General features: G+C 35.6%; 9 protein-coding genes, 4 long non-coding RNA genes, 2 other non-coding genes and 4 pseudogenes across 19 annotated transcripts; 12 read left to right on the plus strand and 7 right to left on the minus strand.

The window, feature by feature from the left end:
* Positions 1-235, plus strand: part of LOC125591900 — a 6,628-nt pseudogene extending 6,393 nt beyond the window's left edge.
* A 14,539-nt stretch (positions 236-14,774) lies between these two features.
* LOC106430624 (ubiquitin carboxyl-terminal hydrolase 20) lies at positions 14,775-18,257 on the plus strand. Its single transcript, XM_013871404.3, has 8 exons — positions 14,775-15,905; positions 15,991-16,111; positions 16,188-16,298; positions 16,406-16,554; positions 16,640-16,960; positions 17,041-17,160; positions 17,256-17,754; positions 17,845-18,257. Exons 1-8 carry the CDS (start codon positions 15,477-15,479, stop codon positions 18,021-18,023), a joined length of 1,929 nt encoding a protein of 642 aa, XP_013726858.1. The 5' UTR covers positions 14,775-15,476; the 3' UTR covers positions 18,024-18,257.
* A 5,300-nt stretch (positions 18,258-23,557) lies between these two features.
* BNAC08G11100D (protein RGF1 INDUCIBLE TRANSCRIPTION FACTOR 1) lies at positions 23,558-25,559 on the plus strand. The gene is made up of 4 exons (XM_013871397.3): positions 23,558-23,830; positions 24,137-24,334; positions 24,416-24,634; positions 24,978-25,559. Exons 1-4 carry the CDS (start codon positions 23,768-23,770, stop codon positions 25,170-25,172), a joined length of 675 nt encoding a protein of 224 aa, XP_013726851.1. The 5' UTR covers positions 23,558-23,767; the 3' UTR covers positions 25,173-25,559.
* Positions 25,560-35,850: 10,291 nt separating this feature from the next.
* Positions 35,851-37,081, plus strand: LOC106430628. The gene is made up of 3 exons (XM_013871408.3): positions 35,851-36,434; positions 36,515-36,687; positions 36,770-37,081. Exons 1-3 carry the CDS (start codon positions 35,928-35,930, stop codon positions 36,870-36,872), a joined length of 783 nt encoding a protein of 260 aa, XP_013726862.3. The 5' UTR covers positions 35,851-35,927; the 3' UTR covers positions 36,873-37,081.
* An 86-nt stretch (positions 37,082-37,167) lies between these two features.
* LOC106430627 (AT-hook motif nuclear-localized protein 13) lies at positions 37,168-39,397 on the minus strand. 2 transcript variants are annotated; one of them, XM_013871407.3, is made up of 5 exons: positions 38,510-39,397; positions 38,349-38,404; positions 38,141-38,272; positions 37,885-38,046; positions 37,168-37,804 (listed from the first exon to the last, which is right to left on the minus strand). In XM_013871407.3, the coding sequence occupies exons 1-5, from the start codon at positions 39,096-39,098 to the stop codon at positions 37,460-37,462; spliced, it is 1,284 nt and encodes a 427-aa protein (XP_013726861.2). In that variant the 5' UTR covers positions 39,099-39,397; the 3' UTR covers positions 37,168-37,459. The 2 variants fall into 2 exon arrangements, with proteins under 2 accessions (XP_013726861.2, XP_013726860.2); XM_013871406.3 differs by having other exon boundaries at positions 38,486-39,397.
* Positions 39,398-39,558: 161 nt separating this feature from the next.
* LOC106404818 lies at positions 39,559-43,787 on the plus strand. Of its 2 annotated transcripts, XR_007327865.1 has the most exons (8): positions 39,559-40,559; positions 40,656-40,923; positions 41,201-41,315; positions 41,390-41,514; positions 41,640-41,930; positions 42,008-42,171; positions 42,240-42,360; positions 42,429-43,787. XR_007327865.1 is itself a non-coding variant. In XM_048766580.1 (5 exons), the coding sequence occupies exons 1-5, from the start codon at positions 40,428-40,430 to the stop codon at positions 41,720-41,722; spliced, it is 723 nt and encodes a 240-aa protein (XP_048622537.1). In that variant the 5' UTR covers positions 39,559-40,427; the 3' UTR covers positions 41,723-43,787. The 2 variants fall into 2 exon arrangements, 1 of the variants encoding a protein (XP_048622537.1); XM_048766580.1 differs by having other exon boundaries at positions 41,640-43,787.
* A 5,524-nt stretch (positions 43,788-49,311) lies between these two features.
* Positions 49,312-51,657, minus strand: LOC106430625. 3 transcript variants are annotated; one of them, XR_007327866.1, is made up of 5 exons: positions 51,076-51,657; positions 50,848-50,895; positions 50,579-50,746; positions 50,449-50,494; positions 49,312-50,243 (listed from the first exon to the last, which is right to left on the minus strand). It is a non-coding gene; the product is annotated as an uncharacterized LOC106430625 (long non-coding RNA). The 3 variants fall into 3 exon arrangements; XR_002661940.2 differs by having other exon boundaries at positions 49,312-50,141; positions 50,848-51,657; XR_002661941.2 differs by having other exon boundaries at positions 50,848-51,657.
* On the minus strand, positions 51,404-51,475 carry TRNAC-GCA. Its single transcript has one exon. It is a non-coding gene; the product is annotated as a tRNA-Cys (tRNA).
* Positions 51,658-53,802: 2,145 nt separating the features above from the next.
* Positions 53,803-55,560, minus strand: LOC106430633 (eukaryotic translation initiation factor 4E-1). The gene is made up of 5 exons (XM_013871410.3): positions 55,186-55,560; positions 54,474-54,639; positions 54,260-54,385; positions 54,105-54,170; positions 53,803-54,018 (listed from the first exon to the last, which is right to left on the minus strand). Exons 1-5 carry the CDS (start codon positions 55,479-55,481, stop codon positions 53,968-53,970), a joined length of 705 nt encoding a protein of 234 aa, XP_013726864.1. The 5' UTR covers positions 55,482-55,560; the 3' UTR covers positions 53,803-53,967.
* Positions 55,561-61,140: 5,580 nt separating this feature from the next.
* LOC111210639 lies at positions 61,141-66,384 on the minus strand. The gene is made up of 2 exons (XR_002661947.2): positions 61,562-66,384; positions 61,141-61,469 (listed from the first exon to the last, which is right to left on the minus strand). It is a non-coding gene; the product is annotated as an uncharacterized LOC111210639 (long non-coding RNA).
* A 216-nt stretch (positions 66,385-66,600) lies between these two features.
* LOC106430634 (trinucleotide repeat-containing gene 18 protein) lies at positions 66,601-68,515 on the plus strand. Its single transcript, XM_013871411.3, has 4 exons — positions 66,601-66,936; positions 67,332-67,825; positions 67,905-68,003; positions 68,197-68,515. Exons 1-3 carry the CDS (start codon positions 66,852-66,854, stop codon positions 67,995-67,997), a joined length of 672 nt encoding a protein of 223 aa, XP_013726865.1. The 5' UTR covers positions 66,601-66,851; the 3' UTR covers positions 67,998-68,003; positions 68,197-68,515.
* A 12,529-nt stretch (positions 68,516-81,044) lies between these two features.
* LOC125591754 lies at positions 81,045-83,713 on the plus strand. Its single transcript, XR_007327867.1, has 2 exons — positions 81,045-83,076; positions 83,309-83,713. It is a non-coding gene; the product is annotated as an uncharacterized LOC125591754 (long non-coding RNA).
* Positions 83,714-86,586: 2,873 nt separating this feature from the next.
* Positions 86,587-89,517, minus strand: LOC106430611 (annotated as a pseudogene).
* A 233-nt stretch (positions 89,518-89,750) lies between these two features.
* Positions 89,751-90,782, minus strand: LOC106430607 (60S ribosomal protein L32-1). The gene is made up of 2 exons (XM_013871396.3): positions 90,613-90,782; positions 89,751-90,193 (listed from the first exon to the last, which is right to left on the minus strand). The coding sequence occupies exons 1-2, from the start codon at positions 90,700-90,702 to the stop codon at positions 89,882-89,884; spliced, it is 402 nt and encodes a 133-aa protein (XP_013726850.1). The 5' UTR covers positions 90,703-90,782; the 3' UTR covers positions 89,751-89,881.
* Positions 90,783-101,148: 10,366 nt separating this feature from the next.
* Positions 101,149-101,254, plus strand: LOC125592170. The gene has a single exon (XR_007328017.1). It is a non-coding gene; the product is annotated as a small nucleolar RNA R71 (small nucleolar RNA).
* Positions 101,255-112,689: 11,435 nt separating this feature from the next.
* LOC106430620 (GBF-interacting protein 1-like) lies at positions 112,690-116,502 on the plus strand. Its single transcript, XM_048765963.1, has 7 exons — positions 112,690-113,130; positions 114,048-114,094; positions 114,193-114,307; positions 114,394-114,463; positions 114,539-115,388; positions 115,496-115,750; positions 116,034-116,502. The coding sequence occupies exons 1-7, from the start codon at positions 112,992-112,994 to the stop codon at positions 116,289-116,291; spliced, it is 1,734 nt and encodes a 577-aa protein (XP_048621920.1). The 5' UTR covers positions 112,690-112,991; the 3' UTR covers positions 116,292-116,502.
* Positions 116,503-120,309: 3,807 nt separating this feature from the next.
* LOC125591662 lies at positions 120,310-125,251 on the plus strand (annotated as a pseudogene).
* LOC111210642 lies at positions 124,568-132,819 on the plus strand (annotated as a pseudogene).
* A 6,568-nt stretch (positions 132,820-139,387) lies between these two features.
* On the plus strand, positions 139,388-140,554 carry LOC125591768. Its single transcript, XR_007327879.1, has 2 exons — positions 139,388-139,909; positions 140,143-140,554. It is a non-coding gene; the product is annotated as an uncharacterized LOC125591768 (long non-coding RNA).
* The last annotated feature ends 3,625 nt before the right edge of the window (positions 140,555-144,179 follow it).

Genomic DNA, 144,179 nt, shown 5'->3' on the forward strand with positions numbered 1-144,179 from the left:
CGGCACCAATGTGTTTTGAATGTTAATCTAGAGTTGCTTTCCCTTAGTAGAAGAGAGAAACCTCTCACTCTCCCCCTTATGTTACATGGAAGCGGAAGCGGGTACGTGGAAGCGGAAACGTATAGAAACGCAGAAGCGAGATCTTTTAAAAAATTAGGAAGCGGATACGTGTTGGAAACGTAACCATATATATACATATATAAGAATTTTTATAAAAATCTAGAACTAAAAATTATATGATTTAAATTTAAAATAAAGCATTTTTTTCATTTATAATAATTTTGAAATAATTTCATATTGAAACTGTGAAAATACACATAAATTAAATTTAAAATAAATTACTATATTAATTATTTTTGATACTTTATAATTAATTGACATATTATATTTGAACATATGATTTATATTTAATAAAAAACTCAATGCATAAAGATAATTTATAGTATTAATTTTAATATTCGCATACTTTTATTATCTCTATTCAATACTATTAAAATTTGGATTTTATATATATTAAAAACTATAATTTTATATTTTTATTGATCTAAGACATTGTGTTTTTTTAAAGAATAAAAGCGTGATTCCAAAACGGAATCATAAGTTGCCAACGTGTTTTTAAAGAGAATATTTTAGAATCATTTTGGAAGCGAGATTCCATAAGCTTCCACAAAGTTCCGATTCCGATTCCGGTTCCGAAACGGAAAATGGACGTCCGATGAAGCTCCCGTGCAACGTAGATTCTCCGTTCCCCATATATATATATATATATATATTTTTGAAACACCATCTATATTATTATTTAAAACAATGATTTTGCTAATGTATCATATTCTACATGATTTTAGCTAATTTGATTATTTGTTATGTTCGTAATAATTTTAATTAATATTTTTGCTTATTTGTTACCTTTAATGAATAGTAGTAATATATAATTAACAACAAATTTTATATTTCATATTAACAACATAATAATATTGTATCAACTATCAACTAACCATGTTTAAAAATTACTACATTTTGACCCGCACTTAGAAAGCGCGGGTTGGGTTTGTTTTCGAAATTAAATGTTTTTTTAAAATGAATTTCAATATAAAATAGTGTATAGGTCTAGGTACATTTACATGGAATCGTGAACCGGACCATATCAAACAAAAAAATACAAAACCAAAATTGAAATTAATTTCATAAATAACCCAGCAGATATGATATCTCTGAAGCCGAAAATTGAAACCAAACATAGAACCAAATGGGTACCTGAGTTTTAAAATGCAAATTATATACCAATAAATAATAATTATATTTGATTTCTAAATAACCAAATATCTAAAAACTACTATTTATAAACCAAATTACCAAAATTGAATTATCCTAATATTTTTTATTCAGTATATCAGATATTTTTATTCGATATTACTCAAAATGGAAATACCCAAAATATCAGATATTTTTTATTTAAAATTATCCAAATCATTTAATATTTTTATTTGAACAAATTGAATTTCCCGATATTTAAATTGAAAACCCAAAATTATCCAATATGTTTTATCTATTATTATGAAATTAACTGAAACCCAGAATTGAACCGAAACATAATTGGACCTAGATAAAATCCACAAACCCACCATAAACATTTGAACTGGTATTGGCTACCCCGGTAAAAACCCAGTAAAACATGATAACACTTTTTGAAAAAATTGATTAAAATTTTCATGTATTTTATAATAATACAAAAAACTAAATAAACTATTTAATTTATCCCCGCAAAATCCAGAAAAATCTGATAACACTTTTTATAAAATTGATAAACTTCTCCTGTATTTTATAATAATAAATAAAACTAAATAACCTATTAGACTTGTCAATTTATATAAATTATACTAAAGCGTGATTTGCAAGTAAATATTTTTGTTATTAATGTGTTAGCTTTAATTTAGGGGTTAGTTATTCAATGTTTTTAGGAATATTTAGTTGATCTATTAACAGTTTCAAAATGATTTAAGGAAATCTGTAATTCTTATTTTGTATTACAAATGATTTTTCTGTTTTTATAATAATAAGTTTCAAAATCATATTTACAACTAAACCGGTTAAAATTTCAAAATTGTATATACGTTACATTACACATATAATCCGGTTTAGTGGTGTTCTCCTCGATTACACTATTACAGTTATTTGGTAGTGAATTTTTAATGTTAATAATTGTAAAATGGATAGCAGAAATTTTGGCACTTGATTTTACACTCTTGGTTGACATTTTTATATAAACCAAATTATGCAGAGATTGGTAATGTTGCCGAAAGATGAAACATGTTTTATTGGTTTAATTGGTTTGAGAGGTACAAATATAATTATTGGATCAATAAACTTTAATGGGCTTTTTATTCCCTTTGTTTATACGACAGAAGAGCATTAAAATCTTAAACATCTAACTTCTCATGTATTTGGTAAGATAATAGTCATTAGCATATTTTCCATATATTCTTTTTGGAGATATGTTTGTTTTTTATTTTAAAATTTTAATGATGGTCACATGTTGTTATAATATATAGGGAAATACCAAAATATAATAAAAAGAAAGGATCTGAACAACTTTCATGGTAGATTTTTTGGGACTCCTTCCCTTTTAATAGTATTATTATTAGACTTTCATGATTGTTGCTAGGTTATATAACCAATTAATATCTGTGCTCCCACGAGTTTAAAACTTCTCCATCGTCTAATTTTTTCTTTTTGGTTATATGTAGGTTTGCTATTTTCCAACTTGGTTTTTCCGTCTTTGTTTATTATTTTGTGCAGATCTAAAGGTTCAGAATCAAATGAATAGAAAAGAACACAATTTAGAATAATTATTTCTGTTCCATAAGCCATAGCACGAAACAAGTCTTTATTTCTGTTCGTTTGGTACAAGGACTCCTAAATCTACTGTGGTTGTTTGTAGTATTTGATATGCACCTTAAATTATGATTTTATCCTTTTCTATGTATTGCAGCCATAGTCGTACATGTATGTCACTTTAACCCTGATCATGGAGCATTGACGGACCCATCTCCAAAGCTTCCTTTGAGTAAAATAGCTTATGTCTTGGCAAACAGACACATGAGAATTTCAGGTTTCCTTGCACAGTCTTCCCTCACCTGCTACCTTGTGAAGCTAACAGTGGACGCGATGGAAAACAGCTCCATTGACTCCTCTTGAACCAAAGTTGTTCAATCAGTAGCTGAGCAAACTGAAATTCTATGAGTTGTCTGTTGGAACTATTTTTTTGAGCATTATGAAAAATGTATTCATATGCTAAAAATAGAATTAGTCTAAAAATAGAATTAGTGTGAATGAGAAATGGAAGTTCAAAGTGGGTTGATTATAAATCTTAAAATGACATTTGTAAAATGTCCCACATTGAAAATATGAGGAGAAAAATCATTTATATTTAAAATGGAGAAATCACAACAAAGCTCAAAGCTTTAATATACTTAATATATTGTGAAGAGGAGATATCCGTACCGAGCTAAGGGTTTGGACTTCGGGTTTGGTAAATTGACCAATTGATCAAATAGTTAATCTTTTGATCTAAGTTTTTTTTTTATTGTTGACAAAGTCAAAATAAGAATATAAAAATATCTCCTATAGTTATGATGGTGATGTGATTTAATGGTATTTAGTGCAAAGTCAATTTGATTTTGTAACCTAAAACATTTATTCACAATTAAAAGAATTATTATGATAATAATTCAGTCTCCATGTTTATGGTTGTACGTTAGAAAACATATGGATTATGGGCTATATAAGAAAGACATAATCATCTCATTTCATACACGATCAACAACAAAAAAAAAAAAGATCTTTCCACTTGAATAATTTATTTTTTAGTTTTTTGAGTCTGAGAGTACATCACAGAAATAGGGTCGATAGATTCTGTTTTTCGGTGATGGTAAACAGAAACAATGATGCAGTTGTATCATGAGAATCTGAGCGCCATAAAACCGTCACACTACGGGGCGTTTAAAGACTTAAAGAAAGAGATTAACTATCTCGACTCTGCAATTCTTCTTTATTTTTATATTTCGGTATTGAAATTTTAATTTATGTTCTTATTATTCTTTACAAATATCAGTTGTCCTATGGTAGTAAAATAAAGTTCTTACGCTCTTAAATCTTTAAATATTGTTTATGCTTTTGCACTAACAATACTGATATTTGTTAAAAAAAATTATTTTTAAGAAGGTTAAAGAAGCCGGAATCGGATCTTGTTTTATCATAAAAACATGAATTCAGAATTCATGGTGATGGAAAATACAAGCAATTGTTATGATCTTTTCAGATCGATCATGTGCAGGGATCTTTTATAATCATTATTGCTTTTCTGTGAATCTTCTTTATCATCAAGCGTTGATCATTAGTTACAGATTTTCTGGAAAAAAAAACAATTTGATTTGATTTGTCTATTGACGTGTTGAAACCGTCGTGTTACACTTTCGCTTTGATTTTTAAAATTATTTTGAAACAAAAATGTGACTTGTATGATCTAATTTTGGTTTACTTCTGGTTTAACCATGCTTATACAGCTGGTTTTTATCAAAATTCAAGCGTTTGATCTTGCATATATTAGCAAGAGTCAAGTGTTTCTTGTAGCATTTTTAATATGAGTTAAATGATTAGTATGCATATATTAGCAAGTGTGGAGCGTTTGTTCTTGTGGCATATTTAATGCATTTATTTTTGTGTATTTGTTTTGCATTTAGTTGTGAACAAATAATTTATTTGTTCAAAATATGTTACTGCTTTGACTCTTTTGAATCCATTTCAAGCAATCTAACGTTTAAGACTTTAGAGATTCTATTTTGTTATCTTGACTTTTGTTGTTAAATAGTTTTTTTTTTAAGTGTTTCTTTCAATGGTCAAAAATGTGTAAATGCTTGAATTGGTTAAAGACAAATTATTTGCTTTAATTATCAAGAATGAGAATGACTAACTTTTTTGATTTCTTGTTTCAGATTTTCTTGGAACTACTTATATAATTTGATTATCAAGTGTTTGATCAAGAGAAAAGAAAAGCTTGATCATGAGAAAAGAAAATTGATTCAATTTTCAAGCATAGTTATATATAAAAAAAGAAAACAAAACATTTTGATCTTTGAGAGATCAAGTTGTATGATTTTGTGAGTCGACGCCCCAAATTAAATTTGGGAGAGGTCCGCCACATATAAATCATTTTCCATAGGAAATAAAAGGTTTGTTGATACAGATCAAAACATTTATATTTCGTCAATGCTTATATGCAATTTGTAAGAGAATTGACCATGAAAAAAAAAATGAAAACTCTAAAGCCAATATGACTGAAACTGACATGTGTTTTGTAGTTTCTAAAGTCAATATGGTTGAAAATAACCATATAAGATGGTGGTTTTGATGGCACAAATAATATCTTGTAATGATATATATATTTGAAAAAAAAAAGCAAAATATGTGTTTGGAAAAATCCAAAACATACGAGTTGGATTTATAAATCAACTTAAGAGAACTATGAAGATAGTTGTTTGAAATATGTGAATTTCTAAAAATGAAATACATTTTTTAAAAAAATTGTAATAATTTTCGAAAATGCTTTTATTTATTTAAATTTAAAGGAGTTGTAGATTAACTTTCTAAACTCTTAAGAGATGTTAAATATAAATGTGCATGTTTTTTGAGTTATCTCAAGAAATGTGGGGAAGCTTTGCTTACCATATAAAGTCGTTGGCAAGAGGTCATATGAACTTAGTGATAATTATCACAACATGATTTAAAAAAAAAAACTAGTGTCATGCACTGAGTTTTGTGTATAATGGTTAATTGTATCTTGAATAAAAGATGACAAAAATCATTAGACAATTGATCTCGACTAATCTCAAGAGATTATGTTCATTATGATGACAACCTAGGATCCTTATATTAAAGGTGTATCATGAGATCAAGTTGTTATATCATCTAAAGGAATGGGTAGCCTGTGAATTAAGATGAGGTTTGGCGGTAACTCTACCTAACTGACTGGAGATCCCAAGAAATAGGTTCAAGGAGATAACTAAGTCAAACTAAATTTGCCCAAAGCACTGTAAGACTTCGGTCTAAACCCAGTTCCTATGATGATTAAACAGTGATACATGTAAGGAATATAGGATAAGCGTTAGCTTTTAATGATTTGTGTCCATAGCTTTGAGATATGAATGGAGTAGTACATGATACTCCTCTAAACAAAGCTAATGGCAAATCACCTGGTGAGTGTGAAATGGGGCCGTTTCTAGGAGAATGAAGGAAATGCTATATTCTCCAAGTTCACTCATGATTAACCAGGACTGTTCACGGCCAAAATGAACACAATAGAGAAACTAGTTCTGTGAGAGAATAAAGCTGTGTTATAGCTATTGTCTAGGTTTACACCAAAGCCCGGGAGGTTCAAGACATCATGGCCACCTCCTGGCCGAGTAAATCCGATAGCTATTAACAATGACTGGTTCAAGGCTGAAAAATTGCTACCAACTCATCATGCAGTGGATTTTTCGTTTGTACTCTCAAAAGTCATTAGATCGAGACTTGTCTAGGAAGTCAAGTCTGTCGAGACGTCTAGTGTCTAGAGTCATTTCTATTCATGTGGGGGATTGTTGGAACCATTTTTTGAGCATTATGAAAAATGTATTCATATGCTAAAAATAGAGTTAGTGTGAATGAGAAATGGAAGTTCAAAGTGGGTTGATTATAAATCTTAAAATGACATTTTTAAAATGTCCCACATTGAAAATATGAAGAGAAAAATCTTTTATATTTAAAATGGGAAAATCACAACAAAGCTCAAAGCTTTAATATACTTAGTATATTGTGAAGAGGAGATATCCGTATCGAGCTAAGGGTTTGGACTTCGAATTTGGTAAATTGACCAATTGATCAAATGGTTAATCTTTTGATCTAAGTTATTTTTTTTATTGTTGACAAAGTCAAAATAAGAATATAAAAATATCTCCTATAATTATGATGGTGATGTGATTTAATGGTATTTAGTGCAAAGTCAATTTAAGTTTGTAACCTAAAACATTTATGCACAATTAAAAGAATTATTATGATAATAATTCAGTCTCCATGTTTATGGTTGTACGTTAGAAAACGTATGGATTATGGGCTATATAAGAAAGACATAATCATCTCATTTCATACACGATCAACAAAAAAAAAAAGATCCTTTCACTTGAATAATTTATTTTTTAGTTTTTTTGAGTCTGAGAGTACATCACAGAAATAGGGTCGATAGATTCTGTTTTTCGGTGATGGTAAACAGAAACAATGCTGCAGTTGTATCCTGGGAATCTGAGCGCCATGAAACCGTCACACTACGGGGCGTTTAAAGATTTAAGGAAAGAGATTAACTATCTCGACTATGCAATTCTTCTTTATTTTTATATTTCGGTATTGAAATTTTAATTTATGTTCTTATTATTCTTTACAAATATCAGTTGTCCTATAGTAGTAAAATAAAGTTCCTACATTGTCATGATGTACCAAAAACACTATTGATGAATGATCCCTCGCTGCTGTTTTGAATGTGACACAAGCAGTTGATCATCTTCATCAAGTGTTCATGATGCATTCATTCCAGCAGAAACACCTTTCTGAGTTTGGTGGCAGGCTGGTAGCAATTTATGTTTCTTTTGCGGCTGGAAGCCAGGACACAGTAATGGTGTTCTTTATGCCACTGCAGTTCAAACCAGAAAAAGATATTGTGGTTGGAAGAAAAGAAATGAGTTTTTTTAAATACTATAAATAATCGTTAAGATTCAGATGTAAATAATAATTTCCTTAAAGCAAACTGAAGGTGTTAAGATTAGTTTTGTTTTGCTTCTATTTCATGGCTGCATTTTACTGATTACCTTTTTAGGTTCATGTAAGAGGACATCTGAAGAATGAGTGTCCTTGTATTTGAATGTAAACCGGTTCGAATCAATCGATTAAAACCGAGATTACTTAAGCCGGTTTGTGGCTTGAGTTAGTAATCACGTGTTGTGTAGCACGTGCTGTGGGTGATGTAAAACGGTGCGTTTATAAGCCGTTAGACTATCTATCTCTCGAGGTGTATCGAGAAAGAGAGATAGAGAGAGTCACACAGATTGAGAGAGAGATCGAGTTGTGATCTAAGCTCGGGGTTAAGCTGAGCTAGTGAAGTTGCTGGTGATCCAGCTCCGGAGATATATAGCGGCTCTTCCACGTTGGGAGAGTGCGGTGAACTCCGGGTGACCAAATACTCTCTTGCATGTTTTCTTTACCACTTTAGATCAAACGCAATCGAGTAGAAAAGACCATTAGGAGCCGTAGATCGCACAAATTGGTATCAGAGCTGAGGTTCAGCTAACGGGAGGAAGCGATCTGCAGATCTAGGGTTTCGGAGGTGAAGCGATGACTGGAACAAAGTTCGAGATCGAACGATTCGATGGCGATGGTGACTTCTCTCTTTGGAAGAGAAGGATGTACGCTTACCTTAGCGTATCAGGCTTGAAAGACGTTCTTGCCGAGAAGACCTCAACCTCTGAGGTGAAAGAAGACGGATCTGGTGAAGAAGATCATGAGGCCAAGAAGAAGAAGATCTCACACGAAGAATCAAGATTAGAACGGTGTGAGAAAGCGATGAACATGATCTTTCTCAACTTCGGAGATCATGTTCTGAGGAAGATCGAGAGATGCACCACCGCGGCAGAGACGTGGTCATTACTAGAAGCGTTGTACCTACCGAAGTCTCTTCCAAACAGAGTACACGCTCAGCTGAAACTCTACGGTTTTAAGATGCAAGATCAACGATCAATCGATGAGAACGTTGATGATTTCCTCAAGATTGTTGGTGAACTGAGTCACCTTAGTATCGAAGTACCCGAGGAAGTTCAGGTAGTACTCTTGTTGAATGCTTTACCGACGAGGTATGATCAGCTGAAGGAGACTTTGAAGTACAGTCGCGAAGCCATCAAAGTAGAAGATGTTACGAGCTCTGCAAAATCCAAAGAAAAGGAAATCAAGGAAACCTTCGGGTCTCATCCCAGCTCAGAAGGCCATTATGTTCGAGGGAGATCAGATTCAAGAAACTGGTCCAGTAACAGAGGCAAGTCATCAGGGAGGTCGAGGTCCAAGTCAGTGGATAAGAAGAAAATCTGTTGGATATGTGGAAAGGAAGGGCATTTCAAGAAGCAATGCTACAAGTGGTTAGAGAGGAACAAAGGAAAGACTCAGTCACACAGTCAACCTGAGTCGTCTATGGCTAGGGATGATGCCCAGAACCTAGTGGGACTAATAGCATCAGAGGTCAATCTTTCACAAGGGCAGAATGAAGAAGAAGAGTGGGTACTAGACACTGGATGCTCATTCCACATGACGTCAAGAAAGGATGTGTTCATCGATTTTCAGAAAGCTACAGGGGGCAGGGTTCGTATGGCTAACAACAGCATCACAGAGGTTCAGGGTATAGGATCAGTGAGGTTCAGGAATCCAGATGGTACAACGTTCGTACTACATGAAGTCAGGTACATGCCAGGCATAGCAAGGAACCTGATATCGGTGGGAACTCTTGAAAGGAAAGGCTGCGAGTTCAAAGGCTCCGATGGTATGCTGAAGATAGTTATGGGATGTTCTGTGATCATGAGGGGAGAAATGAGAGGAAATGATACTCTCTACATACTTTAAGGAGGAGCCTTACCATGCGAAGCTAATAGTTCAAGTCAGACAAAGGACGTTTCTGAGAGATTGGCTACCACCAAGCTTTGGCACAGTAGGCTTGGTCACGTGGGTCAGAAAGTTCTTGAGGTGCTGGCAAAAGAAGGATGCATCGACAAAGCGAGCATTACTGATATAGATTTCTGCGAAGATTGTATCATAGGCAAGGCTTAAAGGGTGAGCTTTGGACCAGCGAAGCACGTTACCAAAGAGAAGTTAGACTACGTGCATTCAGATCTTTGGGGGTCACCAAATGTTTCAAGGAGCTTGGTACACTGTCAATACTTTATCTCTTTCACAGATGATTGGTCTCGAAAGGTGTGGATCTATTTCCTTAAGACCAAAGATGAAGCTTTCGATAAATTCGTCGAGTGGAAGAAGATGGTTGAAACACAGTCAGAAAGGAAAGTGAAGAAGCTAAGAACGGACAACGGTCTTGAGTATTGCAACTGCAGATTTGATCAGTTCTGCAAAGACGAAAGAGTGGTGAGGCATAGGACGTGTACATATACCCCGCAACAGAACGGGGTTGCAGAGCGGCTCAACAGGAGTATTATGAACAAGGTTAGGAGCATGTTGAGCGAGAGTGGTCTGGATCAGAAGTTCTGGGCAGAAGCGGCATCTACGTCTGTATACGTCATCAACAGACTTCCCTCATCAGCTATTGAGTTCAAAATCCCAGAGTAGATGTGGACATCAGCTCTTCCAAATCTCTCAGGGCTCAGGAGATTTGGCTGCATTGTGTATGTTCATTCAGATGAGAGAAAGCTAAATCCAAGATCAAAGAGAGGCGTCTTCACAGGATATCCAGAAGGGGTGAAAGGCTTTAGAGTTTGGCTTCTGGATGAGGAAAAATGTGTCATAAGCAGATATGTCATTTTCCGAGAATAATTGATGTACAAAGACATCAACAAGGCAAACTCAGGTAACTCTGTTCCCTTAAATATTTATCTACTAATGAAAATTCGAGTTTTGAGAATGCAGGAGAACATGTTACAAGTAATGGTGATCAAGAGATGGAGACACAGTCAAATGAGGAACCTGTGTCTAGTTCTCAACAGTCATCAAGCGAGTCTACTGCACCTGCAGCTCAACAAGATGTAAGCGGGTATCAGTTGGTCAAAGACAGAGAGAAGCGACAGGTTCGTCAGCCATCAAAATTCAAATACTACCTAGTGTATGAGGGCGACGAAGAGATAGCTGGCTTTGCGTATCTTATGACGGAAGATGTTGGTAGGCCCGAGCCTGGGAGTTATCAGGAAGCCTTATAAGATCCTGATAGTGAACTCTGGACGGGAGCTGCAGATGAAGAAATAGAATCCTTGATCAAAAATGGAACTTGGGTGCTTGTTGATAGAGTGAAAGACCAGAAACTTATCGGGTGTAGATGGATCTTCAAGAGAAAGGCTGGAATCGCAGGCGTGGAGGATCCTAGATATAAGGGGAGACTGGTTGCAAAGGGCTATGATCAGAAGGAGGGAGTAGATTTTCAAGAGATTTTTTTCCCGGTTACAAAACATGTCTCTATCAGATTCATGTTGTCCATGGTGGTTCACTTCGACATGGAGCTTCAACAGATGGATGTCAAGACAGCGTTCCTGCATGGATATCTGGATGAGGTGATCTACATGGAACAGCCTGAAGGATACGTCGATAAGAAACACCCAGAGAAAGTATGTCTCCTCAAGAGGTCGTTGTATGGTCTGAGACAGTCACCTCGTCAGTGGAACACACGATTTGATGAGTTCATCACGAAGCATGGATTCACTAGAAGCGAGTATGACATATGTGTTTACTACAAGGAGTACGAAGCAAATGGGTACATCTACCTGCTCTTGTATGTGGATGATATCCTCATAGCGTCCAAGAGCAACAGTGAAGTCGCAAGTTTGAAGAAAAATCTCAGCTCAGAATTCGAAATGAAAGATCTTGGAGATGCAAAGAAGATACTGGGAATGAAGATTACTCGAGACAGAGAGAAGGGGAGTCTCACAGTATCACAAGAAGAGTATGCTATGAAGTTTCTTGGGAACTTCAACATGGACAAAGCCAAGAGCGTCTCAACCCCATTAGGAGCTCACTTCAGACTAAGCTCAGCCACTGAGAAGGAGATAAAAGAAGAAGGCGAGTATATGAGAAATATTTCGTATCAAAGTGCAGTGGGTTCTCTTATGTACTCAATGTTTGGAACCAGGCCTGATCTTGCGTATGCAATTGGAATGGTGTGCCGGTTCATGAGTAATCCTATCAAGATTCATTGGCAAGCAGTCAAGTGGATCTTGAGGTATGTTCGAGGCACGGCGAAGATGAAGCTTTCATTCAGAAAAGAAGGACAGTTCATAGTAAGAGGGTATTGTGATGCGGATTATGGGGCAGACCTAGATAAGAGAAGATCAATCACAGGAATGGTATTCACTGTTGGAGGAAATGTAGTGAGCTGGAGATCGAGTCTTCAGAAGTATATAGCGTTGTCAACTACAGAAGCTGAGTGGATCGCACTAGGAGAAGCCTCGAAGGAAGCTATGTGGCTAAGGGGTTTTATTAATGAGATGGGGTTTGAACAGGATAGAGTTGAAGTCTTCTGTGATTCTCAAAGTGCTATTGCATTATCGAGAAACCCGGTGCATCACGAGAAGACTAAACACGTTGATGTGAAGTATAACTTTTTCAGAGAGTTGGTGAGTGAGAAGATCATTGACGTGGTGAAGATTGAAACTCAGTACAACCCTGCAGATATTTTTACGAAAGTTCTACCAGTTGGGAAGATGAGAGAGGCTTTGAGGTTTCTCAGAATCTCTGAGAACTGAGTACAGTGGAGCAGTAAGTTATTGAAGTCGGGTGGTCTAATCCGAGGAGATAAGTTTTAAAGCTGAACGGGTTTATTCAAGAAGATTTGATGAGAAGTGTCAACAAGAGAAGACAGTCAGTTGAAGCTAGAGCCAGTAGCTTCAGGAGGAGTTGGCAACAATAGTCAACAAGAGAAGATGGAGGATTTCAATACATGACAAGGAGGAGATTTGAAGAATGAGTGTCCTTGTATTTGAATGTAAACCGGTTCGAATCAATCGATTAGAACCGAGATTACTTAAGCCGGTTTGTGGCTTGAGTTAGTAATCACGTGCTGTGTAGCACGTTCTGTGGATGATGTAAAACGGTGCGTTTATAAGCCGTTAGACTATCTATCTCTCGAGGTGTATCGAGAAAGAAAGATAGAGAGAGTCACCACAGATTGAGAAAGAGATCGAGTTGTGATCTGAGCTCGGGGTTAAGCTGAGCTAGTGAAGTTGCTGATGATCCAGCTCCAAAGATATATAGCGGCTCTTCCACGTTGGGAGAGTGCGGTGAACTCCGGGTGACCAAATACTCTTTTGCATGTTTTCTTTATCGTTTTAGATCAAACGCAATCGAGTAGATCAAGACCATTAGGAGCCGTAGATCGCACGACATCAAATCTGAAAACAATACTAACCCATTATTTGGCATGGTGCTGACAAAAAAAATCCATTATTTGGTTGGTAGGATTACTCACGAAAATCACCTTGTGGTGGAGGCGTAAAAGTAGTGACTTACTCGCTTTCAAACGCGATACAATCACCAAAGTATTGAAACATTACTTATCCTCGATAGAAACATATAGTTGAAACTTGTGAGTTTCACTTTGTGAATATCATGCTTCTTCTAGCTCAACTATGAACAACAACAACAACAACAATATAGAAGAAACTGCGAATTACAACGAGGAAGATTATCTAAATCAAAACTGATACTCTTTTGGATGAAGACACTTTCATGTCTCTTATTTGAATGATGATCCACCGATTCATCGGTGAAAATCGTACATAGAAAAATTCGTACGGTACAATCGTCATATCAGGATGCAATTAACATTGATGTTATGATAATATGCTGTGCATAGTCTCCGGTAACTCATAAATACTAAATTGAGCTAAAAAGAAATTGAGTTCTATATTATTATTATCTAAAAATATCATTCAAAATTAATAAGAAACATAATGTATAATAAATATACCAATAAATATTTTGTAAAATAATTATGTCCGCATATGCGGGCAAAACATCTAGTTATGAATTACAATTTTATATTTTTAAAATTAGAAATGTTTTTAAAAGAAAAAAAAAATATTTTAAGAAAATTAAAGCGATACAAAAATAGTAGAAGATAAGAAAAACTAAAACATTGTTTCTTTTAACAACTATCATGTAGCAAGCACGAATACAACATTTGCAGATAGTCATAGTACTGAAAAATTAATAAGTCTTGAAAAAAATTAGTGATAATTCCGATTTTGTAATTGTGGGAGGATACATCCCTTATATATTGATCGAGAAACATTACAACATTGTTTTGTAGTCACGTGTCACCATAAGAATGACATTCAGAATTCTTAGAGAAATATGTTGGTTCATCTTAACTTATATTATACTTTTTATTAAACTAAATATTAAATTGATAAATAGTGTACAAAACAATATTCTCGCATTTTTCTTAAATAAAAGCTACGAAATTGTCTAATATGGTTAACGTATATATGACAATTAATGATTATGAATAATAATTTTTGATTAATATTTTTTTATCTTAGCTCTTTTTTGTTTAATTTTATATTATTAAAAAATATTAAACAACCACATTAACCATATAATAAAAAAAATTAATTTTTTCTTATATGTTATATTTTGAATTTTTAAAGCGACAATAAATTACTAAAAACGTTAAATATCTTACACTAAAATTTTGTGATCAATGGTTTAACTTTTTTTTTGTAATAACAAGATACAAATGATCATAAATCGTATGAATATGAAGTCTCATTTACTAGACATTCATATTATATATTAATATAGTTTAAAATTAAACTACTTAACATAGAAAAATACTTAAATATAATAATTTTGAAATATGTATTGGAAAAGTATTGAAATCTTAATATTTTAATTTTGAAATTTGCATTCAAAAAATCGCACATTAGAAATTTTGTGTTTATCACATGACTATGAATTCTCAACAATAAATATTTATATTAAAATATACTATATATCTATGTCCATATCATTGAAATTTAGTTATATACCATATAAAATAAATAAAATGATTGTTTTGATTTATTTACTAAAAAGTATCCTAAATAAACATGATGTATTGTTTTGATTTTATGTGTGTACTCTAATTTAATTATATACAGAATACGTAAATGAATACAAATAAATAAGAATAGATAAAAATTATTTTTCTATATAACATTCATTCCGCGCAACTGTGCGAGTCTTAAGCTACTATCAAATTATCAATCAAGGATACTAATTACTTGTTACTTATATTACCAGTTGGTTTTAAAATTTATGGTTGGCTGTGCTATAATTAAATTGCTTTATCCTTGTATAAAATCTGTAACTTTAAGATATTAAAAATAAATTTAAATATAAATGTTTTGTATGTATTAGTATATATTACCAATAAATTATTAAAACTATTGTTGGCTTGACTAGAGTCAAAAAATCTAAACGTGTACCACCGACCTCAAACAAACGTACCGTATATAAGAAGCATATGTATCAGTCAGATGTTCGACGTCTATATTATACTTTAGAGATAAAAGATGGCGTCTCGATTTCCCTTCTCCACTCAAACCCTCTCCTAAAACTTATTATCATCTTCGCTTACGATCTTTCTCCAAATCAGTGTTCTCGACTTCTCGACCAAACCCTAATTTTCAATCTTAGGGTTTTGTCTGAATACGATGCTGGTGGCTAATTCCGAGTTCTCTTCATCTATTTTACCTCGTTCGCCGTTAATACCAAACCCAGTCGAAACCCTAGAAGAGTCGATTGGTAATAATCAGGTCTCGTTCTCGACGGAGGAGGTCTCAGTTCCGCCTCGAAACTCGGATGAGCCTCTCTCTACTCCGTTGGACGAAACCCTAATCGCGCCTTCTCCGTTACGTCTTGAGCACGGCGAGTGCAGTGATGCTCAAGTCATGAACAAGCCTATAAATCACTCTAAGAGCAACGATACAAACTTGGACATTAGTTTGTCTAAATCTCCAGATAATCGCCAACAATGGTCTCCCAATGTTTCACCTGGATCCGATACTGATGTTGACTTAGGGAACCAACCCTTGTGGAGATTCAGACAAGAACCTCCAAAGATCGTGGAATCCACTTGTGTTGTATGTTTTCTGAACTTGTGATTCTCTTTTGTTTCAGTTTTAGGGTTTTATCTGATTACAATTTGACATCAATTCGTATATATAGGGTGCTGGACTTTTGAACCTAGGCAACAGCTGTTTCATTAACTCGGTCTTGCAATGTTTCACTCACACCGTGCCTCTTATCGAGAGCCTCTACTCATACCAATATGAAGAGCCTTGTAACTGTAAGACTGACTCTCTCACAATGTGGCTTTTTATTTTTCTTATTTTGACATAACCTTGTACTTGATCTGATATTAGGCAACCAGAGGTTCTGTGTGATAAGGGCTCTTCGATATCACATCGGTGTTGCACTCGAGACGACTTCAGTATTTTCAATATCTCCGTTGTATTTCTTTAACAATCTCCGTTGTATGTATCCTCCACAAATCAAAAAACTCGTGTCATAATATTTTTATCATATTTTTTTTTGTAATATACTTCTCTGAATTTAATCATTAAACTACTATCACATGCAGATTTTTCACCTGACTTCCGGCGTTACCAACAAGAAGACGCACATGAGTTTCTACATGCGTTTTTGAATAAGTTGGAGATATGTTGTTTGAATCGAAGAAATGATGTTAACTTTGTTCAACATATCTTTGGTGGTCGTCTCGTCAGTGAGGTAAGAAGTTAACTCTAATTAACCATATATTTTGTCAGCAGTTTTCCTATGTGTTTTAAATTTTGATTCTTGAAACATGTATCAGCTTCGTTGCTGCAACTGCGACTATGTTTCCGAGACATTTGAAGATTCTCTTGGGTTGAGTTTGGAAATTGAAGATGTTGACAACCTTCAAAGTGCACTAGATTCCTTTACTCGCGTGGAAAAACTTGAAGAGCAAATGAAGTGTGATAACTGTGATGAAAAAGTTTCAAAGGAGAAGCGACTCTTGCTACATAATCTGCCACAGGTTATCACATTCCACTTGAAGAGATTCAAGAATAATGGATTATTCATGGTGAAGAACTATAACTATGTCGAGTTTCCGTTAGAGTTAGACTTGCAACCATATATGAGCAATGACCAAGTATGTCAAACTGTCTCTCATCACCCTTCGAATTATTTGTATTTATCTAAGATAACACATTTCTTTATTTCTTAATTTAGGTTGCTGCAAAATATTATCTTTATGCTCTTGTGAAGCATTTTGGGTCATTAGCTTATGGTCATTACTCTTCCTTTGTGAGGTCAGCCCCAAGTATATGGCATAAGTTTAATGACAAACAGGTGATACATCTAGTAGTAACGTTGATTGATTGATTGATCTAACAGTTTAAATAAATTAACATGTCTCTTGTTGTGACTTTGAAAAACCTTGGTAGGTCACTAGAGTCGATGAAGATTGTGTGTTATCACAAAATTCATATATTCTTTTCTATGCAAGAGAAGGGACTCCATGGTTTTCAACAGCCATTGAAGAGTTACATCCAATGACCGAAGAAGATACTAGCTCGGAATATCCTTCGCCAAAGTCTGTCTCTGATCCTAGCAACGAGGAGTGTTCATCTGAAATCAGTTCTGAGAATGTATCCAAAAAGGGATGTGGCTCAGCGGGAGTATCTGACCTATTACATGTCGAGACAGAAGAGAGTTTTGTTTCCCACTCCGACGAGCCTAAGGAAGATGATGAGTTGTCTCAATCTGAAGAGTCTAGTGATGAGGAATCTTCCATGGAAGTGCTTTTGGACCAGCATGATCCTGATGATGATTCCAACAACTCATGCACTGAGAAAGAAGCAGATTATTGTTTTGCCATTGAAAGAGCTACAACTGGTGTTGCCTTTTCTCCTTATTTGATAGGCTCGTCACCAAAAAAGCCGGGTACCATTCTGAGTTTTATGCCTTCTTCAATTAATGTTAACCTCATGGAGCTGAGTACTTACTTGGTCTATGTGTGTGATGATTTTACAGAAGGAAATTTTCAAATTCAACTCGAACGAGTGGAAGCTAAAAAGAACCATGAAGAAGAAGAACCTTACAAGCAACCATTACTAATAAGTCTCATGAAGAAACCTCCACCACGTGATAGAGAGTTGGACGAAGCTATGTCTACATCTGGTTCTGCACAAAAAAAACTAAAAACATCATGAAATTGTCTAGCAATCTGGACATGTATCTTATCAGCTTTTTTGATCGCTTAATTAGCTAAGAAGCATCTTCTAGGTGTGCTAAGGGAATATTGGTGGTGACTTTGATTAGATTAAATCAAACTTTAATACTTTGTGCATAGTAGCTGGTTTTGGAACTTCCGGTTGATTTGACTTGGTTTACTGATTAAAAAAAACTTTAGATTCTGTCAATGACTTTGTTTTCGTTCTAACTCCGAACTTCAAACGCCTAATGGCGACAAATCAATAAGATCACTACTATAGACCAGACCACAGGACAGTAGACATCAATTTGTTAGTGAGATGAAAGCCGGTCGGTTTGGTTCCGGTCACTTTCAAACCAATAATTCAATTGAAATGAAATTTACCAAGTTAAATACACTAAGGGTCGACTAGTGACCATTCTGGAAACAACATGAACGAATAGAAAAGGAACGTAAATGAATAAAATTTCATGAATGAAAATGAATAGTTGTTTCTTCTCAAATTTAACAAGCAATATTTTTATTCTTTATTTCTTTACAAAAAAATGAATGGTAGGGAATGAGAAGAAAAAATTATTCTTTGTGAATGATGATATTTTTTAGGAACGTTAGGGAATGCATTATTCATCGCCGTTCTCTTGTCACCATTCATACCCTAAGTAAAGTGTTAAAGCCTGAAGATTATTTGGACTATGATTCTTTTTTTTTAATTTGAGTAGCAATATACTAGTCTCCTTCCGAGTCTACACTTTGTTTCGTTTGTATTTTGGTTAACAACTGAAAAAGAACTCTACCTATGCACCCATAATATCCCAAGTTCAAATCTCTTTCGTACATATTTAATTTTAGTTTCACAAAAAAAAAACAACTGAAAAAAGAAATACAATTTTCTCTAGAAACCAAATAAAGAAAAGGGGATGGAGGATAAGGAGAAAGCCCACCAGGGTCGGGTCAGATATGGCGTGCCGTGTCCAAGCCAAGCGATTCAATTTTGACTAAATCCATTCTTCTTTTTTCCTTTTTGTTTGTAAAATTTTTGTTTTAATGTCAAGAAAACAACTTCTGTTAATATTTTTTAAAATATTTTAATCTATTCCTGTTGTTTCGTTGCACAAAAAAAAAAGCGATTCCTGTTGAAATTAACATGGAAAGGTACTGCATAATGTTAATTAATGTATTATCGAATAATACATAATTGCTTCATAGTATCATAATGTATTAAATGATACTTCTCTCTCTCTGTTGATGTTTTAAGGTTTTCACACATTAAAATTTTAAAAATATTTACATATGTTTTTTTTAAATTATAAATTGTATACCAACCATATTTGTATTTAAAATTATAATAAATTATTAAAACAAACACATGAATTAAATTGTAAAACATTAATCTTTCAAATACAAATAAAAAGTTTTAAATTATTCATTTATATCACAGTTCACATTGTGTTGGAATGATGTGTGTAAGGGGAAATAATACTCAGGAATAGAAATAGAAAAACAATAAATAGGTAATATGTGATCATCAAAAACAAGTATTGAAAAAAAAAACACAAATTATTTATGAAAAAAAGAAAGAATGTGAATTGGGACTATACAAAATGTGAAAGTCAAGTGGCGTGCGTCCTTTTTTTCAAAGTCAATGGACAACAAAACGCAAATAAGATGTCTGCGTTCTTATTGCATACGTTTTAATCAAAATTGCCACAAGAAGAAAATCAACCAATGAAAAATTATCGTTTTGACTAAATAATCTCATTTTTTCAAACTTTTCTATTGAAAAAACAATTTGGCATCTCCCTCCATCTAAATCATGCATGACAAATGAATAAAATGCTTTTATTATCATATGACGTCTATAGGCCTGGAACTTTTATCCGAGATCCGGATTCGATCTGTGATCCGATCCGGATCCGATCCGAAAATCCGGATATCCAGAGAGGCCGAATCCGGATCCGGATAGTAAAATGTTGGATCCGTCAAAGCCGAATCCGGATCCGGATATCTTGATTTTTTAGTCCGGATATCCGGATCCGTAAATTTTATTAATAACTATTTCAAAAATAGTAATATCTATATATAAAAACTAATTTTATTTAATATATTTTCATTTTTATAATAGTATATATATATTTTATGTAAATTTTGTAATATTATACATAGAAATAATTAAAAATATTATATATATTTTTATTTTTAAATTATTGTTATTATTTTATATATATTAATATTATTTTTTATTTATTTTAAGGATCCAAATCCTGATCCGGATATCCGCCGGATATTATAACTTTTAGAAGGATATCCGACACCCAGATATCCGCGAACCCCGGATCCGGATAAGGATAGTAAAATTATGGATTCGCCGGATAAGGATCCGGATCCGGATATCTTAAAATTGCCCGGATATCCGATCCGTCTTAGGCCTAGACGTCTATACAATGGGTATTATATGTTTCCTTTACTTTATTTACTTGTCGTCTTTATCTTATTATATGCTACATTATAGTCATTGTTAAAGTCAGAGACTACAGGTATATCATAAGGTTGCAACAATGATGTATCATCGGGTCAACAAATTATACATCCGCATGAAACATGGTGGTCAAAAACAAAAAAAAACATGGTGGTCTAATTAACAACGAAATGAGTGAATCTTATTGTAATAATAATGAGAAGTCACCAATTTAGATAAATAATTCTAGGTTTTACCTATCGAATTTCAGTAGAACAAAAAACTGTGGTTAGTTCAATATGTATAGAAGAGAAACTTATTCGTTAAAGTTTATTCAAATATGATTTTACGTTTAGAGCATCTCCAAAAATGAACTCTATTTTGAAGTTTCCAAAACTCTATATTTAAAATTTAAAAGTGTTTTTCTCCAAAATCAAAACTTCAAACTCAACTTCAAAACTATTTGTATTTTATAATATGGACCTTATATTTGTCATAACTAATTTGAATTCATAAAACTTTTATAAATAACTAACACATTTATAAATATATTACAACAATATTAATTAATAAAATATTCTATTAAAATATAAAATTTTAAATAAAAATAATTTAATTAATATTAAACTTCAAACAAAATATCATATTATTCCATAAAATAATGTTCGTAATGCATACATGATCTATTAGTGCATTTCGAATTAAAAATGGTTCTCCTCATTTTTACTTTGTAGATTACGAGCTAAAAGTTGTTGAAATCGGATGATATTGATACTTGTATATACATTAAATCGGAACAAGAAAGTAGAAACATAAAATATTGTTAAAAGACTAATTTATTTTCGATGATATTAATACTCGTGAATATATTCGATATGAACAATAAAAATTGTACGAAAAAGACATCAAAAACAACAACAACAACCACCTTCAGTTACGCAAAAAAAAATTGGACAATATTTAAAATTTTGAAGGTTCCAGATCAAACTTACATGACTATTAGTGTTGTTGTAATATTTAAATTTGTGTAATAGTTATGTCTTTATGTAATTTTTAAAAAAAAATTTTGTTAAGTTTCTTTTGTATATTATTATTGTCTAAATTTAGTTTAAAATATTTTAAATTTTATTATAAAGTTTTATTTAATTTTATGTGTAAAATTTAAAATCTGTAAACAAAAATTAAAATATTTATGAGATATAATTTTTTAAGGATTAAAACAATAAAATATTTATGAATCATAAAAGTGATGTGTGATTGTAGGGACCAAAACACAAATAAAAATATGAAACTTCAAATTTGAAGTTTTAAGTAGTGAAACTTCCAATATAAAATTTCACCGTTCAAAACTTCAAGTTCCTTTTTGAAAATAAAAAAACTTCATATTTGAAATTACAGATTGTCTTTTGAGGCATGACAACGATTAAAAACATGTTTTGGTATATAAAACAAAATAGGTTATGTGCCTATATGATTTTGTTATAATCAAAATAGGATTTCCTTTTTCAAGTGATGTATACTGGATGTTTTACAAAAAAAAAAAAAAAAGTGATGTATACTGGAATAGTTAGTACTGACTTTGCTATGTTGTACCTAATTAAATGGGAACAACAACCAAACGAAAGCACTACTAAACAAACGAGTGTGTTATTATATAATCACCCATCTTTTGACCAAAATTTCTGCATCAATCTCCTCTTTATAAATTAATCATATTAAATGTTATATACAAGTACACATGGATTAGGTTAATAGGTCCAATTGATGAGCCGCTTATTGCTCGCTACAAAAGCTATACCAATGGAATCTAATTATGTAATTCATCTTCTTATTATATACACTAATACACATAAACACCAATAATATAATAGCGAAGAAAGTGCGATTCACACTTGTTCCAACTCATTCCTATGCACATACAGTAATTTGAAAATAATATAATTCCGAAATGATTTTGTAATTTTTGTTATCTTATAAACTCTGTTTTTTTTTTTTTTTTGAAAAAGAACTCTGTTTTTTGTTCCCCAACTGTTATGCTATTTGACTATATTTCGGATCAAAGTAAATATATATCTGCTACCGCGAATAAGGATCTGCGTTGGCTTCTTCTTTTTCTTTAGAAAGAAAAAGGTAGCACCGAAGAATGGAAATAGCCAGATGTGGTTTTAGTTGTTCCCGCCTGCTCGAGCTCGCCTGAGGAAACTTCCCCCAAGGATGTTATATTAAAATTATTTTTGACACGGAAAGAGTTTTTGTTAGTTGGTTCTGTATTGAGATGGATTAATTGTTTAAGCAAATTAAACTATTAAATATAGAAATATATTACACATATATTTAATGGGATTGTAAAGGATAGAGATGAGATGTCAAGCTACAATAATGGAGCACTAGTTTTCTCCACTTGGCTAATATAATATTACCACGAAAAACTAACTTTCCCAAAAATAAAATTTTTAAGTCCATATTAATAACGAAAGGAAATTTCTTATCTCATACATAAATGCTTAATGTATACTACTTCTCTCTTTCTCTCTGTTTCTAAATATAAGATTTTTTAACTAAACACACTTATTATGGAAGTTAAAATTTTAAATTAAAAACTATTCAACCAAATACAAAATAGAATTATTAAATTTGATTGACTACACAGTTTTTCATAAACTTAAAGCTACCTAAAAATCTAAGAACATCATGTTTATTGGATCATAAAAACTATTTTAAACATTCTATATTTAGGAACAGAGTGAATAACCAACAATAATGGTGTGCGGTAAGGCTATGTAACGGAAAGGAATAGTAACATATGAAGATAATAAGTCTCCAGTATATGACAAATATATTTAAAAATATAAAATACATACAGTGTTCTCTGAAAATGATCATTAAAACCAAAATATCCTTTCATTTTTTTATAGAACTTAAAATCTTAGTTGGAATGTGGTTATATCATTGTAAGATATGCTTAGGGAGTAATATTGTTTTGTTCAAGAGAATATCGCAAAAAGATATGGAAAAATACTTTTCCTCACATTGGCATAATTTAAAAGTAAATATAATATATTAGGTTTTTTTAAACAGAATTGAGAAACAGAAGGAAAGGCAAAGGAGGTTTGGTTGGTCGACTTTGCTAAGATAAGAGAGAGACTGTCTTCTCTCCTTCCTTCCTCATTCTTCTCTCTCTAAACCTTCTTTGCAACAAAACTCCTCACTTTCTCTCTCTCTCTCTATAGAAAAAATTCGAAGCGTTTACTCGAAAAAGACTTTGTCTTTTAGGTTTCTTAAGGAAAATGGCGATCGAGGATCAAGAGAATACCATCCGAGAAATCAAGCCTAAGAACAGAAGAATCATGGTACTTTAAACAAAACCCTCTTTCTTGTTTTCTAGTTTTCTTCTCTCTGTTCTCCAAATGTGCCATGTTTTGTCTTTTTAGGTTCAGTCTCTCATTTATTTGAATATTTTGACTGGCTTTGTGATTTTTATTTTGAAAATGGCTAAAATAATCGCCTTTTGAAAGAAAAACTGTAAAACGGTTCATCAGTGAAGTGCTCTGTTTAAGGGATATGTTGAAAACAGAGATATGTTTAAACATAAACCAAATAGTTATGTAATATTTTTTGAAATAATTCATCAAGATTGAATACTGGTTTTGGTGTAGGGAGCTGGTGGACCAGAGGAGGAAGATAACAGGCAGCCGCCGTGGCTGAAACCTCTGCTTCAGGAGAAATTCTTTGGTCATTGCAAGTTTCATGCAGACTCTCACAAGAGTGAATGCAACATGTACTGCTTAGACTGTACCAACGGTCCGCTTTGCTCTCTCTGTCTTGCCCATCACAAGAATCATCACACCATTCAGGTAAGCTTTTTGCGATAATTCAGAGTAAATTAAAAAAAAAAAAGGTTTTTCTTTTGTTGAGGTTTTGAATATGTCCTGCAGATAAGGAGATCTTCTTATCATGATGTTATAAGGGTGAATGAGATACAAAAGCATATTGATATAGCCGGGATCCAAACTTATGTGATCAATAGTGCTAAAGTCATCTTCTTGAACGAGAGGCCTCAGCCTAGGCCCGGGAAAGGTGTGACCAATACCTGCAAGGTTTGCTATCGTAGCCTCGTTGATGATAGCTTCCGCTTCTGCTCTCTTGGCTGCAAGGTACAGTTTTCATCTTTTTCATTTGTGTTAAAGTCAAAAGGAAGAAACTTTGGTATTGGGTAACAAGGATCTCTTACAGTTTCACCTACCATTTCATTGCCTTTTTGAGTAAAAAGATGAAAACTTTTTGAAATGGGTCATCTTCAAATTTGGTTTATTCTTTTACAGTTTCACCTAACGTTTCCAAGCATTTCGTTTTCCTGTTTAATCTTGTCCAGAAAAAGAACAAATTTTTTTGATATGGGTCAGATTTGTCTTGCACATTCTTATAGCAGCTCTTTATCATAATCATTTTCTGATAAACTTTACTTTTTATGTGTGTTTTTTGGGAAATGAAATAAAGATTGCTGGAGCATCTAGAGGATTTGAAAAGGGAAGGAAGAACCTTGTGATGGAATCAGATGATTCAAGTTGCAGCATTGGAATTGGGAAGAACATTCAGAGTTTCAGCCCATCAACACCTCCACTTACTGCATCTAGTCATTGCAGAATCGCCAAGCGAAGAAAGGGAATCCCTCACCGGTCTCCAATGGGATAAATAAAAAGATGCAAAAGTGTTAAAAGCCAAAATACAGAAGCTCATTTGCCAGTTTCTTCATCTATAAGATTACACACAAAGGTTTAGCTAAGACAAGCTTTTGTCTCTTATCTTTTTTTATATACCGAAGAATTGGCCTTTTGCTTGTGTTAGGTGAAGAAAAGGCCATATAGGTTTTGTCCTACTAATGGTAAGTCTGTGAATATGTAATGTGCTTTTGTATATTTATGTTATGCAAAAAGGGTAGAAGGTAAATAAATATAGGGCTTTGAAGGTGGTAAAAGTGGAAATAAAACAAAATTAGTTTTGGTTGTAAATTTGGTTTGGTTAGGTGCCATACATGCATCTGGAAGAACAAAATAAGTAATGAGATTCGCTGCCTTTATATTCGCTCGTTTCTATGGTTTGAAAAGTATCTCTCTGTTTTAAAATAACTATTTGAAAAATTCAACAAATTTGTTTAATCCATACGGTGTATTAATTCTCATGGGACATTGCGTTGGAGAGCAATTGGTGGGGAAGGTGAGATTTGCTTTCTCTTTTAACTTTCTTGAGAAGAGAACCATTTGAAAAATTGAATAAGCAATGAGAGAGAGAAGACAAGAAACAGAATGCATATAACACAATGGTTCACCAAAGTCCTCCGGTGTGAAAAACTATTAACTAGTAAACCATCCCAAATTGTATCAAATATAGTAAACCAATTCGGTCTGGTCGAACTTTGTTTAGTCCAGCAGTTATTCTACATGCAAGTTCAGACCATCTTCCAACACTAGTGTTGAAGTAAATATCTAGACAAATGAAAAGAAAAGATATCAGGATCGACTTTTGGGATAGAAAATTATAGGTAGCTTTTAGAAATAAATAAAAAATTAGTGTTTCAATATCAAGAAAATGGATTTTGAATAAAAAAATAAAAGAAATTAAAGTAATAGCAACTGTTTTTGGTATTTTAGATCAGAAGTATTTTGCAAATATAAAACCAAACCATACTGAACAGAAAATATCCGTAGTGAAGCCGAATTAGAAAACACAATACTATAAATCCAAATGGTTCATATACTATTAAACATTGCGGATACCTAGACCAAATCGGAACTGAACCAATAAACGAATGGTTATTTGGATTCCGAGATATAATACATATTTAACAATATTACTTACATTTAGATGTTTTGTGCAGTGAGACGCTAAGACCATGATTAACTCGGGGTTTTTAGAGTGGGTTTTTATCGGAAGTTAAAAAACTGTTTCTTAACTTTTAATTAGAAAAGCTAAGAACCGGTTCTTAAAGTCCTTATTTAAGAACCGGTTCTTAAAGTCTTTATTTGAAAATCGGTTCTTAGTTTTTTTAGTTAAAAATTAAGAAACAGTTTCTTAACTTCCGTTAAGAGCCTCATCCTAAGAATTCCGGGTTAATCATGCTGTACTATCTTTCTCTGATGCTCGATTTGCATAAGTGTAACAAGCATATGGTAAAGTTCAAAAAAAAAAACAAGCGTATGGCACATTCAAAGCCATATTTTATTCTCGTTTATTTTTGACAGAGGAATAAGAAAAAGTGAAAATTTAGTTAAGATTTGAAGGTCGATGCCGGTATTAACAGGAGGAGCTTTAATTGTTTAAAGGGGAATATAAGTTGCTTCTGCTTCTCCACCGTGGTGGACACGAAGATTTTGCATATGTTGTTTGTAGAAGCCGGAAAACCAGACTGACATAAACGATAGAATAAAAACGATGTTAAGGAAATAAATGAATGTAAAAAACGAATACAAGAACGATAAGAAATCGTATTCGCAAAGAGACATGGAATCGAGATATGATCTCTTTCCTTAACTCAAAATATTCGCTCCGTTAGTGAGACGGGACTGTACGAATATAGAGTCCCAGGATACAACCATGGCAGACGAATCACGCCTCACTCGTGATCGCTCTATCGAACTATAAACTCTACGAAACACTCTCGAATTTAAGACTTACGCTAAGGGATTTTCGCTGTTGGTTTGATGTGAAAAAACGTTAACCAATGTAGGAAGAGGAGAGGCAAAATTTAAAGAGACGGAGAAGACCCACTTCCCGCAACAGCTGCTGCACGTGGGCGAGAATCTCGCAGAGATCGAGGGAAGTTGAGTTCCGAAACTTCTTCCTCAAGACTCTCTCTTATCTCGTTTAAAACTTTCGAGAGGATAAAATGCATGACGTTTTTATTTTCTAGACAAACTACTTGTCGTTTTAAATAAAATTGCATCTGAAAATAAATGGCAAAACGTTGAGCTTAACTTGGTCCAAAAAGAATAGTCTTATTGGGCCGGAGGCCCTCCACCAAGACCCAAGACCCAAGACCCAAGACCAAGCCCACGCCGAGCCGAGCCGGCCGGACGGCGGCGGCGGCGCGCGCGTGGGAGCTCTCCTCTCTCTCCAAGCTGTTTAAGCTTTCATGGTAAGTGAACATATATATATTGCTCAACTTCTCTTCCTCTAAGCGATGTGGGACAAGTCCCTTTACATCATAAATAATGATTCTTTGGGCTGTTAAATTCACAGGCCCAAGTCATTTGCTTTTCACACATTTCATTAAAGCCTAATGGCTATTAATGGATCCAACAATCCCCCACATGAATAGAAATGACTCTTCTAAATATATGCAGACTAAATGCAGACTCGATAGACTAAAAAAAAACTATACTTATTATAATCCTTACTAGATTAGACAGACTTATCGAGAGTGTTTGCGAAAAATTCACTGTGTTTGAGTTGGTGGCGTTTTTAAGCCTTGAACCACTCATAGTTAATATCTGTCGGGTTTACTTTACCAGAAGGTGAACATGATGTCTTGAACCAACCGGTGTTTTATGTAGACCGAGACAACAGGCATAACACAGCTTCATTTTCTCGTAGAACTTAGTTCTCTATTGTGTTCATTGTGGCCCTGAACTATTTCTGGTTTTCATGAGTGAACTTAGAGAATATAGCCTTGCATTCATTCTCCTAGAAACGGCCCCATTTCACACTCATTAGGTGATTGACCATGAAAAGTATTGAGTAATACTCCGCTTAGAAGCTATGAAATCATTAAAAGCTTATGCTTATCCTTTACACATTTGTTAGCACTTTTCTCATCTTAGGAGCTGGGAAGAGACTACTTTGTCTCAAGTGCTTTGGTTAGATTCTGCTTTATTTTGTTTTCCCTTTGAACCTACGTCTTGGGATCTCCAGTCATGATAGGTAGGGTTGCAATCAAGCATCCTCATTCGTTATAGGCTTTAAACCCATTCCTTTTGATGATTTAGCAACAACATCTCGTGGCAAACCTTTAGTAAATGGATCCGCTAGGTTGTCAGCCGATTTGATGTAGTCTATTGTGATTACACCAGTTGAGATAAGTTGTCTAATGGTTTTATGTCGTCTCCTGATGTGACGAGATTTACCATTGTAGAGATTATTCCGAGCCCGAGCTATTGCTGATTGACTATCACAATGTATGCGTATGGCTGGACAGGTTTCTCCCACATAGGAATATCTTCCAAAAAATTTCTAAGCCATTCAGCTTCTTCTGCTGCTTTGTCTAAGGCTATGAACTCAGATTCCATGGTAGATCTGGCTAACACTGTTTGTTTGGTAGATTTCCATGATATTGCTGCTCCTCCTAGTGTAAAGACATATCCGCTCGTGGATTTTGAGTTTTTGGAATCTGATATCCAGTTAGCATCACTGTATCCTTCTAAAACTGCTGGTTCTTTACCATAGTGAAGCCCAAAATCTTTGGTGTAGCGCAAGTAATTGAGTACCCTCGTTATAGCTTTCCAGTGTGTATGACCTGGATTACTTGTATATCGACTAAGTACGTTTACTGCATGCGCTAGATCTGGTCTAGTACAATTGGTCAAGTACATGAGACTTCCAATCACACGTGCATACTCGTTTTGTGAAACCGCTTCACCTGAATTCTTTGTCAAGTGCATTTGGGGATCTAACGGAGTTTTTGCCGTACTCTTAGAGTAATTTTTAAATCTCTCTAATATTGTTTCAGCATAATGAGATTGGGTTAAGATAACTCCGTTTGAATTTCTTGTGACTTTAAACCCGAGAATTACATCTACTAATCCCAAGTCTTTCATCTCAAATGCCCCTTTGAGCATGTTCTTTGTTTGATTGATAATGTCTTTATTGCTTCCAATAATGAGCATATCATCTACATATAGACATAGCAAAACATACGCATTTTTGGTAGTTTTGTAGTATATGCATTTGTCACATTCATTTATTTTGAAACCATTTGACATCATTGTATTGTCAAATTTTTCGTGCCATTGTTTAGGAGCTTGTTTAAGCCCATAAAGTGACTTTACAAGTCGACATACTTTGTCTTCCTGTCCGGGAATGACAAAACCTTCAGGTTGTTTCATGTAAATTTCCTCTTCTAAATCACCATTTAGAAAAGCAGTTTTTACATCCATTTGATGGATTTCTAGGTCTCTTAAGGCTGCGATTGCTATCATCAGTCTTATTGATGTTATTCTCGTCACTGGAGAATATGTATCAAAATAGTCAAGGCCTTCCTTTTGTCGGAATCCTTGAACTACAAGCCTAGACTTGTATTTTCCACCAGGTTTTCGTGTCATTATCCATTTATTCCCTAATGCTTTGCAGCCAGGTGGTAAATCTGTTATGTAATAAGTATAATTTTGCATGATCGAATCAAATTCACTCCTGACCGCTTCGTTCCAGAATGGAGCTTCTGGTGAAGCCATGGCTTCTGCCAAAGTTTTTGGAACATTTTCTACTAAAAATGCCATTAGGAAATCTTCTCCAAAAGATTTTTCTTTTCGAGCTCTTTTGCTCCTTCGAGGTTCATCTTTTTCTTCATTTTCTGAAATATCATTTATAGAAATCTCGACGTTTGTCTCAGTTTCTGAGTTTTTGTCATTGTCTCTTTCTTCTCGAGTTCGTTTTGAACCTTGTTTTTCCTTATATGGAAAAATATTTTCGAAGAAAGATGCATTTCTTGATTCCATGACTGTATTTTCATGAATGTCTGATATTTCAGATTTATGTACCAGAAATCGATAAGCATTACTGTTATGTGCATATCCGATGAAGATGCAATCCACTGTTTTAGGTCCAATAGTGACCTTCTTTGGTGGCGGTACTGCAACTTTTGCTAGGCACCCCCACACTTTGAGGTATTTATACGAAGGTAAATTACCTTTCCATAATTCATATGGAGTTTTGCCAGTTACTTTGTGTGGAATTTTGTTGAGGATATAATTAGTGGTAAGCAATGCTTCCCCCCACATGTTCTGGGGTAACCCAGATTCCTGCAACATTGCATTCATCATCTCTTTTAGAGTTCGATTTTTGCGTTCAGCAACTCCATTAGATTCTGGTGAGTAAGGAGCTGTAGTTTGATGGATTATTCCATGTTCTTTACAGAATGCATTGAATGGACCATCATACTCGCCTCCTCTGTCGCTTCTAACTACTTTAATAGTTGTTTTAAGCTGATTTTCGACCTCGAGTTTAAATTCTTTAAATTTTTCTAAGGTTTCGTCTTTGCTATGTAATAAATATACATAACAATATTTTGTGCAGTCATCTATGAAGGTCACAAAGTACTTTTTACCACCTCTAGTTTGTAAGTATTTTAAATCACATAAATCTGTGTGAATTAAATCTAGAGGTTTATTAGTTCTTTCAACACGAGTAGATGGCGTTTTCGTGAGCTTAGCCTGTACGCATACTTCACATTTTTGTTTACTTGTTTTGCATTTAGGAATTAGATTTAAATTCATTAATCTTTGTATAGATTTGTAGTTTACATGGCCTAATCTTTCATGCCATATATTAAAAGACTCAACCAAATAAGCAACTGGCTCTTTCTTATTCATTGAAACTTTTGAAGCTACAACTTTCGGAGGGACTGTCATTACATTCAACTTGACAAGTCCACCCTTAACATACCCTCTTCCCAAATACATCCCATTTTTCCTAATCACGAGCTTGTCCGCCTCAAAATTTGTGGCGAATCCATTCTTGCTGAGCAAGGTTCCCGAGACCAGGTTCTTCCTCATGTCAGGCACATGCTTCACATTCGTCAGAGTGATCTCATGTCCAGATGTCATCTTCAAAATCACATTGCCGCGTCCTTCAATTTTGGAGACTGCACTGTTTCCCATCTTGAGCTTCTCCTCAGTCATGCTTTTCTGATAGGTGCTGAACATCGCCCTATCGGTGCAAATGTGGGTGGTTGTACCAGTGTCATACCACCATTCCTTGGGGTTGTTGCTTTCAACCATGTTGGCTTCAGTCACCACAGCAACGAGATCCTCCTCTGTGAGATTTGCCTGAGCCTTCTCATCCTTGATCTTTTTGCAACACTCAACAGTCTTGTGCCCCACTTTGTGGCAGTAGTGAAATTTCCCCCTGAACTTCTCCACATTCGCATTCGCATTGATTTCAATGCCTTTGTTCTTGAAGTTTTTTCCAGAAGCCTTCAGGGCTGCAGCAGTTTTGGAAGGCTTGGCAGGAGAATGGGCGTGTGCCTTTCCTTTGCCTTTGTGCTCAGCCATGTTGACACTGTGCTCCTTAGCAGTGACCTTGTCAGCAATTCGGTTTCTGGATTCCATCTGAAGCCTCATGATGAGCTCCTCGAGCCCCATCTTCTTCTTCTTGTGCTTCAAGTAGTTCTTGAAATCCGCATAGCTTGGAGGAAACTTTTCAACGAAGCTGAGAGTTGTGAATGTCTCGCAGATGGACATTCATTCAGCAGCGATTTCATGGCAAATGAGCTGAAGCGCTTCCACCTGATCCATGATGGGTTTTGAATCCACCATTTTGAAGTCGTGGAACTTTGAGACCACATACTTCTGGCAGCCAGCGTCCTCACCTCTGTACTTCTTGTCCAGTGATCTCCATAGCTCTTTCGCCGTGGGGATCTCACAGTAGACACGGTACAATGGGTCAATGAGACTACCCAAAATGTAACCTTTGCAGATGAAGTCGGAATGCACCCATATGTCAACAGTTGCAAGACTGTGAACATCATCAATCCCGTACGGAATCAAGGGCTTGTCCTCCTGGATGAACTTGTCCAGTTTCATCGTTGTCAGGAAGAACATTATCTTCTTCTGCCACGTTTTGAAGCCTTTGCCATCAAACTTGTCTGGCATCAGCCCTTGAGTGAACAAGCTAGGTACAGCCGGAGGAGTTTGAACTGCCACCGGACCACTTGCAGTTGCTGATACTGAACCCGTCTGATAAAGACCAGCACCGAATAGGCTACGGCGAGTGGTTTCATCAGCAGCATTTCCCGCAGGGAGGATAGTGCTCGTTGTTGCTGCAGCGGTTGTAACGCCAGTTGCATCAGTTCCTGCAGCGTTGAGTGGAGTCTGAATGACATATGTGGTGTCAATGGGGGTGTTGTTATCGTTTGTCATTTTTCTGTAGAGAAAACATGAAAAAACGGATTAGTACTCTATTCAACAAATAACATATTATTTTAAAGAAAATAATAGTCTAAAATCGATGTTCATTTTTGGTATTTGAACCAAATCATATCGATATAAGTCTGGAAAAACCGTTTTGCAAACTCGCTTAAAAGCGTTCGCAGAAATCATTTTTATAGACTTAGAATGTTTCACAAACTCGCTTAAGAAAACGGTTACTGAAACAATTCATGTATATAACGTTTGAAGAATGTATCAACGTTTTGCGAAAATCCTAGAAAGCAATCCACAAAGCGTAATGAAATAAACCAGAAACGTTTCGCGGAAGTGCTCTAAGGCAAATCGCAAACACATTAGGCAGAAACGTTTCGCGGATAAGCGTATAGCAAATCGCAAACATCGTTGTGAGATAAGAACAAAACGTTTCGCGGAAATGCTAGAAAGCAAATCGCAAACACGGTTCCAAAACCCGTTTCTATTAATCGTTTATCAACCCGATTAAAGCTTTAAACATAAAGCGATTTTGAGTTAAGATTGTAGAAGCCGGAAAACCAGACTGACATAAACGATAGAATAAAAGCGATGTTAAGGAAATAAACGAATGTAAAAAACGAATACAAGAACGATAAGAAATCGTATTCGCAAAGAGACATGGAATCGAGATATGATCTCTTTCCTTAACTCAAAATATTCGCTCCGTTAGTGAGACGGGACTGTACGAATATAGAGTCCCATGATACAATAAATGGCAAAACGTTGAGCTTAACTTGGTCCAAAAAGAATAGTTTTATTGGGCCGGAGGCCCTCCACCAAGACCCAAGACCCAAGATCCAAGCCGACGCCGAGCCGGCCGGACGGCGGCGGCGGCGCGCGCGTGGGAGCTCTCCTCTCTCCAAGCTGTTTAAGCTTTCATGGTAAGTGAACATATATATATTGCTCAACTTCTCTTCCTCTAAGCGATGTGGGACAAGTCCCTTTACATCATAAATAATGATTCTTTGGGCTGTTAAATTCACAGGCCCAAGTCATTTGTTTTTCACACATTTCATTAAAATGGCTATTAATGGATCCAACATTGTCGAGGAAGAAAGTAAAGAAACTGATGAGAAAATGGTAGAATAACTTGAGAGGCGGTGTGACGAAATGTTTTGATATGATGATCGTGGCAGTAAAGGTGATATAATTTTTGACATTAAGGTGTACAAGAGTTCCAGTCACTGACGTGTCTTAAGTTCATCAAGGATGATGTTAGTCTTTTGGAAGGAAAGAAACAAAATGTTTAACCCGTTCTTATCTTTTTTGGATCTTTTGTTATTTTAGTGTCATCAGTTAAGTCAAGTAGTGGGTTGAGTGAAGTTGTTTCCATTTTCAATGGTTACGTATAATAACCATTTTTATAAGATAAGGTTGCTTTTAACAATGTCAAACAAAATGACAAAACTAAAATACCATATTGTAATCATTTATTTGACAAAAAAGATAAACTTATCTTATCAAATATCAAACAAGAAAATTTGCCACTTGTAGGTTGTAACCGTAGTGAATCATGATCTTCTAGATTTGGAGATAAAAACAAGATAAACGAAATATCATTTTGTGTGATCGTGATATTATTCACCTATCAAAATCATTTTTCCCAAGTGCTATATGGACATGAACTATTCGTCATATCTATCGTTGATAGAGGCTAATCACTGTGGGTTCTCTCAGTCATTGGATTTCATCACATCGTTAATCAACTGCATTTTGATTGTAGTAATTCGATCGAGACACATTTCAGTTCCAAAATTTTTTTTTTTGAGACGCAACAAAAAGGAAATGCATGCAAAATGTAAAAGTTTTGGTGTATGTTAATAAAACGTTTTGTATTTTATCAACACCATTATATGAGGTGCCATAATATAATATTGACATGACAACAAAATCCAAAGAATGTAAGAAGTTGAAGCTTCATTTCTTGTATGATTTTGGCGCGCCAATGGTATTCGATATAGTTAGGATACAATGGTAATTAAGGATGGTTTCGTAATTCTGGGTGCATCTACGTAATCCATCCAAGAGTTAATTGTTTGAACGAAAGAATGAGACAAAAGCAGTTCATTCACTTGGGCAGGAAATTGTTTAGTCTGCTTTAATATTGTCATTCATGTTTTTTTTAGTTCTAAAAATAATATGCAGGAGAACAGTTTTCTATTATTTTTTTTCTGCATAAAAACAGGACATCTGCCAGACAGTTTGATCCACCCCATTTTTAATGCGGTTCAGTTGTTCCACTTTCCATTTAACCAATAGATAATTTTTTCTAAAATAAATTAATTCTGAAAATATTTAATTATTGTCTATAAATATAATTACTTATTATTTCTATACATCAACAAAAAAGAAAAAGCCTCATGTTGATTATGTTAACTAATCTTACACTTTATTTAAAAATCATTTTTTATATTTATAGTTGACTAAATTTGTAATTTAAAAAAAAAATACTCTCATTTATCTTATTTAGGTATACTTGATTTCTTTAACTTTCAATTTAATATATATATATATATATATATATATATATATATATATATATATATATATATATATATATGAATATAAATTAGCAAAGAGGGTTTTTCTAGAAAAGTGATAATGTGGGTTAGTTAAATATCTATTATTATATTTACAATGTGTGTTTAATTATAATGTCTATTATGCAAAATATAGTAATATAATTTAAATATGTAGGTTAGTTAAAATGATTTTATTTATATATTGATTTCAAAATTGCGGTCATATGGTTTCAGTGAAGATTTATTGTTGTGTACGTATTATTATATTTCTATGTATTTTGTTATATTTTATTATAATTTTTATTATTTAAACAATAATTTGTTTTATTTGAACTATTTTTATCATTCAAAGTTATAATAGTTGTTTGATCTGTTTTCATAATCCGCTTGATCTGCACCGGTTGAAGTGGTTTTACCATTCGGAACCTAAATATCTCTAGACTCACCGGCTCCCGCCACCTTCTCCACGTGTCACTAAGAGAGCAGTTAACCTCGTGGGCCTTCACATGCAAACCCTCCACAGTCCACACGTACCTGATTCCTCCCCCACATTGTGGTCATCGTATCGGACGGTTGAAAAATATCCAACCTTTAAGTCCATCGTACGGAATAGATGACGTGGCGAGATATTAGCGCGAGATCGTGAAGTTAAAAAGTCTAAAGATAAACACAAGTCAGATGATTAACGAATCTATATAGAGCAAGAGATGATTTAATCGGGAGTTCAAAGAGAAGAAAAAAGCTGAATCTTCGTGATGACATCTCTTTTAATGAGAGCCGGTTCGATGCCGGTTCAAACCGGGTTTATCCCGTCGCGGAAGGCGTCGACGACAATCTCCCGGCACAACTCCGTCGAATCATTACCCAGCCACGGCGGCGAGAGATTCTCTGGCGGAAAGATCTCAATCGACGTCAAGGCTACGTCCGGGTTGCGGAGGGTGTTATCGGAGAGCGATGTGATTAGAAACGAGAGAATGTTGAAGAGCGTCGTATCGAAGCCTTCTCCGGCGAATATTCCTGAGGAGGAGGATGAAATTAGGTTTTCAGACGGCTGGGGATCGCTGATCTGGAAGGAGAGCGGCATTCCCGCGGAGGAGCAAGGAGTTGCCGGTGGCGGTGGATCTGGTTACAGCGGCGGTAAAGGAAACGGAGGAGACGGTTACGACGGTAGGAGCAAGATCGGTGATTACTATCGAGAGATGTTGAAATCGAACCCCAATAATTCGCTTCTTTTGATGAACTACGGCAAGTTCTTGTATGAGGTAACGTGTGGATCAAGAAACTGCCAGAGAGAGAGAGGTTCTTGGTTTCAAAGTTTTGATGTTTGTTGTGGATCGTGTAGGTGGAGAAAGATGCAGAGAGAGCAGAGGAATACTACGGGAGAGCGATACTTGAGAGTCCAGGTGATGGTGAAGCATTGTCAATGTATGGGAAGCTGATATGGGAGACGAAGAGAGATGAGAAGAGAGCTCGTGGTTACTTTGATCAAGCTGTTAATGCTTCTCCTGGTGATTGGTATGCTATATATGATTATTGATCACATTGGCAATCCCCAATTCAAAATGTGAAGGTTTGTGTTTGTTTGCGACTTTTGTAGTATGGTTATGGGATCATACGCACATTTCATGTGGGAAGCAGAGGATGAGGATGATGAAGAAGACTTGATGGTTGCATCACCAGCTATGGTTTCTGCGGTTTAGCAAAGCCAAAAGACTTAACACGAAGAAGAGTAATGGAGACTGTGACTGGACTATATGTATCAACCATCTTCAACGTATTTTGACTATTTTCTAACTGTTTTTGTTTTACTTGCCTGAAGAGCAATAAACATATATATAGATAATATATGTGACAAAAAAATGAATGTAATTATTATATTTAATAGATAATAAAAATTGCTTCTGTTAAAGCTTTTGTATAAATTAAGAATTTTGTATTAAAAGGTTTGATCTTTTGATATATGGCAGAGAAATAAGTCGATTCTTCCATCAGAAATTTTGAAACCGAAGTGGAGATCATTCGTTGATTGTAGGAGTAAAAAAGAAGTCTCTCTGGTTATCACAATCAAAAGTAACTAAGAGAAACAAACTAAAAAGATGAAATGAAACCTACTTAACATCCCTGTTTATCTAAAACCAAAATTAAATTGAAGAGAAGTAGGAGGAGGAAGAAGAAGACGAGAGAGTAAAGAAAGCTCAATCTACTTTATGGATAATTCTGATGGAGAGATGTGTAAAACGAACAGAGAAGCAAACCCGGCCAGCACCAGCCATGAACCATCATCTGCCTATTGAGGATTGTGGCCAGGCCAGAGGTGGTGATGGTACATCTGTTGCTGCATAGGTGGCATTTGGTGAAGTTGTTGCGGTGTAGAGTTTCCAAATAGTCCATGATGATTGTTGTTGTTGTTGTTATTACCACGGTGCAATGGAGAGTTACTTTCGTTTTCCTCTGATGACTCGCTTGAATGTTGCTGTCCCTGAGACCGGGGGCTTCCTTGTCCTCCTCCACCACCAACACCACCAAAGGTCAACATATTGGCTGGTGCTGAAGCTGGCTCGGGAGTATTCTGAACACGTCCTGCACTTTGTTTCTGTTTCTTCCCATCTGCTACAAAGCTTCCAACAACAACCTACAAACACCATCAACTTCAATATCTTGAAGATTCAGTGAATCAAATTGAGTATATAAAGGTGTGAGAATTAGAGTGACCTGGACTTGTGATCCAGCTACTAGCATTCCAGCAACACAACCCCCCACAACCTGACCATCTGGTCTAGCCAGAGATACGCTCAAGCTACCAGTTTTGGTCACCGTACCATTACTCTCAGTATTCAAGAAAGAACCTGACATGGAAATGATCTCATATGGACCCTGCAAATAACAAAAACAGCTCAATGCAAGATCACACAGATGAAACTCCAGTTCTCAAATCAGACCAACAAGTAAGTAGTGAACAAGGGCATACCTCAAACTTAACAGCTCCATTAGGATTGTTAGCTTGACGAAGCATCACAGTAGAAACGGCTCCTGTAGCTGAGAGAATACAGATAGCGCGTGGCCCCTGTTGCGTGAACGCCACTACCTTCATAGCTATGTCCTGACATAAGTTGAACCAAAAGGAACACACATCAAAATTAATCAAGATCAAAGAGTTACTACACACGACACATTACCTCTCCAGTTTTGACCTCAATGACATGAGGTGTAAACCCAACTCCACCTGTTCCTCCTGTTCAGACAAAACACAGAAACCTAAGTAATCGAGAATTGTAGACAGTGAAAATATTTTAGATCGAGTTTCAGACAGTACCTAAAGCGTCGAGCTGCTTCTTACCGGAGCCAGGAGGACGACCTCTGTTCCGTTTAGCAGGCGGATCGGAAGAGTTCGCATTACCCCCTCCGCCGCTATCTCCACCACCACCACCACCACCCTCCGCTCCACCGCCGTAGGAATTAGAAGCAGGCGATGTCGGAGCCAAAGCAAGACCAATGTTACCATCGGCAGCATACTTCCTCGGCCTTCCCCTCTTCTTCTTCGCCTGTGGCTCGATCCCGAATCGCATCGGCTGCTGCTGCTGGGCCGCGACGGAGGAAGGCGATCCCTCGAATCCGAGAGATTCAAGGGTCTTCTGATCCATCTGATGCTGCGGCTGGGGTTGGTGATGCTGATGAGGATGCAGTTGTTGTTGCTGTTGCTGTTGCTGATGATGTTGGGGCTGATGCGGTGCGAGAGAGCCGAAAGGTAAGCGGTGGTGAATCGCCTGAGATGTGGAAGTGGGACCCATCAACGCCGCGGCGGCGGCGGCGTTAGGGTTTCGATTGTAGGAGCCCATTAGGAACCCAGGAGGTGGTTGAAGCTGCTGCTGCGGATGCTGATGCTGTTGTTGTTGTTGTTGCTGTTGGTGGAGTTCTCTTGAATCCATCGAAGAAGGGTTAGAGAAAGTAAAGGAAGAAACTTTCTCTTATGGTTAAATTTAGGGTAATAATTTTCTCGTGAGACCCAGTTTTTTCTTTTTTCTGTTTCGCGAATTCCGAGATAATAGACGAGAAAGTGGAGGTTTTTGAGTTTTAGGCGAAAGCGTGTGAGCTAGCTAACACCAGAGAGAGACGATCTATGTATTTTTTTTTTCTTTTTTTGTTCATGTGATTATAATTAAATTCAATAAAAAAATCTTTGGTTTGGAGGCTTCACTCTTCAGAGGATTTTTTTTTTTTATAAAAAGAAAATTTATTCTTAATTTTAATGAAATGAATCTAAACATATAACTTAGGATTTAGTTTGCTAATGCACAAGAATGTTTCCAATGTATTTTTCAAATTTTCCAATAGAAATGGAGAATTATATAATGAAATTGAGTTTCACTTCAGCTTTATTTTTTCTAAGTTTTTAGAGGGAAAATTGAATATAACTAAAAACATGGAGTATTTTTATTTCATTTCTAGAATAATCTCATTTTTACCCTATTATATCTAACACTACTAAAAGCCCGATATCATGGCATTCTAAGGTGTCCACGTAGGACAGTTAATTAGAGCCAATCCCACAGCTTGGTTACTCCACGTCACCATCGTATTTGTGTATTTTCATTAGAGAAATACGATGTGTTTGGGTCATACAAACCAATCCGAGTTAGTGGGCTTTTTAAAATATTTTAAGCCCAGTCCATCACCAACAACTCTCCAAAGTCGTATCGTTTCTTTCCTCTCCGCCGACTGTCGTATCTTCTTCTTCTCTTGCCTTTCCCCTTCCACCTCTTTCGTTACTCTTCTCCAGATCCTTCAGATCCGTTTCACCACTATCTGATCTAATCAATCCTCTTACTGAACTTAATCAATGGATTCCTTTCACCTTCCTCTTCGTTTCTCTATTTATAAATCTCTTTTCATAGTTTATATTTCCATTAAAATCCATAAGATTCTCTCAAGTAACTATCTCGATGGAATCCAAAGGCAACTCTACAGTCTCCAGCGATCAGAAGACCAACGAGAAGACGTTCGCTTCCTCCGCGACTATGAAGCCACACGGGAAGTCTACTGCTGCCTCGGCGATTGCGGCGAAACCTAACGGCAAGAGTGATAAGAAGACCAACGAGAAGACGTTTGCTTCCTTCGCGTCTATGAAGCCACACGGGAAGTTTACTGCTGCCTCGGCGATTGCGGCGAAACCTAACGGCAAGAGTGATGTTCCATCTGACATTCCGAAGAAGCAAAAATCTGATGTTGCTCTCTCCTCCGCGCATGGCGACCGATAGATGTTCTTCAGAGATGTTTCATTCAGCCCACACGAAGCGGAGCTGAGGTTTCGTCTGATTCACTTTTGGGAGGCTCGAAATCTAAACACGAAAGAACTCATCGGACAGGAGATGCTTCTTATTGACGAAGAGGTTCTTCTAAAAATTGTTCTTTGTTAATTTCTACTGTTTTAAAATTGGTTGATTGAGATGGTATTTCTGATAATGTCAATTCCAAATGATTTATAGGGAACTGTCATCCAAGGTTTTATTACAGCAGGACGGGTTGGGATGTATAAGCTGACATCAGGTTCTGTTTATAAACTGAGTAACTTCTTCGGATCCAGAAGCAAAGTCCAGTTTCGGGTTGCTGATCATAGGGCCACCATTTCGTTCTCTTGGAACTCTGATTTGAAAGTTCTCGAGAACCATCCGGTCCCAATTCTCGAAGACAGGTTCAGGTTCCATAGGTACGAGGAGTTTCATGCCAACTGCGACCGCAGAGTTGATCTTTATGGTAAGCTTTGCTGACTTCTTTTTGGTGTTTATACTTAGATCTTTAGGTTATAATTAATCACCTCCAGTAACTACTATTTCAATGCGTTTTGTTACATATTTATGTTTTGGTTAGAATAATTAATCACCTCCAGTAACTACTATTTCAATGAGTTTTTCTTACATATTTATAGTAGATATGTGATTTGTGAACAAATGATGAGTTCCTTTTATACCCGTTTGAAATGATATTAGTTGTATAAGTCTGATATCTGGGACCTTTATATATTCTATTTCAGATTATGTTGGCCACATGAAACTGGTGAATGGGCAGACTATCACTGACCACACTGCTCTTGATGAAGTTGACATAGCAGAGAAGCGGCATCTGTGTGTTCATGTACAAACACATGAGTAAGTTTGTTTATTTTTTTTTAGACGCAATCTCTGTGTGCTATTTTTAACAAATGGTTTTTATCCTTACACAGCGGACCAGTGATGAAGCTCTATCTATGGGACAATGCTGCATCCGAGTTCTGCCAGAAGTTCATATCATATGGACGGACTCCAACCGTTCTTTTGGTCACCACAGTAAACCCTAAACATCTTGGAGGTTATCATTTTACTTAAAATATTTCAATACAATATGTGATAATATCAATGAAATAATCGTTGCAAGTCTATAGCTTTCTTCCTTTAATTTTTTTTGTTGGTAATCAATTTATTTGTTATGATCAGGAACCCTTGCTCTTGCTTCTATGGCATCATCTAGAGTGTTTATGGATACTGATGTCCAGCCTACCAAGGATTATCTTGCATGATAGGCATTTCTGTAGTCAGATCATTTTTCATACAGCTTCTGCTTTGTCATTTCATGTGACTTTCTAACATATTTTTGTGTTCCTCAATTTCCTCAGGCTGAGCTATAACTTGGACATTGCTAATAAGATTACGGCAGAGGTTGTCACTAAGCCTGAGCCAGTAACACTAGAGGAACTATACTCTTACATCAAGCAGGAGACTACTAAGGTTCAAAGTTGATCTGTTTTATCATTCATTATGACATGCTTGGGTATTTATGAAGTTTATTTTTCTCAATTTTGCAGGTTGCTTGGTTTGAGTGCACAACAACTATAGATGATATTGTCCAGAGTTCTTCTTGGTATTATATTTCTTGTGGTGGGTGTAATAGTAAGGCAATCAAAGGGCCTACTTCACTGATTTGCAACAATAAGAAGTGTGTGAAAAGGGAGGTCACAGGCGTTCCTCAGTAAGTATTTTAGACAATGTTTTATCTACTTTTTGTAAGAAATAATAACTAATCATCTTTCATTGCAGATATCTCACGAAGATTGATGTTTATGACAAGAGTGAACAAGCAGTTTTTGCCATTCTTGGTGATGTTGGTAAAGAGTTGACTGGGAAGCATGCATCCGAATTGGTTGCCAAATGTTTTGAGGTAATTTCAAGTCTGTCTATGTTGAGCCCCATATTGGTCTAACTAAAAATTAATTTATTGAATGTTAGTCAAATGAGGGATTAGGAGCTGACCATCCCGTGCCGGTACCGCAAGCTTTACTTGATACGATAGGGCACACGCACAAGTTCATTGTCAAAGTCTCAGATCATAATCTAACAGGCAAGACTCAAACCATAACTGTCACAAAGATACTTCCACCAGAAGCTCCACTTGCTATAGCACACTTGGAAGAAGGCACTACTCCAGCAGTGTCCGATGATGTTTTGAAGGGTGTAGGTGATGAATCTGGTCCTTCTACAAGCTTTGAGCATTCCGCTGGTGATAGGGTTAGAAAATCCTCTGAGAGTCTTGAATCACTTGAAGCAAAGCGTTCCAAGAGTGGCTAATAAAGCCTCAGCCTATCCTCTTATGCAGTGATTGTGTGTTGCTGCAGTTTAAGTAATGGTCTTATGTGGCTAATAAGTTTTAAGTACTGGTTTTGTTTATTAAGTTATTGTGCTTTGTTTCTTTCATATTCAAACTTTGTCTTTGCAGCATCTGAACTATCTTTGTTAAAACTTTTTTGGTTATCCTTATGTTTGCTACTCCTTTTTGTTAAACATTTTAGTATTGATGTATCTGATGCTTTATATTTTTAGGTTCGATATTTAAATTGGGTCATGTGGACTTTATTTCCTGCTCTATTTGTTCTTTGCAATACTACCCAAATGGAACCTGGTTTGCCTGATCCTGATACAAAGCATTTTATTTGAAAATGTGAGGTTAAGATTGCTAATATTTACACATTTATACACGAATATTGCCTCTTACACTTTAGGAAATTAGCTACAATTACGTGTCTGATATATTATTTATCAACACAAAATCAATCAACCTAAGTAATTCTATTAACCTTATTATTTTCAACGCCTCCCTCTGCACAAACGCTTCTCACCAATTCGCGACTGCTCACAACAGGTACTCATACAATAATATTTGGTCAGTCTCAGATTACTCAGCCTTGTGTTGATTGGTTTCACAGTAATATATGGCTTTTGATTAATTTACCATGTTCTGCTCTTAATCTATGTGGTGAAGCTTTGAGTTTCATTCGATTTTGCTCTCTTTTTAAAATATGAAAAGCTTGGTCTTGCTCTGTTTTGGTCATTCATTAACATTCTGAGATGTTTAGTTTAACCAGAGTGTAGTGATTTTGACGAAATCTTATAAAGCTCTGCTGTGTTTTTAGTGGTGGAAATTTAAAAAAAAACATAGTTAGCTTATGTTTAATCAAGCTCTCCCAAAAACTCATCATTGTTTTGCGTATGAAATAAACTTAAACAATCCATCTCTCAAAAAAAAAACCCATCATTCTTTGGATACGTCGAAAAACGTACACGTTTTCAAAGTAAACCTAATACATATACCTAATTTGTAATAGGTTGGTTGCGAGGATCGCCGACTCAACAGAATGGATAGCCCACTCTCTGACCGGCCCATAGAATATGCAGGTAAATATATAATCTTCTGCCTGTTTCACTGAGAAAAATAATAAAAATTTCAAGGGTCCAGCAATTGGTTTGTTTTTCTTTTTATGCGGTTTCAGTTTTTTTTTTGTTCAAGGCTCAAGGTAACAATATACACATTTAAACTGTATATAGAATGATATGGCAAAATATAGCAAATCGTTAGTCTACTATATGAACTATAATTTATATTTACGGTGCAAAAGAGTATATTTTCGAAAATACTTTTGTAACTATTTCTAAATTTTTAATTTTTAATTTATTAGTGTTATTTTTATTTAATAAAATTTTAAACTTCAGTCCCAATTCCCCGCCCTTATCTCTATACCCTAAGGTTTGTATTAGTTAGCAATAAAGGTATAAATGTATATTTACCTCTTTAATGAAACATTTTGGTCATTATTTTACCTCTTTGATCTTCCTGAAACATATATACATATCTATGACAACAACCAACGAAAATGTAAATAAGAAAATTAATCATAATTTTAATATATTTAAAATAAAAAATATTATTGTTGAATTCAGAGAAATATATGATAAAAATAAAATAAAAATAAGTATTTTTTTATATTTTTAGATTATGTGTTTGCTAATTCGAACTTTCTAAAAAAAAATTTCCAAATTTGTTTTTACTAATTTTTTTTCCAAATTTTCTGTTCGAAATTCGAAAATACTTTTTGAAACTTTTTTAAAAAAATTTATTTTCAATTTATTAATATTATTTTTATTAGTAACATTTTAAACTTCAATACCAATATTATAGCATATCTAAAATCACATTTCTAATTAGAGTAGGGGTAATTCTCCTAATAGATCATTCTCAAGTTTTAGTCACAAAAATAAACCACATGAATGTAAATGACCAAAATGTTTCATTTAATAAGTAAAAAGATCCTAATACCAAATTACAGTGTCTGACTCCAAATTACCCAAATTAATATAATAATATATTAAATTAATTTTTTTAAAAAAATTTAGTAAAGTCTCAAGCATATGAATATTTTTTTTTTTAAATTAAATTTTAGTATTGAATTAATAATTTATTTTTCCTTTGTTGATATGTAGAGGTATTTGTTGTTAAATTTTATTTTAAACATGTTATATCTCTTAAGATATGCAGTTACAATGTGATTATTTTAAAACAAATATTTATATAATTAAGATATAATTATATTTTTTCTTATATTATTATTTGTCTTATATATAGGGTTAACTAACTATTTTTTTAGAAACAAAAAAACTCAATATAATAATTTTAATTTTTTATTAAAAAGAAAAATTAATTTGTTTCTAATCTCAAGATCATATCTGTAAAATACTATTTATATATTTTTTGCTGTAACTATAAAATATTATAGACAAGTACATATATGCATGGTACACTTATTTTTCTGAGTTAATTTTGAAAATATATCCATGTGTGTAATAGTAATAGTTGGAATACATGTATCTTATTATAATTTATAGTTTCTTTTGTAATTTATAGTGACATCTCACATGCAACACATTCCTCAACAAATTCACCAACTTCAAGAAGGGATTTCAGTGCGTCCTATCACGGTATGTATAAGAAGTGTTTGGGACATCAGAAAACACCAAACAAATAATACTCAAATTTGCATCGGCTTCATGTGCTACGACCACCACGTAAGCCTTTAATTAAATTTAGCATATACATATATATGTATTTCCCAATCCAACATATTTGATTTAAACTACTCACTATTTACTTCAATGGCTCGGCACAACAAAATTTGTTCACTTTCAGGGACAACTATTAGAAGGTCGGCTCACCGGAAACATTCAGCCAAATGACCCAGAAAATATGGCCGAGGGAGACATATATGAGTTTTCAGGGTTTTCTGTCATACATAATTCACGACATCGAAAACTCACCCAACTGCCGTATTACATTCAGATTGACTAAAAGACAATAGCTTCGAAAGTTCTAGACATCGGTCCAATATTTCCAGTTCACACTTTCTCTCCTCGGAATTACAAAAATCTATTGCACTTAGTCACTACACCCACCTACTTACAAGGTAAGTAAGTCATCCCAATATTAATTAAACAAACATGGATTTTTATTCTAACTCAAAATCAATGTGCAGATGTTGTCGGGTAGATACTCATAATACAAAAAACAAATCCGTACTACCCAGAAATCAATACTGATGCCACGATTGGTTTACGGCTAAACATGTAAGTCTAACACAATAGCTAAAAACGAAATCATAATCCTCTTCATACATAAACTTCTATCTCAGGTCGACAATGGTCAAACTCATATTGTACGACAAGCAAGCAACAGATTTTAGCATCTTACAAAGCAAGAAGAATATGAAATTTAAAGTTGTCATCATCACAAGCATAATTCCTAAACTTTTCCAAGGTACATAATTTTTTTAAACACATCAAGAAATAATACATATCTAAATATATTTTTTTATCAACAGAATAATAATATCTAATATTTTCCAGGCAAATTACTACTCAGTTCATCACCAACAACAAATTTCTACTTCAACAAATCAATTGATTACATAAAGCATTTCAAATGGCGAATAAGAGATCATTCAAAAGCATGCAACAAATAATGACTTTAGTTCATGCATCATTTGGATTATTATTCTCTTTCCCACACAACTTGATACCTAGATTTGTTTACGTTTTAAACAATTTTATCTTTTTTTTTTTGAGCAAATCTATACTTCTCTATAAAATCTAAAACTCAACTTATGTCTTACAAACTTTGCTAAGCAATTTAGATATATAGAGACAAAATTTAAAAAGACATAATCCGCGCGTAGCGCGGACAAAGCATCTAGTAGTACTATAAAACTAACTGGAGACAAAACAAATTTCACTCTAAATGATATTTTAGAGAATTTTATTTTAGAGTGGGATATAAATTAAGTTGAAGATGTTTAGAATATAGAGGCTGTCTTAAATGATGACCAGTCCATTTACACTTTGTAGTTGTAATGTACTCTTTGGATTTGGTGTCCTCCTTTAACTCAGTTCCTTTTTTTTTAAATTAATGCATTTTTATTTATTTTGGGTTTTTCACATAACTTTAGGTGTTATTGGTTTATATATTTTGATTGATTTAGAAATCTATATAGTATTTATAAATCCAAGTAAAATATGCAAATCCAGAGGTTTTCCCTCAGATTTGAGTCTTAGTGTTTTGAATTTAATAATTAGGCATTTACTATATTACTAGGATAAGATTCGCGCCTTGCGCGGAATTAAGTTATTATTTTTATTATATTTTGGAGAATGAAACAATAGTTTGGCTTCATTTGGATTAGGGGTGTTCAATCCAGATATCAGATTGGTTTCGGTTCGGTTCGGTTTTTTCGGTATTTTGGTTAGTAAAATATAACTACTATTCTAAATTCATATTTACTTTGACTTTAATCTTTCACATACTTTTAAAAGATTTCAACTGGACAACTAAATTGATCAGCCAATCTTGTTGCTTTAAATCATTAGTATTTATATATATATATATATATATATATTATTTAGTTTGAATATTTATTAAATAAAAAATCATATGCGTTATATTTTATGATCATTTGTAACTTACTATAACAAAAAAATAATCTATTGATCACAAAATTTTCAGAGTGAGAATCTTCAAATTTCTAATAATATATAGACGTTTTGAAAAATTCAAAATATAACATATAAGAAAAAATATAAATGTTTTTATTATATATTTAATGTGATTTTTAATATCTTTTAATAATATAAAATTTTAAAAAAGAACTAAGATACCAAAATTGTTATCAAATATTTATTATTCATAATAATTAATTTTCATATATACGTTAATCATATTAGGTAATTTCGTAGCTTCTAATTAAGAAAAGTGCAAAAACAAAATTTGGTAGATTATTTATCAATTCGAATATTCGATAGTTAGTTTAATAAAAAATATAATGTAAGTTAAGATGGACCAACCTATTTTTTTTAAAATAGTATATTTTATATAGTCATTTATTAAATGAGAATTTATAATCATACAGTTCTATGATCATTCATATTGTTTTATAACTGAATATTTAAATCAACGATAACAAAATTTTCAATGTGAAATCCTTAATAAGTTTATAATATATAAATATTTTTGAAAATTCATTGAAAGTTTTAATATTAAAATATTTATGTGATCTTATGGTATATAGTTTAATCTATATATATATATGTGTTTTATTATTAAATAATATTTTTTACTCATATGGTTTTAAATCATGTGTATCTTCTTATAATATTAAATAAAAGTTCATATTAATACAATTTTATGATCATTTGTAACTTATTATGACAAAAAAATAATCTATTGATCACAAAATTTTAAGAGTGGGGATCTTCAAATTTCTAAATTTATAGACGTTCTGAAAAATTCAAAATATAACATATAAAAAAAATATAATTTTTTTATTATATATTAATGTGATTTTTAATATCTTTTAATAATATAAAATTTTTAAAAAGAACTAAGATACAAAAATTGTTATCAAATATTTATTATTCATAATAATTAATTTTCACATATATGTTAATCATATTAGGTAATTTCGTAGCTTTTATTTAAGGAAAGTGCAAAACATTTTTTGGTACATTATTTATCAATTCGATAGTTAGTTTAATAAAAAGTGTAATATAAGTTAAGATGGACCAACCTATTTTTCTAAGAATAGTATATTTTATATAGTTATTTATTAAATAAGAATTTATAATCATACGGTTCTATGATCATTCATATCATTTTATAACAAAATATTTAAATCATCGATAACAAAATTTTCAATCTGAAATCTTTAATAAGTTTATAATTTATAAATGTTCTTAAAAATTCATTGAAAGTTTTAATATTAAAATATTTATGTAATCTTATGGTATATAGTGTTTAATATATATATATATATATATTTATTTTATTATTAAATGATATTTTTTACTCATATGGTTTTAAAATCATGTGTATCTTCTTATAATAAAAATGTTAAACCATTGATCATTAATTTTTAACATAATAATTTTAATAGTTTTAGTCATTTATTGTCGTTTTAAAAATTCAAAATATAACATATACGAAAAAATCTAAATTTTACTTTTATAGCTAATTTGATTGTTTAATTTATTTTAATAATATAAAATTAAACGAAAAATGATGGAGGAGATATAAATTGTTATCAAATCTTTATTATTAAAATCATTAATTGTCATATATATATTAGTCATTTATGGTAATTCCGTAGGTTTTATTTAAGGAAAGAAAATAGCATATCATATCATTATATCATATAGTTTGACCAACTTATGTATCTAACAACATATAAAAATCGAATGTGGACCTACTTATTTTTCAATTGAATGTAATTGATTATCTAATTGAGTGCCACCTATGCATTGGAGCCTATTTTAATTAATACAAAATTGAGGTTACATCTTTTCAAATGTTTCTCAATTAATATATAGGGGATACGATTCTCCTATATGGTAACAGAATTTCGAATATCATTAATTTTGTTTCCATAATATTAAGCATATAAGATTTCTAAACCTTCAAAATCCGATTAGATCAGATCATCTTTTATATAAATACATCATTTCAAGCATAAATAATAACATCTCCTTTGTATTTTTAACTAAAAAATCCATTCAAATCCATTATAAAATCAAATATATTAGTAAATCCGTACGATTGAATCACACTTGATTTGATAAAGAATTTATGAATCATTAAACCAATAACACATGATTTTAATACAGATTTAAAAATCATAGAACCAATAACAATAGATTTAGTTTGAGTTTTCGAATATTAAAATACAACAATCAAACCCCCAGATTTTGGATTGACTGTGTTTTGGAAAATCCAAAATAAACATGGTTTGTACTTTGACGTGTCAGAATTTTTTTTTTTTTTTTTTGATCAAGTATATGCTTCATCAGATCTTAAATACAATCACTACTGAAAATGACATCATTTTATTTTGACCATTATGTCCTTCTCTTGCCTCGTCATTTTAAGAAAAATGATGTATTTAGAGAAATGTGTATATACTATATAGATTCCAAATTAATTGACAACCTGAAATTACTAATTTTTAATGCTACACCAAATAAAAGTACATAGACCCACTGGAATGTAAAACTAATATTGGCACCCAACATATATTTAGCTGAGCAATACAAAACATCCTTTTTACCAAAACGAACATCCAAATTGGTTTCCTGTAAATGAAAAAGTGTAACTTTCAACATTTGATTTTCGCAGTAACCAACTTTGGTTATGTATGAAAGTAACCGAACCCACTCGACCGTGCTATATCCACTCTTCTCCCATACATGTCACGAAATTATTCGAATTCACCGGTTAATTCAAAGAACCAAAGATTAAAAAAAAGTGATCTGTTTTGGGATAATCAATGACAAAGCACAAAACTTTTTTTTGTCTATGCTAGCGACTAAAGTGGATGACCTTATTGGACCACCAAGCAGCTAAAAAGCAGTGTTTAAAAGTCTAAAGCCATGCTCGTACCTTAAGAAACCATACACGTTGAATCAGACGCTGTGAACATTGGTACCTGAAAACAGAAAAGATTTTTAGACAACTGAAGAGTGATAGTAAAGTAAATTTTAGCGTGTTGATCGTATGATTTAAATGTGACCTGAAATTTCATTTGGATCGGTGGTCTTCATCTAACAGCTACGAACCGTGATATTTACAGATTTACTTACATGCGTGTACGTCTAGGTTCTTTGATTGGAGAAGTCAGCACACTTGACCAAAACCTTCCCCGTCATATATCACACCAAAGAACATCATTGCCTTGAGTCTAAAAGTGTGCAAGAACAAATCAATTTAAGAACAAAAAATAGCCAGAGTAAACAGCAAGTCAAAAAGAAATAGCATAACGTTGAGAAAGATACTGCTTACCTTTAGACCACAGGAGAAAGCTTATACTTTCAAAAATTCCAGAAACACCTACATTAGTAAAAATGCAAAGTCAGCACTGCTACATGTCCTAGTAATGTATTAGACAAACAAAGTAGATCTTGGGGTTTGTTTTGCATCTATTAAACTTTGTAATTTTTTTTTGTAACACAAACAACACACGAGAAATCTGAAATTTTGGAGCATCTGTGCTGGAGAGATCCCATCAACCTTGAGCACATGAATTTAGCTCAAGATGAGCAAGCCGATAGAAGACACTGAACAAGTGAACTAACAAATAAAGGTAGCCGGTAGTAAGTAAGAGTTTTCAGAAACATATGGGTAATTCAGTGAGTGATGTCAGCATGTGCCTCAGCCATACTCTCAATTCTACAGGAGTCGTGTTAGTTGGTGGTATTTATGTGGAAACATGTGGGTAATTCAGTGAGTGATGTCAACATGTGCCTCAGCCATACTCTCAATTCTACAGGAGTCGTGTTAGTTGGTGGTATTTATGTGGAAACTAAAACGAAATTATTTTAGAATTAATGATAAAAGTAGGGCCAAACCGGGTTCGAACCGGTGACCTATTGATCTGCAGTCAATTGCTCTACCACTGAGCTATGGACCCAATTTAACTATACTTTACACGATAAGTATATTAACAACTAATTACCAAGGGGAACAATATTATTGTAAATTTTCTAAAATGAAATGTAAAGAATATAGAAATATCAGTGAAACACTCAATATAATGAAAGAAACAAATTAAATATAAGATTACGACAATTGTAACCTACCAACATTTTAGACTCCTACTCCCCCCCCCCCACACTTATTCATAATTTTTTTTTTTCACTTATTCATATTTTCATCTACAAAATGTAGCAACCAAACCTCCAAGCTTGACGGCCTTTTGATTTGTTCAGGCCTCCAAGATAGGGGAATAAAACTTTCCAAAGATACCAAAGTGTCAATGTATCATTGAAAAGACACCTACTCATGCATCATTGAAAGCAGGGATGGACACTTCGGTTATTTTCTCGCGGTTATTTTCTCGGTTCAGTTCGGGTTCGGTTTGATTAGTTAGGTTATAGTATTTTTTCAACTGAAGTAAACCATAGTTAGTTTGGTTTGGTTCGGTTTATATTCGGTTCGGTTTGTATTCAGCTCGGTTTTTTTGGATCGGTTTAATTAGATTCTTCTTAGTTTAATTTTTTTTAGAAAAATTATGTTTTACAACATAAATTATGAAAATATAAACTATGTGAACTAAATTTAATATAAAACTGAAACAAAAAACCTTTAAAAATCACAAAAGTATATACTCCCTCCGTTCGGGAATAGTTGACGTTCTAATGATTCTTTTTTTTGTGTCAATATACTTGACGTTTATGGAGTCCAATGCGAATAATGATAGAAGTTGATGTTTCTACCCTTGTAATATTAGCGTGACTTCTAGCATCTTTATGACTAAAAAACTAATCTAAAGCAATTGAAAAGGTTAAAAGCATCAGTTTTCTTAATGTTTGTGCAAAGCTGGAAAACGTCAAATAAAAAAAATACGGAGGGAGTATAAGAATTAAAACAAATAGAAGTTAATTAAAGTAAAAAAAAAGACATCATTAATTAATGTCTCTTATATCATTAAAATTAAAAAGACTGCAATGAATGAAATATTTTAAATCAAATATTTTGATGATTACATATTAGGTTAGAAGAATACATGTTAATGAATAAAAAATGGAAAATATATCGTTTAGTATTAGAATTTTAGTATATTGATATTGCTAATACTTTTAATTTAAATGATTACAAAAACACATCGGTTTTTCGGTTCAGTACAGTTTTAAACCGAACTGAACCGAACCATTCGGGTTGGAGAAATCTTCAACCGAGACATTGGTTTGGTTTGAATCGGTTTCGGTTCGGTTGGTTCGGTTTGACTCGATTCGGTTCGGTTTTTTTGCCCACCCCTAATTGAAAGGACGAATGTACCATTCTTGACAATTAAACAAGTAACTAGATTTTAACCCACATGTCCGTGCGGATATTTTTAATTTTATAAATGTATTTGATATTGTTACAAATGTTTTAATTTTTTTTTTGTTACTACATTAATATATTATTTTATAAAAAAATATTTGAATTTTTGGTAATATTTAATAAATTTTCTCAACAGATTTTGTTATACTTAAAAAAAATTATAATTAAACAAATTTATAGTTGTAGGTATAAAAGTTTAACCTATGTTAATAAATTTATTTTTTGTATAAAAATATTATATACTTAATAAATTTTAGTCTATTTTAATGATGAGTGATAATTTATTTAAATGAAAAAATTAATTTTTTTTTTGTTAATTTACCTATTTAATATTATTTTTCATATTTAATTCATATAACACTTCTATTTTTATATAATACATAATATAATTATAGAATTTAATAAAAATAGTATATAATTTTTATTTTCTTGTTTTATAATAAAATTTTAGTTAACATTGATTTATAATAATATTATATTAGTGATTACGAAATTAATTAATATTTTATTTTATAAAAATATTTAAATTTTAAGTAAGATTTTGTTAGATTTTTTCTCAAGAGATATTGTTATAATTAAGAAAATAATAATTTATAGTTAGTTTTGTTATTAATGTAAATAATCAAATATGTCACGTTAACTAATTCTTTAAGTGGTCGTATTATGATTTGTTAATAGTAAATAAAAATAGAATCCTAAATTAATAGCAGATGTTATAGAAAATTATTTAGGTTTTAATGGCTCAATAAGTCTTGAGGAGTTTTGTCAATTGAACTTATGTCAACTCCAGTAAATTTTTAACAAACGTCTGGAGAATCAATGAAAATAGTGAATTTCTATTCATTTTTTTTAACTTGCGCTATTTATAAGGAATATTTTTCAATGTATACTTCTTCCACATGAAAACCAATGGAACATCAAGAAGTCTGAATTTATAAAAGGTAAATTTTTATGACGACCATACAAATACATTAATAATACTAGTGTCAAGTCATGTTTTGAAAATGTAAATAGAAATCTCTCACATACAAAACTGTATTTGAAACGGTGTAAACATTTGAGAGAGTTGTTGGGGTTTCAAGCGGTGTAAGCGCTCTTCGCGCCCCTGTCCAGCTTCTTGGCATCCTCCTGAAGAAAAAAACAAACCAATACAGACAGTGAGATATTAAAAAAAAAACTTATGAATAAGTATTCAAAAGAAGCTCTCTTCTTACATGGATGATGAAACCGATGCTGTTGTTGTAATCAATAAACTCCTTCCATTGTCTCCCAATGCTCACCTGCAACATCAAAGGAAACACGAATTTTCAGGTCTTTTAGCCGGAAGAGAGACAATTTAACGTGTCTTTGTCAATAAATGATCTTTAACCTGAGCAGCTTCGTTGGAAGCATTTTTGGTCCAAATGGAAATCCTCTCTTGCTTTCCTCTAACGTTGACAACAGCTCCACATATCTCATCTCCATGGTCAAACTGTTCTCCAATCAACGCAAGCAACTACATGGAAAAAACAAAAACCCAATCAGACTCGAATGGATGGTGAAACAAGAATCATGTGGTCAAGTAAGAAGAATCAAAACCATACGGTGTAAAGCCAGGGCTTATCAGACTTCTCCTTCGGGAAGTTCATAGTCCATTTGCCTCCATTTGCACAAATAGGATCCTCCCACTTAGGTTCGATATTTTGTTTGAAACAGTAGAAGTCAGCTCCGCCAGCTAACTTGCTCGGACCCTTCATGTTATTGAACAGACTGCAACCAAAGTAAGATGAAATCAAATAGAGCCAAAGACAAGTCCTTAAATCCCATTGAGAGAGACTCACAAATCAAAAAGAAGAACACAAGAAAGTATGTACACACGCGACAAAATAAGACCGATGATTCCCTGGTTCAATGTCTTAACAAATATGACCTCAACATATAAGCAGTAGCTACAATTTCAAACACCATACAAGTAATACTTCAGAAACAGACAAGAACAGGTGAGTTCACGGAAGCTAACCCACCAACAAAGAACATAACTTTCCTCGAGAAAACATAATCTAGAGAAAACCCATGTCGTATAATCAATCATTTGTAAGAGCAAAAGATTGTTTTTTGTAAGGCCCGACCTCCATAATTCAAACACCAAACAAGTAATACTTCAGAAACAGACAAGAACAAGTGACTTCACTTAACCCAACAAGAAAGAACATAACTTTCCTCGAGAAAACATAATCTAGACAAAACCAAACTTAAAACCCATGTCGAAATAATCATTGTAAGAATAAATTATTAGTTTTTGTAAAAAGCCCTAACCTCCAGAACTCCTCGACGGTGGAGAAAGTGAACACGGATCGCAAGGAGCTTCCCCAAGTCGTCTGCTTTAGTTTAACAGAAGGGTTATCGAACCAGAAAGTCCACGAATGCTCCAACGGATGCGACTGCGGAACGGCGGATTTGCTCGATTCGTCTCCGTCTGTTTCGCCGCCGGCGATCTCTCCTTCCTCCGCATCGTCGCCTTCTTCATGGTATCGATCAATCGGATGGTCTGTAGGGTTAGGGTTCGCTTCTTCCGCAACGACAACAGGCTTGGAAGTGTCTTCTACCGCCATTGTTAAAACTTGCCTCTTCTCTCTTTCTTCTTCTCTCTAAACGATGGATGTACTACTTCTTCTTGCGTAGGGTTATTTAAGATACGACGTCGTATTCTAGCCTTCGGGCCTTAGTCTCGAAACTATAACGGGCCTTTTACAATTGGGCTTTGATTTCTTGAGGCACTGTCAGGAAAAAAATATAGTTTCAAAATAAACGTTTCAATGCAAATTTTATTAATAAGATTCTCTACTTTATTTTTTTATTAGTTGAAATATGGTTATGTGTATTAGTAATTTTGTTTTTATTTTGGAAATATACAAAATCATATGTTTTTTTAATCTGTGTGCATAAACTTAGAATGAAACGGAAGAAATACTTTTTACTGATGATGACAATCAATCAATCTATCTAGAGTGTTTGATTCAAGTCCAAGCCTCGCAACATCGTCCGTCAGACCCGTGATCTCCTTCTCTACGCTGATCGATCCCAAGTCTTTGCCTGACCTTCGTGAATCCAAACGCGAAGAAAAGGTCTGAAACAAGTGAATTCAAGCCTGATTGCTTCTGATTATCTTGAAGCCAACGTTGATCTCATGGATATTTTGATGGACGGGTGAGTGTTATTGGTCCGTTCTTATAATCTAAGTTGGTAGTTTCCGAATCAAGAGATTTCTCATTTTTTTATACCATTTATAATAGCTTTCCATGTTTTGTGTCAGGTTTGAGAATACGGACTTGGCTTTGCATATGGTGCTATGTTTAGGGAGTGCATCCGCCATCAGATTGTTGAGAAATGTGAGTTAGATTGTTTCATATTTCTTCAGCTTACTACCTGTGAAAGTGATCCATCTGTTCAAAGATATTTATGAAAATGGGTTTGATCCAAAATCATTTCCGTGGATTCAGATATGTTTTGGAGTCGGAGCATGTGAACAAGTTCTTTGATTACATATAGCTTCCTAATTTCGACATTGCTTCCGATGCTGCTGCAACTTTTAAGGTTCTAACAAGTTGCATTTTCTCACTTGAATCTTTTCCTGCTGCCACTATCAAGTGTCAACATGCAATTATAACTCCAACACCGTAATATGTTCTTGCAGGAACTGCTAACAAGGCATAAGTCTACTGTTGCCGAGTTTCTCACCAAGAATGAAGATTGGGTAAGTTTTTTTCTTACAACGTTCTGATCTTTGTCTGAAGGCAGCAGCATGAACTTTATGAATGATTAGACTTGAGTATAATTCTCAAACGTTTTTGGTTTTGCAGTTTTTCGCTGACTACAACTCAATGTGTGTGTTTGTGTGTTATTCTCGCTGACTGTCTTCTTCCTGTAAGTTACCATCTCTACTCTTTAAAGATTCCAACTTTTCAGCTCTGAAATCGTGTGTATGTGTTATTTTCTAGCTTTGAAAAGCTAATTCAATGGGTTTGGATAGTTATCATTGTCTTTTGTGTAAGTTAATATTTCTCTTCGATGGGTTTGAATATCAATTATCAGTTCGACAGCTAAAGCAGAGAGGTATATGGGGAATAAGAGGAAGCGAGAGAACAAAGGTACCTGCTCAACATGAAAACATCTGAACGCATGTCTATGGCTCTTCACAGTATCAGTACCTTTATATTGAACTTGAAGCTAGAATATCGTTATCTTACAAGAAGCTGCTGTTACAGGTCAATTACTTCCCATCAGGAATGACCCACCTGATGTCCAACTCCACCCGCAGTCTCCTCTCTCTCTCTCTCTCTCTCTCTCTCTCTCTCTCTCTCTCTCTCTCTCTCTCTCTCTTTCTCTCTCTCTCTCTCTCTCCATTTGTTTTGGTTATGTAACAGTTTATATTGTTGGAGGATGGAAAGTGAAGCCGGAGTGCTTCGGGTGTACAGACGTAGGAACTTTACAATTCCAACTAGAATTAGCTCAACAAAAAATCGTATTTTAGAAAACATGTCTGTTTCTTTAGATTAAGTGGATTTTGAATGTTCAATTTTAGTTTCATTTAGCTTCAGTGTTTTTGCTTAGCTGTGGGACCGAATTTCGTTTGAACTTATAACAAAATTTAATAATAATTATTCACTTATTGGAAAAAGTTAAAACGATTGTATGAATAATGAATATAGATATAATTACAATGCTGTTGTGTAAACAGTTTTTTAGAGTTTATATTGTTAGAGGATGGAAAGTGAAGCTGGAGTGCTTCGGGTTTACAGACGTGGGAACTTTACAATTCCAACTAGAATTAGCTCAACAAAAAATCGTATTTTAAAAAACATGTTGTTTCTTTAGATTAAGTAGGGGTTATTGGTTTTTTTATTTTAATGGATTTGAAAATCCGAACTAAATCTAGTGTTATTGGTTCTATGATTTTCAAATCTGTATTAAAATCATGTGTTATTGGTTTAATGATTCATAAATTCTATATCAAATCAAGTGTTATTCAATCGTACGGATTTACTAATATATTTGATTTAATAATGGATTTGAATGAATTTGTTTGGATTTTTTAGTTAAAAATACAAAGACTCAAATCCGAGGAAAAACCTCCGGATTTGCATATTTTACTTGGATTTATAAATACTATATGGATTTCTAAATCAATCAAAATATATAAACCAATAACAGGGTTATTGGTTTTTGTATTTTAATGGATTTAAAAATTCGAACTAAATCTAGTGTTATTGGTTCTATGATTTTCAAATATGTATTAAAATCATGTGTTATTGGTTTAATGATTCATAAATTCTATATCAAATCAAGCGTTGTTCAATCGTACGGATTTACTAATATATTTGATTTAATAATGAATTTGAATGGATTTGTTTAGATTTTTTAGTTAAAAATACAAAGACTCAAATCCGAGGAAAAACCTCCGGATTTGCATATTTTACTTGGATTTATAAATACTATATGGATTTCTAAATCAATCAAAATAGTGGATTTTGAATGTTCAATTGTAGTTTCATTTAGCTTCAGTGTTTTTGCTTAGCTGTGGAAACCGAATTTCGTTTGAAGTTATAACAAAATTTAATAATAATTATTCACTTATTGGAAAAAGTTAAAACGATTGTATGAATAATGAATATAAATATAATTACAATTCTGTTGTGTAAATTATTTTTTAGAGTTTTTAAAACTGAAAAAGTTTGAGAAACCTTTATGATACTTCAAAATTTTTATCCAATTGTTTTTAAAATACTAACATGTATTTATCTCAAAACATTTATGAATTTCAAACATGGAAAATAATAAAATCGAATTTAAAATTTACTTCTTAATAGTTTTTAAATGGAATTAAAATTAGGATTAAAATGTCTTACCAATTATACATATTAAGAAGGGTGGTTTTCAAAAAGAAAAAAGTAATTTGAAAATTTAAATAATAAATAGGGTATTTATCAAATTATCTCTTTTTATGTTTATTTTGATTTTGAATTAGATTCCATATTGGATTCTATCGGCCTTTGACAAGAATACCAAAATATATGCAAAGTTATAGTGAATCAAAAACTAAAACGTGGTCGGTGTGTTGGCGTTCATTGAAAAAGTGACCAATACACCCAACACCCACGCAGATATAATAATCAGTTTTTAAAACAATTTAACTTGCAAATGTTTTCCTTCAGTAACAGAGGCACATGTTGTGAAGAATAAAAGAGATTAACTCATTGGATGATCTGAAGGCCCTTTCTCAAAAAGAAAAAAAATTGATTGAATGATCTTGTATACAACACCAACAATAAAGAAGTAAGTTTTGAAGTTAAGATTAACAAACTAAAGGTATAAAAACATTTAAAAGAACAATATTTGATATATGTAACTTATCTTCACAGTAAGATGTATTATAGTTTGTTCCATGCTTAGGAACATCTATCCATGTCACAACAGATTTTGTAACCAAATAAGGCTAATAGGTTACTAATATGCTGTAAACAAAATATGATATTAAAGGGGGAGAATTTGCGAGATGTCTAAAATTGCAAAAGAATTTAAGTGCATGTCATTGATTTTGACATAATGTAATAACTAACATTTATGTCATTTATTATCCGGTTCTACCTTTTTTTTGTAATCATCCAGTGACTTTGTGTTGTTAGAGATGATGTGGCCAAAATAATATATGGTGAATAAGATACTTAAATATGATGTCAACAAAGTGAGATGTGGCTAAAATTTAGTGCACACTAATGACAACGACAGTGTCAAAGTCATCCACATCACTGTTTTTTTACTTTAATTAGTAAATCTATACTAAAATCAGTAAATTATAAACCAAATATAATCTATAACTGTTTTACTATATATTTAAAATTTATCAGCCATAGTATAGAACATACATATTAAATCCTACCCACACACTTAAATATTAACCCTAGACAAACCCCCTAGTTACTAAATCTAAACCCAAATATAATCTTAACCATATGTTGCGAGTGTACAATTCTATCTCAGTGACAAAGTACAACATCCAAAATACGGTAAGAACTATACATAATTAATCCACCCAACATACCCCTATTTGGTAAATCTAAACCCTAACCAGGAACTTATAAACCCAAATACAATCTATAAGATGTTTTCTAATATTACGCAAACTAAATCCTAATTAGGAACTTATAACATGACAGATTATTACATATATAAGAAATATGATAGAACTATTGCCTCAATTAGTATAGAATTATTGTCTCAAATTGACTTTGTAAATGCTTTAGAGAAGTTTTGATCATTGCGAATAAACTAATATAGTATAGAATATAGTATAGTACATTAATATAATGGTTTATTTGCTATCTAACCAAATTTGGTTTTAATCATTACACATAAACCAATATAGTATGAATTGCATATTACAATCAATCACACAATATGACAGAGAAAAGAACTATCAAATTTGAAGACATGACAAATTATTACATTTTAAAGAATAGTATAGAGATATGTCTCAAATAGTATGATACATGTATATAAAGCTACATTAAAGAATCGATACTATACTAATTTTTCATCGAATATAGTATAGACGGCGAGTTCATCTTCTTCAATTCATTTTTTTGACAGGCTGATACACATTCACTTGAATCGCCGTCATTATTCTTCACCACCATATAGAGATCATCTTCATCTTCTCTCTCTTTTTTGACACGGCGACATTTTTACCGATCCACCGTCGTTATTCTTCACCGCTATATATGTTAAGCATCGTGGATATTACACTACAAGAAAAAGTAGATATTGTGACAATATTTTTAGTCACAATATACAAATATTTTGTCACAAATTCTCTATTGTGACGAAAATGTGACTATTTCTTAACGGTCACAATAAAGTCGTCACAAATTTAATTGAGTCACAAGTATAGAGACGATTGCAATAGTGTTAGTTTTGTCACAAATTGTTACGTGATAAACGTAGTCACAAAACGACACAAAGAGTTACACAAAATTACGTTAGTAAATACGTCACAATTTGTAACATCATTCTTGTCACACATCCGTTGCAATTTATAACTAAATAGTCACTTAAATATTCGTGGTAATTATCAAATACTCACCAAATAATTTGGTTATGGCGTGGCTTTGTATTTTTTTAAAGAATTTTATATTAAAAATCAATTAGAAAAATTAATTTAATTTAATATTAAATAAACATGATTCTTTTTATAAATATTAAATTTATAAGAAAAAGAAAATTGTAACTAAAATATATTTTATTGATTATCTGAACCACATATTGGTTAACTGGTTACAAAAAATTAAGTTGGTACTAGATAACCAATTATAATACAAACCAAAGCAAAGAAAATTAGGGTAACACTGGTCTCCTTTGTCTCTATCAAACTACAGCAAACAATCGGCATTTGTAGATTCTTCTTCTGCCCTTGTCTACACCCCCGCTGTCCTTGTATTCTCCTGGCTTTTCATATTTTCCTGATGAAAGCCTCGAACAGGGTAGTCGCCAAATCTACGACGATGTATTGGCTCTATCTAGCTACATCGATCTGTATCCGAAATCTAACACCAAATAAAATCAAATCAACCAATCTGGAATCTGAAAAAATAACAAATCAAAATAGAAAGGAAATGAAACTGAGAGAGAGACATACATGAACTTGTTAATAACATTTGCATTACGTACGGATCAGTATAGTCGTCGAGAGGCAGTAGGGTCGTGAGTTTCTACCTTTAATGAGGGAGAAGAGCATGACACTGAATCTGAAACATTATAAATTAAAATCACAGAGAGATAAGGTGAAAGAAAGAGATGTTCTAAGGGATAAGAAAATGAGAGAGATAGAATCAAATGGATAACTGAAACAAAAAAAAAAGAATCAAGAGGATTGTTGATTTGTTTGGAGAAAGAGAGAAAAGTGTACGTGGAGGCTACACGAAATTAAAAAGAAAGAGACAGAAGAGTAAAATAGGGTTATGAGATAGAAGTATATTCTCAAAACGCAGTTACAAAAAAAAAGGTATATTCTCAAAACGTGGGATAACTAGATTAATGCCTAAAAAAAATGAAGCCAGAACGAGTTCTATATTCTCAAAACGTGGGAAAACTAAAATTGTTTTTTTTTTGTTAAAACTAGATTAATTTTGTTTAAGTATATTTAATGGTTATATGTTGGTGTAATGGTTTACGAATTAAATTTTATGATAATTTAAAAAAAAATTAAGACATAATTTAGAGTTTAGGGTATATGGTTGCATGAATTTGTTTAAAGTTGAAGGTTTGTTATTAGAGTTCGTGATTTAATTTCTATGACTAAAAGTCTAAGTTCAAGAGTAGAGTTATCTAGGGTATATGATTTGAAGTTTGTTTTTAGGGTTTGGTGTTAAGATTTATAAAAGATTAACATGCTGGTTTTTAAAAAGTGTATGTAAATTTAATTTATTTTAAAAAATAAAATTTATTAAGTTTTATATGTAAATGTTTAAAGTATTTGTATATAATTAGTGATTATATTTTTTGTTAAAAATTAGTGATTACGTTTTGTTTATTATTTATGATTTTAACTACAATGATTTAAAGTGTCGAAGGTTATCTTTTATTATTTAGGGTTTGGAGTTTGGGGATTACAATTTGAGGTTTAGCTTTAAAGTACGAGGTTATGCCCTTTTTCAAAAAAAAAAGAAGTACGAGGTTAAGGTTTTTAAATTAGAATTGAAAATTAAAAAAGTTGTATGAGTGTAAAATATTAGTTAAGTTTATAGTAATTATAATTTATTACTTTATGTGTAAGATTTAATTTTTATAACTTAAAGTTTGGAGTTTCCGGTATGGTGTTTGGAGTTTTGATTATAGATTTAAGATTAATGTTTGAATAAGATTAAATTTTGAGTGAATTGAGATGATATATGATTACAAACTTCAGTCACAGTGGGTGACATAATGGAAGTCGCGAAATTGTATCTAGTAGGGACGAGTTTTAGTCTCGATTCCGTAACATCATCTGTGACTAACCACTTCGTCACATATTTGTAACTTTTTGTAACGTTTTTTTGTTACTTATACATTCATCGCAATATTGTGACAAAATATTTACGATTTTGCGACAAAAAAATTTAGTCACTATCTAGTAAGTAAATAGTCACAATATTGTGACAAAACTTTTTGTCATAAAATTTAGTCACAATGTTCCCCTTTTTTTGTAGTGTTACCATGATGCGATAATTTCAATCTCATTTGCAAGAATTCAAAAACGAAAACAGAGTATGAAAGCAAAATCATGATTGTGAAACTGAAAATCAATGAGTTAAGAGAAGAAAAAAAATAAATGAAAGAGTTGGTCTGTCTACTCACCGTGTACACCTTAACAATTGTCTCTTATTTACCATAATTGGTTGTCATTCTTGTGAGAAGAAATCAATTCCAGAATAAATCTGGGAAGAAGACTTTCATCTTTTGCAAAGCCACCAAAAATAAATACATATGAAAGAGTGTGTGTTTTTCAAAGGGCCACGAGTTGTGTTTCAGTATTATTATTATTAAATCAATTTATTTTTTTTTTACAGGTTTCACCGGTTGCATGTGAGGGGCAATATGACAATATTATATATAAGAGGCAAGTTGTATAGGTAAGTTAGAGGCTTTAGATAGTGAATGAATTATAATTTGTTTGAAGATTATACAGCCCAATTCCCCTATTAAAAACAAGAGGACTTTCGGTTCAAAAAAACAAGAGGATACGAAAAATAGTTGTGGCTAACAAATAAAGCTGATAAGTATGAAAAATGACAAAAAGAAGAGTTCATCTAATTCCAACTGATGATGTAAAATAAGCTAAATAAAGAATAAAGAAAGAAGTCCAGATTTTTAAATTAATCTTATATGTAATTAAAATTGACACTTTTCAATCAAATAATAAAAAATCCGGTTATTACACTTTTAAATTATCATGCATATGTTTAAAGTTAGATTTTCATGCATATATTTAAATTTAAAGTGTCGTGCATATATTTAAAACTTGAATTTATTTTATAATAACCTCAAAATCAACTATGCAGAGCCATTAATTTGATTGTAGATCTCTGTATCATTAATACACATTTTATTTTCTAAATAATTGTGAAAAATGTTCTGAATTATAAAACCACAACAAAGCCATATTTAGACTTCAAAAAAAGAAAAAGAAATACAGAGATAAACTAATATTTAAATTTTAAGTTAATAAAAAATTATATTAAATATTTACTCTAACTATTTCAACTATTTTCGAAATAATATCCCGCCCGTAGGGTGGACCGGCCCTATTCTTTATATAAAAAGTTGGATTTGGTTCCTCCTAGGTTGTCCACGTAGGCGGACACATCACTAATTCGAGTCTTGAGAAGCCAACACGTATCCGCATTTTGAGTTTCATTAATTTGGAGTTAGAGATCATGTGGGCTTTTGGTGTAACTCATAAACATGCAGAATTATTGTTGTGTGGGCTATAGATCAAATTAAAAATAATATTTTTAACAATATACTTTTATATTTTAGTAAACAAATAATGTCGTGTTCTTCGTCTTATGAATACATCATAAAAACAGCTCTTATGATATTGTTGATATTCAATCCGATCATACCTGTATGACAAATTAATGTAAATCAATAGAATCGAGTTCGATGATTTTAATTGGATTTACATGTGTCGAAAATACAATACAATATTTTTATTTATTTTAATGTGTAAAATAGCCCATAAAAACCAAAAAAACTAGATGAACCAGTAGGTTTATAGTATATTAGTGAACGTACATATAAAATATATAATATTATATAGTGAATGAAAAATTGAATTTACTAAAGTGATATACATATACTGAGCATTTAACATATGAAGAATGTTTTAGCAAAAAGAAAACATAGGAATAATTATTTGCTTTACCTATTTACATCAATTTATTTTTTTAAGGTCCATGATTTTACGATAAATAGTGCTCCTATAATTATTTGCTTTACCCATTTACATCAATTTATTTTTTAAAGTCCATGATTTCACGATAAATAGTGCTCCTAACTTCTTTCTTTTTTCATACAATAGCACAAACATATTATTATATATTACTCATACTTAGCTATTTGAATAAACAAACACTCTGATATTTGAAAATTTTGAACGATTCCCTTTTTAAGGTAAACGGTTTTATTTCAAAGTATTAATACACCAATGCAAAAATATATTTTGCAAGATAATTACATGTATGTGCAGCATAAGCTCTTTATTACATATGATCATGGATTATATAAAAACGTCCATGCAATATTACCATTTAATTTAAATATATTGTTAATTTTTAACACTAGTTTTCACGGTATTAATAACTTCTAAATTAAAACCTATCTAATATATTCTAAATTTTTTTTAATAACGATAGACCGTATTCAATTTAAAGAGTGACAAGGAAGTTGAAGTATGACTTTCATTACGAGAAAACTATCACATTTTAACTAAAACATACATAGACCAAACTACTCACACTAACAAAATGTTGCTTTGGCTTAGATAATATATAAGCTTTTCCTTAACATATTTCTCTGGCATGATCATTGCATTTTTATACGCGGACATCATTAATCTTATTATATTAGATTGTTCTTCGTAGAATAGTGAAAGTTACTGTCATTTTAATTTAGTCCAAAAATATTTATTAAAAATAACAACATGATCTCCGAATTTTATTTATTTATTTTTGTTTATAATATCGTTTTCCATCTACAATTTTTTTATAAAAATGCTTCATAAAATTAGTGTAAATTCATATAAAATAATTTTTTTCTAACTTTTCGCCCTACGGACTCACCCTAGTGACATATAGAGTAGACTGATGATTGTAGACCGTAGTATACTCCACGAGAATTTTTTTTTTTTTTTTTTTTGCTAACCATAAGGTATGTCAGCAAAAGTCCAACTAATCTCCCAGGACAGTCTCTAAAATTCTTAATAAACTAGAGACATGATTTCATTATTGTTTGGCTAAACAAAAATTTAGTTATCGATTGAAATCTAACTCAAAAGAACCAACCCTTTTCAAGTCAACTCTTACCGCCACTACCTAAATGGTATGAGCATCCAATATTGTATTATCTGGAAGCTACAAAATAACATGTCAAACGAGGGTTTAGAGACCTTTACGTGACTAGTAATTTACCGATTAATTAATTTATGTGAATCTGTCTGCATAAATAATTTATAATTAGAGGTAGTAACGAGATGTCTGACATGGCCAACTCACAACCACTTAACTGTTGTCCCCACTCTCCCCATATAATTTGTCCTAACTGCCATAACACAATAACAATTTGAATAGACAACCTATTTTATTTTGTTTTCTTATTAACGCTGGTTTTTTGTTTATTTAATTATACCGACAGTAGTCACATTACCAACTGCAACTTCAGTAAGATCATGTTGTATCTGTAGCTCCACCAAATTGTTGTTTTTGGCTCTATTTTAATAAAATAGACGATATTACTGCAGCCTTCAGTAATGCAATGAATCAAATGAAAATTATCACCCCAAATTGCAGGATTGTGGCTTCAAAACCGAAACACACTCATTATCGTTTGGTGTCTATATTAACACATTTTAATAAGACGTTCATAATCGAGTTTGTACATCACTTAAAATTAGTAAAACGGTTCAAACGCGGATAACAAAACGAAACAAACGCGGAAAGAAATACAAAAAAAAAGAGAGTGTGATTTGGCAGTAAATGTGAATGAAGTAAAGAAACCACACATAGTTTCCCACTTACCCCATTTGAGTTTCGAAACTTTACGGCTCACCACCACCAAAACAAAGACGCGCTTTTTGTTTTCTTCTAGATTAACCGAGAGAAAAGAGGAAGAGACAACCCACGATCCTCCATAGCTGTACAGAGAAAAAAGAAAAACCCTAATCATCAATCATGCCTTCTGGTGCTAAGAAAAGGAAAGCCGCCAAGAAGAAGCAGGAAGAAGCCTCTTCTACTCTCAAACCCAACAACAACCATGGTGAAAGTTTCCATCTTTTTTTCACAACCCCATCTTTTTGTCCGTCTGTTGTAATTCAATTATTCAATCACACACACTCACGTTTGGGTCTATTCTTCAAAAAGTTTGGATTTTTATTGTTGTGCTCATTTGAATCCAATCAAATGGGTATCTTTTCTTTTTAATCACTCACTTTTTTTTTCCTGGCTAATTCTTGCATACTGGATCACTTTAGGATAGTTTTATGATTGAAAGTTTATACCTTTTGCTGTTTTCTGTGGATCTGTGATGCTTTGTTCCAGTTTGATTCTCTAGACTGTGGATTTGACTTGAAGTAGAGTCAATAAGTCACTCTTTCTTGTGTGATATTATTATTGTTTGTCTGTTCTGAAGCTGATTAGATTTGTTAAAAGCAGGAACTACTGAGGAAGAAGGCGTCAGAGTCGTAAAGGAAACAGGGCTGGATACTGACGAGCGTATAGAGATCACTGATTCAAGCCATGATCATGACAAGAGCTCTAGCAGTCGCAGTAGTGGTAGCAGCAGCAGCAGCTCGGATGATGAGTCTCAGGAAGTCAAGAGGGAAGATGGTGATAAGGAGGAGACTCAAGTTATTATTACACCTGTTCCAGTTGCTGGAGATGCTCCGTTCATCATTGGTTCTACTGCTAATGCGATTGTAGAGAACACCGGTTTGATGGATTCGACTACACCCAGCGATCCAAACACTGAGAACATTGTCGAGATCTCCTCTGTTGATTCGGTACTCTCAAACGAGCCTGCCGCTGAAGTTTCTGATGAGAGTAAGCAGGCGTCTTCAAGTACAACTGGCTCTGATAAAAAAGAATCCAAAAGTGGTGTTCCTGAAGGCAGCAAAGAGTCTGAGGTTGTCATTTTTCATGAGGAAGAGGTGATTCTCATTGTTAACCTATTTGATTTGCTGTCTCTTATGTTTACCAATAAAAGACTAAACTCAGTTGCTCTCTCAGGCTCCCGTGCGACCAACACATGGAGTTGCGCAAAGAACCTCATGGTTAAGTTGCTGTGGTTTGTTTGATGTGATGACAGGATCCAGTAGATAAACTCAGGTAACCTCCCCAAACTTCTTAGCTAATGTATGTGATCCACTTAGAACTGAGAAATAGAGTACCATTACCATCTGAAAGCTATTCTTTGATCAACGGCACTGTCATGTGGAGCTGCGTGTAAAAACAGGATTAGCCTAAATTCTGATTTGCTTGTTGATGACTTTGTTGACCCTCCTGTTTTGTTCTTTCGCAGAAACTTGAGTCGCCTTTAAACTCCCAAACTGCAACAATATGCTAAAATTTCAGGAACTTGGATGAATGGCTCTCTTTCACTTAAGACTTAAAATTACATCTTTTCTCATATGAAATAGAACTCAGCTTCTAGTAGTAGTCTTCATTAGCAGGCATGTCCCTTTCGCTCTGTACCATTACTTGTCTATTGTTGTGTTTTGTTCTCTGAAGTTGTGAGACTTTGAGACTGTTGTTGGCCAATCTAATGTATGATTGTTTCACTACACAATCGAATTTGTTGTAGCATATAGCTTACTAAAATCAGAACTAGTTGATTCCTATTCCACTTCTAACTCTAGTTTAGGATGAGCTTCTCTCAATTATGTGTGAAAAGAAAGTTTCCATTGGGCTTTTTTGGTTGGAAATTTCTGGTAAGGAAGACTCAAAACGCTTGAATCAATGGTTTCCATGAAATATAAATGCTTCAATCAAAATACGCATATAGCATTCCAGAGGCAGACAACCACATACACACACCATACGTTAGAATTCAAGCCTCCGTATTTTTTTCACTAGTTTTGATTTTATGTAAGAAGTAGTTTCTTAATGAATTTTCAGTTTAATATCAAATACAACGAAAAGACGTTTATGACAAAAATATACTTCACATACAAAGTGACTACAACACAACATAGGGTCTTCAACGGGCACTTCTGGTGACATTTTTGGGCTTGTTTTGGACAGAACTCTTACATAAACCACTTGTGTATGTGTAGAGAGAAGATATGTCCAATCACAAATCCGCAGAACTGATAGGTTTTAGTTATCTGTAACTCAATGACAATGGAATACTTCTTTATTATTACAGCTAGTGTAATCTAAAGCAATACTCTCATAGCGAGTAAGCTCTCATCACCAGTCTCATGGCGACTCTGAATTCTAGACTCATAGCGTCTAAGAACAAACAACATCAAGCATACCTCTTACTCTCTCTAACTTACTTCTTATAACACTCTCGTCACAGACTCATAACAAACTAACCGCAAACCCTCTCTCTCCATCAGAGTCTTCGCTTCTTCTCTTCTTTATTTCGAACTTCCAACGGTCCTTGCCATGTCACTCCTTTCCTTCTCCACAATTACTTCTTTTCCTTTCTTCTTCCTGAAGTAAGCCTTTTTGAACCTATCAATACTTCCCCCAACAAAACCAAGCTTGCCCTCAAGCTTGTAATCTGGAAACTGCTCGACGAATTCCTGATAAGGCAACCAAGTGTTCTCAGCACTAGATTTACCCACCCACGTTACCAGTAGCTCCAACACTGTTGCAGGTTCCAATTCAATCTGGTCCGGTCCCAAACGCACCTGAGGCAACTCTAACACTTGTTCCTGAGGATTTATGGCCAACTTCAGGTGAGAGACATGAAATACCGGATGTATCTTGGATGATGCCGGCAACAACAACTTATAAGCTGCATTACCGATGCGTTCCTCCACCTGATAAGGTCCATAATATTTCGCCGCTAACTTCTGACAGAATCTTTTCACCACTGACTGTTGCCGATAAGGCCTCAACTTAAGATACACCATATCTCCCACTGCAAAATGGACATCTCGTATGTGCTTATCTGCTTGTTCCTTCATGACTTGTTGCGGTCGAGCTAAAGTATTCTTCAATGTTACTAACATTTCATCTCGCGCAAATAGCGACTGTTCCAACTCAAAATTATTTGTGGATCCTGGTTCAAATGGTAACAATGAAGGAGGATCACGACCGTAAAGAACTTTAAACAGAGTCGCCTGCAGAGCACTGTGAAACATGGTGTTGTACCAGAGTTCTGCCCAAGATAAGAATTTCGACCATGTACGCGGATGTTCAGAAGCAAAACAACGCAGATACGTCTCAAGACATCTGTTTAGAACCTCAGATTGTCCATCGGTTTGAGGATGGAAAGCAGTACTATACTTGAGCTTTGTGTCTGCCAATCTGAAGGTCTCTGTCCAGAGAGTGCTTAAGAAGATTCTATCTCGATCCGAAGTAATGCTCCTTGGGAACCCATGTAGTCTCACAATATCTCTTATAAAAGCCCTCGCCACATTTTCTGAAGTAAACGGGTGATGTAACGCAATGAAATGCGCATATTTACTTAACCTGTCAATGACCACCAATATCACATTCACACCATTTGAAGTCGGTAATCCTTCGATGAAATCCATCTTTATATCTTCCCATACTCTCTCCGAAATTGGCAAAGGTTGAAGCAGACCTGCTGGAGATAAAGTTGAGTGTTTGTGTGTTTGACAAATACCACAGGTCGCCACATATTCCTGCACTGTTTGATACATCTTGTTCCAGTAAAATGATCGTTGGACACGCTTTAATGTCTTCAATACCCCTGAATGCCCTTCCACTTTACTGTCATGACACTCAGATAAAATCACCGGAATAAACTTTGAAGATGCCGCAATCACTAGCCTCTGTTTAGACCACAATCTGCCATCACTGACCCTTAACTTCCCTGACTGTAATGTTCCTTGTTGCAGTTTGTTTATTGTCTGTTGAATGTAAGGGTCATGTGCACATTCTTTATCCAGATCTTGCCATTGCAGCGCCGAAGGCATCGTTAGAGCCAACAACAATGAAGACACCGACATACAACGAGATAAGCCGTCAGCCGCTTTGTTCTCACACCTTGGTTTATAGGAGATCTCAAAGTCGAACCCAATTAGCTTTGTCAACCATTTCTGATATTGCAAATTAACTTCTTTCTGTTCCAGCAAAAACTTCAAACTTCTATGATCTGTACGCACCTCAAATCTGCGACATATCAAATAATGTTTCCATTTCCTTACCGCCATGACAATGGCCATCAACTCTCTTTCATATGCTGGTTTTAACTGTTCTCTGTCTGAGAGAGCATGGCTGAAATATGCTACCGGTTGATTGTCTTGCATTAGAACTGCTCCAACTCCCACTCCTGAAGCATCAGACTCCAAAACAAACTTCTTATTGAAATCCGATAAAGCTAACACATGTGCTGAAACCATTGCTTTCTTCAATGTCTCAAACACCAACTGCGTTTCCTTCTTCCAATCAAACTGATCTTTCTTCAGAAGTGTTGTCAACGGTCTAGCCATCACTCCATAATGTCTGATGAAACGTCTATAGTAGCCAGTCAATCCCAAAAACCCTCTGAGTTGTTTGATAGTCTTTGGAACTGGCCATTGATTCATTGCCTCTGTTTTCAAGCTATCCGTTGCTACTCCTTTTTTTGAAATGATATGACCCAGATAGTCTACTTGCGAAGTCCCAAAGGAGCATTTCTTCTTATTGGCAAATAGCTTCTGACCTCGCAGCACTTGTAATACCAATCTCAGGTGTTCCACATGTTCTGACATATTCTTGCTGAAGATTAGGATATAGTCAAAGAACACAAGAACAAATTTGCACAGAAATGGTTTGAAAATTTGGTTCATCAGCTCTTGAAACATTGCTGGAGCGTTAGTTAAGCCAAATGGCATAACCAAGAATTCGTAATGGCCCTCCAAGGTTCTGAAAGCAGTCTTCTTAATATCATCTTCAGCCATTCGAATTTGATGATAACCTGAGCGCAGATCCAATTTAGTGAAAACCGCAGCTGCATGTAATTCATCCAGCAACTGATCGATGACAGGAATGGGGTATTTATCAGGGATCGTCACTCGGTTAAGAACTCTAAAATCAATGCAAAAGCGGAAAGAACCGTCCTTCTTCTTGACTAGTAGTACTGGACTTGAAAAAGGACTGTTACTCGCTCTTATTATCCCTGATGAGAGAATTTCTGTCACCATTTGTTCCATCACAATCTTGCTTGCATGAGGATACCTATACGGTCTCACTGAGACTGAAGATATTCCCGGTTTAAACACGATAGAATGTTCTTTTCCCCTGAAAGGTGGTAAGCCTGTAGGAATGGCAAAAACATCTTCGAATTCCTCCAACAGCGAAGTTAAGAGTGAACTCGTGGTGCAAGATTCTGACGGATGATTCTCTGGTTTCATGGATGTAACGCTCGAGGAATACAACAACACTCCACCTTCTTGATGTTTTCCAAAATATATTGGAGCTAGTGACTTAAAAGAGAGCTTATTACAGTGCAGGGACTCATCGCCGTACAATGTAACTCACTTCCCTTCATAAACAAATGACCATACTTGTTGCTTCCAATCAACCACGCATGTGCCAAGTGTTTCCAGCCACTGAACTCCAAGGATTACATCCACGTTTCCCAGTTCTAAAGAGATGAAGTCCGACGTGAAATTGGTTTGATTAAGCATTAGTGTAAAAGCCTTGCAAGTTCCCCATGCTCTGAATGTAACACCATTGCCCAATAACACGTCAAGGCTGCTATCATCACAAACTTTCAAGTGCAGCCTGTCCACAATCTTTGGAGAAATGAAATTGTGCGAAGCTCCGCTATCGAGCATGACTATCACCTCTTTGTTGTTAATACAACCTCTCAGCTTCATTGTCCTTAGTGAGTCCAAACCGAAGAATGAATTCAAAGACAATGTATGAAGTTCTTGATCATAACACGTAACACTCCACTGGTCTTCCTCATCTCCCGTGTTCTGATCAACTACTTCGAGCTGTAGACCGTTGATTACTGTCATAACGCGTAAAGCTCTGTTTGGACATTCTGACCTGTGCGTTACAGACCACTGAGCTTTACAGCGAAAACAAATCTTCCCTTCTCTCATTTTATCAAGCTCGGCGTCAGTGAATTGTTGCCGAGGACGAACTGTGTTCCTCCCTGCTTGATTCTCTTTGTTTCCACTCGTGTCCTGAAGTTTAGGAAGAGCTCCATTGTTGTGAACTCTGCCTCTTGATTGAAAATGTTGTGTCCCTTGTTTGGTATCTTCCTTCTTCACCCCACTCACCACCTTACAAAAGACACTTGTTTCCATTCTCAGTACCGCTGCTATGAATTGCGGTAAGCCTTGAGGATCCTTCATTCTTATCACTTCTTTCATCTCATGCGTCAATCTATTGTAAAATATCCTCTCCAAGTGTTTATCATCCAGCCCCGAAACTTGAGAAGAAAGTTCTTCAAACTCCAAAACATAATCTGCCACTGATCCAGTTAGTAAAGAGTTGCAGACTACCATTTTTGTCTTCTGAATCTGTTTCAAGTAAACCATTAGAAAAGGTTCATTGTGACTTATGGGGTCCAAGTCCCGTAGTGTCGTCTCAAGGATTTAAGTACTATGTGATATCTGTAGACATTTATTCAAGATTCACTTGGTTTTATCCTCTAAAGTGCAAATCTGAGTTCTTTTCTGTCTTTACTCTCTTTCAAACGATGGTAGAGAATCAATTTCATCACAAGATAATGCAGTTTCAGTCAGATGGAGGGGGAGAGTTCATTAACAAGCCGTTCCTCACTCACTTGTCTCAATGTGGCATCAAACACTTGATATCTTGTCCACATACACCGCAACAGAACGGAGTGTCTGAACGAAAGCATAGGCATATCACAGAACTTGGCATCACTATGCTCCTTCACAGCAAAGTTCCTCAAGAATTATGGGTTGAGGCGTTTTTCACAGCGACTTTTCTTGGGAATCTCCTTCCTTCATATGTTCTTTCTGAGTCTATGAGTCCGTATGAAGCTTTACATGGAAAGCCTCCAGTTTACACCGCGTTAAGGGTTTTTGGATGCAAGTGCTATCCTTATCTGAGACCGTATATGAAGAACAAACTTGATCCTAAATCTCTTCCATGTGTATTTCTTGGATACAATGAGAAGTATAAAGGATATCGTTGTTACTATCCTCCAAGTGGCAAGGTTTATATCAGTCGCCATGTTCTGTTTGAAGAAAGTAACTTCCCATATTCTGATATGTTCAAGAAGTTTCACAAATCATCCTCTTCTCCACTGCTTAATGCTTGGAGAAAAGCTTACATCAGTAAAGATGATGTGTCTCCTGTTGGATCAAGTGAATCTTTTACTCTTCGTGAAGAAGAGTTTCCACCTTTGAGAAAACACTGTCAACCTCAACAGCATGATGCTGCACCTATCCCAAACTCTCCGTTGTTGCCCTTGAACGGAGAAGAAGATGACATGTTTACTTCTGATACAAACAGTGATGATAATGCTAATGTTCCGGAAGCAGTTATTCCAGCTCCCCTTGTTCACTCCATGACTACTCGAGCACGGTCTGGAATCATGAAGCCTAATCCTCGGTATGCTTTGTTCACTGTCAAGTCTCCTCTTTTTGAACCAAAATCTGTGAAAGCTACGTTAAAAGACAAAGGGTGGACTAAGGCAATGAATGTTAAAATGGATAACATGAAGGAGACTGAAACATTTGAGCTAGTTCCACCAAAAGAAGGACATGATCAAATTGATTGTGGGTGGATATACAAAACAAAACTTAATGCAGATGGTACTCTACTCAAGCAGAGAGCTCGTTTGATTGCCCGGGGGAATCAACAGGAAGAGGGTATTGATTTTCTTGAAACTTTCAGCCCTGTGGTTCGTACAGCTACTATTAGGACTGTTCTTCATGTTGTTGTGACCAAAGGGTGAAACATAGGTCAGTCAGATGTTCAGAACACTCTCCTCCACGGTGAACTAAAGGAAACGATATATATGACTCAACCTCCTGGTTTTGAAGATCAAACAAGAACAGACTATGTATGCAAGCTGAAGAAGGCAATTTACGGACTCAAACAAGCTCCACGTGCTTGGTTTGATAAGTTCAACAACTTTCTGTTGGAGTTTGGCTTTGAGTGCAGCTTTCCTGATCCATCTTTGTTTATCTATCACCGTGGATCGGATGTGATCTATCTTTTGCTTTATGTCGATGACATGATCATTACAGGCAATAACAATGTGCTGCTTGAAGCTCTTCCCAGTCATCTGAATACAGAGTTCAGAATGAAAGACATGGGGGATGTTCACTACCTCCTTGGAATTCAAGTTCATCAGGTCGCAGAGGGACTCTTCCTTAATCAGTCAAAGTATGCGCATGATCTTCTTATCACTGCAGGCATGCAAGACAGTGCACCTATGCCAACTCCACTGCCAATGAAGCATGATAATCTTCAAGGTCAGGATGAAGTCTTCTCTGAACCCTCTCATTTTCGAAGTCTTGCTGGGAAATTGCAGTATCTTACTCTTACCAGACCAGACCTACAGTTCTCAGTGAACTATATTTGTCAAAAGATGCATCAATCTAGCGTCTCCGACTTCAATCTCTTGAAACATATCTTGAGATATGTCAAAGGCACAGCAGAAATGGGGATTAGCATCAAGAAAGGTTCGGATTCAACTCTTGTCTGCTACAGCGACAATGATTGGGCTGGTTTCAAGACAACAAGACGCTCCACTGGTGGTTTCTGTACGTTTCTCGGTCAGACATCATCTCTTGGTCCGCAAAAAGGCATGATACTGTGTCCAAATCTTCTACTGAAGCAGAATACAGAACGATGTCGTTCACTGCATCTGAAGTTGCTTTGCTTCAGAAGCTGTTGAAGATAATGGGACTTCAACAACAAAGAATGCCTCTTCTTCTTTGCGACAATCTTTCTGCGGTGTGTCTCTCTGCCAATCCAATGTTTCATAAATGCATGAAACATTTTGAAGTTGACTTTCACTATGGGAGGGAGCGGGTTGCAATGAAGCTGATTGAAGTCAAACACATCCCATCATCTCTTCAACTCGCTGGTTCTCAGGCTGTGTTTCAAAGTCTCCGAAGTAAACTCAGTGTCTCACTTCATTCTACGCTGAGTTTGAGGGGGTGTAATGGCAGTATGAGCTCAGAATGTGAAGGAAAGGCCCATGTCGAAGAAACACAAGTTGAGCCCACTCAAGTATCTCCTTCAACGGTCAAAACGTCTTCCTCACAAACGACAAGAAGAACAAGCACACCGAAGGTTGCTCACCGTACGGGTCATCCAATGACAATGATAGGTTTTAGCTATTTGTAACTCAATGACAATGTAATACTTCTTTATTATCAATGAGAAATACAAGTACAGCTTGAGTGTAATATAAAGCAATACTCTCATAGCAAGTAAGCTCTGATCACCAGTCTCATGGCGACTGTGAATTCTAGACTCATAGCGTCTAAGAACAAACAACATCAAGCATACCTCTTACTCTCTCTAGCTTACTTCTTATAACACTCTCGTCACAGACTCATAACAAACTAACCGCAAACCCTCTCTCTCCATCAGAGTCTTTGCTTCTTCTCTTCTTTATTTCGAACTTCCAACGGTCCTTGCCACGTCACTCCTTTCCTTCTCCGCAATTACTTCTTTGCCTTTCTTCCTCCTGAAGTAAGCCTTTTTGAACCTATCAAGAACACGCCAGGACCAAAGGCTATCACTGCTGCTATCCAACTTATCTTTTTTTCTTCTGGCTCAGACAAATCCTCGGATTCTTGTGGTGTAGGATTAAGGACATGAGTTTTTCCACATATATCTTCAAGACAGTAGGGTTTGGGGTTGTCCATGAACGATGAACAATTTTGTCTTTGAAACTGTGTGCTTCGTGGTATTAAACCTCCAAGATTGACAAAAAAAGAGTCTGCCAAGACTTTTGAGGGATCTGACCTGACAACTGATTCTGAGATAGGTCTAATGCCTCGAGATTTGTTAGATTCACCAATGATTAAGGTATATTGTCTGTGAATCCATTACCTGACAAATTGAGAAGACGCAATGTTAGAAATATTCTCATTAGGAAGATAATGTTTCTATACCACTATGTGGTCTTTAGGTAAACTTAATTATATTGAGATTGTTAAATCCTAATGATACTTGGTAACCAATAAAATGGTAATTAAAGGAGTTTAGTTTCCAATGATGATGATTTAGTAATGGACAAGTAACTGATTCTAGAAGGTTTCTCACTTGATGACTCATGAAACATGTGTCATTGTCGGAAAGCATATGAAGTAAGTTCAATGCATCAAAGGAGAACAAGTTCATTGTATAAATGAATGATTCTAGAACACTAAACACTTGTCATTACTCAACCATGATTGATGGATGGTTGAGATTAAAGAAGAAACTTGCCAAGAAAGTCATCAAGACTTGGTGAGAAAGTTTTTGGTCCCTCCCCCCACCTACATATAGTAATCTTTGGACCATCACAAAGACACATCAAGAAAATCTAAAGAGAAACACATAAAGAAAAGTTGTAGACAAGGGGAGAGAAGATCAAACTCCAACTAAAAGATCAAGAGATCATCTTGGGGAGAGAAGGGTTAACTCCAACTTAAAGTTCATGAAATGATCTTCCATGATCATAACCATTCAAGAAGATTTGCGCAGTCATGAATCTAGGTATTCCGAAAAAACCTTCTTATAATTCTATTATGTGATTAGTCTAGATGTTAAAGATCTTAGGGTTCATGTAAAATCATGTTTTACATGTGGTATCAGAGCTAACGGTTATAAACATATAGCTAATCCGGAAAGTGTAATAGATTTACGATTTATAGAATTAAAGTAGATCTATACTTAAGTAATTAATTTAGATCTAAATAATGTTTAAGTTTCGGTTTAAAACTGATGAGAGTTTTCGAAAATCTTGAATCATATATTATATGTATGTATTCTATTTCGATCTTTGAAATGAGAATTAATCAATGCATAAATTTTTCTATACATAAATCGTATAGAAATTAAATTAAGTAATTTATGCATAATTTTTATAAAACAATATTTTCATATAAAGAGAAAAATTAGGATAAAGAATCACCACAGTGACTTTATTCTAAAATGATTTACAAAATGAAAATTATTGTTCAAATAAGTATTTGATATTTTGTGTAATACGTAGTTACCCATAGGTAGACTATATACACAAAATATGATCAAATAACTTATAGAGTGTTTGTATTGTGGGGACAAAAGTATATCTACAGATAACTTAGTCTGAGTAATTCGATACATCACTCATAAATGTTTTCGAATACTATGATTATTGATGAAAATATGGTTGCTACCCACAGGAGAACCATAATTTCTTGGCATAAGTATTCAACAAATATATGTGTTGGTTATGTTTAAAAGCCTAATTTAAACTTATATATCTCAAAACTATAAGTTTTTCGTCAGAAAGATTGTCATATAAAGTCTCGTCTATTCTAGTCCTTAATGGTACTGACTTCTCATAATGAAAAGAGAAAGTTGAGTTCATTTGAGAGTACTATACTTGAATTTGACACTCCGCAATAATGAGTCAAGTTCACTAATAGTAGATAGTACTTAGGACGGAAAGAATTTCCATAAAGCTTGGATGAAATTGAATAGACTGAGAATTACGATCCTAAGATGAAAATAATTATGAATATTAATTTTTTCCATATAACGGCTGGAAAATCTATAAATGTATAGAAGAACGGTTTAAGATTGCAAACAAATCTCTAGTTGGGAAACTTATGGCAAATCTTACAACCATAAAAGAATAATGACATAAGGTCTATGCATGAATTTTGCATTGAAATGACCTATCTTTCGGCTAAATTAAAGAATTTAGGAATGAATGTGGAAGATTAATTTCTTGTCCAGTTTATCCTAAATTTATCTTTTCTTATTATGAACCATTCCAAATTAATTATAAAACCATGTATGTAAGATGGATGTTGAATGAATTGGCTAATAAATGGTTCAGTAGAAGGATAGGCTTGGCCGTAAAGGTATTAGTTGTCTATTATGTTCAAGGAGCTAGACTTAAGTAAGTCATAAAAGATCACCACCCATACTGGATATCAAGTAAACGAGAAGGAAAAAGGCAAAGAAAGAGGACAGATGAAAAGGTCTGACACTTTCCTAAAGATTGCTATAAAGGAAGAAAATAATTCGAAAAGAAAGGTAACCTTTTAAGTTCTTTAAGGATTTTCGAATCTATTCTTATAATGTTTCTTCTAAAACTTGGTGGATGAATAATGGTGTTAACGTACATGTAATTAATTCCGTGCACCATTTATTTATGATCAAAACCGTAATTTCAAGTGTAAACTAAGTACTTATGGAATTAGAGCGAAGTGATAGTTGAAACTATTGGCGCTCCTCATTATGAAAAATGGAATTTGTTTGGATTCATTCCAAACATTTTATGTTCCATCTATTTTTCATAAGTTTTAGCTTCATTAAGAAAACTTGATGATTGGGTTTTAAAATCGACTTCAAGAGATGGTTGTTTTTAATTTATTCTTGAACTCTAATTGAATCGGTTCAAGAATATTAGTTGATGGACAATATTAGGTAACATTGGCTGATCAACATTTGAAAGCACATCTAGTTCTGCACATTAAAGGAAAATTAAAGCATAAAACATGTAACAATGGTAAGTATCTCTTGTGGCGTAAGAGAGTTGAATATATTTCTAATAGAAGAATTTAAAGGTTGGTAAAAGATGAAATTATTCTAAATCTTTATTTTACCAACAATAAATGTGTGTAGATTGCATTAAGGATAAGCAAAATACACTAAGAAATGAGCCACAAGAAATACAAAGCTTCTTGAATTACAAAAAAATTGTAGACCCTTTGACGTTTAATCTTTTGGAGATGAAAAGTAATCAATTACCTTTATTGATGATTATTCACATTATTGTTATGTATATATATTGCATGAAAGTCTCAATTTTGGATACATTACAAGTATTCAAAATTAAAGTAGAAGGACATTAAGATATAAAAGTGAAAATCATAAGGTCATATAAAGGTAATGAATTTATGGCAAGTATGATGAAAAGAGACAATGTCTCGGACATTTTGCCAAATTTCTCCAAAAAAAATTAAGAATTATATCAGTACACAGCCTGGTTCTCCATGGCATAATGGTGTAGCTGAAAGGCATAACCGTATTTTTATGTAAATGATTTGATTTATGCAAATTCACTTATATCATTGTGGATAGATGCATTATGTAATTCAATCTAATTCTTGAATAAGGTTACTAGCAAAGCGGTTCTCTGAGTCTTCTTTTGAATTGCATAAATGTTGCTAACCTAGTATGAAACATCTCAAAGTATGACGATGTCCAATTAAGCAAGAATATATAATCCACATGAAAAGAAATTAGATTTCAGAATGATCAGTTGGTTTCTTTATAGGTGACCTTGAGAAATCTAAAAGATATAAGTTAAAAATTGCTCAAACCATAGTACATGATAAAAGAAACCAATAATGTCAGATTTTATAAGAATGGCAACATTAGTGGGAGTAATAAAGTTTAAGAAATGGTCATTCAAGAAATTAGGGTAAACAACATGTTACCCTAAATTATGAATGGTGGAAATTCTCATGTTGTTGTAAGTTTAACAATGAGTAAACCCATCGAATGACCATATACTCCATGATGAAAAGTTGCCGATAATGATTAAGTACATTATGTTAAAGAGGAAAAGCCTTAATAAGATCTACTTGTATGAGTAGATTTGATGTTTCCAATAGGTACTTTATCAAGTAGAATCTGAAGAATTGAATATTAAAGATTTGGTTTCTTATTGAGAGCCATAGAAATGTTAATTTTGATTAATGAATCGATGCCATGAAGGATGAAGTAAACTCGATGGCTGAAAGTGAAGTTTGGGAAGTCATTCAATTATTTTAAGAATATAGACTATTCGAGTGTAAGTGGATCTGTAAGACCAAACTCGAATATAATAGAAATATTGAACGACATAAAGCCTGACTTGTTGCCAAAGGTTTCAATCAGAAAGAAGGCATCGATTAGACTGAGTCTATAAAAGACTAAGTATTATCATGGCCTTGGTAGCTCAGTACGTTAATGAGTTCCATAATGTATGAAGGAATTGCCTTTCTTAATGGTGACTTAAAAGAAGTCTGTATGCGTCAACCTAAAGACTTCATAATTGAAGCGCAGAGGAAGACATGGTTTACAAACTAAAGAAACCAATTTATGAATTGAAACAAACCTTGAGAAATGGTATTTAAAATTTGATGAAACCATTAGGAAATTCGGTTTCAAAGAGAATATTTGGAGATCCATGTATATACTTCAAGGTCAGTGGGAGTAAGTTCATATTTTTGGTTATGTATGTTTATGTATATTTTATTTCCCATCAATGATCTTGGTCTATTAAATGAGACCGAAAATTATCTCTCTTAAGACTTTGCAATGAAAGATATGGTCGATGCAACTTTTGTGATTGGGATTGAATTTTTCCGTGACATATCACTTGGAAGTTTAAGGTTGTCTCATAATGCATATATTGACAAAGTTCTTGAGAGATATGACATGATAATGTGTTATTCTAGTATTGTTCCTATGCAGAAAGGTGATAAGCTTAATCTTAAGCAATGTCCGCATAATGAAATGGAACTTAAAGAAATGAAAGCTGAAAATAAATTTTGAGATATCTAAAGAAAATAAGGAACCAATTGCTCACAAATTAGAAATCAACACACTCACAGGTGGTTGGATTTTTAAACTCAGATTTTAATGGATATAATAGTTTTAAGCATTACAATTTTAGCAATATGTATCTCATCAAATGAGATACTTTATTATGGAAAGGCTTATAGTTGTAACTGCTTTAACATCCAATAAAGAGGCTGAGTGTGTGGTAAGTTTATGAGTCTTTTATAAAGTTAATTATGATTGCAAAATTATCTTTGAGTTTGAGACCGTAAGTGTTCGACTCTTTATGTGATAGTAAAATATGCAATCATATTTTTTTTAAGACATGATATCTAAAGGATCCAAGTATATGAACATTAAGATTGATATATGTCATTAAAGTAAGATTTCAAAAGAGAAAAATTTGTCATTATGCATATATGCACTAAACTTATGGTCACATACATGTTTACGAAAGCTTTATATCCAAAGATATTAAAGAAAATCTAGAAATTATGGATCTAATGGATAGCTATCAAAGTTGTCTGATTATGTTTAGCATATATTTGACAATATATGAGCTCTTAATGACTTTTGAATCTTTTATATTCTGGTTCCAAAGTGTGTACACATTATCATTGTGGGATTAATGATTACAGAATAAGTCTTTAAACAAGACATAAAAGGGACCCTAATGATAACTCCTACTTATGGTCTAACTTTGATAGTAATCAGTGTAGTAGTGCATGGAAGGAATCGTGTTGCAGATTAATATGTGCCCGCCATGACTCTCATTGATTATTAGATTAGCTAAGACAATTATGATGACCAGATAAAAGCAAGATTTAACAAATAATGCCGGTCTTATGATTCTCGATACTTAAGTTAATAAGTTATACCAACGACCAAGTGGGAGAATGTTAGAAATATTCTCATTAGGAAGAGAATGTTTCTATACCATTATGTGGTCTTTAGGTAAACTTAATTATATTGAGATTGTTAAATCCTAATGATACTTGGTAACCAATAAAATGGTAACTAAAGGAGTTTAGTTTCTAATGATGATGATTAAGTAATGGACAAGTAATTGATTCTAGAAGGTTTCTCACTTGATGACTCATGAAACATGTGTCATTGTAGGAAAGCATATGAAATAAGTTCAATGCATCAAAGGAGAACACATTCATTGTATAAATGAATGATTCTAGAACACTAAACACTTGTCATTACTCAACCATGATGGATGGTTGAGATTAAAGAAAAAACTTGCCAAGAAAGTCATCAAGACTTGGTGAGAAAGTTTTTGGTCCCTCTCCCCACCTATATATAGTAATCTTTGGACCATCACAAAGACACATCAAGAAAATCTAAAGAGAAACACATAAAGAAAGGTTGTAGACAAGGGGAGAGAAGATCTAACTCCAACTAAAAGATCAAGAGATCATCTTGGGGAGAGAAGGGTTAACTCCAACTTAAAGTTCATGAAATAATCTTCCATGATCATAACCGTTCAAGAAGATTTCCGCACTCATGAATCGAGGTATTCCGAAAAAACCTTCTTATAATTCTATTATGTGATTAGTCTAGATGTTAAAGATCTTAGGGTTCATGTAAAATCATGTTTTACACGCAATCCCTTCAACAATTCAATGGATTTCGGTATCTTTCCACAAAATTGGTTTCCTGAATAATCAATAGATCTGAAGTCCGTTCGAATCAGCTCAAATAATGTATCAACTCCTTTATTCACCATTTCCATTGATTTAATGTAGCTATAACCATCTTCCATGTATCCACCAACTTCTTCGGTTAAATTGGTCATTGCACGCCAGTTGGAAAAATAGAAAGGTGGCAAAGCTCCAGTGAAATGATTATGCGATATACAAATGATTTTTAAACTTTGAAACCAATTGACACATGAGGATGATATAACGGCCCGTAGAATTCATTTGACCGGAGAATCATGACTTGTAACGACGGCAAAGAACTCAACCAAGACGGAACTTGTCTATGATTTTGTTGCTTTCAACATTCACGAACTTCAAAGAATTGCAGTTAGTCAATGATTGTGGAAGCTTTCCCTCCAACTGGTTGCCACTGATGTCAACTAACTCCAAGTTGTAGTAGCAGCATTGACAAATAAATTTGGAAAAAGAATTCCACACAGATTTGGTAAATTTTGATATGGATTTTGGGAATAGATTTTGCAGGTTAGAGGAGGAAGATGTATTCCTAAATTTTATAGGTCCATTGAACTTGTTTCCCGTAAAATGAAGGAATCATGAACGAAGATGTAGGAAAAGGTCCAAAAATGAGTTGCCAACTTGCCATCCACATACAAAATTAACCAAGTTGTGAAATCGACTCATGTCAGCCGGAAGCGTGGATTTAAATAGATTATTGCTAATGTCAGTGGTTAGATTTAGTAGTACAAGAGAGGATTCACCCGTGAATTGATTATCTGTAATATCTAAAATGGACAGTTTCTTAATGTTGGTATTAATTTCCACTGAACTTGTTAATACCAAGGCTTAGGTATCTTAGTTGGGTTTAGTGTGTGATTGAAGCTGGAATTTCTCCTACTAAATGGTTTCCTCAAAGCTTAAGATTTGTGAGATGAGAAAGGTTTCCTGTTGTTACAGGAATTTCTCCAGCGTATAAGAGTTAGGCTACGGAGATGCTGAAGTTTGAAAAGACCACTATTTGGTTTCAAAGAGTTGTAGAGAGGGGATGAAACTAAGGTAAAGTGAAATATCCTCGCGAGATTTAACATCCCACGTGATACCTTCCCAAAAACAGCCGTCACTACTCTTGTTCCATGAACTTAAAAATGGATTTGAGTTGGATCCATTTATCGGAAACTCGCGAAGAGCATCCCTCTGGTCATGACGGCAATAGTGGAGCACATGAGAAGCAGCGAGTAGTGTGTAGAACCAGTAAAACCAAGAAAAAGAAATACAACGTAACATTTCTAGAAAAGCAATGAGATTGCTTTGATATCATCATTAATTCATTATCCCTTTTTCTTTCTTTTGTGTTTTGTGTGGAAGTTTTGTATGATTATGGCTTTTTAAAAAGGAAAACAAAAATAAAACTTAACTTGTCTTGACTTTGGCAAGTCGTCTCATATTTTGGCCTAGTCTTCCAATCCTCTCTAACATAAATGATTTGTGCCACTTGTAAATTTCCACATATACCAAATCCGTGATTGATTGACTCAAGTCGTCGGGTCAGATTCAGTTTTAGACTTTTAGTTGATCGACTCTTACCAGAAATATTACAAATTTTCATTTTTCTAGTCAATAATTGGAAACCAATGACTTACAGCTGGATGGTCAAGTTGATCAATCAATAAGCTAGAACAAGATTTGTCGAATTGGTAACTATTCAGAAACATACAGTTTCGCTTCTTTCCGTTGTATGAAACTATGAAATATTCAATCCACATTACTTCACAGGAACAAGCAGCTGCCGCCTGCCTCATATTCAGTCTCATATTATTTTTCATTATTCTTGGCCACCTTCTCCTTTCTCTGACCGCCACAAGCGGCTGCCTCATGGCCTGTGAGTGAGTGTCAAATCACTTTTTGTTATCGACGACACAAAAATCCAGAGACTCTCACAGCTTGTAAGCAATGTATAAACTGCAATTGGTGTCTCCGTATTCAGGGCACAACAGAGCAAGAAACTACGCGGGGAGAGTAGGAATTCAACTTCTCGACCTTCCACCAGAAATCCAAGAGAAAGAGTACTTCAAGAAGCAAATCCAAAAGAATAATTACTCTGTGTTACAGCCCACCAAAAATGAAAAAGAAAACGTTGATTATAACATGTTTAATGGACAAAAAATAGTGCTAAAGATGAGATCATAATCTAACGAACCTATACTACTAACAGGAAGATTTCAGCTTATTACTTCACTAATGTGAAAATGGCTTATTGTCGATGCAGGCGAGGCGAGCTTGAAAATTTGTGGTTGCCTCTCTCACTTTATCTATTCATTCTATTTGCTCGAAAGGCTCTCTCGTGTACTATTTATTTTGTTTCCAACTAAGTATTGTTTGATATTTTTCAGACTTTGTCTAAGTATTCGCTTTCTCCAACTCTTTGTTTGTATGCACACGAGTTTTTGTCCACAGTCATGTATTTGTTCATTCGATCTGTTTTGGCTTGAATTGGCTATTGAGAAAACATCTCTTTGTTAGTATGCACACGACTTTTTGTCCACAGAGTCATGTATTTTTGTCCACCCTGCAACTACAATGGCCCTTGAAGAGGCTATTCTCTAAATGCATTTACATCAAAACAGTTCTAAATAAAGCTTTCTCGTTCTTATTTTCTAAAAATTGATTTTGATTCGACCGAGAAAATTCAAAATTTCAGGTGGTACGGTGGAGGATAGGACTGGAGTCAGGTTTTATATGATAATCCAACATGTAACTAATTACTTGTTCGGTTAGATCGAGAGGCCGAGCTTGTTCTCGCTTGCAGCAAATGCTATAAGACGAGTTTGAGCTGATAATAGGCAGTAAGTGGGACTTTCCTTATTACATTGCGGGCAAGCTATAGGGATGGATATTTGAATAATCCTTCTTTTAATAGTCATCAAAGACAATCAAAAGAGAGATGGATGTTTGAATTTATGATCCCATAATGTATTTCCCAGCTAACGTTAATATGCATATGAGAATTCAGTGATAATATTAATATATTAAAAGTCAAAAGATTCTTTTGCTTTTTATTTAAAGAAACAAGCAAAACAACCCCTTCATTATTCCTACTTTTATATTTTTATAATATCCAAACCAAGTAACCAACTTCGATAAGAGTGACGTGTGTGAAAAGCAAAAGTGTTGACTTGGAAAAACAGTTTAGAGCAAGAAAAGTTTCCGTTGGCTTTTTGACTTGGAAAGTTTTGATAAAGAAGACTTAAAATGACGCGAGTTAATGGTTTCTAAGAAATGAAAATCAAAATAATACGTTCTCTCACACGTTTTGATTTTAAGTAGATAGAAGTTTCTGAATGCATTTTCAATTTATTAAGAGCAAATACCACCAAAGACGTTTACTACAAAATCATAAAACATAAAGTACATCTGGAGAATACACATAAATATATGCTTCACAAACACTTAAAAGAGAGATGATGTCCAACATGCATTTCTGGTGACTATTTTGGGCTTGTTTTGGAGGGAAATTTTACGTGAACCAACTTGTGTATGTATGGAGTGAAGATATGTCCAATCACCAATCCGCAGAACACGCCAGGTACATAGGCTATCACCGCAGATATCCAACTAATCACATGTTCTTTTGGCTCAGAAAGATCTTCACGTTCTTGTGGTGTGGGATTAGGGACATGAGTATTTCCACATATATCTTCAAGACCGTAGAGTCTGGGGTTATCCATGAATGCTGAACAATTTTGACTTTGAAACTGTATGCTTCGTGGTATTGGACCTTGGAGATTGTTTCGGGAGAAGTTCATAATCGACAAAAAAGAGAGGCTGCCAAGACTTTGAGGGATCTGACCTGACAGCTTATTTCGAGAAAGGTCTAATGCCTCGAGGTTTGTCAGATTTGCCAGCGATTGAGGTATATTGTTTGTGAATCCGTTACTTGACAAGTTGAGAAGACGCAATCCCTTCAACAATCCAACAGATTCAGGTATCTTTCCAGAAAAGTTATTTCCTGAAAAGTCGATACCTCCGAAGTCTGTCCGGATCAGCTCAAATAACATATCGACTCCTTTATTAACCATTTCCATCGAGTTAGTGCTATAACCATCTCCCATGTTATTCACCTGCTCGTTTGGTTAAATTGGTGATTTCCCGCCAGTTGGAGAAATAGAAAGGCGGCAAAGTTCCATTGAAGTGGTTATGTGATAAATCGATGATTTTTAAACTTTGAAACCCAATGGACATACGGCCCGTATAGTTCGTTTTCTCGGAGGATTAGGACATTTAATGACGGTAGAGAACCCAACCAAGATGGAAACGTGTCTTTGATTCTGTTGCTTTTCACATTCAAAAACTCCAAGGAAATGCAGTTGATCAATGATGGTGGGAATTTTCCTTCCAACTGGTTGCCGCTGATGTCAACTGACACCAAGTGTGTACCATTGACAAATATATCTGGAGGAAGAATTCCACTGAGATTGTTGCTTTGCAAATTTAGCGTTGTGAGATCAACAATAGCATCCCTCAAACATTGAGGGATGGAACCGCCGAAGCTATTGTTGGACAAATCTAAGAGGAGCAATGGTCTGAACTTGCAAATCCAACTAGGTAATGGTCCTCGTAAACAATTTGAATTAAGATCCATTGACTGGATTTGCGTCAAATCAGACAGATCAAATGACTTTCCAAAACTGCTGAAAGAGCATCAAGTCCAACATGTCTCCTAACGAACCTGGTATTTCACCTTCCAACTTATTGTAGGAAAGGTCAAGATACATAAGGTTGGCTAACTTGGGGACTGACCCAGTGAAATTGTTGTCATGAAGATCTAAATTTTTAAGATTGGAAAAGCTTGATATGGATTTAGGGATATGACCGTTAAATTTGTTTTGTTGGAGGAACAGAATATGAAGCTTAGAAAAGGAAGATGTATTCCAAAATTCTATTGGTCCCTTGAACTGGTTTTTCCTTAAACTAACAATTCCTAACAAAGGATTCATGAACAATGATGTAGGAAAAGATCCGAAAAATAAGTTTCCTCCCACATCAAAGTTTTCCAAGTTGTGGAAATGACTCATGTCAGGCGGAAGAGTGGATTTAAATAGATTGTCGCTAATGGCTAGGTCGGACAAACTGGTGGTTAAATTTAGAAGTACAAGAGGGAACTCACCAGTGAAATGATTATTTGAGATGACTAAATGAGAGAGTTTTGTAAAGTTGGCAAATGAAAAAGGAATGTTTCCACTAAACTGGTTATCAGCAAGGCTTAGGTCTCTTAGTTGGTTTAGGTTTCCGAATGAAACTGGAATTTCACCTACTAAATAATTTTTGGGAAGGTGAAGTTTTGCGAGATGAGAAAGGTTTCCTAATGAGGAAGGATTGCAATCTCTAAGAGTTAGGTAACGAAGATGCTGGAGTTTGGAAAGACCACTATCTGGTTTCAGAGAGTTGTTGAGAGGGATGAAATCAAGGAAGAGTGAAACCACCTCGCCAGATTTAGCATCACACTTGACACCCTCCCAAGAACAGCAATCACTACTCTTGTTCCATGAACTTAAAGACAGAATTGAGTTGGATTTGTTTACCGAAAACTCGTGTTTGAATTCAAGAAGAGCATCCCTCTGGTCATGACGGCAATAGTGAAGCATAGGAGAAGCAAGAGTGTGCAGACCTAGGAAAACCAAGAAGAACAAATACAAGGTAACAATACAAGAAAAACAATGATAGTGGTCTGGGATCTTCATTACCCTTTTTTTTTTTTTCCTTCTCTTTTTGTGTTTGTGTGTATGATTATAGCTTATGCAGCTCTTTATAAAAAGGAAAACAAAAACTCAGTATGTCTTGATTTTGGCAAGTCTTGCGTCAAGTCGTCGGAGTAGGTGCATATTGCCAAGTCTTTAAATTAATTATTTGGGCCACCCGTGAGAATAGAAAACTTGTATCAAAATTGTGCACATAAACTCTTTCTAATTGACTCAAGTCGTCGGATTTAGTTGACTGATTGACACTCTTCACCAGCAATATTTCAAAATTTCCACATACTTTTGCTTTATTCCTGTCAATAACTGCAGACCAATGACTAAGGGGGTATGTATAGCTTCATATGTTGATGGCCAAGTTGATCAATCACTAAGCTAGAAGGTCAGAATTTGTAACCAGTTTTGTTCAACTGATAATTATTCAAAATGCTTTTAAATCAAGCTTTATTTCTTCTTTGCCATTTCTCGTTCTTTTCTACAAACATTAGTAGTTAGAGTCAAACATGAGAAGAAGGCATATGATCATCATGAGAGAACGATAGAGCGGATGAATGTTTTCTTGTTGATAGCTGAAAGTACTCTCTGTGCAATGCAAATGCTCCAGTTTAATAAAACAATCTATCTGCTTAAACACAAATGCACTATGCTACATTCTCCACAAACCAGCTAAATAAATCATTTCATGAGACATTTCTCTCACAGGCATTTCGTCACGTCACGAAGGTTGAAGCTTTTTGAGTTTTGTGGAATCAATCAGACACAATTGAAATCATCAGTTAGCCTTCGAGAAATACTGAATATGAAATACTTCAAGAACGGTCTTAAAACCAAAACTCATGTTTGTTGAGTGCAAACACAAAACACAGTAACAAATAACGAAATGCAACAAACCAGCGCCTTGTTTTCTTCACTCGTCTTCTTGGCTACGGAGCCTAGCAAGCCTGTTGGTAACAACAATGTCTAGCTGAGAAGCTCTCTCGACAATGGCTTTCCTCTTCTTGGTGGAGACGTTGTGAGCAATCTCTGCGCAGTAAGTCCTGTTGTGCATCATCAACAACTCGAGATCACTCGTGTTGTGAACAACGAACTTCTTGAATCCATTGGGGAGATAGTGACGGGTCTTCTTGTCAGATCCGTAACCAACATTGGGCATCAACGTGACACCTTTGAACTTTCTTCTGACCCGAGAATCAATACCCTTTGGCCTCCTCCAGCTTTCCTGAAAAGAAAAAGAAGACAAGGAATCACAATGAGATAGAGAGAATCAATAACTAGAGTCAAGCTCGAGCACTTATGGTCCTAACGGTGTGGACAATACTACTTGAAATAGTCAGTCATAAAGATGCAAGCTTTAAGACTCCACGACAAACTTATTGACATATACAACATTTCTGAAGCTTTAAGGATCCAAGAAAACACAATGAAAGAGACAGAACCACAATTATAGTCAAAATCGAACACTTCTGGTCCTAATGGCGTTTACAAAAGTATTTAAGATGCAAACTTTAAGTCCCAACGACACGTTTTATCATCATATCTTACATTTTTGAAGCTTAAGGATTCAAGAAAACACAGAGATTAATCTTCTAAAACCCTACAAGAACAAGAAATGAGACAGGATGAGAATAAGGGTTTTACCTTGACAGTGATTCTACGGTCGCTCTGGGGTCTGATGAACTTGGCGGACCTCTTCTTCACGACCTTCTTGGTAAGCAACGGGACCGCCATTTTTTGCTGCTTCCTAAGATCTCTCGATGCGACTAAACAGCTGCCCAAGCCCTAAATTAGCTTTTTAAAGGGGCTATTAGGGTTTTTGATTACAGAACAATATGGGCTTTATTTGTGGCCCAAATAAATACTTCTCCGGCCTTAAAAACTATTAATATTTTCAAGAATTGTGTTTATGCGTCACTTTTTTTGCTATTTCAAAAAATATTTCGATTTTGGAACATAAACTATTTTTTATGCGTAGATAATGTTTTCCAATAATTTAATATATTCACTTTATTATTATAGCATAATAATATCCGGTGTATATTTGCATAATAAAAGTATAAATTACCTCCGATTACTAGAGCACTATAAAAAAACATGTTCGTAACGACGAAAGATTACGAGTAAAATATTTTTTCTTAAAATTACGGTCTCTTATGAAGACAGTACGAGGAAAAGTGATTTCATCGTAACGTTGTTGTAAAATTGCAAGGAAGGACTTTCGTCGTAATGTTGTTGTACCATTACGACAAAAGTACGTGGAAAGAGAAGATTAGTCGTAAAATCCTTATAAATTTACGAGTATTTTACAAGGAATCATGTTACCGTTATTTACTTGAAAACATGTATTCAGTGCGCTTTAACCTAACTAAATTCGTTGTAAAATGTTGTAAATCATATGTAAGAGAGATGTAAAAACCTAGTAAAATATTTCCTTTTAAAATCGTTGTTATACCTTCACCTACCAAACTCGAAAATTTTCCTATATATATGTCATTTGTCAATGCTAACAACACACAAATGATATCAAAAAAAATATAAGAAAAAAAATCTTGGAAAAAAATGTTTTAAAAAAATCTCAGAAAAATGACCGATGGCGGTAATATTTACGAGTTATGGAGTTGGATAAAGATTCTGCCGGTAGTGACAGATGCATTTCTGAGCAGGTTAGAAACATTCATGTACCAGGCGGACTCTACACCGATCACGCAGGAAAGCGTTAAGATGTTCTGCGCTTGTCGGAAATACAAGAATTTAAAATTTGCACGTAATGAAACTGTATGGAAGCACTTAGTAAACATATGATTTACACCACAATACTATATTTGGTATCAACATGGAGAAGGTTACGGTGTAAATGAATCTAGTAGTAGTAATAATAATTTTGAGGATGCTGGTAATAATGAAGAACCAAATTATTTGCATAATCAATATAGTTACCATCAAGAGGAGCATATGGTAGATCATGATAGGGTTCACGACATGATTACTGATACATTTTTAGAAACAAGTACAACAATGGCTGATGAAACTGGAAATGTAGAAGAACCTAATTTGGATGCAAAAAGGTTTTATGAAATGTTAGATGCTGCAAATCAACCAATCTACACTGGTTGTAGAGAAGATCTCTCTAAATTGTCTCTAGCAGCTAGGATAATGAATATTAAAACGGATCATAATTTTTACCCGAGAATTGCAAGGATGCATGGGCGGACTTATTTAAAGAGTATTTGCCAGAAGACAACGTGTCAGATGAATCTTATTATGAGGTTTAGAGATTCGTTTATAGTCTTGGGTTGCCTTTGGAGATGATAGATGTTTTCATCGACAACTGCATGATCTACTGGAAGGACGATGAGAAGCTAGAAGAGTGTCTATTCTGCAAGAAACCACGATTCAAAGCGCAAGGACGTGGGAGGAATGGGGTACCGTACCAAAGGATGTGGTACCTACCAATTACAGACATGTTGAAAAGATTATATCAATCTGAGAAGACTATTGCAGCGATGAGGTGGCATGCTGAACATGTCCAAAGGAATAGCGAGATCGTTCATCCGTTAGATGCAAGAGCGTGGAAACATTTCAACACGGTACACCAAGATTTCACTAGAAATATTTGGAATGTCTATCTTGGGTTATGCACATATGGATTTAGTCCATTTGAAGTGTCGGGGAGACAATATTCTTTGTGGTCAGTCATTCTTACGCCGTACAACCTGCCGCCGGAAATGTGCATGGAACAATAATTTATATTCCTGGGCCAAAGTATCCAAAACGGTCGCTGGATGTTTTTCTTCAACCATTTATACAAGATCTAAAGGACTTGTGGTCAGAAGGTGTGAGGACGTATGATTCTTCCATGAAAAAAAAATCTTACGGTGCGAGCAGTTCTATTGTGGATGATAAGTGACTCTCCTGCTTATGGAATGCTATTTTGCCGGACAACACATGGAAGGTTATCTTGTCCATTTTGTCTTGGATCGACGTATGCTTTTCAATTGAAGAATAGTAGGAAGAGTTTTTGTTTGATTGTCATCGTCAATTTCTTCCCCTTTCCCATCCGTACAGAAGAAATAAGACATTGTTTAGGTACAAAAAAGTTGTCAGAGAGAGTCCTCCTCCATATCTCACTGGCCAACAGATCGAAGCAAAAATTGATTATTACGGAGGTCAGGAAACTGTTAAAGTTGGAGGAAACTGGCATGTTCCCAGAAACATACTGATGGGTATGGAGTTGCTCACAATTAGCATAAGAAGAGTATATTTTAGGAGTTGCCTTACTGGAAAAATCTTCTTTTACACCACAACCTTGATGTGATGCAATAGAGAAGAACTTTTTTGACAACATCATGAATACAATACTGAACGTCCCAGGGAAAACAAAAGATAATAAAAAGTCAAGGATAGACTTACCTGATTTTTGCTCAAGAAGTGAGTTACATATCAAGAGCAATGGAAACATTCATGTTCCCATCTTCCGGTTGTCATAAGAAGCGAAGACTACTTTGTTCGACTGGGTTACATCAGAAGTTAAGTTCATTGATGGTTATGTTTCAAATCTTTCAAGATGTGTTGAACCAGGTCAAAAGTTCTCAGGAATGAAGAGTCATGATTGTCATGTGTTTATGCAACGACTACTTCCATTTGCTTTTTTTGAGCTCCTTCCAACAAATGTACATGAAGCACTTGAAGAAATATTAATTAATAATATATATATGTTATGAAATGTTATTAATTGGGTTATTTTTGCAATATGCAGCCATCAGAGCATTCTTCAGAGACCTTAGGACACGTATGTTCAAGGAAGAAGTCATCCAACAACTTCATGAGAACATTCCGATCATATTGTGCAACCTGGAGAAGGTATTTCCTCCATCATTTTTTGACGTTATGGAGCATCTAGTTGTCCACCTCCCGTACGAAGCATTGCTCCGTGGACCTGTTTACAACGGATGGATGTATCCATATGAGCGCTCCATCAAACATTTGAAGGGGAAAGCAAGAAATCTTGCAAAGGTGGAAGGTTCAATAGTTGTTGGGAGTTTGACAGCAGAAAAATCTCACTTCACATCATACTACTTTGCTTCAACAGTTCGTTTGAGGAAAATAGTTACTAGAAGATATGATGATGGTGGAGTAACGCCAACATATGCAGTTGACGGTGTTCCTGACATTTTCTGTCAAATTGGACGGTTTGGTGGTAAACTGAAAGAAGTATGGTGGTCCAGTGAAGAGGATTAGAATAGTGCCCACACTTATATTCTGCTCAACTGCGAGAATACAGTGACGAATTCTTTTGAAAGGTAAATATTGATGTGTATATGTTAATTATATGAAATGGTGTTAACTATATGATTTGATTCAATTTTTTAATTTACAGCATGTTTGTAGCGCAAGTTGAAAAAGCATTACCAGGAATATCTGTAACTGAGGTGGACAAACGAAAGGATAAACACTATGTCAAGTGGTTAAAATCACATGTAATATATCTCATTCAAATATTAAGCAATATTTTGGTCCTATAATATAATTAATATGAAATTTTAACGGTGTTGCTTTTTGTAGGTTGATTATGACGATCCATATTATCCCGTATGGTTTCACGATTTGGTCCAAGGTCCAGTAGCAAAGGTTACCACATCAGCTATGTTTTTCACACGAGGTTTTACCTTTCATACATACGAGTATGTGAGACTTCGGGTAACAAGTAACTATGGAATATGTGTCAAAGGAAAAATAGACTTTTACGGGATCTTGTAGGAGATTATTGAAGTAGAATTTCGGGCTTATTGAAGCTAATATGTGTCCTCTTCAAATGTGACTGGTTCGACCCCGTTGTAGACGTTACGACGAACTTACGAGGAACCCTCATTCTTATATATACACGACGCCAGAACGATGCACGCGTTCATTCCTCACAATCTCCTCTCCCTCTTATACTAAGGTACTCTCTCTCTCTCTCTCTAATCATTTTTTTAGATTAGTTTAATTAGGTGGTTAGTTTATAGGCAATCAGTTTAGGTGGTTAGTTTAGGTAACAAAACAATAATCAAAGATTAGGTTTTGTTTTCCATTAAATTGATCCTAATATTTTTTTATTTTAGATGGCTCCTAGGAAACACCGACCACTTACTTATTTCCAGATGTTTGGCGATGGTGTCGGGACATCTTCTTCCGGCCCATCATCTTCCGAGGCAGTTCCTGACTCTCAGATATATCTGAGAGTTTCTTGGAGCCGTCCTCCTCCACCTCAGATTCCCTCTCAGATGCCGCCTCCTCCACCAGCTCCACCTACTGCACCTCACCATGCCCCAGCAGATGTAGTTCATCCTGATTTGCGTGTGCCTCCATCTGCACCATACGCGAGATATACAGTGGAAGATCTCCTCGCCCAGCCTGGACGAGAGGGTTTGGATATTCTGGACCCCGGTAGACTGCCATGTACTTATTGGTAAGTTACTAATTTTTATTATTTTAAAATTTAAATATTTTGTTTCCTAACAAATTGGTTCTATTTTTATGTTTGGGGCCAACAACCGTGTTGACCGGAGCGTTTCGGAGACGATCAAGGGATATTGATATTACGTGTATACGCACACCAAACTACCTATTGTGCACACTACCACAATCGAATGGTATGTCGATGTAGCACTTTAGGATCGAATCCACAGAAACCAACAATTACACTTTACTTCTATGGGATCAATACTTAGCTAAAACAATGATGGGGTTTTGAGATTAATGTATCGTAGGAAGAAAGTAACAAGTTGATTTTAAAGTTTTGAGATGATTAATAGAGCTAGGTTCAGGGTGATTCATTGGAATACTTAGGACATGAGCTACACAACTATTCAGGAAGGCTATAAGAACCAATCTAGAACTTGAACAACAACAATAAATAAACTCACTGTCGTGGTGTCTACCAATTTATCGAGCAATCCTAATGTCTAAACTGTCGTTCGGATCAGAGAATGAGGACAAGCATTAAGTTCAGATTGAATTGGTTCACGATTTGCCTTAGCATCATCTTTCGTTGGCTATGGATAAATCACCTATCTATGATTTTTCTAGCAACCTAAAACACTTTTGGTGTTAGATTAAACTATAATCAGATGCTAAATGGCCAGTTTAACATAAGCAGTAAGCATAACAATAAATAGATATATCAAAGAATAACAATCCTATTTGTGTCTAGCTCATTGATCCATGATCTCTAACACCCTAAACCTCACAAGATGACTAGTCAGCCATGACACAAGAAAACACAAGCATCAATTCTGAATAATACATCATGCGATTAATAATAAATATAATAGGGTTCAAGATGATCTTCTCTATGGCGAGAGAGATGGAGCCGTCTCCCTTTACAAGGTGGCAAAATCACAATATGAAAAGCTCTAGAGTTGTTTCTTTCTGAAAAAGAAGCGTAGAATGTAAAAAGTAAGAGAAAACTACGATATATCAAAGCCACAGGCGGCTGGGAGAAAAAGATGGGATAATTATGGCTAGGCATGGGCATAAAATCCGGAACCCGAAATCCGAACCGAACTCAAACCAAAAAACCCGACCCGTTATCCGACCCGAAATGTAAAAATACCCAAACGGATCTTGTAGGATGGTACAAAAAACATTCAAACCCGAAGTGTTATTAACCAAACCCGAACGGGTAACCCGAATAATCCGAAATTAATAGTTAATATAAATATTTTGAAATATTTATAAGTATTTCAATTATTAAATTCAATATTTGTGGTAATATGATATATAATAATAAATATTAAAATTTTAATAAATAATTGAAGTACACAATTAGTTATAAATAAGTATTTTATAATTTGTTCATTGAAATAAAAAGTCTACTCTCTATAAGGCAATACATATTGTTGACAAATAATGTTTGTTTTCATGTTTGATTTAACATTTTATTGTTATTTTACCAATTTTATGTGTGATAGATTATTTTTTTATTTAATTTAGATATTTTTCTTTATGTTTTGCTTCAATTTTTTTGATTTTTACTTCGATTATATCCGAACCGAACCGATATAACCCGAACCCGTACGATATATGATTACTTTATGGGTTTTAAGACGCAATACAATTTTGAACCGAACCCGAAGTGTTATTATCCGAACCCGATCCGTACTAATAGAATTTTAGTATGAGACCTAGGAGCGTAAACCCGAAAACCCGAAAAACCCGACCGAACGCCAACGGATACCCGAACGCCCATGCCTAATTATGGCAAATCCCTTAATGACTTGTAGTTTCCTTAAAAATCTCTGCCGCGGGAACAAGCACTCGGGTTGCTCCGCTCGATAGAGAACAGTGACTTCAGACTGTTATGCGTGAAAATCACCAAATTGCACTGTTTTCTGTCTCTTTTGCTCCAACTGGTCCATCTCCTACCCAATGCAACTTTTGACCTGTAATGACTCGAAAGGACTAGAAAGACTCGACAAAGACTCAAAAACACTTTAAAAAACATTGTTAGAATGTATCAAAAACACAACATATCAAACTCCCCCTGACTTAGATTTTTGTTTGTCCTCAAACAATGCCAAGTATCAAGAACATAGAGAAATGTTTGAAAGTGTGGGAACTCTCCTATTCTCAGCAACCATACTTTAACCACGAATATCTGAACCATACAAACAGTAAACTAGGACAACACACCCTTACCAGAACCCCACTGACTACTGTTCAAGATCGGCTCCATACTCTATATCTCAAACCTAAAAAAGCAGCACTATCAAGACAAAACTCCATACATTCATTTAAGAGTAGCGTGAGCTTCTCATCACATGCACTATTCAGGGTAGACAGTCTAGGTGTGAACGGTTTAGGTGTGAAACATGATATTTAATGGTGGAGTTAAGAGTGTTCAAGGGCTACCATTTCATTGTAGAGGATGCAGGATATCGCACAAAATGGCAAGAGAGGATAGATCCATTGATGTCCACCACCTCTACTCGTTTTTGCTTCCTCTGGAACGACTGCTCCGTTTTGGATCAGCCATTTGGCTGTTCAGATCATCTGCCTGCTCTCCAATCTTTCAACTTGGTACCCACTCTTTTGCTCGACCTTCCCAGTGGTTCATGTTTCTTTGATTTCTTCCCCTTCTCCATCACCTTTTTCGGGTTTTTTTTAAGACTGATATGGTGATGTGATGAAGAAGGAGGTAATACATGATGGTTTTGAGTGCCATTGGTGGTTCTGATTTCGCAACCATTCTGGTTCTCCACCCTTGCTCTTGCGCAGTTCATTGGTTATGGAGCGGTTGCTCCCTTAATCTGCTTGTTCTACTTTTTGATTGAATTTCCGCAGCAGTAACGAGTAAGAGGCTGCGTTGATCCTTTTCTCTCCGACCTTTTTGCACATATCTTCACATATGACACTGAAAAACAAATGCATGAAGGTGGAATAAAGGCTAAGGTACAGGGTGGGAACTAGCTAAAGATGAGCTAGCCACTCAGGATCAACAAGATGGATAAAAAGGATAAGAAGTCCTGAGCGTTTTCTCGTTTCCCTGTTCTAATGCCTATAACAAGAAGAATTTTAGTCAAGATTAGGTTCAAGTTAGGTGGAGTTAAGTCTACCCAGTGTAACCTGATCGGCTGAGAACTTCTGGAGAATCAAGTGAGATATGTCAGGGTGTTCCAGGTCCACATGTGTGTCTTTCACCACTGCAAGGTCACTGAATAAGATAACTAAAGCACAAGGTGGTTAGTGATCAACATGAAATAAGGTCCTAATTCCCACAAAGTTTTGACTGACTCAATGATGATGCGGCATCATGCTTGACCGACAAGTTACGTGGCTAAAGTTATGGCTTAGGATTTTCATATTTTATATTACTTATTTATTTATAATTGTGATAATTCTATGGGCTTTAGGTCTTTTATCTTAAACATGTTTATATTAGGGTTTGGTGTTTAGCTTTTGCTTATATATAGCCTTCTTTGTCGTTTTTTATGAATTAGACTTTTGATAATTAAAAACAGAGCTTTTGCTACCTTGTTTGATTCGATTAAATTCATCTACAAGAAATTCGTCTCAAAGAAGCTATCCCAAAAAATTTTTTGATCGATCCAAAAACAGGTCTCTAGAATCCTAAAGGTTCCTTGATCGACCGTTCAATAGTTTGTACGCTTCGTCATTCAATCCTATAAACTGACTCAAACTGACCCAAAATAAAAACAAAAGAAAGAAACGAGTTAGTTAACGACGAAAACCTTCAGACTTACTTCACACCGTCCCTGGTGTGAAAATAAGTCAGAGAGAAGGTGAAAACAAAAATAAACATTTTTTGGTCGAGATACTTACCTAAGTGGAGCGGGCGTTCTATGAGAATTCTGGGTGTTCTATCGTCAGATGGTCGCCTGGAACAACCGCTCTTTTCAGATGGCAGATTGTTCCATTGATGCAACCCAGAATTTTTGAAGCATCTCGGGTTTTTCAGCTTTTTGAGCTGATACTCAATAAACTAAAACAAAAAAATAAGTAAACAAAAACAAAACCAACTTATATGTACACTTACCAGTGGGTTGCCTCCCACCAAGCGCTTGGTGTAAGTCACTAGTTTGACTTGGTGACAGGGATCAGTCGGGTTGATCATGATGGCTTGTTCCAAAACAAGCTCCACAATAAGACATGTTCAGCTTCAGAACTCTACTCGGCAACCCTTTCACAGCATCTTCACCTTTTGTCCTTCAGCTCATGTGAGAGATTAACTTTAACTTTAGAGAAAGGTTTGGAGGTACCTTTGCACTTTACCTCGTACTCAATGGAGTTCTTATCACACATGTGAGGTATCAAAGTCATTATAGGATCGCCTTTGACCCTTTTCTTCTGGACTTTTTCCTTCACCTTTGCATTTCCACTGAGTTTCTTGGTATCAGTGTGAGGATCTTCATCCAGAAATTCTTAGATCTCACTCTTATCACCAAACTCCTTCTTTAGAACAATTTTCGCTTGTTCTCCACTGACCATTGAGATGCAGGAGGCGTATCGGATTTGTTATCTGGTTGGGACAACCTTGTAGAAAATCTTCTTGTTGATGTTGGAGAAGGAGACTCACTTATTAGGAATGTCGACAATTGCTCCCACTGTAGCCATAAATGACCTTCCAAATATCAAAGGCATCTCATGATCCTTCCTCATCTCAACAACTTGAAATTCGGTATGGAGCACACAGTCCCCAACCTGGACAGGAAGATTGAAAATAGTTCCATAAGGGACTGCCATGGAAGAGTTTGCAAAAGCCAGCTTCACCTGAGAATGCTCAACATCAACAATGCCTAGCTCGTCTACAATCGCTTTTGAGACAAGGTTTACACTAGACCCAAAATCACAAAGAGCTTCCTTGAATTCCACTCCAACAATGGAACAAGGAAAAACAAACTTTCCAGGGTGACCTTAGAAACATAGACTCGAACTGGTGGAGTCTCAGCAGGTTCGCCGGGAGCAGTCACTTCAGAGCTAGTAGGGTGTTCTGTTCTCTTTTCTGCGTCTGGAGCAGTCTCAGCAGACAGTTGCTCCGGTTCTTTTCCCTCAGCTTTCTCACATCTCAGGTCTGTTGCATTACAGTGTTCAACCCTAGGATTCATCACACTCTTTCCAAGAAGGGTACCTTGCTGCCTCTTGACACTTTCAGCTGTTTGAGCAATCTGAACATCCATCTTTCTTATGTGGCTCACAACAATGTCATACTTGGCATTCAGCTCAGTGAACATGTTGCCCATCCTGGTGTCGATTTCCGTGGTTACCTAATTCAACGCCTTGGCCTGAACCTGTTGACCCTGCAACAGCTGTTGCATCATCATACCCAGACCCTTTAGCTCATCTGGTTGACTGTTTACGGTAGCTGGAATTGGTTGCTGGGTATCCTGAATCTGCCCAGCCGTAGCTTGCTCCATGCTGAAAAATTGCCTTTGGTTATTTTTTAGTAGCTGATCAACCCTGGCTGTCAGCTCATCTATCTTCTGGGTGTCGTCGACTTTCTTGGAGCGGTCGCTCTCCTGATTCTTATTGGGTGAGCTAACTGACATGTTCTCAATCAGCTTAAACACTCCACCAGTGGTCTGAGTCATGAAGTCTCCATTGCTCGAAGAGTTTTGAGCACTTTGGTATTTCCAGTCTACTCCATCATAGAAAATGCCCAGGAGGTAATCATCATCAAATCCATGGTGAGGGTATTTTTTGCGGTAGTCATTATAACGCTTCATGCTTCGCAAAAAGGCTCATCAGTGAGCTGTCTGAAAGAGGTGATCTTGTTCCTCAATGCAATTGTTCTCGTCTTCGTGTAGAAATTGCTTAGGAACAATGATCGGACTTGTTCCCATGAAGTAAGAGATCCGGTAGGGACAGAATTCAACCACCGTACAGCCTTTCCATCAAGAGAGAACGGAAATAGCATGCACTTGATGTATTCCGGTGGTATGCCATTCACACGAGTAAAGCTGCAGACTCTTTCAAAGCTCTCAATGTGCTTCATTGGACTCTCTATCGGGAGACCAGTGAACACTTTTCTAAGCACCAGATCGATCACAGAACGTTGATCTCAAAGTCCTGTCGTTTGGTAGGGTGGAAGAACTATGGCAGAGCGAGTAGTAGGGATGTTGCACGGAAGGTTTCTCTGCCCGATTGGAGCATCTTTCTCCGGCTGTTCCTGCTGCTGCTGAGCAGCGAGTAGAGCAGCTTGTTGAGCAGCTTCCTCCTGAGCTTGGATGGTCTGCTGCATCTGAAACATCTGATGTTGCATGAGTGCCATTGCAGCAGTGAGATCATCATGATTGGCGTGATCACCCATAGTGGTGTCGGTTTTCCTTGGCTATTGACGATTTGTTCTTTCTAACCTTGCTAACTCCTGGTTGGTAAGTGTAACCAATTCTCCTTGTGCGTTTCTTGTTGGGGTCAAAAACGGTTGCGGCGAAGTTAACGTCCAAATCTCCGAAAAGAAAACGTAGAAGCCTTCTTCGACAAATACTTTTTCGAAATAGATTCTTCTTTACGAAAAGCTTTGCAGAGGAAACGCGAGTCATCCGACAAGAGCTCGAAAAGGATCGTTATGCAGCGACCGAACACGTGCTCCGGCCGGTCGCTACGTAGCGACCGAGTTCGAACCAAGGCTTCGGAGGACAACGAAGTCGAGCAAGTCGACCTGGATCCTAGCGATGTCTCCAACAATACTGATGAGGACGTCGACAGGCATCCAAGGAGGATCAGAAGCCGATTCATTCGGGAAAGCTCTCCGTTCGACAAACTAATGACAAAAGAGGAGGAAATCCTCTATTGGAACGAACAAGAAGAGATGGATAAAAAACAAACCGAGCTCACTCGCAGTAAACGCCGACAAGCGCGGAAATCTGCTGACGAGACGTCGGATATACGCGATCCTCGCAACTATATCACCAAGACTGCGGCAGAAGTAAGAGCCATAAAATCTCAAATCCAACACGCTACCAGCGCGGCCCCCGAGATCGACAGGCTGCTGGAAGGAGCTCGGAAGACCCCTTTCACCGCTCGCATCTCAGATACGAGGGTATCCGATCCAGGAAAAATCAAAGTACCGAAGTATGATGGTACGACCAATCCGAGAGCGCACCTTCAGGTTTTCCACATCACGATGGGATGAGCGAGGCTGAAGGAAGCGAAAGAGACGCCGGCTACTGCCACCAGTTCGTCGAGAATCTAGAAGGAGCAGCCCTCGAATGGTTCGCGCGCCTTAAGCGAAACTCTATCAGAAGTTTCCGACAGCTCGCATCGGAATTTCTCAAGCAATACTCTATGTTCATAGATAGAAAAACTTCCGATGTCGATCTCTGGAGTCTGTCCCAGAGGGAAGACGAACCCCTCCGCGAGTTCATCAGCCGATTCAAGTTGGTAATGTCTAGGGTCAGCGGGATAAGCGACAAGGTGGCCATCGATGCGCTCAGAAAGGCGATCTGGTACAAGTCGAAACTTAGAAAATGGATATCCCTCGAAAAACCGCGAACAATCCAAGACGCCCTCCACAAGGCGACGAACTACATCATGATCGAGGAAGAAACAAAAATCTTATCGCAAAAACATAAGTCGGCGAGATCATCCTCGAAAGATGTAGACACAAAAACAAGGAAAAAGAACCTTCGTAACGACAAGTATGTCCATCACGAGGGGGAAGAACTCCAAGGAGCACACAATTATGCGATCGGCTCAGACCTGGGCCAAACCACGGGTAATACGTGAACTCGCAATCAAGGATATGATGAAAACACCTTCTGCGAGTTCCACCAGTCCCGAGGACACTCCACGACTAACTGCAAGGTCTTGGGAGCAAGGCTGGGCGCGAAGCTACTAGCCGGAGAACTCTCGGAAGTGACCAGCGTGAAAGATCTCATCCTCGAGACCGATCGCCCCCCGAAGCCGGACAGAAATCTTCCCGCAGAGAGATCTCCTCAAAGAAACCAAGCTAGGGATAAACGCGGCAGGAGGCCAGACGACAAAGGGAACGATAACAATCGTCGTAGAGTCAACATGATCATCGGAGGATAGCAATTCTGCAACGATACGGTTTCAGCCATCAAGGCTTACTAGCGGAAGGCGGAGTCAAGCACAAACTGGCCTACATGGTCTCCTACCCGAGATGATCATAACTACTCAATCACCTTCACAAAGGAGGAAGCCGGCGGGATCGATCAACCTCATTGCGATCCGCTCGTCATAGACCTCGTCATACGAGATATGGAAGTCGGAAGAGTACTCATTGAAATGGGAAGCACGGTCAATGTAATCTTCCGCGACACTCTCAATCGGATGAGCATCAAACTCGGAGAAGTAACTCCAACTCCGAAACCGCTCACAGACTTTTCAGGCAAAGTATCGATGACCGTCAGATCGATTCAGCTACAAGTCGTGGTCAAGGAGATCACAAAAATCGTCGAGTTCGCGGTAGTCGATCATCCTGCCATCTACAACGTGATCATGGGAACCCCATGGCTCAACGCTATGCAAGCCATTCCATCGACGTACCACCTGGGCGTAAAATTCCCGACCCCAAACAGAGTCGCTGCTATCTTGGGATGTCAGAAACAGTCGCGACTGTGCTTCCTCGCGGAACACAAGTTAAGACAGATGATGACCTCTGCAACAGAAAATTGCAAACACATGAAGATTGATAAATCTTCGACCGACAACGTTTCAAGAAAAGACGATTTAACATCTTCTGCTGACGCAGGCGCTTTAGGTGTCGAAACTCAACATGAATTCGAAGCCGACACTACAACTCAACCGGAACATCCGGAAGAGAACACTGACCCAGCCACAATCATCACGATCAAGGCGGTCAGCACGGCAACAACCGCCGAGTGAAAACACTCGCGACATAAAACATAACTACAAGATGGCTTGATCCACGAAAGGGGTACGTAGGCGGCTCGTCGAAAGAAGAGTTCAGCTATCCCCCCTCTCTAAAAAGGGGGGGGAGTGGGTGCGTACACTCGTATACTACCACATAGGAAAAGATGCGTTATTGTAATCGAATTCTATAGAGATTTCGAAAATTTTTACGATCAATATGCGTCGCTCCTTTTTAAGACACTTGCAAAAGTCTCATAACACGCCTAGAAAAACTACGAACGTTAATACTCTTACCAGCAGCCTCGTACGGCACAAAATCGCAAAACAATCTCACTTCAGCACCGAAAATATACGTATAATCTTCGAAATAACTGCGAGACGTCGCCAAGTTAAAAATCTAGAAGATACGAACAAATTGTCCGAACGCGACCACTACAAATCTTACACTCCGTTCGTCGATTGGCCCCGACGAACACATCAGCCGTCTTAAACAAACGCAACTTGATCACTCTTTTGATCTTCAAACGTCCATCACAAGGACAAAAGCGCACTACAAAAAAAAATCCGAAATTTTGGTCTAGCACTTCCAGTTGGCTTAAAAATTGTCTCTAGAAAGATACTCGATTCGTACCATACAAGTGGTATAAGCCGAGAACCTATCGCGGACTTTAAATCGGTACGAATCAGGTAGAAATCGCAACAGGAAAACCGATAGCCGGCTAGTCACCGCACAAACCTTAAAACCGAGAGTAAACCTAGGTCTTGCCCTAAACCCATCGCATTGGTCTCAGACATCTCAAAGACATGATATCTAAATGATACGAGATCCTAAAACATGTCTCTCCGTTCGTATCTCAACGTTCCCGAAAGATCGTAAATAATTTTTACGAAAACTCACGTCTCGAACACACTAACAGATTGAACGCCTCAACGAAGTTAAATATGAGACGACAACTCATGTTTACTTCAAACGCACTCTAAACAAAGTAACTCAAACAAACATCCATTATATAAACCGCTTAGCGGTAGGGGTTCAAAACCACCAACGACCAGTCCCGACAAAAACAACCAAAATAGGCCCATACAAAGTTCGAAGGCCACACTCGGCCAGACATATATGAATAAAGGCCACACTCGGCCGCTAATTACTAGATAAAGGGAAAAACTCCTTCCCGTCAAAACGCTCACAGATCAGAGTTAAAATTCCCGGACAAGGAAGCTCCGAATGCATCCGCGGGAAAGTTCACTTCCTCATCGTCACCGGCAAAATCAGTCGCGGTTTCTACGGTATCAGGAGAAACCGGGATGGGATCCCAGAATCCCTGAATCTTCGCATCGATCGGAGGAATGATCGCCTCAGCATGAGCATGATCCTTCATGCCACCCTTCATTAACTCCACCTCCCTCTCGAAAACGTAGTCATCCGCCTGCGTCTTCCAAAGGCTCCCGACGGAGCCACGACACTCACGGAAGTTGCCCAGCGAGTTGAAAGCGCCCTTAAGATTCCCGTACTCAACCTGGCATGATCACGAGCGAGTTGAGCGTCTCGCGCCAACATCTCGTCTCTCATGCAAGCAATATCATGTTCCGCCTTCTCCGCTTTAAAGCGATAGATCATGGCCTCTCTATGGCTCGCCTCAATGGCCGATCCAAGCAAGTTCAAACCCTCTAAAACCAATTGACACGTTGTAAGCAAAAAATAATAATAATGATCGTCAAAATTCTTAAAGTTTATACCCCGTTAATGATACGAGATCCTTCTGCGACGACTTTCGGCCTCCCCGACGACTTTCGGCCTCCCCGATTCGCTCGTGGCCGGAGGAGCATCAAAGCCCGACGGAAGACCAGCGAAGAAATCATCAAAGTCCAGAATAGGAACCTCGCTCGTACCGCTTACATTGCCGAAAGCAAGGTTCGGATCCCATCCTAGAAGCATGCAATCGTCCACCGAAAACTCCAGGTCACCGAGATCAATATCTTTCCCCTTCGAAGAGTTCAGCCCCGTCACAATCGTGGGAGCGGCGTCGGGACCTTGGTCTTGAGGTTCGGAATCACTCCTTGTCTCTTTGCCCAAAGCAGGACTAGGATGCACAAACCTCAGCGCCTTTCGAACTCTCTTCGACGTAAAGGAAGTCCAGAAAAAAAGACCATTCCTGAGCTGATCCCTCATCACAATAATGTCCTCAGGAAACAGAGCAAGAGGGTTGATAAAGGGACGATCGTTCGGCAACCTCCGAAACAGTAGGATACAACTCTCCTCAACGGACGCTGCGTCTACACGAACGAAGAAGAAAAGCTTCTTCCACGAGTTGAAGTTAGAAGTAAACTCCTTTACCACTGACATGAAGTTTCGAGGAACCAGCCTGTACGTGTCCGTATCCCTGATGATTTGTAATCGAAGAAGCGCTTCGAAGTGATCGACGGTGAGAGAGAGACCATGCTCGTAGCTCAGGACCAGGATTCCTATGAGGTGCTGGATGCCAAAAGGATTCAGTTGGCTTATCATCACCCCGAAACGACCCAACACACAGACGATAATCTCAGGGATCGGGAACCACAAAGGGCAGCGCACTACGAATGCCTCATAACAAGTAAAGAAGCCCTCTGGGGGACTACTAGCGCATTCGCCTTGACGAGGAATCCTGAATTCCACCGCGTCCGAAATATGGTAGAACGACCGCATGACCTTGAGGAATTCACTAGTACTCCAACTTGGTGCGCCTGCCTCCACCGGGCGATGGTTCATGACCGGGAATGATTTTTCTTTGGGAGGCGTGATCGAACCGTAACACGCCACCCACCATGCCTCATTCTCGGCTGGGTCTACCGAATAAGGAACGAATTCCATCTTCGGCACTCGAAGCTCTTCAGAAACGTTCGTGGGCAAGGACCCTTTCTTCGAACTCCTCTTCTTACTCGACATCTCGTGTTTTTCTTTTTGATCAAGGAGGAAATGATAGAGAGAAAGAAAAAGAAGAAAGAACTTTTCAAGATAAAGATTGTGAAGAAATTACCTCCCTTCTTATAGGCATGAAAAATTACTATTTACTTGCGGATTTTTGGACACGAACTTTGCCCAAATACACCAATCTCGTCCGAACTCGCCATACCGCGCATTGGGATTTCACTAGAAATCCACGCTCCCAACGAGCTGGGGGGGCTAACTGTTGGGGTCAAAAACGGTTGCGACGAAGTTAACGTCCAAATCTCCGAAAAGAAAAAGTAGAAACCTTCTTGGACAAATACTTTTTCGAAATAGATTCTTCTTTACGAAAAGTTTTGCGGAGGAAACGCGAGTCATCCGACAAGAGCTCGAAAAGGATCGTTACGCAGCGACCGAACACGTAGCGACCGAGTTCGAGCTAAGGCTCGGTCGCTACGTAGCGACCGAACGTCCATTCCGCTCGGTCGCTACGTAGCGACCGAGCTCAAACCAAAGTTCGGTCGCTACGTAGCGACCGAGCTCTTCCGAAACATCGATATGACATTAGTCCATGCGTTCTCGTCTACCCTTCGATGCTATCTCCCAAAGACCGTAGCGAACCCATTTCACGATTCCCCGCCATTCTAAGTTATCGATCAAACTTTACCGTAAAAACCGCGGAAAGTTCGTTCTTTATCGAAAGAAGCCGTAATAAACGCTTCGAGTCGGAAGACGGCCCAAAGGGACCTGAGACATGACTCGAGGCCCAACTTACGATTTCTTAACCAACAGCCCGTAATCCGCATGACGGTTTACGCTTGATTTGCAAGGAAAGATAAATGTCAAGTTTCCGCGGATAAATACGAAATTTTGAAGATAATTACGAAAATCGGAAAAAATGGAATATCTCCATTTTTATGCTATGGCGGCTTAAGGGCAGGAGGGGAAAAGCGTAAACCGACCTTGGAGCCAGTATATAAGGAGTCCTAGGTGAGAGGCATGGAGGAGAACTTTTTCGCAGCAAACTTAGCACTTGGAGCGATTTTAGGCAATTTTTCGTTTTTGTTATTCGAGGTGCGACTCAATTAGGTTTTTGCCGTCTTAGGGTTTTAGAACTAGGAATCTCGCCGACAGCTCTCGTAGCCCAGGCACTTACTTTGTTGTAAACGCTCAAACGCAGATTCAGAATAAGAACTATCTTGCTCTCTTTTTCAATTTCTTATTTTATTACTGTTCTCGTTTCGTGTTCTGATTGTTTTGCGTGTGGTATTAGCAGATATCCGGGACCTCTGGGAAATTAGGGTTCTCCTACTTTCCTTATTAAAACGGAAATCGACAGTGCAAATTTCGGTTCCCACATTTCTCCGAGTATGTCTACTTGTCATGCACCTGGAACATTAGTTACAACAAAAATGATAGAGCAAGTTATAGGTTTTATACTAAATAAGTAACCGAAAAATAAAGGTAAAAAGATGGTCCCCGACAACGGCGCCAATCTGATATTACGTGTATACTCACACCAAGTAACCTAATGTGCACACTACCACAATCGAATGGTATGTCGATGTAGCACTTTAGGATCGAATCCACAGAGACTAACGATTACACTTTACTTCTATGGGATCAATACTTAGCTAAAACAATGATGGAGTTTTGAGATTAACGTATCGTAGCAAGCAAGTAACAAGTTGATTTTAAAGTTTTCAGATGATTAAAAGAGCTAGGTTCAGGGTGATTCGTTGGAATACTTAGGACATGAGCTACACAACTATTCAAGAAGGCAATAAGAGCCAATCTAGAACTTGAACAACAAGAATAGATAAACCCACTGTCGTGGTGTCTACCAATTTATCGAGCAATCCTAATGCCTACACTGTCGTTTGGATCAGAGAATGATGACAAGCATTAAGTTCAGATTCAATTGGTTCACGATATTCCTTAGCATCAGCTTTCGTTGGCTAAGGACAAATCGCCTATCTATGCTTTTTCTAGCAACCTAAAACACTTTTAATGATTAGATTAAACCTATAATCAGATGCTAAATTGCCAGTTTAACATAAGCAGTAAGCATAACAATAGATAGAGATATCAAAGAATAACAATTTTATTTGTGTCTAGCTCATTGATCCATGATCCCTAACACCCTAGACCTAACAAGATGACTACTCAGCCATGACACAAGAAAACACAAACATCAATTCTGAATAATACATCATGCGATTAATAATAAATAGAATATGGTTCATGATGATCTTCTCTATGGCGAGAGAGATGGAGCCGTCTCCCTTTACAAGGTAGCAAAATCACAATATGAGAAGCTCTAAAGTTGTTTCTCTATGAAAAAAGAAGCGTAGAATGTAAAAAGAAAAAGAAAAATATAATATATAAAAGCCACGTGCGGCTGTGAGAAAAAGATTGGATAATTAGGGCAAATACCGTAATGACTTGTAGTTTCCTTAAAAATCTCTGCCGCAGGAACAAACACTCGGGGTGCTCCGCTCCACAGGGAACAGTCACTTCAGACTGTATTGCGTGAAAATCACCAAATTGTATTGTTTTCTGCCTCTTCTGCTCGAACTGGTCCATCTCCTACCCAATGCAACTCTAGACCTGTAATGACTCGAAAGGATTAGAAAGACTCGATAAAGACTCAAAAACCCTTTAGAAAACATTGTTAAAATGTATCAAAAACACAACATATCAGATATTATGATGGCCCTATCCGAACTGGATCATGACTCCAGATCACGTTAAGACGACGTGGTTTAAATGTTTTGAAGTAATTTTTTAATTATGAAATTTTATTTTTAACAATTAATTATTTATTTTAATTGTTTCAAAATTTTGTTTGTTTCAGCAATGGTGGCACTGGTCTTTAGGAATCTTCGAGAGGGTGAAGAGGGAATTTGTTGAAAAAACAAAGACCCGCCTTTGCAACACCGTCTCGGATTGGAAGGACAAATTGGAGTTCTACGTTATGAGGGAAAGCCCACCGAGATCACAAAGGACACATGGGATGGCCTCATCGCCTTTTGGAAGCTACCGTCCTCGATCTGGAAGGCCAACTCTTGCTCTGCTTCCCGAAGAACGAAGGATATAGATGGTCATTTGCCTATGGTTCATAGAACCGGACAAAAACCCCATGCCGGGATCCGTTAGAAGCTGTAAGTTTTAGTTGTAATATTTACTCTTATTTCCTTAAGCTTATATTTATTAATTAATTTTTATCTAAATATTTAATTTTATTTATTTTTTCTCTTTGTAGCTTGAGAAGACGGGAGTCTTACCATCTCTGTCTGATCTATTCAAGATGACTCACGCCACATCGGACGAGACTTTTGTCGATCCTGCATCCGAGAAACTCTTCAACGATGTGGCTGCTCGGGTTGAAGAGCGAGAGACACAACTAAACCAACAGTCTCCCGATGGATTACCCGTCAAATTGACAACATAAGAGATCGACCGGATCTTCGAAGAGGTAAAATTTAAAAATTATATTTAAATTAATTTGACTATTTTAATATAATTAACTATATTAAAATGTTTTCTTTTAAAGATTGATCCTAGAAAGAAGGGATGGACAGTGGGAATAGGCTCTGTTAACAAAGTTGCAAGGGCGACTTCGTCATACTCTTCGAGACGGGACCGAGAGAATGCTCGGATGCAGGCTCGAATGGATTCCCAACATGATCGTTTTGACTCCCTTGAGGATCTGCTGGACGTGATGGCGGTGGGAAACCCCTCATGCAGAGAGCATTGGATGAAAGACGGGTGGCGCTTCGACAAAGGCCTCCCGAATCTACCGGTCAAGACTCATGATCCGAGCGTTGCTGCGACATACTTCGACAATGTGATCCCATAGTTTTTATTTTAATTTGTTTCGTTTTGTATTATAAATTTAAATATTATTTTTTGACATGTTAGTTTTTATTATAAAATTTAAATTCTCACATTTTGTTTTTAAATTAAAAACATTTTAATTTTCGAATTTTCCACAAGTATAATAATAATTATATATATAAGAAACGATGTAATTTTGTTGTAACTTTTACAAAGAATATACATCGAAAGACTTGTAAAGTCGTCGTAAATTTTACGAGGTTTTTACATCGTGTGACATGTAAAGTCCTCGTAAATTTTACATGAAAATTACATCGACGTTTAACGAGTACTTTACAACGACAGTATACGAGGCTATTACGACGAACTCTTTCCTTCCGTGTTACGACGAAGAGTTCTCCTCGTAAATATTATGTGGATTTTAGGACGAATCCTCCATTACGACATATGTTTAACAACGAAACGCGTTTCCTCGGTATTTTGTCGTAACACTACTATTATGACGAATTAACGAGGAATATAGCGCTCGTAAAAAATATGTTTTCTTGTAGTGGAGCAATTTGGGAGCAGAAGAAGCAAACTGTGTACCTATATCACAGATAAAGTAAGAGCAGCAGTAATATAAGAGTGAAAACATAGATTTCTGTCACATTGTTAATGTGGTATTGAAGTTTTATTGAAAGTAGGGGCACTAGCAATGTCTATATTTTCTATGAATATGTTCAGGTTAACCAAGGAAGCATGTAAAAAAATAAAAATGTGGGATTGAAGTTTTATTGAAAGTAGGGGCACTAGCAATGTCTATATTTTCTATGAATATGTTCAGGTTAACCAAGGAAGCATGTAAAAAAATAAATAGTATCCTTGCAAAGTTTAGGTGGAGCTCAAGTGATTGCAAACGATTATGTATACTTCAGATAAAAGGGAGAATGGGGTTCAGAGGCACAAAAGTTAAAACTATTCAATCAGGTTTTACTTCGGAAAACAAGTATGGACAATTTTTCACAATCCAGAAAGTTCGATGGCAAGAGACTTTTGCCAAGAGTATTAAAGGCAAGAGACTCGTGCCAAAAATGTTAAAGACAATATAATTTTCTGAAGACAATATTTTTACGGCAGCACTAAAAAAGAAGTTTCCTTTTGAACTCTGGTTCTTCTTTTTCCTCCTCAAAATCTTTCATCAGCCACCTCAAATCACAGAGCCGGCCATAATAGAAGTAACAAAAATAAAAAAAATGTTATAGATTGTGGTTTCGCTTATAAAGAGATAAAAAACTTCAACCAGTCCTAGAATTATATAAAAACCTACGGTTGCTGGTTTGTTTTTGGTATTTGACTCAGTTTTATGGTTTCCTGATACTTGTTAATACTATGCATCCTTTTAAATAACCGTACTCATACTTTACTTATGTTCCTACCAATATTTGCCTTAACTTAACGACCAGATAGACAACGTAATTGATTCTAAAATCCGTTCTGAAAAACCAAGCTTTATAAACTTCAGGCCCATATTACGTGTATTATTTAAGTTGGGCCGCAATAATATATTTGTTTTATATATCCATTACATTAAAAACAAGAATTCATATTCTTTCCATGAATCTGCTTCGGCGAGTGGACTTTGTAAAACTATTAGAATATCTTTTAAAAGTAATGAATCTACTAAATATTTTTTCCTAGATATACATACATAATTTTTGTCTAAATCACCATTTTTATTACATTGTTTCCAAATTCAAATCTTTTAGTCTTCTAAAGCCATTATTAGCCCCACACCCGAAGAGCGCAAGAATAAAAGACGAGTTTTCCCCAATATTCGAAGCTTACGATTGAAAATCACAAGCTTGAATAAAGAAGCTTGACTTTAAAGCATTTTGATTTCGAATCTGATCTCTGTTTTTGAGAGAGAGAGAGAGTGAAAATGGGCTCTAAAGGCAGCGTTAGAAAGATGATTCAGAGTTTGAAAGAGATCGTGAACTGTTCCGACTCAGAGATCTACACCATGCTTGTGGAGTGCCATATGGATCCTAACGAAACCGTTATTCGTCTCATTTCTCAAGGTTTTTTCTCGTCTTTCTTCTTTCCTTCAAGCTTTTGTAGCTTCGCGGGTGAATTTTCGTAAAAATAGATAGACATTAATGATTAGCGCCTAGGGGACCTCGACGGGCTTAGACATTTGCAAATAATAATTTTTAATTAGCATTTTATATTAACATTAGATATAAATTTTCCAGCGTTTAATTACAAATGTTTTGGTAAATATAAAACAAAATTGAATTTACAAAATAAAAACACAAACAAATATGAAATATGTGAACTTGCATAAAGAAAAAAAGTTGGGGAGAAAGGATCACCGCTTGATTATAGGCAAACTGAAAATAAAGATGATGATACAATTAAATTGATCATAATTCAATTTGATATTTTTTATTTGTTTTTAATTTATCTAAAAATGTGATTTAAAAACAACTAAAAAGTACATGAAAACCAAACTGGAAATTTAACCGATTTATACCAATTTCGATTGATTTAGACCAATTTGGATTGATTTAAAATGATATGTGGCCATTTAAACCGATTTGGATTTTCTAGAACCATTTAAATCGGATTTTTAAAAAATAGTTTTGGTTATTACCGATTGGCGTCTGCCTAAACCAATACAGTATAACCTCTTTAAATTAATACTCTATAAATTAATATACACTAAAAATCTCTATAAAATAATATAATTTTATAGTCTCAAATCGAGTTTTTGGTTCAGTTAGTATATCGATAAATTAATATCTCTATAAACTAATAAAAAAAATTATAGTTTTGGCGGTTTCACTGTATTTAGAACATTGATTTTCATTTTTACCTGATTATGGAAGTATATAAAATTAGTTTTTTTTTGGTATTGATTATGTGTTTTTTTTATACTTCTCTACTTGTTCAATTCTGACTTTCTTATAATGCTGTTTGGTTTCAAACATTTCAGATGCTTTTCAAGAGGTGAAGAGCAAGCGAGACAAGAAGAAAAGGGACGTTAGTTATTGCAGATTGTTTATTATAATGCCGTTATAGTTTTCAGATGACTAGTTCCATTTCGACTCATTTCTTTCTTGTTTTGTCTCTTTGGTCAGACAAAAGATCAAGCAGAGTCATCGAGACGTGGAATCCCAAATCGTGGAGCTAGAAACAGCGCTAAGTACAGTTACAACACTGCTCGAGGTGGCGGCAACAAATTTAACTCCGATGGTAATAATATGGTTATGTTTTTCTTCTCTTAGTTGTGGTTGATAGTCCGAACCAATTTCTAAACTTGCTGATCTGTTTTGGTTCAGAGACAAGATTTGCTCAAAGAGGGAAGGGAGCACGTAACCATTGGGCTGACTCTTCTTCAGCACCAAACAGGTTCTCATCTATTCATGTGGTCTTATCATCGTTTAAATCATGCGTGTGTGTCGTTTAACTCCTTTGCTTTTGTAGTGATCCTAAAAACGCTGAAGTTAAGGAAGCAGCACCAACGGGTCCAACTGGTGCAGCTTCTTCCTCTTTGCTGCCAGCACCAGCGTATCAATCCGCTTGGGCCAAAGCTAACCCCGGGAAGAAAACTATGGCTGAGATTGTGAAAATGGGTAAGCCTCTTCATCAGAAGAAAGTCAGTGTGCCTCGTTCATCAGAGACGCAAGAGAGGGGAAGCAAAGCTCCTTTGAAAGACGAAGGGTCTTCAACTGAGAAGCAAGAGAGTGGAAGCAAAGCCCCTTTGAAAGATGGAGGGTCTTCACTTGAGAAGAAAGAGAGTGGAAGCAAAGCTCCTTTGAAAGATGAAGGGTCTTCATTTGAGATGCAAGATGTTTCTGATCCAGTGCCTTCTCTCTTGAAACCATTTGCTGAACCTAAAACACATGCCGACCAAGTTAGCGAGCCTCAACATGTGGATGAGTCTGAAATGGATGATGAGGTCCTCAAGACGAAAACAAATCAAGTTGCATTTCATCCTGATCTAGACCAGGTTGCGCAATTGTCACACTTGAGGTTTGGTAGCTTTGGCTTGATAGGATCAGGCCGAGCTAGTAGTCGCTTTAATTATAACTTGGAGGACACGCAAGAGACAGAGGAGGATTCATCTTTCAGACAACATGACACTAACTTCTATGGAGGGGAAGAAGAACTTAGATATAATGCTACTGATGAACAAACATCCTATCAAATAGATTCGACCGCTAGAAACTACCATGCTTCATCAGATTCTGAAAGAGAAGCGGCACATCATGAAGAACCTCCTCAAAAAGATCCATATATGCAGAATCTTGACCGCTTCTTCACCAACGTAATGGTAAATATCTCCTTTTAAAATCCATTAAGAAATCTAAATTTCATTTAAAAGATATTAACCATATAAATTATTTGACACCAGTTGCTTACAAAAAATTCTTCTTGCAGGATCTAAGAGATGAGAGTATATCTCCTCCCGGTGGAGGACAACAAGCAGCAGCTCTTTATCAACATCCCGCCTTACACCCATACTTTAATCAACATGGGATGCCATTAGGGCATCATGGTAACTTCATATGTGATCCATTCATGCCCCATGGTTACATGCATCCGGGTTTTCAGCAAGGGTTTCCTGTTGGTAACCATCAGGCTCCTCTAGTTGTGGTTATTCCTCCCTCTGCCTCATCACTTCAGCAGCAGCAGGTAAACCAATATATTGTTTTGTTGGTGTGAGCATCTGAAGTTCTAGTTCTTTTCTTGGTTTGGTTTGGTTTTGTTTTGTATGGTTTGGTTTATGCTGAATTAGAACTGGAATTTTGTTTTTGGCTCCGTTTGGTGTGAAAAATTAGTGAGTTTCCATGTTTATAAAGGTTAAAAGGTGAATTTTTGTTAGGCTTTTGGTTAGAAGAATTTTGGATATCTGTGGCCATATCTATTTTGCAACCCTTATAAACCTGTAGGTTCTTTCTTTTGTTTTGATCCGCAGAACGAAAACACATTTGCCTGGCAACTACCACACATGCGTGTGGCTCCCAGTGGCGAAGTTTACATCTGCAGTGTTAATCCAAATATGCAGCCTCCCGGCTTCGTTCAAGCCCAACAACTGCACCAGCAACAGCTGTCTCAACAAGCTTTAATGTCACTGGACCAACTCCATCATCAACATCAGCATCAGCATCATCAACAAAGTGCTGGAGAGGCGTCTAGGCAGACTCAAGAACAGCTATGGCCCAATAACAACTAGTGATCAAAAGCAAAACCCCTCTCTCCATGCCTTGCTTTCTCTTTCCTTTTTTATTTTTGTGATGTTTGTTATTCCTGAACAGCGATGAGTTGATTCAGAACTATCACTACAAGAAAACAGCAAGGATACTGAGGGAAAAAATCGTCGGAATTTCGTCGGAATAACGTTATTTCGACGACATACCGACGAAACAAGTCCTCGGAAATAATTCCTCGGAATTTCTTCTTTCCTCGGAAATCCCTCGGAATTTTCCGACGGAATTCCGAGGAAACAAATTTCCGAGGAAATTCCGAGGATCACTAGTTTGTCGGAAATCTCCTCGGAATATACCGAGGGAGAACTTCGTCGGGATATTTCCTCGGAAGTTCATCGATCGATGCGTTTTTGGACATATATCCATCGATCGATCCGTTTATAAAAAAACGTTCGGAATATACCGAGGGACATCTTCCTCGAAATATTCCGAGGAACATGTCCCTCGGTATATTCCGAGGAAGATGTCCCTCGGTATATTCTGTACGTTTTTTTATAAACAGATCGATCGATGGATATATGTCCAAAAACGCATCGATCGATCGAGTAAAAAATATAATTAATTTCCTCGGAATGTAAAAAATATTATTTTTTTTAAAAAAATAAAATTTTTGAAATTTAAATTCGAAAATATAAAATTAAAATTAAAATTAAAATTGAAATCATATTAATTAATATTCAAAGTTTCACAAATAAAAATAAAACATTGCGAGTTTTTGGAAAAAAAAAAACTACGGATCTGGCACGTCCGGGAACACCTCGTTCGGGTACATCCTCTGCATCATCTCCATCATTTGCTGGCGAAGGAGAATCCTGAAAATGGCTGGAATCCCGAGACTAGCTCCCCGTACCACCACGACCACGACGCTGTCGAGGCCGGGTCTGATCATCATGAGACCTGTAAATTAAAAAAATATATTTAATAAATACCTAAATATATAAATTAATTTTTTTTTGAAAAAAAAATCTCAAATAATAGTTTTTAATCACAAAAAAAGATTTATAGATACTAAAAATATTTAATAAATATATAAAAATAGTTCTAATAACAAAAAATAGTTTTAATAAATAAAAATAGTTTAATAATTACAAAAAATAGTTTTAATAATATATATATACATATTAAAAATATTTTAAATCCGAAATAATAGTTTTTAATCACAAAAAAAGTTTTATAGATATTAAAAATATTTTTGTAAAATCCAAAAAATCAAATTTATATACAAAAAAGATTTTGTAAAATCCAAAAAATCGAATTTATATAGAAAAATCGTTTTGTAAAATACAAAAATCGATTTTATATACAAAAATCGATTTTATAAATACAAAAAAAAAATAAAAAAATTATAAAAAATTCTAAATCAATTCAACAAAACAAAGTATACAACCAAATCACAATTCTAAACCTATTATACAACCAAATCACAATCTTAACCAATCACCCTAACAAAAATCTATCAAAACTACACAAAAACCTAACAAATAGAACCTAAGAGAGTGGGATAGGGTCCTTACATGATTTGTGTAAGAGAAGTGGGAGATCACCGGAGATATCGTCGGATTTCAGGGGGAAATCGCCGGAGAGAAGAGAGGAGTCGCGCAGAGGAAGAAGAGAGAAATGGAGAAGAAGAAGGGGCTCGTGGTTATAAAACCTAGGGTCCGACGGATATTATCCGTCGGAATTCTAATTTCAATTTTCGCGAAATATTTGCCCGGTAAAATGAAAATATTCAGAGGAAATTCCGACGGATAGTAAAATATCCGTCGGAATATCCGTCGGAATTTCCTCGGAATATTCCGAGGAAATTCTGAGGAACTAGTGTTTGGGGTTTCAAAACATCAATTTTTTTTGCCGTATTTCATTCCTTATACAATTGTAATGCATACCATTGAGGATTCTTTGTATATATGAGCATAAACCATGAAATAACAAATTTCAAAACTAATTGAAAGTATTCCCTTTACCGTTCATTAAAAGGTATAAGTGTTTCTCTTATGTTGTGGGATTTCGTTCATACAATCGGAAAAGTGTTAATTATACGGTAAGGAACAAATTTTTGACTTCATAATGAACGTAAGACACTTAATAAGGGTTATATAGGTGTTATTCAAACCGCAAAACGTTGTTTTCGGTTTAAAAACCCTATTTCCTCGGAATTTCCTCGGATTATTCCGAGAGAATTCCGAGGAAACCCTTTTCTTCCTCGGAATTCCGTCAGAATATTCCGAGGAAATTCCAAGGAACTAGTGTTTGGGGTTTCAATACGTCAATTTTTTTTTTAAACGGATCGATAGATGGATATATGTACCAAAACGCATCGATCGATAGAGTATATCAGGTGTTCCTCGGAATTTCCTCGGAATACTCCGAGGCTTTTCCGAGGAAACAAGGTTTGGGGTAACAAAATCTCGTACGTTTTTTATAAACGGATCGATCGATGTATATATATCCAAAAATGCATCGATCGATCACTAAGATGGACCAAAGCGTAACAATGTGATCGATCGATTAGATTATCCCATCGATCGATCGAGAATCTCAAGCGTTCCTCGGAATGTCCTCGGAAAATCTTGTAAGTTTTTGTATAAACGGATCGATCGATGGATATATGTCAGAAAACGCATCGATCGATCACTAAGATGGACCAAAGCGTAACAATGTGATCGATCGATTAGATTATCCCATCGATCGATCGAGAATCTCAAGCGTTCCTCGGAATGTCCTCGGAAAATCTTGTAAGTTTTTGTATAAACGGATCGATCGATGGATATATGTCAGAAAACGCATCGAGCGATCACTAAGATGGACCAAAGCGTAACAATGTGATCGATCGATTAGATTATCCCATCGATCGATCAAGAATCTCAAGCGTTCCTCGGAATGTCCTCGGAAAATCTTGTAAGTTTTTGTATAAACGGATCGATCGATGGATATATGTCAGAAAACGCATCGATCGATCACTAAGATGGACCAAAGCGTAACAATGTGATCGATCGATTAGATTATCCCATCGATGGATCGAACAAAATCTTGGGAGCCTTTTTTTAAACGCATCGATCGATCTTTATTTGTACAAAAACGCATCGATCGATCTTTATTTGGTTGTGTTTTGAGTAGTTTTTAATTCGTATTCAGCTTTGCCTTGCTAGATAAACCAAATAACTAATATCTGAGTCCCATTCTTTCAGCTATCAACTGCAGGCTGTGAAACATGGAAAAGCCACAAACATTGATCAACCAACAACATCCATGCTTTTAAGAATGTTCAAAGGATTCAAACTGACTGACCACTCAATCTACTCAAATTTTCTCATCTTGGGGCTTGGTATACACTAGGTTCGCTAGTACTACCATGTTCATAATCAGTTTCCCCATGATGATACCAAATTTTGTAACTTCGTGTAAACCCACTCAAATATTGATGAGTCCAAACATCCCACTCTTTAATAACCTTTCTATTTTTACAATTAGAGCAAGGACATCTTAACATACCTGTTTTTGCTTCCGGTTGTCGGTGAACTAACCCCATGAATTCGGTTATACCTCGTTGGTATTCTTCCATAAGCAATCTCGTGTTCGGATCCAAATGAGGTCGATCGATCCAAGAACGAAAATAATTTGAAGAAGACATATTTTTTATGAATCAAATTCGTGTGTAAATAGAGTAAGAGGGAGGATGAAGATATGGAGTGAATGAAGAGGAAGGGGACTGCTTGTATTTATAGTTTAAATCCTGCCGACAGACAGAGGAAATTCCGATGGAATTCCAACGCCAACGGCTAGTTCGTCGGAATTTCCTCGGAATTTTGTAAAATCCCCCCAACGGCTCTCCAGCGGCTATAATATTTCCTCGGAATTCATCGGTTTTTTCCGAGGAACATATTTTTCCTCGGAATTTCCTCGGAATATTCCGACGGATTGATATTTCCTCGGAATTCTGTCGGTATATTCCGAGGAAACCAAATTTTGTGTTTCCTCGGAATTTCCTCGGAATTTCCTCGGAAATTGCTCGGGATATTCCGAGGATTTTATTTTCCGTCGGAATGTCCGTCAGAATACCGATGTTTTCTTGTAGTGTATGGAAATTGTGTTGTGTGTGTTTGCATGTTTGGCTAATAAGATTTATGAGGGGGTTTTGTTAAAGACTTTTAATGGTTGGTTTGTTGACTTGCTAACCAAACCTTATAGTAACTGAAATTCTGTTTTTTGTTTTTTCTTTTTGTCTTTACTCTTTAAACTCTTCAGTCTTGACATCCTATTATTAGACCAGATTTCACGCTAGTGATCGTTTAGTCCAGACCGGTCCTGGTCTGAACCAGTCTGTCTCAGTTAACCCTGGCCAGTCCTTGCTATTTGAGAGGCATGGATTATAAAAGCAAGATCACACTATATAATGATTTAACTATTTATTAAGACAGCTAATCATGTGTTTATGTTTGGGTGTCTCACACATAATTAATTTGATGATGTACTTTATCTAATCGTTAGGAGGAGAATCACATCATGTGAGATTGGTTGTGAAAACGACATATCTTGCCGGTTCATCTTTACTCACTTACCTTTGACTACAGCATCACGGCCATCCACTCCACCGATCCAAAACCGCGCCGGCGATGGCCATAATCAACGATCTTCGCCACCCAATACATCAGCAAACCGATCTCGAGCCATCATCACGCTCTGTAGTAAGACAAGCTTTTACTCTACTCGTCGTCTACCTCTCCTTAGGCGTCTTTATCTACTGGCTGAACCGTGACCACTACGTAGTGAATCAAACCCATCCCGTCGTCGATGGGTTATACTTTTGCATCGTTACAATGTGCACGATCGGCTACGGAGACATCACACCAAACAGTGTTGTTACTAAGCTCTTCTCGATCATGTTTGTTCTCGTTGGGTTTGGTTTTATCGATATTTTGCTTAGCGGGATGGTCTCTTACGTTCTTGACCTTCAAGAGAGCTACATGTTAGACTCTGCCAAGCGGAGGGAGGAGCCTGATAAGAGAAGATCGTATATAATCGACGTGAAGAAGGGAAGGATGAGGATTAGGTTGAAAGTGGCGTTGGCGTTAGGTGTTGTGGTTTATGCATTGCTCTTGGTGTTGGGATTATGCATTTTATTGAGAAGATTGATTGGTTGGATTCGTTTTATCTCTCCGTTATGTCGGTTACTACTGTTGGGTATGGAGACAGGGCGTTTATGACGTTGCCTGGTAGGCTTTTCGCTGCGGTATGGCTGCTTGTGTCTACGTTAGCCGTGGCTCGGGCTTTCTTTTACTTGGCTGAGGCGAGAGTTGATAAGAGGAATAGGGAGAGGACTAAGAGAGTGCTGTGTGAGACAATGTCTGTCTCTCAGTTCTTTGCTGCTGATATTGATAACAATGGTTGTGCCAGGTATCAGGTATGTGACTCATTCTTTGACACATTCCTTAACTTTCTAATGAATCTTTAGCTCTAGTCTGATATATCTTTTGTTTTTTTTTTGTGTGTTTGTAGTAAAGCAGAGTATGTGATTTACAAACTCAAGGAGATGGAGAAAATAACAGATAAAGACATAACACCGATCTCAAAACAGTTTGATGAACTCGACCGGTGCAGCAATGGAAAGATTACTCTTGTAGATCTCTTGGATAGTAGCAGTGGCGATTGATCCTCTTCAATGTTTTGGTTTAGCTTAGTTTACAGTCGTTGCAAGTTACAACCTGATCAAATGCTGCTAATGAGTAAATGATACTTGACGAGGAGCCTGCTCTCTGGTTTACCTAAACCCGGTCTTGATTATGTGGTTGGTCTTGTTGCCTTGCGTTATTGGTTAAGCCAGTATTCACTCGTCCAATTTATATAAACTTGGGTGCTTATGGTAACATGTATATATAAGCAAGAGAACTAATGGGAATAAAAAAAGGAAACAGTGGTATACATATCTAAAAATAATATTTTTTTCTAGTAGTGAATATCACAATTTCAGCTTTTTGAGTGTTTTAGAAAGAAAATTATCGTGTATGCGCGTGACATAATAAAAAAAAAGAACCGTAAATGTAAACACTCTAATGTTTACTAATAACAAAATGTAAGAATTGTGAAAAAGAAAACAAAATGTCAGATTCAGTTTTTCCTAGTTATTTTTCTTTTAATGAAAAATGTAAACTTACTAAATTGTGATGAGGTATTTAGTAAAAAAATTGTAAAGCTAGCGTTGATAATACATGTATATAAGTATAATCGTACACGAGAAAAAGAAGAAGAAAAACAAAGTTTAGAAGAATAACGATTGGTTTGAAGAAGAAGAAGATGAACTGGTATAATTTGACAGCAGAGATCGGCACGGTGTTGGGTGTTCTTATCTTGGCTCTCGCTTCGTACTTGTATGGTCCCTGTTTAATTAGGAAGTGTTGTCCCCATTCTGAGACGCCTGATTCTAATGTTTAACTATTATAAGTTACTACTTTCAACTATGCTTTTTGTTATAGATTTTTAAATTACTTATAGAATAGCATATCGGCTTTTTTTTGTTTCACGATATTGTAACTCTATTCTACGTATTGCATTGATATTATAGAATTCTGCAGTTTTATCATACGTTATTACATGTTAATAGTATACGTACCTTCATCCAAAATTTTAGAGAAATCTCAGATCGAACACTGTACTTTACCATTTTATCAATATGCGCAGAGAATCAAATTATTCACACCAGAAGTATGTATTAATGACATACAGCTCACAAGAACTTTTTTGAAAAAAAAAACCTCACAAGAACTACTATCAAATAGACAATAAAGAAGTTTGTTTGACCAGATAAATTAAAACCAATAAAACATGACAATATCAAGAACTCAAGAGATGTCATGATGACATGACAACAAATGCCATGTTTCTTCTTAAGATCTTGTGCAAGTGAACGATTTGAGAGGTCTATATCCAGCGATCGAACAACTCCCTTTGGCCTAATTTCTCTCAATGCTGAAGTCACACTTCTCATAATCATATCTCGGCGGGTACAAGTATAGTGATAATGATCTAGAAACCAGTCTCTAGCTTACTAAAACCACGTTCGGATTGATCTTATCCTATGTCTTTGGTCTTGTCTTGCATTTATAATGTCGGATTTTTAATGCCAAAACCTCTCAATTATGTTTCATTTGGATAGAAACCACTCAATTATTGATTCAATGTATAAACCCTCCAAGTCACTTGTGTTAATGTAACAGCCCCTCCTTTAGTTGTATTGTTAAAACAAAATGATGTGTTTTGATTATTTTGTAAACTACATGATTTCTTAATAAAAACAACACATCATTTATTTAAACATCATGCAGTTTATGATTAGGACTTATGCTCTCTCTAAACCCCAAGTGTTTCTCAAGTTATCGAGAGAAAGAGATGAGGAATCTTAGTTTTTCAAATTCTGGGATTTTTGAGTTTTAATTGTGAGATCGAAAGAGGGTTAATACGACAGAGGGCTTAGAGAGTCGCTTTGAGTTTCATGTGTCTTGTGTCAAAATCAAAAAGGGAGAGTGAAGGAAGAGAGTTAAAGAGTTGTCTGCAATTGGAGCTTTGAAGATGAACAAGTAAATTATTTTGTTATTTGCTTTCTTCTGATTTAATTGGTTTCATCTTACTGTACTTATCAAATGTTTTAGTTTATATCATTCAGAAGCTGAGTGATCCAGCAAGAGATCACCAGCTGAAGCTTGAAGTAATTGCCAAAGCACTTAGATGAATTGAAATAGACATGGATCTCGACGAGGTTTCTATTATGTTCCATCCCGTGTCGCTGTTAATTACTAGGATGAATTTTTTAAACTCATAGATCTGTTAAAACATTGCAAGTGGAATGTATCTATCTATCTATATATATAAGGGTTTACTCCCTCCTTCTTGCGCCGCCACGTCATTAAATTGGCTCTTGACAGCGTTGATACGTGTCCCGGGCATGAAACTCACTGTTTCATTTAATTTGTTGCATGATGGGCTTGATCATTATACGTGTGTTTGAGCTGAAATTTTGGACAGTTTATTCGGTCCGATGAAATGGAATATGCCTCTAACCCTAATTCTGCTGTTTATCACAATCTCCTATATCCGCCATTAGAGAGACTGAGATGCAGAAGTGACATGATGATTTTGTTCGTTTGGGGTTTTGACTTTTGATCAAGTCTTTTCACCTTCTTTTCATCCATCAAAACGAGACAGATTCCAGATCTATCGCATTAATCCTTTAGCCACGATCTACACTTCAATGTGTGCTAATTTTCTTAGAGGTAGTGTTTTTACGGGTATAAAAAGGTACGCTTTCCACCTCTCAAGACCATCTTCTGAATCTATGAAACAACAAAGTAAACATATTTGCTTAGGTTCTGGGAAGCAGTGATGTTAAGAGCGGCGGCGAGCTAATGGGAGTCGACATGCTCCTTAATGACGCCAAGGTAATTTCGGCTTCTCTGTGTTAATTGTTTTTGGTTTTTTATCCCAGCAAAAAATGGATCTCCAGTTTCCCTTCTCCTTCACCTTCTTCCTTTACTGTCAGTAATCTCTTTGTCTTCTCTCTTTCCAGTTTTGGCATTAAGTTTCTGGAATTAGCATAAAGTTCGTAGCTTTGGTTAGAATAGTTACATTCGTCGATGACTTCAGAGTTTTGTCTTTTCTCCCGAGGCTGAAGCTATCACATAACATTGCAGTACTCTGTTTCATATATTGATTGACGCTAACTATTCTTAGATTCATGATTAATAGAAAAGTATCTTGAGTTTATTCATGTTAATGTTTCATGTCTGTTTACATGAAATTGTGAAGGATTTCCTTCATGTTCTGTTCACATATTCATACTCCTAAGGAATCTATTTCGGCTTTTGGATTTTGCAGGTGCCATGATAATGCATATGTAAGCTCTTGGGGTTACATATTATGAGTTCTCTTGACGCATATGCTACCTTCAGTTTGATGAGAGGTTTCTTTGAGCATCAGGTTTGTTCATTGTAACTGATGTTGGTTGTATGCATTTATCTGATTGATGATGTCGATACGTTTATGTGGTTTCACTGAAACTATTTATTGATAGGCATTGTTCTACAACGCGCTAGCACAACCCCTGTCAAGAGTTGAAGTTGTGGAGAAAATTGTCAAGCTTGGAACAGTCACGTTGGAAACTCATACCAACATGTTTTCAAATCCGGCTTCATCGATGTTGGGTCCCTCATAGATGGAGAGGACCAATTGGGGTGAACTTAAGAAATAATAATGTTCCCCCTTTGTCACTAGACACATAATAATAGAGTTTTGACAAAAAGAAGAGAGAGAGAAAGGAGAAAAAGAGAGAGAAGGAGAAAACTCGTAAGGTGTTTTCAAGACTGGATTTGGAGGGTCAAACGGATCCTGATCGGGCTGATATTTTGTGGGAAGCTTCTTCAGTCAGTGGGTTAGAGGTTCACCGAAGGGATTTGGATTTCAACGGTTGGATCTTCTGTTGTCTGGGTTTTCTTGAAGCTGGTCGCCATAGTTCTTCAGCAGAGCAGTCTTGGGTGTTTGGTAAATCCAACGGTGAGATCTTCTCTTATTGAGCTGAAATTTGGCAGAGGTATTTTAGACTTGTTTATCTTGGATTTGTACGGTTGGATTAGTTTCTGGAAGCCGGAATCTTTGTGAGCTGAGGTCGTTTGGTTGCTGCCGGTTTTGAAGCTTTGTGTTGCTCTCTTGTTGTTGTTGTTTGTGTTGGAGATAGCTCTTTGTAGCTAGACTCTCTGTTCTGTTCAGGCTGTTGAACAGGGAGGACGTGGTTGTACTCATACCATTTATATAGTGGATTTTTGAGACTACGGTCCCGTGGTTTTTCCTTCTCACATCGAGGAGGTTTTCCACGTAAAAATTGTGTTTCTCATTTAGTTATCGCAACTTTGATATCTTGCCATCGTCGAAGTATTTTCCTCACAGGTTCGCACAAGGTCAGGGGAACACGACCATTAGTATTTCCGCTGCGCCGTGTGACTTTCCCCAACAGAGTGGTATCAGAGCTTCTGGTTTTAGAGCTTTGGTTTTGATAACTTTGGGTTGTTATTTGCTTGTGTGAAAGATGGAAAATATGAGCAGGATGATAAGCTTGAATGGTGCTAACTATCATCTATGGAAGGGCAAGATGGAGGATTTGCTCTTTGTTAAAGAATTCCATGTTCCAGTCTTCGAGGAGCAGAAACCTGAGAAGAAGACGGATGAAGAGTGGAAGCTGCAGCATCGCCAAGTGTGTGGGTTGATAAGGCAGTGGGTAGATGATAATGTGTTGCATCATATTGAGACTGAGACGGATGCTCGTTCTTTGTGGAAGAAGCTGGAGCAGTTATATGCTAGGAAGACCGGAAACAACAAGATGTACATGATCAAGAAGTTGATTGAGCTGAGGTATCAGGAGGGGACTCCGATGACAGATCACTTGAATGCGTTTCAGGGATTGCTCAACAAGTTGTCTGATATGGGCATCAAGTTTGATGATGAGATTCACGGTCTGTGGCTTCTCGGTACTTTACCGGACTCTTGGGAGGTTTTCAGGATGTCTCTTTGTAACTCCGCGTCGGAAGGTGTTATTTCGATGGATTCAGTGAAGAACAGTGTTCTTAATGAGGAAGCAAGAAGGCAGTCGAATGCTAGCAGTTCGCGTTCAGATGTCTTTGTTACTGAGTCAAGGGGGAGAAGTACAAGTAGAGATCCCAAGAGAGACAAGACAGGAGCAGGAGCAAGTCTAATAGATTTGCAAATATGGAGTGCTATTTCTGTCATAAGAAAGGGCACATGAAGAAGGATTGCTGGAAGTTGAAAAACAAGCAGCAAGGAAATCAAGAAGAAAAGGTGGATCGGGTGACTCTCACCGAAGATCAGTTTCTCATTCTTCTTGAGGGTGATGCCATTAATGTCGCATGCCAGGACACCAGTTGGGTGATTGACAGTGGAGCTACTACTCATGCTACATCACAGCGGGATTTGTTTTCTACCTATACTACGGGTAATTATGGTTCTGTGAAGATGGGGAATGATGCGATGGCTCAGGTTGCTGGCATTGGTGATGTTTGCTTGGAGACTAGTCTTGGTACTAGGCTGGTGCTTAAGGATGTTAAGCATGTTCCTGATATTAGGATGAATCTGATATCGACGGGAAGACTTGATGATGAGGGCTATTTCAGTTTGCACGGTGGTGGTAAATGGAAGCTCTCTCGCGGTTCTTTGATTGTGGCTCGAGGTGAGAAGTCTTCATCTTTCTATTGGATGCAGGCTAAGGTCTCCAAAGATGTTGTTAATGCGGTGGAGAATGATAATGCCATGGAGCTATGGCATAAGAGACTCGGTCACATGAGTGAGAAAGGAATGGTTGTGTTGTCTAAGAATGAGGTGATTCCAGGAATCTCTGGTTTGCACCTACAGAAGTGTTCGCATTGCTTTGCGGGAAAACAACACAGGGTATCTTTCAAGTCTTCCGCACCTTCTAGGAAACCCGAGGTACTGGATTTGGTACACTCAGATGTGTGTGGTCCAATGAAGACAAGATCTCTTGGTGGCGCATCATATTATGTGACTTTTATTGATGATCATTCAAGGAAGTCGTGGGTATTTCCTATGAGGACGAAGGATCAGGTGCTGGGATATTTCAAGCACTTTGTGGCATTGGTTGAGAGACAAACGGGGAAGAAGCTGAAGTGTATCCGCAGTGATAATGGTGGAGAGTATCTTGGACCATTTGATGCTTATTGCAAAGAGCATGGAATAAGGCATCAATTCACGCCACCTCATACTCCACAGTTAAATGGGTTGGCTGAAAGGATGAATCGAACGATTGTCGAGAGGATGAGATGTTTGATCTCACAGTCAGGCTTATCGATGACTTTCTGGGCAGAAGCTTTGAACACGGTGGTTCATGTGCTGAATTTGTCACCAAGTGCTCCATTGGATGGTGATGTTCCAGAGAGGGTTTGGACTGGTAAGGATGTTTCTTACAGTCACTTGAGGGTCTTTGGGTGTAAGGCATTTGTTCATATTCCCAAGGTTGATAGATCGAAGCTTGAGATGAAGTCGCGGCAGTGTGTGTTCATCGGTTATGGTCATGATGAGTTCGGGTACAGATTTTATGATCCCGTTGAGAGGAAGCTCGTAAGGAGCAGAGATGTTGTGTTTATGGAAGATCAAACGATTAAGGACATTGACAAGTCCAAAAAGACAACTCAGATTTTTGAGGGTTTGATCGATACAGAGGCTACTCCTTCTACATCGGTTCACGGTGAGGTTGAGGTTGAGGTTCAGGATAATACACCCAGTGCAGATGCTCCCGCACATGAAGATGGTAGTGGTGATCATGGTGACGATCATGGTGAGACACCAGCTGCTGAGAACCAACCCACTATTGTTAGAAGATCCGAGAGAGGTCTTAAACCGTCGACAAGGTATGATCCTAGTGAGTATGTATTACTTACTGATGGGGGAGAGCCTGAAAGCTATGATGAAGCTTTGGAGGATGAACACAAGGATAAGTGGTTTGGAGCCATGGATGAGGAGATGGATTCTTTTGAGGAGAACCATACTTTTGAGTTGGTGGAATTGCCTAAGGGCAAGAAGGCTCTGCTTAATAAGTGGGTGTACAGAATTAAGCATGAGGATGATAATTTGCCACCTCGACACAAGGCTAGATTGGTTGTGAAAGGCTACAGCCAAAAGAAGGGAATTGATTATGATGAAATCTTTTCTCCTGTTGTGAAGATGTCATCCATTCGGGTTGTACTTGGATTGGCAGTGAGCCTTGATCTAGAGGTTGAGCAAATGGACGTGAAGACTGCTTTCCTTCATGGTGATTTGGAGGAAGAGATCTACATGGAACAACCGGAAGGCTATGTGCAAAAGGGCAAAGAAAATTTGGTTTGCCGCTTGAAGAAAAGCCTTTATGGATTGAAGCAAGCACCAAGGCAGTGGTACATGAAGTTCAAGTCTGTTATGGGGGAGCATGGTTATGCAGAGACTGATTCAGACCATTGTGTATTTGTGAAGGTGTTCGGTGAGGATGATTTTATCATCTTGTTGCTGTATGTCGATGATATGTTGATTGTGGGCAGGAATATGGACATAATTAAGGAGTTGAAAGAGCAGCTCAGTGAGTCCTTTGCCATGAAAGATATGGGTCCAGCGAAACAGATTCTTGGTATGAGAATTATTCGGGATAGAGGTGAGAAGCTGATTCACTTATCTCAGGAGAAGTACATTGAAAAAGTACTTAAGCGGTTTCACATGGACAAGTCTAAAGTGTTGAGTACTCCTCTTGCTCCACACTTAAGACTGAGCAGTCAACAAAGTCCGAAGACATATGCGGAGAAGGAAGATATGGCGAAGGTTCCATATGCTTCTGCAGTGGGTAGTTTGATGTATGCCATGGTCTGTACAAGACCGGATTTAGCCTACGCCGTTGGAGTTGTCAGCAGGTTTCTCTCCAATCCGGGAAGAGAACATTGGAATGCTGTGAAGTGGATTTTGAGATATCTCCGAGGGACTTCTGATTTGAAGATTACATTTGGAGGTAAGAAGCTATTGCTTGTCAGTTACACTGATTCTGACATGTCGGGAGATGCTGATTCTAGCAAGTCTACTTCGGGTTACTTGGTAACATTTGCGGGTGGAGCTGTGGCATGGCAGTCAAGGCTGCAAAAGTGTGTTGCACTATCTACCACTGAGGCAGAGTTCATTGCCGCAACTGAAGCTTGTAAAGAGTTGTTGTGGATGAAGAACTTCTGTGAAGAGATCGGTTTCAAGCAAGAAAAGTATGTGTTGCTTTGTGATAGTCAAAGCGCTATTTGTCTCGGGAAGAATTCTACATTTCATTCGAAGTCAAAACACATTCAGAGGAGGTATCATTGGATACGTGATGTGGTTGCTTCCAAGGAAGTGGAACTTGAGAAAGTTCATACGGATGATAATGGAGCTGATATGATGACGAAGTCATTACCGAGGGGGAAGCTTGAGGTATGCCGAGAGATAGCCGGAATGGTTGTCTCTTCCATCTAGTCGGAGGGGGAGTTTGTTGGGTCCCTCCTAGATGGAGAGGACCAATTGGGGTGAACTTAAGAAATAATAATGTTCCCCCTTTGTCACTAGACACATAATAATAGAGTTTTGACAAAAAGAAGAGAGAGAGAAAGGAGAAAAAGAGAGAGAAGGAGAAAACTCGTAAGGTGTTTTCAAGACTGGATTTGGAGGGTCAAACGGATCCTGATCGGGCTGATATTTTGTGGGAAGCTTCTTCAGTCAGTGGGTTAGAGGTTCACCGAAGGGATTTGGATTTCAACGGTTGGATCTTCTGTTGTCTGGGTTTTCTTGAAGCTGGTCGCCATAGTTCTTCAGCAGAGCAGTCTTGGGTGTTTGGTAAATCCAACGGTGAGATCTTCTCTTATTGAGCTGAAATTTGGCAGAGGTATTTTCGACTTGTTTATCTTGGATTTGTACGGTTGGATTAGTTTCTGGAAGCCGGAATCTTTGTGAGCTGAGGGCGTTTGGTTGCTGCCGGTTTTGAAGCTTTGTGTTGCTCTCTTGTTGTTGTTGTTTGTGTTGGAGATAGCTCTTTGTAGCTAAACTCTCTGTTCTGTTCAGGCTGTTGAACAGGGAGGACGTGGTTGTACTCATACCATTTATATAGTGGATTTTTGAGAGGACTACGGTCCCGTGGTTTTTCCTTCTCACATCGAGGAGGTTTTCCACGTAAAAATTGTGTTTCTCATTTAGTTATCGCAACTTTGATATCTTGCCATCGTCGAAGTATTTTCCTCACAGGTTCGCACAAGGTCAGGGGAACACGACCATTAGTATTTCCGCTGCGCCGTGTGACTTTCCCCAACAATCGACACAAAACCTGACCATGCAACCAGAGTTTCTTTCAAGGTGATTCCTTCAGTTTTCATTTTTGGGTTGTTTTTTTCTTAACGCTTAGCCATGGAGTATTAAGAACAGAAATTGTGAACAGGTCAATCGATGAATACTGAGATTTAATGGCCTGAATCTGAACCTATCAAGTAAGTTTTTGATTGTTTTTGATAAGTTCAGATTCTTGCAAAAATATAATACTTGATAGGTTCAAATGGCGAACATGTAAATTTCAGTAGGGTTATTAAATCTCAGTAGTCTTCTTCTTGAACCGTCCACCATATGAGTCACCATAGCCATTTGTATTGTTACCTGAGATGGATGCAAAATTAAATTTTATCTTATTTTTTGGTTTCCTGGGGTTATGTTGCTGTAGTATAGCCTGATACTGGTTCTCCCTTAGATTTTGGAGGATGGAAAAAATGTTCTTGATACTCTGGTTCAAACCACACAAGGTAGAGATGCAAAATGGTCTCATTCCTTCCTTTGATAAGTGCTTTTGCTGTTTTCACATCCATATCAAATAAAATAGTGATTTTTCTGTGTCATGGGGACTTAAAGATAATTGTTCTAAACCCATTTTTGTACACTGTAATGTATCTGTAGAGCTGTTGATCTCGGTTATTTCCAATGATCTTTAAGTGTTTTTTTTTTGTCTCTATATGTTAGATGTAGCATCTCGGTTTTGTCGTTGTTTCATCATTAGTTAATACTAGATCTTTTTCTCCGCGCTACGCGCGGATTATGTATTTTAAATTTATGTTTTAAGTATACATTTAAGAATATTTCTTTTTGTAAACTTATAAAAAATATTTTTTTTAAGTATGTGAAACTGCATAGAATTGAAAGATTATGTATTGTGTCTTTGAACCAACTTTAATTTTTGGAAAACAATATTCTAAAAATCGGATCGGAACAAAATAATTTTTATAGAATAACTTTTATAAAATCTACTTAGACATTCAGATAAATAGTTTATTAAAAGGTTCTTAACTGCTGCATGCCGATTATTTGAACGCTAAAAGATGTTTATTAACGTTGTTTTGTACCTGATATCTTAAACTTTATTATGACATTGCCTTAGACCAAAATCTGTGTTCTAAGTATTTTTCACACTTCAAAAAAATATTTTCACATTATTTGAAGTAAAAAAATATTTTGCAGTAGCTTAGTAGTATCTTTCATTATCACCAACTCAATTTTTAAACTAATATGTAACCAGAGGCATATGCACTTGACGATGAATGAAGTCATATACCCAGCTGATTTTTAATTTTGTATAGATAATTACCTAAAGTCTTGGTTGTTTTTGAGAAATCATGTGCTTATGATTCATTTTTTGGTACGTTACTTGCTTAGATGATCTAATTAAAAAGGATAAAAAGGATATATATATATATGTATATATTTATATTATATATTTTTATTTTCTCTAAAAAATTAGTTTGTGTATCAAATATTAAAAAAATATTTACCAATAAGTTTGGATCAAAAACGTTTAGTCATTCTCTCTTAGAATAAAATTTTAAATTTAATATAAATATACCTAAATTCATTAATTATTGTATATGCTGCTTTTTAGGTTTATAATAAAATATATTTAAATAAAATTTTAAATTTATTATAAATATATTTGAATTACACAAGTAATAACTAATATTTCATTTGTATTTCCAATAAATATATATATATATATATACTATAATTATTATAATTATTAAAATTAAATATTTAAATGATGTGACATACATGCAAATAATAATATTTATCACTAAGTTTATTTCTGTTTTAAAAATAAATATTAGTCATGAATATAAATATTTTTAAATTAATATATTAATAAATTTTAAAATATCATTAGAATTGGTTAATAATTTTCAAGTTACTAATTAATTAAATTTAGTATTAGAAAAATATATTTAAAATTTGTTTTTGTTTAGTTTTTTTATTTTCTATAAAAATATAACATATGTTTCTTAAATTATAAAAAATAAGTAAAATAATTTATTAAAATGATAAAATTTAAATAAAATTAAATACTTACACTGCTAAATAACCAATTTATGAAAATAAAAATATTTACAACATGTTTGAGATATATGACATATGTGTAGAAATTATAATGAAAATAATAACTGTTAACAATTAAAAAATGAACATTAATCTTGGAACATGTAATTTTAACTTTTTATATTGTTGTTAAAAACTGTGTAAAGAAAATGTTACATTTTTTCCAAATTTATGATTTTTTAGTTTTTTTTTAAATTTTATTTTTCAAGTTATTTGGATTTTCTACTTTGGTAAGATATAATTTATGTTCTTTTTGTTCCTAGTTATACAATTTTGGAAATTAAAATTTTTAGGTTGAGTTTCTAGATATTAATTGTTTTATATTATTTTATTTGTTAATTTAAATTTTGTTATTGAATTTCATTTTTATTCTAAAAAATCATCCTCGTAACACCTATTGTGAAAAATAAAACTTCCAGAACTCTGAACAGCACATCTATAATAGTTGCCTTGGCCTAAATCAAATTAACAACAATTACATATTTGCTTCTTTGCTATTTGTTGCAGTCTTTCTGATTCTTTCAAACTGTTCTTCCAACTCTCAGTTTCTGATTTTGATGCAACTATATGAGTGCACAAACGCTAGATGAGTATATCCATGACACAAAGGATTAGATTAACATCTATGTAACCAAAGACGAATCGTTCTTTAAACCTGTATTATCATAATGTCCTAAAGTAAGAACCTATGATAAATTATGTCTGTTTCCACAATTGGACAGACAATCATCCTAACCAGTTGATTCAGGTAAGCGTTTGAAAGCTGAAGCTTTTCTTTTCGAAAAACTGCAGTTAAAGCTTGTGTTAAAGCAAAGGTGTGTACACACTTGTCCACTCAAGGCCTGAAAAAAGAAGTGAGACGTCACGACTTTACCATTGCAACTCTGCCTTGCATCACCGCCGAACAGGGCCATACTCCGTAGAAGGAAGATGACCAATGAATATATGATCAGTTGTATGTGAATAACTGAAAACTCTATGTACTCGGCAAAGCTAAAGAGTTTCAACGTTACGATAATTCATTTACACACAACTCTATGTAACATCCTAAAAGAAGATTTTCAACGTTACGATATCTATAACCAGTCTTTGTTATAAACAATAATATTGTGCGTAGAGTACTGTGATTAAAGAGATCTTATTTCATAAAGGTACAGATTTAACGAAACATACCAGTTTATAGTCTTTAACAACTTTCGATGTTATGACTACATGGAAAAGAAACCATCCATTCCGAGATATTATTCTTTTCCCCCATATCTACACATTCATGCTTTTCGGATTGGAATGATGAAGCAGAAAAATGAAGTTGATATATGAGTAACACATTGAGAGGATAAAATCAAAAAGAAAAAAAAAAGAAACTAAACTTACACTTCCATTTGCTTGGATCTGAGAATTTGTATGTCTACAGTAATGTTTCTTCTTAGCAGGAGAAATATTTTCCTCCTCTCGAAGTTCACTAACATCAAAATCGTTTCCAGAATTTGGATCTTTCACTACCCGACCCAAATGACCCAGTGACCGACCTGTTTCCATCATTTCCTCTCCTCCTCCACTTCTCCGCATAATCATCGTCATCATTTTCATACTCATCATCCCATACTCCTCCTTGTAATTGTTGTAATTGCGGTTCATGAGACCCCAATCCTTGAAAATGTCCCAATAAATAGTGAACACTATTGCGAGGCTCGAAATGGTTACAGCCACCAAAACCATAAGCCAGTAAGTCCATTTCTTCGAATTTTGTCCTAGCTGCAACCACTAACATGGTGGATAGATACTTCAGTTCATTTGGCCTTTCATTGATTTCATTATCCTCAACCAACGTCCACTGCAAAAGAAAAAAAAAAGAGTGTCTAACATTTTGAATGGATTCAAACATTGCTTATTTCAAAACGATGAAAAATTATGAATTTAGTATAGTACCTGAGCTAAGAGGAACAATTAAGGAATGATGTAGAATTCTTTGTAAATGTTTATGATCGAAACCAAAATGTCATGATTTTAACTGTAAAACAAACTAAGTAGCAAAAGCTAAATTTACTCAAACAATGATCATGATTATAAGTATTAAGTTACCTTGCCAATTTGGTTTTCCCACGTAAATAGTAATGATGGGGTTGCAATCGCAGGGGATGTTGTCTATTTGTTAGTTCAGATGTTGCTATTGGATCAATGTCTAGGAAAACTCCCATGTTCAAACAAAGCAAAAGCACTTGAGATTCAAGGTCGTAAGAAGAAGATGTTGCCATAAGAGTTTGATTCTAGTTACCTTAATATTTGTCTTTAGGAAAGAGAGTCTTCACGCAAGGGCACAAACATGCTTAATAGCTCGAAACTGAATTTAAGAAATAAGAGTGTTTATAATCCACAAAGAGCATATTTTAGCAGGCTAGGCAAAAGAGAGTTGACCACATACTTGTCATCATGGACAGGAACTCCACACTCTTAATCGTGGAAAGCAATGTAAGATTTGTCTTTAACATGAATATAAAAAAAATCAAAGGTCCAGTCATAGCAGAAGAAAATATTTAAGCCGAGATGAAGTTAATCCCTTCAATATCGAGAAATGATAAATAAACTAATCTTTACACTTTATGTTGAATTACTAAAGCAAATCATCAATGTCAATTTCTAACTAATATGCAAAAGCAATTGTATTCCTACGAAAACTGGAAAACGATCAATAAGGGAGACTGAGAAAAGATTATTACCAGATTTGGGACTATTTTTTCATCTTTCTCTTCCGTCATATCCCTTCTCAGTGAAGATGACGAGAAGCCCTCTTCCCGCTCGAAGAAGACGCCATATCAGTGGGAAAAAGATGTCTCAAATGAATACCATGCATTTGAGATACCATTTCGCCTCAAGTTTGAAGGGTGTAGAGGCGAAAACTACAACATTTTATTAGACGAAACGCCGTAAAAGTGAGATCTTGAGATGTATCAGCCATCGGTTTCTCCAGAGATGTAGATTAGGATGTGTAACGGCGAGAGACGATCAAAATAAAATGAAATTGGGATGTGAGATAAGATTTATTGATCGTCTTTAATTTGCTGTAACCTTCGACGAAAATAAACGGCAGTCTGTAGAAATCGGAAAAGATGAGGCGAAGTAGAAGGATCACACGTATCGACGACCATTGTATTTGGAATAAGAATTGGACTTATTTAAAACGGACCACAACCAAATATTGTCGGCCCATATGAATTGGTCTGCTATTATTCTGTGTTGAGAAACAACGGTATGACATGGCCATTTTTAAGAACATGATTGGTCGATTTTTTTAGACGACGTGGACAGCTTCTCTTTTAACTATATCCAACTTTTATTATTGTTAGATTAGATAATAATGGTCAAATTTTGTTTGGGTCACAAAAGCTTAGTGGGTCTCATGTTTGGTGGGTCAATGCTCCCAACTATATTTTGTAAAAGTTATTTTTTATCACAGCAACTTTTGCTTCGTGGTCGAATGCTCAAAACAGCTGTATTGTCTTATCTTTAAAGCTAAGATTATGTTCTTCTTTTAATAAAAAAAAAAATCTTTTAATAAAAAAAAAGAGGTTCTTCTATGTCATCCACGTCGGCCAGTTGCCTCCGATGGGCCTCCTTCATCTCCTTCTATTGTATTCTTTTCTATATTGTTTCTATTTTGTAAAATACATGTATTAGCCTACCACTTTTTATCCGATTCAAACTGTTTTCACAAATCAAAGTCACCAGTTTTGTATATTACAAAACAACTTTTTTTTTGTTTCTCGCCTAGGAATTGGAGAATGAGAAAATTCCTAAAATTGATGCTCCAGATGATTAAGAGTATTATAACAATCTAGATTACAAGTAAAGTATACTCCGTTCATAGGGCGGGACAGCCCTAGTTATGTAAAATGACGAGTTTGATATTCAAAAACCTTGTGAAAGGTTATTTGGCACGCACGAGCAAAGTGGTAGTTTCTAAGCAAGCAAGCTCCTTTCCGTAAACTTAAAACGGGAAGCCTATTTATGAATGGCTTTTGCGCCTTTTGCATTTTCTTTGACATTTTGTAGCAGTTAAAATCAATCGACCAATTATGAATGCTTGAATGTTGTGAAATAATACATTCATAATAAAAGAGAATGCTTTTCAAAACTTTCTTTGACATTTTGTCATAAATTAAAACCAACTGACGGTTATAAAACATCAAAGTGTGAAAGAGTATAATTCTTGAAGTAGTAAACAGGGAGGACAATACAAAACTCTCAAGAGACTACATAAGTTTTGTAGGAAAAAGACACAAGCTTTTCAGGCTGCGAGATCAGGAAGTGTGTTCTGAATGTTGTATGGCATCAAGATGTTAAACCCATCTTCAGCAGTTGAGATGACCATCCCTGGAATCTGGTTGTGCCAGTGAAGTTCCTAAGTCCTTTTATCTTGGTTTTACGGAACATAATTTTTTTTTTCAGACAAACAAACATCATATCAAATATAACCAAGCTAAAGAGGTTAAAGTAAGATGTTACCTTGTGAGCGACAAGAAGTCGAGGAGGCAAGTCTTGAGGTGTGTTAACTTGTTCCTTGGTCTGCGCTTTGAACTTTGCAACTTTGCTTCCTCTTCTTCATCCTTCTCTAATGATAAATCACATATCCTGCAGATACAACATATATCCAAAAACCTGTAACATCCCGAGTTGTGATATGTGAAAAGGCTTAAGAGAATTGATTTGGCTACCTATGTCACCAAAGTTGACTTACCTTTTCCGGAACACATCCTGAAAGAACTCCAGAGTTAAGCGTGCTTGAGCTGGAGTAGTGCAAGGATGGGTGACCTATCGGGAAGTGATTCGCGATAGCGTGCGAGTGAGGCCAAAGCATGGGAAAAGGTCAGGTGGTGATTGCAGGGTCAGTAAACAATGATTTCGAGCCTTCAGAAATTAACGGACCGACCGTCGGATGGGATGGGGCCCACGGGCCGAGAGAGCGGGCATGGGTGGCCCATTAGGCGTGGACGGGTCGGGGCGTTATAAGTGGTATCAGAGCTGGTTAGCCATCTCAGTTCTGACCTGAGAGGCGTCTTGAGACCTGTCGTGGAGCGCAACGAGGACGTTGCGTTCTTTGAGAGGGGGTGAATTGTAACATCCCGAGTTGTGATATGTGAAAAAGCTTAAGAGAATTGATTTGGCTACCTATGTCACCAAAGTTGACTTACCTTTTCCGGAGCACATTCTGAAAGAACTCCAGAGTTAAGCGTGCTTGAGCTGGAGTAGTGGAAGGATGGGTGACCTATCGGGAAGTGATTCGCGATAGCGTGCGAGTGAGGCTAAAGCATGGGGAAAGGTCGGGTGGTGATTGCAGGGTCAGTAAACAATAATTTAGAGCCTTCAGAAATTAACGGACCGACCGTCGGATTGGATGGGGCCCATGGGCCGAGAGAGCGGGCATGGGTGGCCCATTAGCCGTGGACGGGTCGGAGCGTTATAAAACCATTACACAGTTTCTTTATGTGCTTTTTGCGTATTATCTGTGTGTTTGTGACTATCGATCTCTTACAAATCAACAAAAACTTCAAACATCAACAACCACAATCGAAAGCTATTAGGGATTTTGGAATAAAAACCAACAGAGAGCTGAAAAATAAGAACAGAAATCGAAAACATAAGAACCAAAATAGCTACTCTAACTTACCAGAACGAAGAAGAAGAAGATTGGAAAAAGATTGGTGAGAACTTACAAGAACCCTAAAATTTTTGATTTGGGGATTTTGGAATGAGATGAAAAAGAAATACAGATATTTGTGATGTTTTTGGTCATAAATGAAACGATGTGTTTTGGTCCTAACTACAAATTACAGCTTTTAACGTTTCTGTAGAAGGAGGGGTCGAATTATTAAAATAAGTGACTTGGGGGTGGTTTATACGTTGAATCGATAAGAATTTTTTACGCTTTAAGACACATTTTCACTTTCAATTTACACAATCACACATGTTGCTAGAGGCACACTTTATCTGTGTTGATTGTCTCTTATACCCCCAATTTTGTTTCTTCTTAACATTCCTTCTTTCGTAACTAATTTTTTTTTAACTAAAACAACAATCCGTCCAATTGGACAGACATCTCAATTAAAGAAATATAGTAAAATACAATTCATCCATTATCTCTCATATTCTGAGACAAAAAATTGAAATCACTTTCATAGTTTCTCAAACCCTAATTGCAACTATCACTTTTCATCATCTATCCCCGAACCTCGTTCAGCTTCGAGAAACCATGGCTAAATCGAAGTCGAAGAAGAAAGGGAACCTCAATAGTCAACCTTCTTCACCGCAGATCGACAACAGAGGTTTATATTTTGAATTCTTTAATCTTTTTGACTTTAAACAGTTCTCGAAATCCCTAACTTTTTATGTTTTTCTTGTTTGTGTTGTAATTTTCCAATTGGATCGAATCTCTGAGATTTTGTGGATGGGAGAGAGAATGAAGAGATCCGAGAGCTCCAGTGTGGAGAGGGCAACGTGACGGCGAGCATGTCCAAGCTCCGTTGTGGAGAGGATGACAGGACGGCCAGCAGATCTGAGCTCCGGTGCGGAGATGACGCGGCGACGAACAGGTCATGCCTCTATTATGGAAAAGAAGACGACAAGCTGTCGTGGTGTGAAGGTTAACTTCATTTCTTTTTATACAAAGATCTCAATTTTGACATTTACAGATTCCAATATCACTTCTTTTCTTTATCAGAATCTTTCTGAGATTTAAATGTCGAACACTTCTTCTTTGTATCAGAGAACTGAGAAGTAAAAGCTCTTGACTTTAATTAAAACAATTCTTTATTTATCTTTTTTTTGGTCTTCTACAACTAGTGCTCTGAATCGATACTTTGATTATATGACTAGATGGATTTTTGGGCCAAACTTGACATGACAACAGCAAGAATCCATGGATGATGCAGCAAGATATTTTGACTACATGACCACATCAAGAGTCTATGACGTAGGCCACAAACAACAACGTCCTAAACATCAATCTTGTTCTCATCCATTAAGAGTCTATGGATGATGCAGCTCAACACCTATCCAGACTCCAAAACGTGGTTTATCTACTTTCACTTGGTCTTGTATTTCATAACTATGTCAACATATGTAATTACTATAGACCAAACTTAGGGAAAGTATGGATGTTAACGTTTTAGCGTATGTGTCCAGTTTTGATGACCATGTCCACATATAGTTTATAACTCTATTATCCAAGTGTCCATATCCAAATTTTTATAGATGATTGAGAATATAAGAACGTTGTCAACGAAAACACATCCATGAAACTTCTTAAAATATTTTTTGTATTTTTGTATCTATACATGTCCACATCTTTTTTTCATGTATTTTTCTTATTTGTCCACAAATTTCCGTCCATAGTTTTTATGTCCATACATTTTTTTTATAGAATTGTTAATATATATATATATAATATATATATGAATTTGGATGTTAAAATATAGAGAAAAAACAAATTACAATTTACTGTCATGATTATATTTTCTTCAAATATCTTAAACTTTGAGAAAAACAAACAATAAGAACTTTGCAAAAAAATAAAACAAAGAAAAAAATGAAAAAAAAACAAATAAAATATTAATGTCGGAAGGTAAGTCCTAACTAAAAAAAGAAACTAACTATTATGCCTACTAACTAAACTGAATAAAAACAAATATATTTTTCTTTATACTTTCGTTGGACAAAAGGACATATCTGTCCAACATTTCCCTTGGATTCCTTGAAAGTTTGTCTCCAGCGGATTGTGCTCTAAAGTGTCACAAAAGATAAAAAAGTGTCCTAAAAAGTAATGCACTCAATCGTTAATTGAGAGGTTTGTACCTGAATGAAATATAATTGAGGGATTTTGGCATTAAATATCCTCTAATGTGGATAAGCTGGAATTCACTGATTCACATCCCCCAATGGTTACCTCTCCTTTCACCCGCCAAGAAGATGAGGAGGAATTCTGTGGGTTTTTCTTAACCCGTTTGATGTCTTGCCAAATGGAGATGTCATCGGTTTACTTTGGCATCTAGGATCAAGAAAAAACATAACATTAACCCGTTTTTTTAGAAAACATTTAACCTTTTTGGGAAGAAAAACTACTGAAAGTTCGAATAAATTTCTTTGCAACAGTTTTCAACATTGTATTTGACTATAAACTATGAAAATTGTTATATAATGATAACTCTACATATTATATAACCATCTTCCATGAAAACCTGTTTTACATACATATTCCACACCAAATATTCCTTGTAGAATTATATTTGATTAATAATAATATGCATAGTTAATATAATATATTGGATTTCCTGGAATTTTAACATGATTTCATAAATATATTAATGAACCACTAATTAATTAGTAGACCGGATTATTTATAAGAAAAAGCTTATGCAGCCATTTTAAGAGTGTTACTAGGATTTGACCCGCGCTTTGAACGCATGATTTATTATATTTTAAAATTTTAGAAATATTTTTAATGATAAAATTATGTGTTTCTATATAAAATGATCTAATCTATTTACAATTTTAATGATTATTTATGCTTGAAATGATGTATTTATATAAAAGATGATCTGATCTAATAGGATTTTGAAGGTTTAGAAATCTTATATGCTTAATATTAGGGAAACAAAATTAATGATATTCGAAATTCCGTTACCATATAGGAGAATCGTATAATATAGTAAATGCCTAATTATTAAATTCAAAACACTAATATTCAAGACAATATAAACATGCTATATATTGTGTTTACTCCATTTTTCACGTTGGATATATAAATTAGTTAAATTTTTTGAATTAAACGATATTGCTTGGTAAACAAGTTTTTTTTAAATAGTATAGATTTTTGATATCTAGCATAATAATGTTTGATAGATAATTTAAAAATATCAAGTAGATTAATTTTTTTTAAAAAAAATTGTTAGTTTAAGAATATACTTGGAATACAAAAAGAATGAATTAGAAATTTACAACTGTAAATAAAAAAGGAATGAATTCAAAAATTATAATTATATTTGATGTATGAAAATAATATCCCCTATATATTAATAGAGAAATATTTAAAAAGTTATAATATGTAATTTGTACTAATTAAAAAAGTGTCCTGCTGAGTTGTCACGTAATTTGAATGCTAATTTTGCTTACGTGGCAGCTTGAGAATCAATTGAGAATTTTGTTAGTCCAAAATTAAATTGTTAGGGAATATTATATTATATAGTATGTCCATTATGGACTATTCATTTATCATACTGAAATTATTATATATTTTTTCTTTAAATAAAACCTACGGAATTACCTAATTTGATTAATATATATATGGCAATTAATGATTTTAAATAATAAACATTTTGCTAACAATCTGTATACTTTATATCATTTTTAATTATTTATTATTAAAATATATTACACAATTACATTAATCATATAATAAAAATTTAGATTTTTTTTGTATATGTTGTATTTTAAATATTTCAGAATTAGTATAAACTACTAAAACTGTTAAAAGTCTCACATAAACTTTTGTGATCAAGGTTTAAATTTTTTTTCTATAATAAGATACAACTAGATTTTGATCCGCACTTTGAAAGCGCGGGATATTTTATGTTATAAACATTGCAATGTTTTGGAAATCAGACCGGGCCAACCAGTCGAAAACAGTCCGACCAGTCGAAAACAGTCCGACCAGTCGAAAACAGTCCGACCATGACTCGTCTAATAAGTTGAGTTCGATTCAGTTTAAAATTTGGGATTTGAAAAAAAAAAAGGAAAGACCAGTAAAACCGATGACTTGAAATTTTGTTGTAAGAAAAAATATATATGGTGATTTGAATGTTAATCTTATGTATGTCAACAATTTAAGTTCACATAGAATTCATTTTTTCCTTAAAACATGGTATATATACATATATAATATACAATCAAATTTTAAAAACCCTTAAACTGGTCAGGCCAGTCAACCTGGATTTGAGAAAAACTGGAAAATCCAGTAAAACCGATGATTTGGAACAATAAAAACTGTATTTAAAAAAACCCAGAAAACTCAGTAAAACCGATAGCCCGAATAAAAAACCATGGATTCTGCTAAATTAAAACATAGTTTATAGTCTTTTAATTTTTCTAAGAATTTTGTTAAGAAGCTGTTAGTGATTAATTAGTTTTTTTCTTTTCATTTTCACATATTATTTCATACAAAAAATTATAAGTCTTATCCCCACTTGTCATCTAAATATTATATGTCTCAAATTTTTCCATTACTATAAGATTTGAAATTTTGTTGTAAGAAAAAATATACATGGTGATTTGAATGTTAATCTTATGTATGTCAATAATTTAAGTTCATAAAGAATTCTTTTTTTTTTCTCTTAAAGCATATGTTAAATATACATATATAATTATAATAAATTTTAAAAACCCGTTAAACAGGCTAAACTGATCAGACCAGTCAACCAGTATATATAGTGAGTCAATTTGGTTTGGTTTTCAAAATGTTTAGAGAGTAACATGATAAATGTTTTGTTATAAATTAATAGTTTTATATTATTATTTTCTACGTGTGTATAAATATTACCAATAATTAATATTTCATTAATATTTTATAGAACTATACAATTATAGTGGTCAACTACGTTAAGTTAATAATTTTGCTAAAAACTAAATGGTGAAGCATATTAACCTTGGTGGTCAGATATGATGGTCAGCTATGGTGGTCAATTAAATCGTGAAGTTTGCATATATTGTGGTCAACTACATTAAACTATTAATTTTGCAAAATAACAACATTCCTTTTAATATGGAAGTTAAGAGATATTGTTGATTAAACATACAATTTGGGTATCGTGATTTCTGCACATATCATGTATCCATTTCAATAACTAAACTAGATTAAG

This window comes from Brassica napus, chromosome C8, assembly GCF_020379485.1.
Source record: "Brassica napus cultivar Da-Ae chromosome C8, Da-Ae, whole genome shotgun sequence".
In the NCBI taxonomy this organism is placed as follows: domain Eukaryota; kingdom Viridiplantae; phylum Streptophyta; class Magnoliopsida; order Brassicales; family Brassicaceae; genus Brassica; species Brassica napus.

Excerpts from the sequence above, each read along its gene's own strand:
- BNAC08G11100D (XM_013871397.3), top strand. The coding sequence starts at position 23,768 with ATGGCGATCGAGGATCAAGAGAATACCATCCGAGAAATCAAGCCTAAG. Across the intron at positions 23,831-24,136 it reads CTAAGAACAGAAGAATCATG|GGAGCTGGTGGACCAGAGGA; the intron begins GTACTTTAAACA and ends GTTTTGGTGTAG. Across the intron at positions 24,635-24,977 it reads TCTGCTCTCTTGGCTGCAAG|ATTGCTGGAGCATCTAGAGG; the intron begins GTACAGTTTTCA and ends AATGAAATAAAG.
- LOC106430620 (XM_048765963.1), top strand. The coding sequence starts at position 112,992 with ATGGGCTCTAAAGGCAGCGTTAGAAAGATGATTCAGAGTTTGAAAGAG. Across the intron at positions 114,308-114,393 it reads CAACAAATTTAACTCCGATG|AGACAAGATTTGCTCAAAGA; the intron begins GTAATAATATGG and ends GTTTTGGTTCAG. Across the intron at positions 115,751-116,033 it reads CATCACTTCAGCAGCAGCAG|AACGAAAACACATTTGCCTG; the intron begins GTAAACCAATAT and ends TTTGATCCGCAG.
- LOC106430624 (XM_013871404.3), top strand. The coding sequence starts at position 15,477 with ATGCTGGTGGCTAATTCCGAGTTCTCTTCATCTATTTTACCTCGTTCG. Across the intron at positions 16,112-16,187 it reads ATATGAAGAGCCTTGTAACT|GCAACCAGAGGTTCTGTGTG; the intron begins GTAAGACTGACT and ends ATCTGATATTAG. Across the intron at positions 16,555-16,639 it reads GTGGTCGTCTCGTCAGTGAG|CTTCGTTGCTGCAACTGCGA; the intron begins GTAAGAAGTTAA and ends AACATGTATCAG.
- LOC106430628 (XM_013871408.3), top strand. The coding sequence starts at position 35,928 with ATGACATCTCTTTTAATGAGAGCCGGTTCGATGCCGGTTCAAACCGGG. Across the intron at positions 36,435-36,514 it reads ACGGCAAGTTCTTGTATGAG|GTGGAGAAAGATGCAGAGAG; the intron begins GTAACGTGTGGA and ends TGGATCGTGTAG. Across the intron at positions 36,688-36,769 it reads AATGCTTCTCCTGGTGATTG|TATGGTTATGGGATCATACG; the intron begins GTATGCTATATA and ends CGACTTTTGTAG.
- LOC106404818 (XM_048766580.1), top strand. The coding sequence starts at position 40,428 with ATGTTCTTCAGAGATGTTTCATTCAGCCCACACGAAGCGGAGCTGAGG. Across the intron at positions 40,560-40,655 it reads TGCTTCTTATTGACGAAGAG|GGAACTGTCATCCAAGGTTT; the intron begins GTTCTTCTAAAA and ends AATGATTTATAG. Across the intron at positions 40,924-41,200 it reads CCGCAGAGTTGATCTTTATG|ATTATGTTGGCCACATGAAA; the intron begins GTAAGCTTTGCT and ends ATTCTATTTCAG.
- LOC106430607 (XM_013871396.3), bottom strand. The coding sequence starts at position 90,702 with ATGGCGGTCCCGTTGCTTACCAAGAAGGTCGTGAAGAAGAGGTCCGCC. Across the intron at positions 90,194-90,612 it reads ACCGTAGAATCACTGTCAAG|GAAAGCTGGAGGAGGCCAAA; the intron begins GTAAAACCCTTA and ends TTTTCTTTTCAG.
- LOC106430633 (XM_013871410.3), bottom strand. The coding sequence starts at position 55,481 with ATGGCGGTAGAAGACACTTCCAAGCCTGTTGTCGTTGCGGAAGAAGCG. Across the intron at positions 54,640-55,185 it reads ACCGTCGAGGAGTTCTGGAG|TCTGTTCAATAACATGAAGG; the intron begins GTTAGGGCTTTT and ends CTTTGGTTGCAG. Across the intron at positions 54,019-54,104 it reads GCATCGGTTTCATCATCCAT|GAGGATGCCAAGAAGCTGGA; the intron begins GTAAGAAGAGAG and ends TTTTTTCTTCAG.
- LOC106430627 (XM_013871406.3), bottom strand. The coding sequence starts at position 39,098 with ATGGATTCAAGAGAACTCCACCAACAGCAACAACAACAACAACAGCAT. Across the intron at positions 38,405-38,485 it reads GAAGCAGCTCGACGCTTTAG|GAGGAACAGGTGGAGTTGGG; the intron begins GTACTGTCTGAA and ends TTGTCTGAACAG. Across the intron at positions 38,047-38,140 it reads ATGGAGCTGTTAAGTTTGAG|GGTCCATATGAGATCATTTC; the intron begins GTATGCCCTTGT and ends TGTTATTTGCAG.
- LOC106430634 (XM_013871411.3), top strand. The coding sequence starts at position 66,852 with ATGCCTTCTGGTGCTAAGAAAAGGAAAGCCGCCAAGAAGAAGCAGGAA. Across the intron at positions 66,937-67,331 it reads CAAACCCAACAACAACCATG|GAACTACTGAGGAAGAAGGC; the intron begins GTGAAAGTTTCC and ends TGTTAAAAGCAG. Across the intron at positions 67,826-67,904 it reads TCATTTTTCATGAGGAAGAG|GCTCCCGTGCGACCAACACA; the intron begins GTGATTCTCATT and ends TTGCTCTCTCAG.